The 141,418-nt window shown below is 43.2% G+C and overlaps 7 protein-coding genes across 7 annotated transcripts; 3 read left to right on the forward strand and 4 right to left on the reverse strand.

Annotated features, from left to right (window-relative positions):
• Window positions 1-14,084: 14,084 nt before the first annotated feature.
• LOC128712110 (periodic tryptophan protein 1 homolog) lies at window positions 14,085-15,991 on the reverse strand. The gene is made up of 7 exons (XM_053807005.1): window positions 15,896-15,991; window positions 15,766-15,827; window positions 15,552-15,706; window positions 15,315-15,479; window positions 14,955-15,237; window positions 14,279-14,886; window positions 14,085-14,188 (listed from the first exon to the last, which is right to left on the reverse strand). Exons 1-7 carry the CDS (start codon window positions 15,989-15,991, stop codon window positions 14,085-14,087), a joined length of 1,473 nt encoding a protein of 490 aa, XP_053662980.1.
• A 7,107-nt stretch (window positions 15,992-23,098) lies between these two features.
• Window positions 23,099-44,001, forward strand: LOC128716137 (ras-related protein Rap-2a). Its single transcript, XM_053811058.1, has 4 exons — window positions 23,099-23,233; window positions 40,997-41,134; window positions 41,967-42,084; window positions 43,794-44,001. The coding sequence occupies exons 1-4, from the start codon at window positions 23,099-23,101 to the stop codon at window positions 43,949-43,951; spliced, it is 549 nt and encodes a 182-aa protein (XP_053667033.1). The 3' UTR covers window positions 43,952-44,001.
• A 9,909-nt stretch (window positions 44,002-53,910) lies between these two features.
• LOC128713929 (SLIT-ROBO Rho GTPase-activating protein 1-like) lies at window positions 53,911-76,961 on the reverse strand. Its single transcript, XM_053808801.1, has 13 exons — window positions 76,868-76,961; window positions 60,873-61,056; window positions 60,637-60,802; window positions 60,215-60,565; window positions 59,645-60,133; window positions 59,305-59,572; window positions 59,002-59,214; window positions 58,819-58,924; window positions 58,529-58,753; window positions 58,279-58,450; window positions 58,128-58,207; window positions 57,446-58,058; window positions 53,911-55,170 (listed from the first exon to the last, which is right to left on the reverse strand). Exons 1-13 carry the CDS (start codon window positions 76,959-76,961, stop codon window positions 53,911-53,913), a joined length of 4,221 nt encoding a protein of 1,406 aa, XP_053664776.1.
• Window positions 76,962-85,234: 8,273 nt separating this feature from the next.
• Window positions 85,235-93,019, forward strand: LOC128711214 (host cell factor). Its single transcript, XM_053806081.1, has 9 exons — window positions 85,235-85,448; window positions 86,500-87,204; window positions 87,286-87,437; window positions 87,883-88,213; window positions 88,318-90,977; window positions 91,060-91,340; window positions 91,410-92,028; window positions 92,137-92,749; window positions 92,835-93,019. Exons 1-9 carry the CDS (start codon window positions 85,235-85,237, stop codon window positions 93,017-93,019), a joined length of 5,760 nt encoding a protein of 1,919 aa, XP_053662056.1.
• Window positions 93,020-96,346: 3,327 nt separating this feature from the next.
• On the reverse strand, window positions 96,347-112,702 carry LOC128715882 (xaa-Pro dipeptidase). The gene is made up of 8 exons (XM_053810799.1): window positions 112,511-112,702; window positions 112,147-112,338; window positions 108,742-108,789; window positions 102,865-102,926; window positions 102,735-102,779; window positions 96,678-97,392; window positions 96,454-96,605; window positions 96,347-96,380 (listed from the first exon to the last, which is right to left on the reverse strand). The coding sequence occupies exons 1-8, from the start codon at window positions 112,700-112,702 to the stop codon at window positions 96,347-96,349; spliced, it is 1,440 nt and encodes a 479-aa protein (XP_053666774.1).
• On the forward strand, window positions 97,776-99,620 carry LOC128715881 (pre-mRNA-splicing factor Slu7). The gene has a single exon (XM_053810798.1). It carries the CDS (start codon window positions 97,776-97,778, stop codon window positions 99,618-99,620), a length of 1,845 nt encoding a protein of 614 aa, XP_053666773.1.
• Window positions 99,919-102,015, reverse strand: LOC128715880 (FAST kinase domain-containing protein 3, mitochondrial-like). The gene has a single exon (XM_053810797.1). It carries the CDS (start codon window positions 102,013-102,015, stop codon window positions 99,919-99,921), a length of 2,097 nt encoding a protein of 698 aa, XP_053666772.1.
• Window positions 112,703-141,418: the final 28,716 nt, after the last annotated feature.

Consider the following 141,418-nt stretch of genomic DNA (forward strand, 5'->3'; position numbering starts at 1 on the left):
CTTACCAATTGGTTCGTAGTACGTATGCCTGCAACCTTTATCGTTTCCATCCGTCCGCACACGCGCCACCGCTGGTCGCCCTTCACACCCGCTCCAAACCTATCCCTTCCGCCTTTCTCTGAAGCATAAGCCGCTTTTGACGTAGCCTGCCTGGGGGCGCTAGTATTTCTCCTACCGAAGGGTGTAGTACACTTGGTTTGGTGAAATATGGTGATTTTAGGAATACTTTTTTTTAAAAGAACTTACCTCTTTCCTCCCGTCAAGCCTATATAAAAAAGGACTCCTGTACATGACAAGAGTAGAATGCCATCTATTTCTAGAATCTGTAGAATATAATAACTGACTAATAACTTCGACTTATTAACTTGCTTATCAGGCTCTACACAAGGCTTCGAAGTCTTGGCCTGCTTGCAGTCCTATAAACCGATCCTTCTTCAGTCAATCCATTATCCACACCTCGTGAACAGCCCTCTGGAGCCTGCCAAGTCTAACGACAGTCAGTTTATCGTACAGCTCGTAGAGCTCGCTAGTGTAGCGGTTGTTTTCGGGTTCGAGTACTATTTTTTAGGCCTCCGTCAGGGAACATCTCCATCGGGCTCTATGTCAACTGAAGTGATGCACCACCGACGGCATCGACGGACATTGTAGACATCGCAAAGCATATATTTTATATTTTTCATTACATTTTCAATCGATTTTTTGCCATCGTACTTAGGTTTTATCGAATACAGTAGAACGTTGATTATCCGGGCTACTGCGGACCAACCGCATGACGGATTATCGATTTCCACGGATAACAGGACATTCAGCTTTGTACGCTCAATAATTGAACATGAAGATGACAGGTCAACGTTTCAAAGTATTCATATGTTTTTAATATTCAAAGTTACTGTTTGTTAACAATATGAAACATTTTCCAGGCAGTTTAACTAGATAAACTCTTTATAGCAAACACTCAAGCTCCTCTCGAGTCAACTGATTATACGGTTAAAAATTCAAAACTGTTCTACTAGCTGTCATGTTTCATCACACGGATAATCCGTCCGCCGGTTAATTAGGTTCCGAATAATCGACGTGTACGGAGAGATAAGCAACATTGATAATTTGAACCACCCACCTTTGAAGATTGTAGCATTTTATGAGCATTGTTCAAAGGCTTCGAAGAAGACACCCCAAAGATTAAATTAAAAGATTAAAGATTTTAAATAAAAAAAAAACCGGCAGAGTGTACTACCCCCTTAAGAAACTAGGCACCTAGGCACTACCACTAGCGGTGACTAGTGCTTGACCAACACCACCGTAAAGGCTTCACAGGGTCTCAGCTGCGTCAATGAAACAACCCCTCTAACTAACACAGCCAGGTTTTCTGCCGTTTCCAATCACTGCCTGGTACCGCCATGGTGGCCATGTACCGCAGGTCCTACCACCCCGCTGCCTGCCCTCCACCCTATGTCCAAAAATAACATTTAGTAAGCCAAGTCCCTGCGATCGTGCGCGTCCGCTAAGTCGGTTTTTTTTTGTGTTCTGCATGGTGGAAGCTGAACGACAAGCGATGGACAAAACGGTCTAACTCTATTTTCCATTTTTAGTTTCGGAACCAGTTATTATACCACCGGAGAGGAGGCTGCCCAGCTGAGCCCGAGTGCCGATGGCGCTTATGCAATTCCATAGAGTGTGAGATTTGTTGGGTGGAAGTGGGGAATGAATTTTCTAAGGCTTTTGCTTCGTTTTCCATTCCCTTGACTCTTGGCCCGTTCACCGATGGATTCAGATTGTTTTTTTTTTTGCTTCTGCATGTATGTGTACACACCAGTGCGGGCCTTTGCAAGCGATGCTTTAGGTTTAGGTTGGTGTGCCTAAGTGTGGTCGCACCATGTTGCTGGGACGCCCGCACGGTTTGTCTGGAGCGCCTTCAAAAGAAAAAAAAGCCTTATTGCTTGGCCGTGGCCATTGATGTTGGCACACTTTCAAAGATAGCCTTTCCCTCCAAACGGCGGCATTTTGTTTTGTTGCGATCGGCTGCGGCTTTGCGTTTTCCTGCCACAGTCCAGGCCGTGCGATCGTGAGCGGGTGGTTAGTTTCCTCTCGTCTTAGCTGTCGTTAAGAAATCTAGCGGAAAGAGGTTTCGAAACGGAGCTCGGGCTGGCCGCGGTAATGGCGGTTGCCTTCATGGCGAAGAATCGCGATGCGTAAGCGAAAGTGAAATTGTTTTGCTGTTGGTTAAGGTTAAGTAATATGCAACTAACACAGGTTAACTATAAGAAATGCTTAACTTTTATTATAATCTAGATAGAATTGTACATCTTCTATCATGATTTATTATTGGCCGATATTTAAAAGAGTTAACTCGATGAAAAACATCAATTTCATCTCATCATAAATTATGTAATTTAAGTTAGAAAGTAAAAGCATAACATAAGATTCAGTACATCAAATTCCCTAGTTCAAGCTCCATTCTGTCTTTTAGGCCAAACATCAACGATATTACTTTCCGCATAAAGTGATCTATTTCAATCTCGAGTACTTGATGACATCAACATCTTTAAATTGATAAGAAATTACCATTGCCAATCATTTTGTTTTCTTACCCTCATTCTTCGTAATACTATGCTCGTGTTTTTATTATTGTTTTAAAACATCTCTTATCAATTTCTTCATTATTATAAAATATTAATTATGACGTTTATTTCTCCATTGTGTCTTGTAGAAAATAATAATACATTTTTCGTTCTATAACGACTCGCGAAACGACTCTAGTATTTGTCAAGTTCCCGTCAGTATACACGTCATAGAACAATTCAACTGAGATCTCAATATAATTTCAAATTGCTGTAAGATACACGTGATCCAATTATACTTCCATCCAATTATTATAATTATAAGTAATGACTTGTTGCATGACGAAGTGTTTCTGATGTCTTCTGTGATTCTGAATCCTGTTTTTATCAAAAACTTATAGTTCCCATCACCCACAACGAAATGCTGGTGGTTACAACTGTCGGAACTTTCATTGTTCATGCGCCGCCTAACGTTGTAGAAAAATATTCTTAAAATTCTCCCACTTTTTTATGAAGAATCAATATTAGCTTGTTTTGTAACATTAAAATCCATGAAAGTTTATTAGAGCAATAGCCTACATTCAATGATCTAGACTTTCAAGAGTCTAGACATTCAAAGAATTCATGATAAAACTTGAGGATGATCCAGTTTAAAAATTAGACGATAGAATTAGCTGAAAACATCAGTTAAGAATCCAAAACAGTTTATAAAATGATATATTTTATTCGATATTTGACGAGAACTGTAAAACAGAGAGGTATTGAAGATGTTAGCAACCGCAGCGCCATCTGTTGATGGTTAGCAAAACTACGATATGTTCACGTTACAACCATGTACAACTTACACGAAATATACAAAACAAAATGTTTTAGATAAACATATTTATAGGTAAAGCAAATCTGAAAGTCTCAGATACATAATCCACCTGAATGGGTACCTCTCATCCAATTCCGGTCAGTAAAAAAGGGAGTTTTCTACTAGAATCTATTTGAGTAAAAATCAATTGCAAAAAGTGGCTAAACCATTCCCAATGATAATTAACGCAATGTAGCATGAACATAATAAACATTATCCATCTGATAAATGCAGAGCTTACTGCTCTTTAAAAATGTCTTTCTACGCCGCTTTGTTCTATTCTTTACACCTTCCTAACAACACCCCTATAATAATCAACGATGCCGGCATACAGTGGCCAAACTACCAATTAAAAGCTGTTCGATTTATGATCATCAACAGGTAGCCATATTAAGCCATAATTTTCCATTCACAAACCGGGCAACAATACCTTTACCGCTCAATCCCGGCGCATAAGTGTAACGTTCTACCCCCCCCGGTTTGTTGTGAATAATTGAGGGATTATCGCGAACTTCCCCCAAATTCCACTTCCACCCGAATTACCCCGGAATCGAATGTGGTAATTGTTCATAAACCAACAACAAAACCAACCCAAAAAAAAAAACGGTGTCATTCTGTGATGTGTGTTGCAACTCTCTCGGGGGTTCCCGGGGAGTAATGCGGGGTGACATGCCATCGTACAGAAAGTCTTCGGTCACACACACAAAATGGTCCCCGGCCACGAGACTGCCGATGTAATCCATGCATCGTATAGTTCCGTCACGTTCCATTCCGGCCGTCCGCATCTAGCCGGCGGGTTTTGGAGGAAGTGGGCGTCAAGCGGTTGGCACTGTCACGCGTCACCATCGGCAGGGCGCTGCGGTATCGTAATGTAACGCCATCAAAAAGCGAGACACACGGGTTCACGGGTGTTGTTTTTTTTTCTTTTGGTTGGTTGCCTGTGTAGTAGCAGAGGGGTTTTGCAAGATTGAGTTTTGAAACATTGATGAACCACCATAAAACCTTCCGTGTGCGCGGAAGGGCGTGTTGTTCGATGCCACCGTATTCAAATCCCCCAGGGTCATCCACCAGGTCCGACAGCCCGGTGGCCTCCCGTCGCCACCGCCGCTGTTCCCAGCGGACGGTACCGCTCCAATAAAATGGTCCCCGTTAACCTCCGCGTTTGCGAGAGGCAAACCTGACAGCGGCCTCGACACAAACTACAAATCCCGGGTCCCGGAAGGATTCCACCGTGGGCGGGGGTGTGTGATTGTCGAAAAACATTTCCTACGGGCGACCGTTTTACGATGGCTTGTTTATTGGTTTACAGCACCCATCATATAAAAGTGCATCCTACGCATCCAACCCTTTTGGCCCTACGCACGGCATATAACGGGATGGCCGGGAAGCCGGGTTCAGGGTTCGAGCGGTTTCCTAAGAACGCATTGAACCAGTTAAATGATTAAAACCGAGCAACTGCTGCAGGATGTGCAGGGACGGGCAGCGCTAAAACTAGCCCAACATATTCGAAGGACTTCTACACGGGCCGGCAAACGGTCAACCAGAAGGGGCCCCGTAAGGTTTACGGCACACACAGCGGTACGACATCGGATGGTCCCAAAAGCCGCTCCGTGACCTTGCTCCGTTTTTCCGAACAAATTTCGTCCTTTCGGGTTGCTTTCAGCAATTGCTGCTTCAATTATCCTTGCCGTGCCTCGTCCTTGGAGGCGTGAAAGAAAGCACAAACCGGGGTCAGAGGATTTTTTTTAACTCTTTCCGTTAAAACTGTGTCTGCAAAGGTCAAAACAAATTGGAAATTATCCTTGAGTTGTAAACAAAACACAGAAAAAAAACATGAAATGTATCGTTAATAGATTCCGCAACAACAAAAAAAAACTGTAACAAAACCCCTGCCTTTTAATTGTTTCACAAATATTAACGGTTTCGTCTTCCTGGAACAGTTAACCTTACTTTTTTGTATGATAAGTTTTTGTCCGTTTTCTTACAGTGTGTGTGTGTGTGTGAGCAACATTATAATTGCAGCTAAAAGGCTTTAAAAAAACGAGCTTAAAGAGCAATATCCAGAACAATCTGGTCAAACTTGTACAATTTCGGTTCGATTTCGTCTCTGCTTTATGCTTCCGATTAGCGCACAAATGTGCCCGCACGGAAACGTAAGTGAGTATGGATGACATTTGGAATATGGCTCAAGGATAGCGGACTCGACACTCATCCAGATGGGGATATTGGTTTACCAATTTCCTTGCCCGATCGTGCCACGGGCTGCCGCTAACAATAATCAGCAACAGCAGAAGCGAAGCAGTGAGTGAAAATAAACGCACCGAACCGAGGCTGCAGCTGAAGAAAAGTTGCAAAAGTTGTTTTTCCACTGACTGACACCTTCGTAAGCCTGCGGAGATCTTTCCCGCCAGCCTTTTAAAACGGGTATTAAATCTAGTTTTCGGTTCTGCCGCAATGTTCTCGTGTTCTGCGGCCCAAAATCTTCCGAGCGCCAGCGCCGGCCCGCTTCCTTCCCGGCGACCCGTTGATGATGTCGGACGCAACACAACACGGTCAGCATTCCCTTGTTTGGGCAATGGCAGCCAATCGTAAAATCAGACCTCCACGCGGCATGGTGCAGACCTTCGCCTACGGTAAAACCCCTTTTTGCCGATCGTGAAAGTGCGGGCCGGGTTTGTGATTGTGAATCTGTCTCGCTACCTGGTGAAAGGACGTGTGGCACGGCGCACGCACGACGCACCGTGTGTGTTTGGCCAAGAACGAAACAAGCTCCGGTGCGTTGCGCTCGAAGATCAGCAAGCAGCGCCAATAACTTCACCCGGCGGTTCGAATCCATCCGCCGGCCAAGAAATATTACATGAAATACTTCGCTAGCACTTCAACTTCCTGGTATAAATTCACATTAGACGCAACGGTCACGCACGCCGTAAATGTGTAGTTGCTGACCTTGCCATAACCAAATGCCTTTCTCTTTGGTCCATAATGTTTTACTTGCCGGTTAGTGAAACGAAATCGACAATCTGCGCGAACGATGATGATAACCTGTTCTAACCTTAGCCGCAGTTGGTCTGCTTTTAGTACTGAACTTTCTGAATGGCAAATATGGCTTCTTCGTTGGTAGTGAAAGATTCAGAAACGAGAACGGTTTAGACGCAAACGGGAATGGAACGTTTACTAGTCGTCATAATGAATGCAAAGAACAAACCGCCACTTACGCAGAAAGACTCTTACTCACGCTAGCAAGACTTTCATCATCGGGTCTTTTTGTTTTGTTTTGGTGCTTTACGCCTATATTAATGTCGATATTAATGTCTTTCCATTTTTCATAAGTATAAAAATATTTAAAAAACTAATTATAAAAAAGATTTACAATCATAAAGCGAAACATATTCACATATGGCAACAAGCGACGAACTTCACACTAAAAAGACAAAATTTTAAAAGGACATTTGTGATCAGTTATGGTCAATCCCGAAAATATATAACGATATATTATTGCATTTAAAATACTGGATTTCCTTTAAAAAAAACTATATTAACTCAAAAGATTATCTTTAATTTGATGTATATGTTCATTACCTAATGATTAGGACGTGCATAAACAAAAAGCTCAAGAAAAGGTAGCTTTTTATTATTTTATAAGGAAAACTATCTAAAATAATTATTATAAACACAAAAATGTGAGTATGATAAGAAAGTACACGATGAATTGAATTTTGAATTTATCCACTTAAAACATTACCGAAAGTTTCAACTAAAAAAGGGTTTTTGGCTTAAATTTTGTCAAACATTTATCAAAAAATGATAAAAAAAAGAGGTTTTAAATTTATAGAATATTGTCGATTGGGAATATTTGTCGATTGGGACGAAAAGAACTGATTAAATGCTTCATTCAAATGGTTGTGAGTCTCGTGGGAAAATTGTGGTTACCGATATTTAAGAAATGTTATCAGAAAACGCGTTCAAACATTAAACTTTTGAGGTTTCCACTCGTGAATCAGTTAACACTTTTCAGTAGGAACTTCTTATCTACTAAATTTAACTTTCTTGGAATTTTACCAGACAATTATGAAACCTGGATCTTTATGAATATATTACAAGAATGTAATGAAGTCTTTACTTAGTTAAAAAGAACTCGCTACTGATTGACCGAATATACTCCAGTGTTTGAAATTTAATACGCCGAAGCATTCTTTCTTTAAAAAGGTATAGTTGTTATCTGTAACTAAATGGCCCAGGTTGTATATTCATGGTATCAGATGATAACTCAGGAGTCCCTCTATAATGCCAGGAACACTGCCTGTGTTAATTATGGTCGTTTATGTTGTACAATATTATCACCTCAAATTTAAAAAACATTATTTAACTTATACAAAATTGGTTAACCTTTCTTTATAAAATGAATTTAGATAAGCAAAGAAAATAAAGAAAAAGGAATAATTTTGCATGGAAAATTTGAATACTTGTACCACAGAGATATAATTCTCAAGTTGAAAATAATGTCCTAGTAATTTCTTGCCATTCATTCCTAGTAGGACTACAACTGTTCATGCCTTTTGGGTAGAGGTTTCGTAATATTTTTCCCTTGCTTTGTGGAGATTTTAGTTATTTTAATGCTAATTTTTCTTTTTTTTATCACCTATTTCAATAGAATCTTACCGATCTTCTGATTGCTGATGTAAGTTATTTGAAATTGAACCATTTTTCTACTACCCCCTTTACTAAATTTAGATGAAAACTGGTGAAAAAGCAAAATGGCACTCGTTATATAGTCCCATTGTACCGAGATAGACAATTTCGACGTTCGGATTGTGGGTCGTAAAGATTTCCTAGATAAATGAAGCACCCCAGCGCCGAGTTATGCTGGGGGCGTTATGGTCGTAAACCATTTCCCAATTTCCCGAGCTCCCCCATCGCTTACAGCGCTGCTCAAAGATAAGCAGCAAATGCGTCTTGCCTCGATGGGTGTATGTGTGTGTTTTTTTTCTCTTTTTTATTTTGAAACGAGAACAGAAGCACTACTCCAAGCGCGAGTGTTCCTTCGCTGTTTCTGAAGACAACCCGGGAATACGATGCCCGAAAAGCAATCAAACGGCAAATCGTAAAATGCTGCTGCTCGTTCTCTCTCTGTGTGTCCTCCCGCCCGTTTTAGTATCCTTGCGAGACACAGCTGGTTTAGAGCTGCATCCATTAAAGCAAGGAGAAAGATGAAAATTCTTTGCCAAGATTTGAGATGTCTCTCCCGCTACTCAAGACATTTTGCTTCCCTCCCAAACCGATTCCTCCGGCCGGCCGGCTGGATGGGACCAGTTATGTGCCGCAGAAGCGATGAAAAGGATCTCACTGATGCACATGCGTACAACACACCGCCGGGTTGTACCGTTTTTGAACCTTAATTTTGAGTCCCTCTTTTCCTGCGGTCGACAAAAAAATCCTCCTCCTCCTTTCATTTATTCACCACACATTGAGGAGTTGTTGTTGTCCTTTTAGCCCTGGAAAAGCGAAGCCAAAGCGACATGCTGCAACCCTCCCCAGCCATGACAAAATCCGAGCGGCATTTTATCCTGCCTCGGGTTCGCTGTCTCCTTCACTTACGTGAATCCTTTTTCTCGCGCCCATTCTCACTCGCACGATGCCTCGCTCTATCTCACTCGCTTCGGGCAGGATTTTCTTTCCCTTTTTGCGCTTGACACGTGCACGTCCAGAGTAGGTGGAGCCATGGTAACCATCGCTGTAAACGGAAACAGTAAGCATGAGCAGTAAAGCATGGCGTGACAGGAAATAGAGAAAGGTTGTGCACATACTGCGCCGAGGGAGTTTTTCAGTTTTCGCGTGGGAAATTTGAAAACCAGAAAAAAAACGACGAGGCGTCACATATACCGGGTGGAACCTGGAAGATCGTGCTGTATATAAGCGGGAACTTTCTAGGATTGGCTTTCACCGATGGTAGAACGCACAACGCCCGTAAGACAAGGATCGCTGATATGTTTAAAAAGGTACATAAGCAATTGATTTTTGGGTTTACAATAAAGGGAAATCGTGTGTAAAATGGTAGACTTCCTGTAAAAACAATTTGTGACTATTGTTTCTGTACCCAGAAAGTTTGATCATTGAACAGACATTTAATAAGATTTAACAACGTTCCGTCACCCAAAATATGGGTGACGCTCTTGGCGATAAAGTATTCGTTTGCGTTTGTTGATAAGGAATCAATAAATTAAGCTCTTTGATGTAGATTAGGAATGAACAACCAAACAGCAATTTTAAACAGTTACAGATAAGTTTGTGTTCTTTGTAAAAAAAACCCAGTTATGTTTGACGTTTTTTTTTGTCGCACGATGTAAGACAATCTTTTCACTATCTGTGGTGAATTTGGATAGTTAGAAATAGTTTTACAAGGTAGTATTTTTCCCCAATTGTTTAACAAATTTCCCTGTAGTTTATTAAATACTTTACGCTGAATTTTTATTACAAATCCCAAACGTGAGAAATGTTTTCTCTGACATCTATTTCGGTTGTTGTTGCCCGAGCCTCGATGCGATGCGAATATATGCGATAATCAATCCTTAACAATGATGTCATGGACGTTTTCTATATTTATTGTTATAGTGTTTTTAAAACATTTAAACACATTGCAATTCTAAATGAAAGTATAAATATATTTTTTTCTTTAGTGCATCTTTTTTTTTTATTGCAAAATTGCGCTAGTGATGTTTTGGGTCCGCAGGAAACCCTCAGTCTAAGGTTCTCTTTTTCAGATGACTTCATTCTTGAGGTGAGGCATTTTTACATAAAGATCTACTGTTTTTTCCTGAAATAGAAAAGATTTCCTTGTGAAACATATAAAAAAATGTCGAAATTACTGTAGAAGTATAATAAAAAAAATGCTTACCTTTACTTTCCAAAAACTATATTTTCACATTTACATTACCATACTTGGAACTTTTTTTTTATTTCCGTGGAAAAGATGGACAAATCCAAAAATTCAACGCCCACGTTCTTTCACTTTTCGTGTTGTAATAGCCACCATTCTGATATGTTAAGCTTATTATTAAACTTTATTAAATAACTGCTTACGAAGGTGAACGAATTGCGCCGTGAAACAATCGTGATGCAAATTTGGAAATGATACATGGCACCCGCTTTTTCTGCATGAATTGAACATAGAACATGTTTGTAGTACATTAAAAAGTCGCAATTCACGTTCGGCCTCTTAAAGTTATTGTGTTTCAACCGCACTCCCTATACAACTATGCCCTTCCCCCGCTTGCCTCGTCGTGTGTCCTGTTTAATGCTGCTGAGCTCAAACATACCCAGGCTCATCATCTTGCGGTTCGCCAATGTCGCCGCTTATCACTTAGCTGTGGCAAAAACGCGTTTTGTTTGAAACGGTGTGTCGCTCCCTCTCGTGTTAACACGCGTCGCCCCGGACCCATCGTCTTGCATCATCTCGCGCGCGGTTGATGCATCGAGGTTGGCACTTATCAGAGTTTCGTCTGTTTATTAATAATATAACTCACTTTTGCACAAGTGCCCGTGCCGATCGTCGCTCGCAACCATCCGCTAGCGATTTATTACTCGCCGGATCCGGATCCCGAACCCGATTCGGCGTAATCATCGTCGTCGGTGTCATCGCCAGAAAAATCACCTCTGGCCGAGGGTGGCGCATCGGACAGTGGTGCCTTGGGTTTGGTCCGCTGGCTGACGTGTTCTTTGTCCTTCGCGTTCGCGATCCGTGCGCTGGTCGATTCGATCGATGGCTGGGGCGGCGGATCGTTAAACTTGGGAACCCAAGAATCGAACATTATTCTGCCAAGCCTCGGCCTTGCCGGTGTTGGCATCCCGTAGGATATTTCCGTCGTGGTCGTTATGGCGGGCTCCGTACTGACCACCGTTACCGTCGACGGTATTGTCGTTACCATCTCGGTGGTGGTAGTGCTAGTACTAGTGGCGGCAGCAGTGGTAGTAGTAGCAGCAGTAGTGGTTGTGAACGGTTTGACCGGGTTGCCATTTTTATCGTGCAACATCGAACCTTGGGCGGCGCTTTCGTTCATACGGTCCATCAAATGGCCGTAGAGGAACAGCATCCCGACGCCAAAGCACACGCCAACACACACGACCAGCGCCAGCAAACCGACACACTTCCTGTTGAATGCTTTCGGCTTTATATCGGCCATCGTTGATCTGCGCGACCCATTCGCAAGATGGTTGACGTTTTTCGCACCGTCCACTGCACCGGCGGGACTGTCGGTGGCACGATTCGCGTTGCCATTTGCCTCTATATCGTTTCGAATAGTAACCATACTTATCAAGTTGTTAACTGTCTTTTAACTACGCTGCCAATCGTATGCAATCCAAGTCGGTTTATCCTGCTAACACCACTGCAATGTAAACGCACGCAAACGCATTTAACTGCGAGGAGCGGAAACACGAACCTTACTGGTGAAATTGTGATGCTTTGCGACGAATAAACCGATCCTCTTGTAGCTATCTGCGCAGCTTCGATTCATTATCATCATTCGGGGCCGTTAATTGATAGTGGATGCAAGGTTCTTTCGATCGTGCTGCTACCCATACGCGTACATCGTAAGTGTTAACCTTCGTGCCCACAGTCATCCCGCTAACAATAATATGTTAAACAATCCGATTGATCGAAAGTGATCTGTCGCATTTTACCATTTGATGAATACGGATTCTAAATAATAGTTGTTCCCTTTTTTAATTCGGTTTTAAGATTCCTTTGAGTGTCTTCTTTATTGTAAACCTTTCCCGAAGCTCATAAAACACTCTGGTCCAGACAAGCCAAAACGTGAAGCAATCTGATGACACAAAAACCATATTTCTAAAGTTGGCGAACAATTTTTCTCAATCACGCTTCGTTCGAATCTTAATCTTGGTTTAACTTTTACTAATTTACATAACGTTTTCCCTCAGCATACGTAGCCATATTTCTTTAGATTGCATAATTATTTTTTGGTGCAAGCTTTCATCTTTCAGTATAGCATTTGAAAGCTTGATTCCATGTTAAAATGCCATATTACATTTTTCAACATAGCCATCAAATCCTACGTCAGGAAAACGATCCCGAGTGTGTTATTGATTTTATTCTGGCTTTAACGATGCGGTCTCTAGATTGTCCGCCAATTAGAAGTTTGACTTGAAGGTGTGACGCTGCGCTTGATGTAGTAGTCGAAGAAGTTTGTAGCCAGAAATCAGTAGAATAATCACTTTTGTTCCATTCATGTTACACATTTATCTTTATCTTTCATTGATACCACAAAAATACATTCTTTTCAAGCCAGCAGAGTATACTACCCCCTTAAAGTAAGCTCAACCGAGCGTATGCAACCGCCGTACCAAAGAATTACTGATTTTTCTTCATGATTATTATCTGACCAATACAATAGCTGTATTTTCTAAGTAATTTCATTGTTTTTTGCCATTTATTCCTGTTCTTCGCTTACAACCACATTGTCGCTCGCTGTACCATAATCTATGCCAAACGTCGAAAGCTTCACCCATGCAGCCTGTGGAAAGCTCAATCCCCATCGGAATATTTCTGAGGTTTGATTTTCATCCTGTTGTCCCGCTTCTGGTTGCGTTGTTTCAGCACTATCACTTCCATTGCTCTGAGCATCGATCGACGTCACCGCCACGGCTTCCACCGTGTTGCTTTCACGCATTTTCGTTTCACTCGGAGAAACAGTCGATCCTAGCATTTCCACACGCTTGTTACCTTGCCGGTTGGGTGTGTTATCCTTTGCCTCACCGTGCGTTAGGTTTCGCTCGAAATCGTTAGCGTCCGTTTTCGGCTGAAGTTTCGACTCGATCGATTGCAGTTTGTGCTCGAACAGGGTAAGAAACTTCTCAACGTTCGCCGCATTTGTCTCGTGTTTGGCCAGCAGAACGTCCGTCAAACGGATCACCTCCTGCACGTCCTGCGCTTTCAATCGCCTGTCGATGAGCTGTATTTCATTCCAGTGATAGAGCAATGTCATCCCTAATGCAACGACTGAGCACAAAGCTGTTAATGTGTAGATCGCCGTCCTGTAGCGCTTGGATGCGGATGGTTTCACTAGATCAGCAACAATGGCCCGTTCCAAATCGGCTTTGTACTCCATAACGTTTAAAGTGCTTTCAAAATTGAGTATGTTACTGGCCAGGAATGCACTTCTGTGAACGACTAATGCAAATTCTGGATTTATAAGATGAATTTATAGCAATTTTCGCACGCACCGTTGAGGGCTACCCCTTATCAATAGACCCTTGGAATGTTCTATCGATTGATGATCGGGTGATGAGCAAGGTTAATCTCCACGGCGAGACGATTAGATCTCCGTGTCTTTCTTTTTTTTTTCAAGAACGGCAGGCCGTATTGCTTCGAGTCTTTCAATTTGAAGGCGAAGGATTGTTTACATATTCCTGACAGCACTGTTACAAATGTGTGATGTTGTGTAAATAAGCAAATGCGTGGTCGGATACTGCTCTTTAAAAATACCCATACTTAGCAACGATTAACGCATGTGGCATTAGTAATTTATTTTCTTGATCTGTTACTCTTTCTAATAAGTTTAACTTAATTTCTCACATTTCTCACAAATATGCATAGAGCTCCGAATGAAGTGTCTTCTGTAAGTAAACATTTATTTGCATACTAAGAACACGCATCTTTACTCATCGTCAATGGTTGCATCTTCCATTGCTTCCGTCGGTGGTTCAATGCTGTTGTTTGTCCGCTCTTTTGCATTGTATCTGGATTTGAACACGTTCGACACTAAAATAAGCGACCGTCAACCATTAACTTCAAAGAATAGCAACGATAAATGGGAAAATGGGGTTTTGTGGGGTTGTGCATTTCACTTACCAACATCATTGTCCAGCAAGTTAATGACGCTAAAGTTTTTCGTTTTTAAATCTCCACCCAGCGCCAACATGAAGGGACTTTCGTTGCAAGCATCCAGACACTGAATCACACCAATTTTTGGATTCTTTTTGTACACCATCCGTGCGTCTTGCTCATCAATGTCCCACACCTTCAGCGAACCGTCAGCCGAGGCAGTCGAAAGCATTCCCTTTACCTGGGCGCTAAGAACCAGCCCCGTAACTTCCTTTTCATGCACCTCCTTCGACCACAGCGGACGTTCCTCCTGGCGGCTATCGACGTAGTGTATCTTACCATCGTTCGTGCTGGCCACGAAGCAGTGCTGATTAAAGTGGTCCCAACAGACACGCTCTATTTCACCTCCAAGGTCCCACGCTTTGAAGCTACTGCTTTCATCGGTTGTCGACCGGCAGTCAAACACCTTTACCTTACCATCACAACTTCCTGCCAGAAGCATTTCGGCACGTTTCGGGTGGAATGCTAATGTTTGCACCTTCTCCTCGAAATCACGGATGGTAGTGTGCGGTATACCTTCCTCCAGATCCCACAAGATGACGGTTTGATCCACCGAACCACTTGCTAAAATATGTCTGAACAACACAAGAAAAACTCTCATTATTACGGTTCAAATGGTAATTGATCAACTGGGCAAACGTACTGTAAATGATTATTCCATGAAAGATCCAACACGGCATCGGTGTGACCTAGCTTTGGAAGGTTCTTCTTCCGGTTACCTTTCGCACCTAATTTGCACACCGGCTCCAGCGAATCTTGAATATCCAAATCCCACACCGTAATGATCGGCTCCATGCATCCGATCGCGCACATATTACCCGGTTTATCACTTCCCGCATCAAAGCTTAACCATTCAATACAGAGCGGAGGACTCGGTAGCAAAAAGTCATGATGGATGTACAAACTGCCTTCCTCTTCGTTGAAAACTAAAATCAATACGACCCACAATTAAGTATTTGTTTACCCGAATAGTGTGACGGTTTGCTAAAACTAATATACTCACTGTATACTTCCATCGAAGCACTATCATTCTGCACGTGTCCGACGAGAATCAGATTGTCCGTAGGTTTAATGATTTCATCTTCCGCATCGGAATCCTCATCGTCCTGGATGTTTTCCTCTGGATCAATGACAGCCACCGTACTTAAATGCAAACCGCTCGTTCCGACTGAAATTACAATACCAATTGATGCGCAAAATAAGAACCCAGAAGCAATAACAGCCGTCTAAATTTACTCACTTTCTTGCTCGTAAGCATCGAAATTGTACTCATCAGCGACTTCATTTGTGCCATCAGGGTTAGTGGCCGCCAATCTGCATGCTCGCTCAGATAGTCCTCTTTGACTGTCATCGTTTTCTTCGTCGTCAGTTGTATCCATTTCATCAACGCCTTCCCTGTAACCATACGGTGCAGTAGTAGAAACCTTCATTAATTCTCTTTGATCGGTACTTACTCTGCCAGATCTTCCCGAGTCTCATTGATGATTCTAGCTAGCTCTGCTGGTGTTAATGTTACCTGTTGTATAGCAAAACATTGAACACATTAAACGGAAATGTAGGATGATTTGCTAGCTACAAACATACCTTGTCGGGGTTTGCTTTAGCAACTCCACGTTTCACAAACAACAAGCTGGGAACGAAGTTAACATTCGGAACCTCATCTTCTTGATCTGAATCCATTGTTGCAACGTAATTATTTTAATATTGAACTCAGCAATATGCACCTTTCGCCGACAAACACGTGCTTCCACACGAATTGTTTATTTATCTTTCCGGTGACAGTACGTGCATCAATAGACGTCGCCAAGCTGACAAGCTTTTCAAAGAACGGTTTTATTCAAATCAATGCGCTGCACTCAAACTATCTGAGATTATAGTAAAATGAACATTTGACTCATGCATACTTCATTATCTGACTGTACTAATTACATTAAATAATTTATTTACCACATTTTTCCAAAGAATTTGTGAAATTATACTTTGCAGCAGCATATCCCCGTTTGTAAACAAAATGTAGCTGTCAAATCAGGATTGTGCTCCAAGGTTAATACATGATCACAGGTGGCTCCAGCCCAAAAATGAAAAGCTCGCTGAATGACACATGCTTCGTCAAATTATTGCAGTTTTATCTCGTTCAATTGCCAGATGCGCCCAGCAACATGAACAATCGAGATTTTAGTTTCATCTCAAACGAAATCATTCGAAAGTAGACAATTGCAAAACTGAAAGGAGAAAATCGTTTATTCAATATTAAAACTGTGTATTCTACGTAGTTTCTTTCAAAATGACCAGAGAGTTAATTGGCAACCAACTGTCAACTGTTCTCGACTGTCTTCCAACAGGTCGGCACTTATATTATTGCTATTTTCACTAGTGTATTTATGATGTATCTGCCCAATTTCACTAGTAATTTTATAAAATATCACATCTCCAAGTGTTCCCTAAACTGCGTTGCATACGGCACATGCACAAAGATTTGTATTTTCCATCAACGAACGCGGAAATCGACGTTCCCTCAAAAGCTCCAATGGTTTTGACAGGTCGCGAGCTTTCGCTGTGCAGCGAAACATAACCGCACAGTATCGCGAATGGGCCTGTAGAAGATGTTTTTGTTGTGTTCGAAATTTCGTTGAGGGAGGTGTCTGTGTTGCTCGCGCTCCTGCCGTAGAGTGATTTTGCCTGCCTAGCTCTAGTGGTTTTTCCATTGCATAGATGTACCCTGTAACGGGGAAATTACGATAAGTAAGTTTTGCTAACATATAGCAACGTATTTCTTAACAAATTCCAATTACAAATGTGCATTGTTTCTGTCGAATACCTGGAATCGCATTCTTTGTCCATCGTCAATACAATAGCTGGCGCGAATCATTTTGTTCCGTTTTCTTCTTGAGTGTCTACACGTTTCCAATTTGATATGTAGTAGGTCGGGATGCGTCTTGTAATTTAAATTTTGTACAAGACAAATTAAACAGTGCATTGGGCTGGGACATAAATCGCTCCACCGAGAAGCTTGGCCGTTTGTTTCAGTTCGTCATTTTGTGCGTGTGATTTGGTGCAGCATTTGATTCACTCTAAACGAAAAAAAGATATTAACTGCTGTGTGCAACTGCAGTGCCTTTTTGTGCTTGTTTGCGCCTTGTTTGGCACACGGTAAGGAGGCAAATTCTTACAGCAGTAGGCGAGAATGGTTGTCCAGTAGCAACCGTCGTGTGAAATTTACTTACGGATGAAGAATACACACAATCAAGCCGCTCCCTGCACGCTGGAAGAACGATGTGTGTTTTAATTTAGTGCAACGAATGCAGTACGAATAGTTGCCAGCAAACGGCGCGATACTATTTGCTCCAAAGCAAAAGCTAAGAAAGTATAGCTGAATTTGGTCGTTCAATGACACGCGTAATGATGTAAAAAAATCCAGCTTTTGTTCCATTTCCATCGATGTGAAAAAGTGGTGTGTGGATTGCAACCATGGTTTTGCGGTAGTGTGCGTGAACATGGAAACTGCGAGTGCGTGCATATGGGTGTGCGAGATCTGAAGAAGGCGTGTGTGAGAAATTCACCAAAGTAACCGTACTGAATGCAACCGAAGTAAAGATAAGAATGAGGTTTTGGAATAAGGACAAGTGAATAACCGTCGGTGATGGTGGAAGACATTGCGTCCGTTCGTATTAAAAATCCGCGCATCTTGCGGCGGTGTCTAGATCTTTGCACCTACAGACGTCGTTCTTTGTTTAACGGAAACGCCGCACGGGCCCCAGGAGTGTGTAGTTGGTTGCCAGAGTAGTATTGTGTGTTACATTGATGTGCGCGCGCGCGCCTGTGTGAGTGTGTGTGTGCGAGAGGTTTTGTGATTGTGCGGCTGGAGGATCGTCGCGTTGTGTCGATTTGTTGCTTTTGTACGCTGAATCCCATCGTGAGATATTCTTTTCCCCAATCCCTGTGGCAAAACGGATTCTCTCGCAGGAGATGTATCAGCTTGTTGAATCTTCACTGCTTGAATGGAGCTTGTTGTGGCGCTGAAGAAAGATGCTCGTTCTGAAATAATTATCAAACTCAACCTTGATCCGCAGCCTGTCTCGAACATCGGGCTACTCGATTGGCAAGCAATCCACACAACCGCGCTTACATTGTAACAGTGTGCGAGTGGGACTTTTTTTTTTACCTCCCTTTGCTGTGTGACTCACAAGACGGGGCAATAGGTGCGTGATGGTGTGTGTTTTTTTCTGGTGTGTGCTGCACTATGGAGAAGCCTGGAACAAAACGGAAGTCATTAATTGTGATTGATTTGGTCATGATTTTTTAGATGGCGGTAGATGTATTTTTTCTGCATTGGTGTTTATTTGTGAGCTGTATAAATGGTTGTATTATGCATTATTGGCCTATTCATCATATGCCACAACTGTGGGACAGATGAAAAGCAACGAATGAAGTTCCAAGGCTCGAAGCCTCGTTGGACAAAACAACGAAACTCTACCAATCGATGTACTATCACTTCGTGTAACATCCCCCGTCAACATGTTGTTGATTATAGATTACCAAGTAATTTCAGGAATCACGAATAGGAGGTACAACAACAACAAAAAAAACGCAGAAAGTAATATAATTTCCATTATGACCGCTCAAATTCCAACAAACACCATAGTGTTAGTGCTAGACGTAGAGTGTAAAGCCCCGCAACAGTGTGTGCGTAACAGCACCCAAAGTCCCAAAAGAGAATTGCACACAGTACCGGGTTGATTCATACCCGAGGGCAGGGAAAAACATTGTTGCGCCGCTGTCTCGACGGATAGAGCCAATTTTGGGACAAGATTTTTGTAAATAGTGGTGAAAAATATGTAGTGTACACACCTACACTGCCTCTAGATGTAACCACGCAATGGAGGTTTTCCAAGAAAAGTTATCAAACGAATAGAATTTTGTATTCGTTAGGTAATGAAAAACATAAAAAATAATAAAAACATCTACAAACGGATATTGCAAAAATGTTCTGGTGATATGTCTTATGTCCATTACGAGGTAATGCCTGAAAGTTTTCATTTCTTCCCCCGCAGATTGAGCTTGAATTTCAACGTCTCAGCATTACCACCACCATTTCTACAAGCACTGCCCAAAAGGTGTGGAAAATCGTCGAAAAGAAACTCTACCGATGGTCAAACTTTCCCAGTCGTTCCAACCGTGGTGCGAGAAAAGCGTCTCGAACGCGAAGAGAAAATGTGTTACGAAGAGGAGAAAGAGGAATTGGATTTTTCATGAAATTGGCATTACACCGTCGACGGGTATTTTTAAGCAACCCCCTGACGTCATCGATGAGGGCTTTTTTTTCGAGGGTGAAGCCAGCGAAAAATAAGACAACTAAAGGTGGGAAGCCTTCTTTTGATGCACGGTGTTGCTGGGCCTGAAGTCCAGGGAAGGGAAGATAAAACCCATATCAATGGAAACAACAGCGACAAAAATGTAATGAAATTTGAAGCCATCGACCTCCGCGGAGAGTTGTTCGAATATTCGAAGCCGTCCCATTCGAACTAGCTGCTGTTGGGCTCGTTGATGCCATTGGCATGATACGGTTGTTCCAAAAGTGATATTTACGTAGTTCTCCATCGTGGGATTTTCTGCTACCCGATTTTGACGTCTATCCGTTAAATCACGCTTTACAGTCCGGAAAATTGGACACGAATGAATCCCAATTTTTAGACCCTGCTCTATGTTCAACAATGGGGAAGACATGCGACAAAGACGAAGCCTGCCAATTATATAGAGGTGCTCCTGCAGGTGCAGACTGCATAGTGTACGTGTCACACAAACACGACAACCAACAAGACAGTTAGAATCTGCTGTTAAGTCTGATTCACGCCTTGTAGTCTGGAATACCTTTGAAAAGCAGAATTAGCGGTGATGTTTGTTTGCCCAATTCCGATTCTGATACTTCTTAATGCTGAAGGATCCGAATCCGGAATTTGGTTTAGAATATCAATCCCGAATTCGGAATGTGGGATCCAGACGATTCAAGATTGGAATAAATCCGTATTGCTTCGAACAAGAATCGAATTCCAGAACCCGTTCAAGGATTGCATTCCAGAATCGAATCAGAAAGGAGCATGGGACGAACCTTGTATTTTACATTACATTGTTGTGGATTTCAAAACAGAATTTGGAATCAAGATGATTGAATCCGGATCAGTATAGACTGGAGTCGAATTCCAGTCGAACATTGTCGTTTTTTTCCAAGATACCCAATTGCTGCTAGAGTAACTCGAGCATATGATTTTTTAGTTATTGAAGTTTTGAAGAAGTAAAAAGCATCATTAAAATTAAAAAAAAAGCTAAATTAATGATATTTTTGGCTTTTCCAAACATCAATTCAACTTTAACGTAGCATAAATATGCCATCTGTGAAGTTAAAATATTAGAGAACGTTGAACTCTACTCCATTCAACGCATTCAACAGTATTAATTTGAAAAAGTGCTATTAACCTCAAGGAGACAAAAAAACACAAATGTTGATAATTTCGCTGCACTGTCACTGAGATTACAACTCTCTTGCCTCCCAATATATGTATATGTATATCTCACGATAGTGATTAAACGATTGTTCTTTCAACATACCTAACAACGATTGCTGCAAACGTCTTCCAGGAAGAACCTACTCTTTAGATTACGGCTGATCGCACCGTCACAATCGGACTTGCCTTTCGGATGGCATCACATGTTTTGCGAAATGCGGGCGCGCGTTATCAGTACAAGTCGAGATGCGCATTCGGTTTTAATTCCATGTTGTTTTTTTCTTAGTCCTGCCTAGCTTCGCTTTGAGCGACGTTGAAATGATAAAGGAATCTAATGGTGGAAGCACTTGCAATGGACGAATGTAACGTACGTATGTGTTACGGGGGCCAAGCTGAACGGAGTGCTCAATGAATGCCGTATGGTGGTGCACAGTACCATATCCGTTGGTATCAAGTTGCTGGTGCGGTGATGGGTTTATTAGCGTTATGCGTGAGAGAGTTGATTGACTTCTGATTCTTGACTGTACGAGACGCAGTGTTATGTCTAGAATATTATTTTAATACATGCCTTTCCTTTTCCCTTTATTGTTGCAGGTGCTGGGATTGTTGCTGCTCGCGAGGCAAGCGTGTGCTTAGTTTAATCCAATCGAACGGACGATATTCTTACAGCCCATATGGAGAAGAGGCGGAAATTATGCTTCCCATCTCCCGGCCGTGCATAGACCGTGCATGTTATGTGTGTGTTGGTGTGAATTCCATGTGGAACGAAGGCGGCGCATGTATGGAATATGAATAGGATAATTAGAATGCAGTTGACCATCGTCAGCGTGGAAGCAAGCGTCACAAACATACGTTCACCCCAGAAGCAGCAGCAACAGTGTTTTGAGTGGCACGCAACAAACATAAACAATCGGTTCGCCAGTCAGATCGTTCCAGTTGCAGCTTGTTGTGAAGCATCGCATCGACCGCACTGCAGTCTCGGCAGGATTACCATGGTGTAGAGAAGAGTGCTGTACACAAAAAAAAGGAAGGGACACTAGAACATCAACACATTTCGCAAACAAACAGGCCTATTGTTTTGTTGTTGTTGTTGTTGTCTTACTCAACGTATCTGGCTCAATCCTGATGCCACATTGCTCAAACCGACTACACACAGTGCTCAAGATACAACTAGCAATCCATTGGAAATTTGTTTTATCTTCGCAAATAGCGTATCATCTTTTAACTAGATGGAATTTGAGGTGAAACTCCCTGAAGCAATATCATCGTTAAATGCAACCATCGAGCTGATCAAATGTCAATTGTAAGGATGTTTCTGTTCTAGACTTTCCGGTAGGAAAAAAAACAGAAGCGGAAAGTGAAATTAAGTTAAAATTGATTGGAGGAAGTATCAGCGTGTACCAGTGCAAACAACACGACGTAAATCGTCTCTTATCAGCAAAAGCAATACAAAAGTTTCCTTTGAGCGGCTGCTACTACTTCACCACAGTGTACGCTAGCATTCTTTCACACATCTAGTGTATGAAAATATTAAACGTGCTGTTCGGATGTGTCGTTTGATCTCCGGTCGTACCGGTGTAGCGCACCAAATTAACATACCCTCGTGATCGCGAACCGATCACGCTCAGTAACAAGTACATTCCGTGCTGGGTTTTTTTTGTGTCGTGTGCTTGTTGTTGCCCGATAGTGTTTTCCGCTACATTACCATTATCTGTGGTTTTAAATGTGTGTTTATTGTGTGAGTGAGGTGTAAATGTTAGTATCGCTTGTACACTGGTTCCGTTTATACTAAGGTGTGATCAAGAAAAGCATATCCATTTACGAAAAGCTCGTATTGGCTTCGGGGTTTTGTTAAGTGTACACCGCGGTTACAGAAGGCCTTTTAGGTGCATTGCATACCCTCTTCAGCGTGTGTGTGTGTGTGTGGTTAGTAACTTGTCAATGCCATAAAATTATGGTAAAAGAATGATAAGTGGCCGGTGCGAAGTGTGCAAAAGCTTCAATGTTCCGGCATACGTCATAGATCCTGTTCCGTTCGCATAGTACATTTGGTTATTTGTTGCGCACAGCAAATTGCCAATGATTTCCTGGTGAATTACAATTTCCCAAAGCAAACAAAAAGGAATGTTTGGAGTTGTTAAAACATCACTGCTACGTGTTAAGTGAGTGTTCTGGAGCTAAAGGTTCATCTCGGGCCCCGTGCTACACCTGAGTACAGTGCTGCAAATCAAGTGCGAAGCGGATAATATTAAATCGTCAGAAATAGAAAATAATTCACTCGTCCACAATGCGTGAATTCAAGGTGGTCGTCCTGGGTTCTGGCGGGGTGGGAAAGTCGGCCCTCACGGTGCAGTTCGTTTCCGGCTGCTTTATAGAAAAATACGATCCAACCATCGAGGATTTTTATCGAAAAGAGATTGAGGTAAGCTTACAAATATAGCATTAGAATTTAAGAAAATTAATTAGCGCATATGGTAGATAAATTGGCTTTGATTTTGGGTAACTATGTTATTATCAATAAGAAAAAATAATCCGAGTTAAGTAAATAAGACAGTTTGAAGAGATTATTGTAGTCTCAAGGTTCTCAAGGGTCGTAAACTGAACGTTATCTGAGGTTTTCTTCATAATATGCGATGAACTCAAATTATAGCAAGTCTTAAGCAAGATACTCCCATTTCACTGGAATATCCCATTAAATGGATCCTCAAAAAGGGAGTTAAGAATCATTAGTACAGATCACCTTAACGGTTTGTCAAACTACTTTTCCCGATCAACTATCGTTTGGATCTTTCCTTCAGCTGTAAAAAAATGTGTTTAGCCTCAAGAATTTGTCACGATATTTTTGTTAAGCATACAGGTTCTAAAATCTTGTGACACTGCTCGTATCGGCCATCGGGTTCCCTGTTTCCTGTGCGATGCACCTCCCATTTGGAGCATACACACGTACAAAACGTTCACCAATGCACCAGAGCGTTCACCAAAGGCACGGAATTGCGTTGGGATAGTTTTATAAATAAAACTAACGCTTCGCAATGCCACACCGGACGCGCCACTGTGTTCTTTTTTAGAATCTTAACAAACCATCAGCAGCGCTAGTACTACCAGCAATCGAACACGGCGAAACGGACGGAGTTAAAAAAAAAACAACGAATACAAAAAAGTCCCCACAAAGTGGAAGTTGTATTATGCACAACGAAAGAGCGATTTGTTGTTGCTCAATAAAATCCACCAAACTACGGAGCACACTGACTGCACTGGCGTTAGTAGATGAGCAGCAGAACATTTACCTAGCTTTCACAAGAAAGGGAGCAAATGGATGTGTTGAATGATAATGATGTGCCTATAGCTGTTCAAGTTCAAGCCCAATGCTGCCATCTCTGGAGTGTCATGATCTTAATTAAAAATAATAAAGTCAAGTTGGACCAGCTACTTAACAAAAAGGTGTACACACCATGCAGCTATGCAACGCTCCACAATAGTTTCACGCGAATTTACACCCGCCTAGTTGTCGTTGGATGACGAACATGTCTATAGCAGCAGGACTTGAGCAACGCATTTGCAAACATATTGGTACGGTGAACGGTTGGAGCTCACTTGGGGCCGGTGCTGTGCTTGCGAAGAAGAACCCAGAATGTCAGGAGGCTATCGTTACCGCCGGTGGCTAAGGTGAATTATGGTCTTCATGGAACAGCAACTCGGCTATTGCTTCGCACATCCGAGTGTGTAGCTGCACGGGGAATGCCAAAGACCTCTGGTCGCAGAGCGTACCGCCATGGTGTGCTGCGTAGACCGACCGGCACGAAGAATAGAAGAACGAAAAGCTGTGGAGTCGGGAACCGTTGTCTGAGGAAACATCTACTCATTAAGATTCTTATCGCTCTCGTAATTCCTCATAAACACATTTACGATTGTGCTGGGCAAAGTTCGATTATTGTCCCGCGTTCTAAAGTTGCCTGGCTAGGGGGTCGCGCGAAGCGAATATAGTAAAGAAGAGCGCCGAAAGCGAGATTTTGGAGAAGAGTGTATTATCAGAACAACGTGTTTTTTTTTATTTGTGGCGGTGGAAAATATGCAATAATCGTAGAATCGTTTGCAATGCGAGCCTGGAAATGTTTTGCACCGAGCGTACATAGACAGCGTACGTACATAGATTAATTTACATGAAGCTTGGAACGCTCTTGGAGATATGGAGTCATTCTGTCGACTGATGGCAGGGCACATACCGCGCATCCTCATTAAAATTCTGGCCTCTCGCCAATTTGTGAACCTTTAGCGGAGTATATAGCGAGCATTGCATGCGGTGCTGGTGGAAGGACAGGGGTAAATCGCGGTTAAAATCAACGCCATATCCATCACGACTTGTTGGTGCCTTTCACCATTTTGGGATAGTAATGTGGCGAGGTTTTTGTTTGTAGGGTTTGTAGTTGTGTGGCGCAAGCCGCACGTCTATCATCCTTCTGGTGGGGCATAGTTACGCCAGAATGGTATGTTGGACGGATCAGAGTGTATCGAACTCATAGATTGTCGAGTTCCGAGACACACCACCATCCCATCTAAATCTTTTTGCGGACGATAGACGATATTGTGCTGTATGTTACAGTGGTGGTCATTGATATAAGAACATCCAATCATTTATCTACCATTAGGCAACACTTGTTACTGAATCGTAGAATTAATTTAATAACATTGATACATACATTCTGCTTTATAAAACCATAATTAAACAATTAAATAGGCCCAATGTTTAGTATAATAAACTTTTGTGTTTTATGTTTGTGTAAATAATATTTCAAATCAAGGAAAGCAAAGTTATGTCCGACAATCGCATACCCGTTCTAACTAAAAGAAATTGTATAAGTCTTCACTCGACAGGATCGGTCCAAAATCCCTTCCGGACCAATCTCCCGTACAAAGGACTGACTTTTCAGCTACGGGTACATAAAGTCAAAGAAAGCCAGAAATGGCAGTCCTAGACCTCTAGAGATTGTTATACCGATAAAGAGCACAATAACACAAAATTTAAAAAAAATTGCTTAGAAATAGAAGAATTTTTCAACCGATTTGTTATGATTGAATTTTGCGCACACGCTCACGAATGTTGTCCATTAGTCTTATATAAAGTTTCTTACCAAATTTCCGCTCAATTGTTATTAAATGAAAACAAAAAAATTCAAGTGAAAAGAAAATTGAACAAAAAATTGCTTTCATTTGAACATTAGAACCATTAATATGTATGTTTATTTAAAAAAATATACTTACTGACTTATTTCATCGACCACCACTGTATATGAATGTTACGCTCCGTGGGCAAACTTTTCTTGTGGCATATTTGCCGTGCTTTTTCTAACCTTTTCTCGTCGGAATGGTTCAGAATGGTTCTTCCGGCCCTGTGACTGTGGGTACATACACTCGTGCGGGACATGAGTTAAGCGGTATTTGACAGAAAATCAAGCGCGAAAAAGCAATGTACGCGCTGTGCCGTTGTGCATGCCGGGGACGGGGAATTTGTACTTTGTTTGCCGACCTGTTCGATAATTGGTCTCATTAAGATGGCGTAGCGATGACTAGACTATAACGCGATCCAGTTATTTCGGGTCATGCGTTGGAGAAAAGGGAAATGTGTGCGTCCCCATGGGAAGTGACGCGTCATCATGTCGTTGTGACGAGTCAGCCAAAGGTAGAACGGTGACTGTTCGGGTATATGATTGCTGACAAAACATTTGCTTCCTCTCGGGTAGCTTCCTTCTTTTTTGTGTGGTTTATGGCAAAAATGTTCCTTCCTTTTGAGAAGTTTCAAAGAATGGTTCAGTTCCCCATGCGCAATAATCTCAGTGTCACCTTTCTATACAGATGGCTTTCCCTCCGATTGGAGGTCTTAAGGTACGGTATTGTAATGTTGCGAAGCAGACAACTTTAATTGCAACGTGCGAAAATGATCAAGAGACCAACCGCGCTTCACATTGCATCGTTGCGATGCCGGGAAGGGGGAGGGCGTACATTAAAACAGGGTCGCCCATCGTGTGAGTATTAAACAATGAGCTCGCCCACCCCCCCACGCGTAGACCAAATCAACGCCACCAGCACCAGCTGCGTGTGGCGCCCGGGCTATGTGGGTAGCGTGTCAGTAGGCATAGCATTCCAATTGACCAAGCCACTGTTTTGCACCTTACCAGTTTTTTTTTCTCTCTAAAGCTTAGGAGGCTTTGAACAGCAGTTGGAACGAATATGGTGGATCGGCGGATAGGAAGGTTGTTTTTGGAGGTAGGAGAAATAGAGAAAGAGAGCGAGAGCGAGAGAGAGAGATAGCACGATACTTCAGCGAAAAAGCAGGGAAAACTGGCTCCAAAGTGTAACGTGTTGTTGTTGCCGTTGCTGGTTTCAACGTAACGGATTTTCATTGCTTGAAAGACGAAGAAAATTATGCTCAACCGGAAAAGCCGCCAACAGGTACTGGGTGGCGAATGTAAAATGGGCCTGCTACCTGCTGGTAGCTGGCTGGTGCAAAGGTAGTGTTGTTGTGTTGCTATGGGATGATATGAATGGCCGCGGTGGTTCCATGATGGAACATGCCCAAGCACCCGCTCAAATATACATGTGTTGCGGGGCTGATACGTGGAAGAACAGAAAATAATGTAACGTTAGTGTTTATTCCTGCCATCGTACAAGCGTTGGAGAGTTTGTATGTCTCTACGAGACATGTGGCTTAGAAGCGTAACAAACAGTGCTTCCCGATGCTGTAACTAATGCAATACGCATGTTATTTAATGCGCATTCTATTGAAAGTTGATAAAACAGAGCTTTTATTACAATTAATTGAAATTAAATATAGTAATTTTTTTTTAGTCTAAATTTATGTCCTCTTCCTGGATCAGTACCCAACACCTATTTGCCCAACTAAAACCCCTGCAAAATGGTCATGTTGTGTCGAAATTTGACATCTTTCTTTCTCTCCATTTTGTTCAAGTGAGAATTTTCTGTCACCTGTTTCATTCGCATGTATGGTCCAGCTGCTTAAGTGAAAGTGATTTATGTGGAAATCATTGTTTGGGGCCGGTTTTCCGCGTGTGAAAAGGGAGTGTTAGTTTCACATCATATCTTTCCGCTAGTTGCATTTGTTACAAGACGCAGATTGTAGATTCATTTCAGGCAATTCTTTTAGTTGTAACTTGCAAAAGCTGTTGGTTATTTATAGGTTTAGTGATGTAAAACAGCAATGTTTGCATGCCTGTTGTCACAACCAAGATTCTTTATCTTCGTTATCGGCACAACAACCTCAAGCGGTCTCTAGGCCTGCTATTTATGGCTTACTTTACCCGTAGGTGGAGAAAGGGCGTCCCCGTTATCAATACACCACCACCCCACCCCCCACAATAAAGATTATCTGAAGGTTTGAACTGTGATGTTAATAATGCTCGTTCTTTACTCATATTCGAATTGAAATTGTTGAATTGTGGAATTTAAATGTCCATTAAACTGAATGTTGTTGAAAGAGGAAGGAGTCACTGGGACAACATTGCTGACATCAGATGTTCGTCAAAATCGTTGCATGCGATGCTCAACCAAACGAACCTATTTACCAAAATTTATACGTGGTAAAATGTGCTGTTGATCCAACGCACCACCGAACGAAACTATGTGACGATAGTGCTCGAACACTGGATAAACGAACGTCATATATAGCCCCCTGCCGCGGAGCGAAAAAGCTTTACAATCAACCGAAACCGTAAAAAAATAAATAAACGCGCAACCGTACACGCCACCAGTCGTTTTTTTTTTTACAATACAGCTATTCCGTAGAGCCTATATCGGTTGCACGTGGTTTGCGAAAAAAAAAAATAGAAGTAATGCCTCTGTGCCACTTGAGTACGAGCCACTTGAGACGCTATTGGCCCGAAGAATAAATTCAATGCAACGTTGAGTGTTGCACAGTTAGCCGTTTTAACGTGTGTTTTTTGCGTTATTTTTAAGCCCAGCATGGCGGGCGTACCCTCATGTGTGGCATATCCGAAGTACGTACCCAGCAATGCACGGGTTTTGGTAGATACGCAAAGAACCATCGAAGTATTCGTTAGCTAATTTAATTAATCTGGTAGAAAAACCGGCCACAAGCTTCCTCTTTTCGTGTGTGTTGAAATCCTCTGGTTAATCAATGATCTTACCTCTGCCAAAGTCATACACGACTTCTTCGCCGCGTGTACGGTAATGAAATCACTCATTAAACACAGAGCTGAAACTGCTGTCGGTGATGAACTCGGTGATTAAGTAGTTGTAGTTATCAACCGGGCAAAGCTTTTGTTGGATTTGCCACGAAGAAAAAAACACACAATCCAGCACCGTCCCAACGAGAGCCGACCAACTTCGAACACATTTCACCGTGACTACCCATCAGTGAAATTGATTTTGCATCGGCAGGGATTTCCATCCGCGCCCGAGTGGTGAAAATTTCCTCCCGCGGTGGTGGGGATATGGGTAACGCTCGATAAAAAGCTGACGATGGCCGGATGCGGGGAGGCAAACAAAAAGCGAACTCATAACTAGAGGTGTGTAGAAAGGAAGAAAGCGAAACGCGAAAATTTTGTTAAGTAGTACCCTGCTTTTGGCTCGCTGTGCGCTACTCTTCCCCACCCCAAAACCCCTATTGTGCTGGTTGAGTTTTGACTGCTCAAAACGCTCATTATGTTTGGATGCAGCCACAGCCGTACACATTGTGTGCAACAGAAATGTATTACAGTCGGGACCCTCACGAGTAGGGGATATGAGGGTGTACCGACTGGTGAGATCTCTGTCTCGCTAGTTGAGGTGTTTGACAGACTGTCAATCTGTCAATTAAAGCCGCAAATTGTCTGAATTCGTATAGAAAAATATACACAAAAGATTTATGCTTAGTGCAGATGGGAAATTTATTTCTTTTTAAGGATTTAAATCCGAGTTGAAGAGTTAGAATGAAGGTTTAACTCTTATACTCACTCTTGAAGATTTCAATAATTTCAAATAAGCAACGGGGAGTTTGCTGCGGCTTTCATATCATGATTAAAATCGTTAGTTAACTCGCGATTTAACTCTTCTCGGCGACCTATAACACACGTTTTAAATTGTGAGTTAACTCTTGTGGGAGTTAATTCGCGATTTGTCATCAAGTTCAAGAATACCATTTACGGAAACTGTGCGATCATTGCTGTGCTTTAGTGCCATTTTTGTAAAATCCGATCTTATCCATCATATGAATCAGAAATCTGTGTTTTTCAGATGCTAATGAAATGATTATTCTCCCAATTATAATTCTTCTAAGATACCATACATCGTTAGATATTCTTGAAACCTTAGAAACTCCAGACTCTTAAGAGTTTCCAAGGTTTTTAGAGATTCCAGTGAATTTAGAGATTCGAGAATCTGTATATAATGGTTATTTTCCAAAGATGTGTGAAATTTCAGAGACTCATGCATTTATTGAGATAAAAGAGTCTTCTCATGAGTCAAATGACTCTTCACTGGAGCTGCATATGTATCTTGCCGCAAATAATTAAATAATCTGGCGCGGCTCGGACTGAGACAAAATCCCATCCGGACCGGTAGTAAGGACTGACTGTCTAGCTGCTTGGTAAAATAAATCGATACGACCTGGCGTCGTATAGCATATATTCGTTTTATGCTCTTATGCTCGATATTACGTCTTAATAAATGTCAAGCAAAATCTGAAATGATGCTAATAAGAAAATCTTGTAAAACGTACGCTTACCCCCCAAGGAATTAATAATACTTTGCTTCTTTTATGACATTTACACCACACCTTTGCTCAATTCGCCGTTACAACATGAAAGCTCTGGGTCGTCTTGTGTCTTGGCCTTGTGTTGGCAACATGGAAACCGCGTTGGAAAATGTGTCCCACTCTATGTGATGTAGTTTTTTTTTTTTGGTGCCAAGATTCCCACTTTTGCTTGATACCATCAACACTACTTTCGCTGCAGCTTAGTCACAGGTGCTGGCAAAGCAGGCCAGTAGGAGGGAATGATGTCCCAATTTTAGATGCTATTCCAGAGCAGCAGCGCATAACACGCCGTGCCGTTAAAGTGTAGCGCGATGCTGCTGGATGAAAGTGTACCGATTTACTGCACACAAAACGGACACGTGCAAGATTAGTGCGGCGCTGGTGGTGTTGGTGTGTTTGATACTTGGCGGGGCTTTAGCATATTGGCGGGGTCGTAACAAACACACTTTATAGTATGTACTATATGCGCCATAGTCTCGGACGCGGAGGTTGTTTTCATTACACTGGACAGATCGTAGGTGTACAATTGTCAGTTGAACCGAATTCCCTTATCGTAAAACTTGTCGGTAACATATCACATTGAGTAATTCATAAAACGGGCCTGTGTCCAATAGGGGTCTTGTTCTAACCAATACGCACATTGAACAAGAACAAATTCTATCTCTTACATTGGAGCTACTCACACTGGAAGTTACTAATATCTTATTACAGTCAAATCTCTCTGAGGTATCTCTCAAAGATAGCAAGTCCTCACTAAGATGAACTTTTTTGACAGTTCCTTCATTTTCAATACACTTTATGTCTCTCAAAGCTGCAAAGTCTCCCTAACATGGCTTTCTCTAAGCTGCGCATGATGTTTTTACACCGAAGTCTCTCAAAGGTAGTCGTGTTTTTGGGGTTTGCCAATGACAGCTCATGATGGCTGCGTTTACATAGTATGGTTGAAGGCTTTTGCCATACAGAAATGATATACCATCCAAGTGCTTTTGTTTCCCAAAGCTGCAAGTCTCTTCAAGATCTCTTCAGCTTGCAGGTTAGAGAGACTTCATTGGTAATCATTGGTAAGATTAAACATTTAAGCTCCAAAAAGAATGATCAAAAATAGAAAATTTTCAGCAATAGACCATAAAAAAGAAGCAAACTTAGCTGTTGAATTGCGACATTCGCTTATCGGTGAATCCGCGTATCACGAGGACGTACTAGAGGTACCTCCTTTATAATAACGCAATAACGATCGGTGTGCTCAGTTTGGTACCGTGCAACGCATCTTGCAAGCAACTGGCGCAGAGTTAGTAGTGCCCATCATTATCATGACACTCGCCTAGATGTCTATTTCTGCATGCATGCCATACCTAATCCGTAAGTCTCGTCCGGCGACATGACATGGAGGTGTCTGCCAACTACGAAAGTGATCACCAGTTCTATATGGTCACTGGGGGAGTCACTGTAATGCATCGCTCCGTTGCGGTGTCATTGAGAAATTCTTACATCCCATACTAAGTGCGGGGACATTCCGTTGCAACACAGCAGATAGCCGAATGCGAAAGACATGGAATTAAAAAATTAAACCGAAGATAATTAACAGCAAAAGGTAAATTTTGAACTGAAATTCAAATGTAGTTAAGCGAGAAAAAATATTCTCACCTGTATTTCCAACAGAATGTTTTCCTTTACCATCGCATGTCTTGTTGTAATTGGAATCTTCACCATCCATTAGACATTCCAGTCAATCACAAACTTAGCTTACAATTGATACAGCTCACAATTTGTTTCCCCGTAGTTTTTTTGTGTGGTTGGTTCGAGGTTCAATTACTTCAACTCTCGTTACAAGGTGATGGTGGGTACGCCAGGCACACACTGCTTAAGATGGACACCAAAAAAAAAAAAAAAACAGGCGATGGGAAAAATTTCCATTTCCGGTGAGCAGCAACCCCCATTTGGTTTCTTTTTCGTGCCTGGGGATTTTTTTTTCGCGCCACGGCTTTATATCCCGTCTGCTGCTGCCCTTGATGCTGCGTTGTGGCTCTAATGCATCCGAACGCAAGAAGGCGGTTTGGTTGATCGGGCGCTCAAAATTAGTAGTTTCGCCTCCAGCACTGCGGTTTTTAATGCCAGCACATAATAGTGGCCGGGTTGGGCTGTGTGTGTGTGTGTGTGGTTCGGCAGTTTAGAGGTAGGTGCTGGCTTGCAACGCTTCACTCTCCCGAGGCAATTTGCGAGTGTTGTGTCTCTGAACGAGTTCAAACGATGCTGTCATGTCACGGTCGTTGGTAGCGAGAGAGAAAGATGGAGACGGGCAACCTTAGCCAGCGATGGAACACACCAAAAGCAGGATGTTTTTATAACGAATGCGCTGCCAAGTGGGTTTCTTTCTCACACAGAAAGCTGCATGCACGTGTTTTGTTTGTGCAGGTGATCAGGTGGCGAATAATGCGTGTGGCAAGTTTTTACTAAAATTAAGTTGGTTATAATACTGCTATTTCGCCCATTGTATGAGATGGGCTATCGGAGGGCATCATTACTGTAGGCTAGAAAGTTTAAGCTTATCAGCCGACTTCTGCCAAATAATCCAGGGGTTGTCTCATTCTAAGGAGATTCGAAAAGGACATAGCATTTGGTATCATTTTTTCGGAACCAAAATTTGAAGAAAAATCAGTTTAAGTTCAGAAACGTATCTTTAAGTGCAATTCGTTTAAAGTAATACATAAATCTGATTATTAAAATACACAGCGCGTTTATACTGGTCGGATCGTACTTGGCTTCATACGGGTTTTGTGGTAAGCTGTGCTGCCATTGTGGTATCATGTGCTTGCATTGAACTATGCCTGCTGGGGTTGTGGTGTCTTCTAAGGCCGTTGAAATGTTATTTGTTGTGATAGGCGCTGGCTTTGTTCTGTCATCTAAAAAACCCTGTAATAACTTATGCAGGAAGAAAACTATTCAACATGAGAACGAATCAATGACAAACGTTACACTAAGAATTCAATCCCATGCTTTAAACATAACACAGCTTGCTTAAACCTGGAAACGTCAAAACGCATACAACAACAAAAAAGTAGTTTAGAGTGTGATCGCGACCAATATTAGGGAAAAGGTTTAAAAAAAATGAATTGCATTCGCCATTTAAAGTCATAAAGATTTGAAACGAAAGTTAATCAATTTATTAGTTATTAGCTAACCCTACATGAGTGTCCACTAATAGCACGCTCGCTATCACACGTTATGCGTCATTGAGCGTTTGTGAAAGATTCTCAGAATATGCTATTGGTTATCGCATTATATTACCCATTGTTGCGCTATCAGTTTGCATGGTCGTGAAACCACACGAATGATTAAGATTTACTTTCGCGGAAATCGGTAGTCATCGACTACAGCCCAAAAGTGGCACACATTTGGGTCCGTTGCGCAACACTGAGGTTGTTGACTGTTCGATTCCATACGCGAGTTAATCGCGAGTCTGTGTGGATCTTCCTGTTGCTTCACCGAGATGAATCGTGCCAGTCCCACTAGCGTGAGATATCCGGTTGATGAGTAACTCGGAGTGATATGTTTATGATGTAAATAAAACCCGTCATATTTACTGCAACAAGGAGAGGGGGGGGGGGCCTCGTATGTGTGTTGGTTTAGCGCTGTACTGGAGCTCTATGTGCTGTTCCGATTTGTTGACGGTGGCTAACATATGTGCACAGCGCAATTCCATTCTGTTCGCTCTCCGTGTGTGGTGATGTCGAATGGTCACCACCACTCGGGAAGGGTGTACACGGTTCATTGGCGATCGCGGTTCTATCGGACGCGCAGAAGGAGGAGAAACAAATGCACGACGGGGTCTGATCAAGTCCAAACCCATCGAGACCCCTCTCCGGTCCAAGTTATCTCTACGGCGAGTCTGCGAAATAGCAAGCGTACACATACACGCACAAACTGCACGTTGCTGTCGATCTTTGCCACTTTTGTCACTTGTCACTGACGGCAAGTTGTCGACCTTCGCTTGTTGTGACGCAGAGTGTATTGTACATGTAGTTTTTTTTCTGTTACCCAAATGCTAACACTACTGTGCAGAGTGTGTGACATCCATCCCCGCGGACACTGGTCGCCCACTTTGTTGCTCGAAAACATGTTCCATATAGTTGCAATGTATAGAAACAATAAATTCGTTTTGAGACACGCGTAGTTGATGCTGCTTTCTTAAGAAAAATCTCTCATGCGCGTAAACAAGTGTAGCTTTAACACTAGAACAACCGGGCCTGGAGCTAGTTTTGACTGGAATTAATTTATGACGCGCAACAACTTTGTAGTTGTACGACCTCCAAAAATAAAATATTAAAACATAATTCAAGTCTTTGAAATTGTCAACAAAGTGACCATTACTAAAAACTCCTCAAACGCTTGGTAGTTCTAATGTACAGTGTGCAATATTGCCAGAATCACGAGGGTTGGGACTCGTGCATCAATAAGGCGGATATGTGGTTGATATAGTTTGGCCACTGTTCAAGGGCACTGTTCTGTTGGTCACGCATCGGTAGTGATGTGAAAGTGATTGGGGTTTTTTTTTAGAAATCATTGCCAATTGAAATGTCAGTGAAGCAAAACGCATCCAGCTTAGCAAACGTTACACGTTACGGTTGCGCTTATGAAGCTTTACAAAGTGCTGGAAGTGTACAGCGTTTGTGTACGATATTTTCTGAAATTTTGTCTCCCTTACCCTTGTTGCAATGTTTTATTTTTTTTTTTGAATGGATATTCTCGGTGGAGATTCATCGCTCTATTTTCCAAACACTGAATTATGCTAAAGAGAACATATGTTATACATAATTACATTTAAAGGGACTCATTAATTCTTTTAAAAGCACCAATTTCTAAACATCAGCACACTAAACACGATCGTAAAAATTAAAAACCCAACTAGCAGAAAACATAAATGATCGCCTAGAACAGCACGTTAAATTGTCATACAAAGCAGACAGACAAATGAATACACCGGATGATGGAGGGTGACGGTTAGCCAAGCGCGGCAGAATACATAAATGCCAATAAAATGGAATAAATAACCAGGATGATTTCGTTTTCCATTCCTACGACGTCCATCAATAATCGTTACGAGACACAAAACGAGGGGGGGGGGGGGGGGGGGGGCGGAAGCCCCTTGAGAAAGAGGGTAAGGAAATGTGCAAGACGGAACCCGCTTTGCGGCGCAGAGTCTGTGTGAAGCAGCGATAAAGTCGTCGCATTCAATATTACACACACGATCACGTCCCGGCCAATGAAGGTTTGTCACTTCCGCTTGGGAAATTGACAGAAACTGTTAACGTTGACTGCGAACTAAAGACAGCAAGAAGCAACAACACAAGTTATATGTGAGGTAACGCATTTAGTTACCGGCCGTTTTTAGGAGGAGTTTACTATAGTGACACAGAAGGGTTGTAGATTGACAGTTGAGTTCGCAGGTTCTAAGTTTAATTTCTGCGTCCAACAGGAAGTTGGTTAACTGACTGGGTATTGAGCTCTAGGATATGAGGACATTCCAAAACAACACTGCAAACATAAGTTTTTGAGAGTTGGAATTGAGATAGCTCTTCTTAGAATTCTGCTGCTTCTCTTTGAGCTATGGCGTTCAATGTAATTAACAGCATTCTGAGGGGTTTCGTATCAAAACAATATACAGTCAAGTCTCTCTAGCCTGCAAACTGAAGAGACCGCCGCCTTGGAGAGACTTGCACTCACTTTCAACAGACAAAAGTCTTCAATCATACTCTGTAAACGCAGCCATCTCGCAGCTGTCACTGACAAATCCCAACGACTACTTAGCAGCTTTGAGAGACATAAAATGTATTGAAAATGAAGGAACTGTCAAAAATGTTCATCTTAGGGAGGACTTGAGAGATACTACCTCAGAGAGACCTGACTGTACCAGCTTTGGAAACTGAAGACTTCCAGCAGAAACTGTATTACAATCAAGCGCTAATTACCATAAGTTCATTACCGTTGGCTAACGTTACGTTTCCGTTACGTTTTCCAGAATGAATTAGTCTGATAGTACGCAGCGGGCGATGTATCGGTAGCATTAAGCGTGAAACTATGCCAACCAACACCGACAAGCAAATGGCGTTAGCACTGCAATTAGAGAGCACTAACATATCATTGCCCATGGCTCATATTGACGCTCATCATCGCGGCTTCTAGCCATCGCGCTAGACATCACCAACATGTTTTTGAAGTCCTCCGCGTGGGCTCTCGCTTTCACTACCCTGCAGCGCGGGCGGCTAGATAGATGCGTTACAATTCGTACCTCAAACTGAACCCTGTCCATTAACGTCGCCCGTCTGTTGACCTTGGGGTAGCCTTAACCCAAAAATAACACTTTTCGTTTCCGAGTGTAAGGGGAATGGTGAATGGTCGTAACCGGTGCACCCACGTACCAACCACGAACCTGTCCGGCAAATGTATTTCACGCTAGGCGAGTCTGAAGCATCTTCGTTTGTTGAATAATTTCGGTGACTTCATCTTAATATATATAGGCGTGCATGTGGTCTATTGCGTGGGTATTGACCGCCCAAAAATGGGAGAATATATGCACGGTGAGTAGTGACGGTGCTGGTCCAATAATAGCAACAACCACAACGACATGGCTTAACACCGGAGCTCCAGTCCGATTCCAGCATTGAAGAGTGAAGGAAAATAGTATTTGAAGCATTAAATTGTATTATTATCACTTGCGATAGGCGTTAACAAGTCATTCCATCTATCCGTCATGTGCTGGCGATGCTTGCAAGACATCGCTGTGTACGACCAAAACGCGGATGTCTTTTCTCTCAGACCTAATAAATTACACATCGCTTGTTTCCTCAATCCAAGTGCGAACTGACGTAACACGTCCGCGTATACCAGGCAGGTGATCCACGCGAGCGTCGCCTTTGTTTCCCCCCCCAAAGAAACAATTCCAATCAATGTGTTTGCGTACGCTAGCTCCTCCGGACCTCCGGAATCACCTTGACAAGCGTCACACGCCCTCCAGTGCTGTGATAGCCAGAGCGCAGCATTCGCTCCGTAATTGTGCCAAACGGTATGCGAGCGGTCTGGCAAACCGGCACCATTAACAAGCGCTACATCCGTTCCACGCAGCCGGTCGTTTGATTCCGCTGGATTAAGTGTGTCACACACTCGCATCCCCTAACTGCACACACCGTTGTACCGTCCCAGAAAAAAAACTCATCCTCCTCGTGGGTAAGTTGGACAGGTCTTACGCGGTCCGTACATGTAGCGGTCGTAATCAAATGTGGACGCATCGCACAGTGTCTGATGTCGACGAATTGGCCTCTTACACTTCAGTTGGGGTTTTTTGGAGGTACTTGTACACAGTGTCCTGCAGTTACCACCCACGATGGCGATGGCAGCGAGCGACTGAACCGAAACTTGGAACGGTATGGCACCGATCTCGATCACGTGTCCACCCACAATGCGACATTGCTGGAAGGCAAGTAATTGGGGAAAGCTTTAATGAAGCCAAAGCACGGAAGAAATACATTAAGAAATCATTTTTAAACAACAATTCGTACGGTGGAAAATATGATTTACTATTTTCCTTATCAAGAACTGCTCCGTATAGCTTTTTCCCGGAATTATACTTTAAGCCAGTTTTTTTGTATGCGTTTTGACGTTTCCAGGCTTATCCGCTTACAGCTCGCCATACAAACGGCAAGCCAAGTTAAGCCTATGAAAAAAGGATTAGATTGGTTTCCCAATGAACGTTGCTAATCCAAGCTCGACAAATGTCAAAACAAAGAATTTTGCTAGCTGAATTTTTGAACTGAACAATTTTTTTTAAACAAAAACAACTGAAAATGATTATTTTAATAATCAGACTTGTGTATTATTTCAAATGAATTGAAATTAAAATTAATTTTCTAAACTTGAATCGATTTTTCTCAAATTATAGTTTACAAAAATGATCCCTTGTGTCATTCTTTATGTCAAAATGCTATGTCCTTTACGAATCTGTACAGAATGATACAGCCCGGTACCTGGATTAGTTGGCAGATACAGCCTTAAAGCTTAAGCTTTCTAACTTAGAGTGTGATCTACCCCATTGTTGTAATGCTGCTACAGATACTGGAGAATGGAATAGTTAAGCTGTTTGGGCATTCTTTATTTATAGTACAACAACAGGAAAGCATCTCGGGGACGCTGATAACGCTAAAGTGCATTCAAAGTTTTACCGACACAACATTTGAAACTAATTGATGGCAAAGTATGGGAACAAATATGCTCCAGTACTGTATGAAACTTTTTCACTTCAAAAAAGAGTTCCACTCACTTACTAAACTTGAAGCAGTAGTTGAAGTAGTTATCGTTAGTTGGCAGGGATTACAGTTTACGATAAGTTAATCGTGCACTTTACCGGAGCCTGTCATACTATTTTCCCGTACTGAAATTCCATGCTTTGAAGTGTGTGTGTTTTTTTTTTGTTTGTATTTTTCATATTTGTTGACTGAAGCGACGAGTAATTAGTGGATGGTACATGATTTAATAATATTTTCCCAGCAGCGGAAAACCACCGTGCTGCGGTGGTATTTATTTTCGATTGCCAGGCAAAAGCTCCTGCGTGGGGAACATTTATTGTACACTTGCGCTTATTTCCCATCTGGTGGCAACTCGCGTGAACCCTAAATATCACCAAATGGTTCAGCAGGTCATGCACTTTGAAGTTCAGTCTTTTCTTTTGTTTTGAGTGGATTGCAATAAAATGGCAAATTGAACTTTATCACGTTTTGGCCTCTTTCTCATGTGCTTGCTGAAAAGGACCATTAAAGAAATGTGGTTGTGTGCGCTTTGCATTAGACGCGCGTTCACATGGTGAATTATTAAAGTAACATTTCGACGTTTTTTTTGTATATTTCGTCTGCTGTGCGCCGTATAATAAGGGCTCTTGTGGTGTTAGTATTGCTGTCGCGCCATAATCAACTAATTTGCTTGCTGGATTAGAATAATCGGGGAAAGGTATAATAATTTTATGAATAAAACAAGTCAGCAAATACCTCTATTCTTGAGCTATCGCACATTCGTATCTTGGAACTTCAATATGGTCACCCGTATGGATATACAGTCCAGTCAAAATGACTGATATTCCAATCATATTCCAATGAAATGAGAGCTGTTGAACACCGGAATACTAGATTTACGATATCAAGTGTCACAATTGTGATATCATCTGACACCATGTTACTTGATTTTGGAAACGATATTATGATAATGTAATTAGAGATCGGAAATCTTACTCAATATGAGTCAATGAATTTAGAAAAACCTTTACTCACTTTAAAAAATTTACTAACTAACTTTAAAATATTGAAGAATCAATCCCCATAGTAACTCACTCCAGTGTTAAATAACTCACGGATAAAATAATCAAAGACTTAAACCATGAGTTAATAGTCGCTCTGAAGAATTAAATCCTTCAGTTAACTTAATCATGAGTTAAATTATGAGTTGTTGAAGACGCGTAGGGTTCAAACAAAGTTGCTTCGAATGATTTAATTCGCTGTAAATGCATGAAATCGCAAACGAGTTATAAATACTGTTCTTGGAGATTTCAATTTACTCACTCTCTAGCAATATTTATTTAATTCATTTATTCTGATTCAATGTACACATCACTAATTGTGATATAGTCATCTGATGTATCTCAGAAATTTTCAAATACAGCAGATGGTAATAAAATTTATGAAAATTCTAATTCAATCAATGTTTATACAGTCTTAAGTTGTTTAATTAATATCGAATAGCAGCAGCAAGGATAGCAAAAGCAGCAATCTGTGTTAAATTGAATTTTCAGTGTTGCCAAATAATATTTACTACAAAATCCCTCACATTACATCTAATAAAGCTGTAATTTTAGCCTGTTTAAAACAACTTAAATTGGATTCATTTCCTCCAGTTACGATTAACTATCAGAACCACCCTTATTATTTTTGCAAATGAAAAGGATTCTTTACATATGCTAAGAGAACCGGCAAATGGTACTGCCTTTCTTTCCATTACATGCATGATTGTTTTGTGTCTCAAGCGAACAGAATGTTTACATTACATTTCTTTCGCTCGGAAAAGGGGGTGGCTTGTGATAGATGTTGGGGGAAGAACTTAGAAATTCGATATGTGGGAGAAAAGCATTACTCCTTTATTTTGCTGCCAACTTGCTTTTGAAGTTCCGCTGTTCCGGGGGTAGGGAAGAAATCAGCCCCATGCGTAGTCTGGAGCCACATTTGGCTGCATATTGAATGACATGACATGCTGCTACTTACGGTCTTGGTAAATATTGTGGGTCAATTGTAGCAACGGGATGGTGCAGTATGGGAGCGAAAAATCGATTTAACCACGTTTTTGTAATAATTGTGCCTTTTATTTCCCTTTTTTTTTACTTTCCAGGTGGACAATTCTCCTTGCGTGCTGGAAATTCTGGACACGGCGGGCACCGAACAGTTTGCCTCGATGCGAGACTTGTACATCAAAAATGGTCACGGCTTTATCGTTATGTATTCCCTAACAAACCACCAGACATTTCAGGTAGGTGCAACATTTGTAGAAGTCTTACAATCGGTTTTTTTTTTATATATTTCAAGTACTCCGTGGTGTGCAGCATGATGGTGTAGGATAACGCCACATATACACCGGCATCGAGCTTTACAGCAATGGAAACCCTGCTCCCAATGCATTGCGTTCGCTTCAGTCACTAAACGAGCTAGGGATGGACAAAGGCAACAACGAAAAAATGCTCTTTAGAAACATATTTTACCATGGATGTGATGTTGCGTAGTATACCTTTCTTTCCGATCTCGCACACCGTGCACAATCCCATTGCCACCACCATCAAATAGCGCCAGACGTTTTGATCTACGATGTGACGGTGAATGCTTTCCGAAGTACATCTTGAGAACCGTTCGTCCACTTGTTGGAAATTGTAGCTACACTCAAACATTATGCATAAGCCTTACCATTTTTCCGTTACCAGCCCGTTTGTTCACCGGTCGTTCGTTTTATTTTGCTCCGGTATTTGGTCTCACTGTCGCCTCATTTGTGGGAGGCTTTTTTTTGTAGTGCTATCACTCACATCCACCTCCCCCCCGCACGATCACACCAAGAATAACCAACCGAACCAAATCGGTTGGCCAAATATTGACAGTACGGCGCATAATGTTGAGCATAAATTCATGAGTAAAAATTAACTTTCCTTTTGATGCGCTCGACAATGAGACGTGCTGCATTTATGAGTTTTGTTTAGTGAGCATATAAATTTCGGATTTGCCTTGTTATGAAATAATGATCATTAAAATTTGTCCTTACTTTACGGAACAAAACCAAAAAAATCCCAATAACTAACGCGCTTCTTTCGTTACAGGATATCGCAAGTATGAGAAATGTGATCAGTCGTGTGAAAGGTAGTCAGCCAGCACCAATCCTCCTAGTCGCCAATAAGCTAGATTTAGATTGCCAAAGAGAAGTGTCCACGGCGGAAGGTAAGTTGTGTAACGTGTAACGTTCGCAATGTTCTAAACATCGGTTCGATTCCGCTCCTCCATCACACAACACCCGAATCTTCAGCCATGTATGAGCCAAGTTTGTAATCGTAAGAAACCTTAAAATCCTCTTACGCGTTCCACAGGGCGAGTGGGCGTGTAGCAAATTGGCCTAAAGCACGGCTAGCCTTCAGAAATTTTAAAATCCAACCGGTTTCGGTTAGTGTTACCCATTACGGGTACTGGCGGCGTCATCAGCATCGTCGCAGTACGTTAACGCAATCACACACACGCTTCATGTTCTAATAGTTATGTAGGGTTGCACATTGAGAGAGAGAGAGAATAGTTTGAATAATAGTAAACTTAATGAAGTTTATTCTACTGTGTAGCTGAAGCGACCTGCAAAGCCATGTGGAAGTTTTTTTATTGATTACACATTTATGTTTTGTTCTTCCACTGCCCAAAAACATGCTCTTCTGTATGAAACACCGGGCAACACGCCGTATAGTTACTAGCATGAAAAATCTATTTCCCTTTTTACCTTTTCGGCGTCTGCCACGGGTCTGGTAGCGGGAAAATGGTAGCTAAATTTAGCTGTGCTGAGTCAATCTGCACCATGCACTTAAGAAAATGGCATCCAATATAAAGGCGGTTAATCGGCCCAACATGCACAATCACTCTGTTGTACCGTGCCCGCCCTTGCCTCACGGATCTCCTGGGGATAAAAGGTCCGATCCGATGCCCTTGACCACACAACGCCGTACCAGGTGTGAATAAAAGGGTAACGCGGAAATGGTTTGCGCACGTTTCCTTGATCCTTGCTCTGTTTTTTTTTTGCTCTCTCCCGTCACACGCGAACGAGTGAAATTATTTCATCGGTCATCGGACATTTTGTACCGGAATCCGGTAGTGCAGAAGTATCCATACCGCCCGGGTGTTTGTTTCATTTCTAATGGCTTTGCGTGATGAGTGCGATGATGTGTTGCGCTATAAATAATTCTTTGTTACCCCCACATACATTGTGCTCTTCTCTATATGATGCTTCCGGTAATGTCGGTTAGCGAAATGGTTTAAATCAGCCGTTGCATTATGTTGTGTTTCCAGTTTTCTTGTGCTGTGAATATACAGCAATTTAAATCAGATATGTTCAAAATGTTTTTTATTACGTTTTACACAAAGTAAAATAGAAAAATACACTCGTATTTTCAATCTGAAAAGTGCATCGTGTCAAAGAAACATAGAGCAAAGCTAACGAAAGGAGTGAAAGGATCGTAGCGGAGAAGGAAAAACGAAAGGAAGAAAAAGGAGCGAAAAAGAACGAAAAGTAGCAAAAATGATTGAAAATGCTCCAAAATGAAAAGGAGTGAAAAAGAGCGAAATTCCTCCAGTTTCGTTCATCTACTATTAACTTTACCCATCACTAGTTAGTGCATGGCTTGATACAGTCGATTGTATGTACAAGAAAGATTGTTTTGTCTTTCCTGCTTCCGTTTTTGTTTGTATAACAATGGCAGGGCATTTTGATAGCAATGTGGTTAAATATTTTTTAACCAGCACGAAACGCAACGTAATACACATTTTTTATCCACACACAATATGTAAGAACTTCGAATCGATGATTAGAGCCGCTACTGATATTCAACCGATTTGTTTACTCTGGTTTGGCACGTTAATTAATGTTTTGTTTTCGATGTCTTTCCTCACCGTAGGTAATGCCCTTGCGGAGCAGTGGGATTGTCCGTTCATCGAAGCATCCGCGAAAGATCGCATCAACGTGAACGAAGTCTTCGCTACCGTCGTCCGAGAGATGAATATGACCTCCGAAAAGCGTCAGAAGAAAAGTTACTGTTGTTGTACATTATTATAGAACTGGCATTAAGTCTAATTTTTAACCTAATTAATAATAATAATAATTAATGAAGAAGAAAAAGGAAACATCTACATACACACACACACACATAACCGGAAGATAGGTGGGAAGTGTAGGAAAAGCGCGCCGAAAGGAACAACCACCCACACATATGCAACCAGCAAAAAACATACACACACAAAGCGGCTTAAGGGTTAGGAAGCGAGTGATGGTGCAGTCAAAGTTAGGACTATTTCGCTCGACCCCAGAGATACCCCCTCAGAAACAGCTGGTAGCGGTGTGAGCAAATGTAGCTTATTTGTGCAGTACGAATACTTCCGAAGGTACTGAAGCAAGTGCACCAATCTCTGATCTTGTAGAAATTAGCGAGTGTTCGAACGAAGTTTGTTCTGGTTTCGAGAGTGACCCGCTGCTACTGCTGCTTCTTGTAGGTGTGCCCAGCTGATCTGCTCGGTAGCGTTTGTTCGTTTGTTTTCTTTTTAACTTTTGGTTAGCAAATTTTTGGAACAATTTTAATGTAAGCAAGGTAGTGTCGCGATAGCGATGCTGCAATACTGCACCACCTGCGGGATAGGGAAGAAAAGCGAGAACCGGAACGCTACTGCAGCACGGCATGGCAATAACGATTGGACAGAGGCATGAACATTTGGTGGAACACGTGTGTGTGTGTGTGTGTAGTAGAGGAATGGAGGGACAGTGCAGCATGAAGCATGATGCAGTAGCATGTTGGGCATTTGGAGCTGATCCCGGGGAAAATGTCCGCTCGAGGGGGGATGCAAAGGGAAGTAGTAGATTATTCGTGTTTTTCGAGAAGGGAACTGTAAATGCTCTAGTTTTTGTGTGTATGTATGTAATGTGTGTAAGCTAGATCGTATCGCGGCATCCACAAAATGGATGCCTCCCCCCGCCCATCCACTGCGGGAGCACTAAATGTGCCGCGCGTACAAGTAGAAAAGAAGGAGGAAACGGATAGGAGAAGCGGAATAAAATATTACATGTAACAGATAATAATTAATTAGTAAAACTAACGACACAAACACACATACATACACATGTGGATGACGGCGGTGTAGAAGAAGGACGAGCCGGCAATATAGCAACAAACAAAACGCAAATGGAAGATGAAACAATTCACACACACACACATGCACACATACACACACACAGGACACTTATGAAACACCCTCCCCGTATCGAAACCTCCAATTTTTCACCTCAATGGCAAATGTGGTATAGTGTGTATACATATAAATATTTTCTCTGTGTACCGGAGAACTAGCAACCCAATTCTCGTTCGAATAAAAAAGGCTCTAAAAAGCTTGGACAATTATGCAATTGAACGAAAGAGCGCGTGTAAAAGGGGAAAAATAGTAGAAAAAAGAGAGAGAGACGGTGGAAAACAAAACGGCACATTGCATATGTATGTAAAGCAGCAGATGGTTCTCAAACTTTTTACATGATATTTTATGGAAACGACACACACGAAACACACGAAGAAGGGAATGAGAGACTGCAAGTGCACCACAGAAAAGGCTGGGTAGAAAATGTAACATTTCACTAGAAACAAAGAAAACTGCAACAACACGCAACAAACAATACATACCAATTCTCTTTCTTACACACGAAAAACAAACAAGAAACAAACACACGTGTATCGGCCGGAACAGTGAGGGTAGAAACGGGATCAATTGATAGTAAAAAATGGCCCGATCTATCCCACACACCTCTGTCACTGTATGGGAAGGATTTTGGTCTCCTCTTCGAGTAATACTAATTGCACACGAAACGGGAACTATACATCCGTGGCTGCTAGAAGATCGAGGAACTAGTGCTGGCAATGTAGGCAGAAAATGTAGGGAAGAGGAACCTAAAACTAAGCAAAAAAATGAAAACGATCAGTCAAAAGGGATGAACACAGGGAATGGAAGGATGCCGTTTGTTTGTTTGCTTTTCCTTTCCGTTTTTTGCCGTTGTTTGTTAATATGGGAATTAGGCAATCATTGTGCGCTGCTGCTACTGCCCGTTTGCTTCTTCTCTTCGTGTGTGGCGCGCTAGAACCCGCGCATCTTGAGTCGCCCCTGCGCTTAATAATGTAATCTTTTGTAGAGCATTCTTTTGTTTTATTGTAATGAAAATATGTGCCATTTACACGATGGCGTTGTGGTACACAAACAGGGCAAAGGGCAGGCTTCCTTCCACTTTCGTTCTTTCGCATATACACTAACACACACTTCTAACGCTGCTTGGGTTAGGTTCACTTTGGGAGCTGGAGACGCAGGAGCATCGTTTGCTAAACAGTGGTGATAGCGAATGCTGCATGTGGAAGTGACGAGCGGCTACAAATCGAAATAACTAATTTACTGCAGTGACTCTCTCCCACCACACAACCCTGAGCAAATGGTATAGGACGAGGCATGTGTGGAATTGTTGTTTGTAGCGGGAGAAGGTAGAAGGTGCGCAACAAAAACACTTAGTAGCAAAGCAAAACGAAATGTTGATAAAGTAGTAACTCTCAAGCCTACGGATGAAGGAAGTGGAAGGAGAAGGATAGGTTTCGGCCTCAATTTACTCTACCCAAGGGTAGGTGTACACCAAAAACAAAACGGGAGAGATCAGCTGAGGTAGTAGTAGTGCGTATAGTTACTATCTACACAAAACCGAGCGAACGCGTGCTAGTGGGACGATATGAGCCGCGGACCCTGGAACGCTGAACATTCATAAGTAGTAACATACATGCATACATATTATTAGGCGTAATTTAGGAAAGCCAACAGGTTCTCCCATCCCGGGCGCGGGACAGGACGGTTAGCGCGGGGTTAGATCCTTCGAGGGGTGGCAGGAAAGCGAAGGAAACCCGAGAAAGCTAGGTTCGCTGGTAAGGAAAGGAAAGCGGAAAGTAGTGGATCAATAAGAAACAGACTATTTTTATCGTATCAAATTTTGTATACACAAGAAAGGGAGCCGTCAGGAATGTAAAAAGGAAACTATTATAGCGAGCAAAACAAATGAAAAGCGTTTGCGCGTGTCGAAGCGCCCTGTGTGTGTGGTGGAAGGAAGGAAACGCGAGAAGCGACGGTTACTGCAAAAAACAGGGTGATAGGGATATGGAATAGGATATACACCTGCGTTACCACTGTGTCACTGTATTCCGCGGGCTTCTGGGAGCTTTTTCCTCCAGGGCGAGGGGAACACGCGCTGGCGGCGGCGGGCAGCGTGTGTGGAAAGAAGCAAGGATTTTGTGAAGAAGCGTGACAGGAGGGGATAGGAAAATGGTGCGCTAAGTTACAATAAAGTAAAATGTACGTGAACTGTAAAGCTGTCTTTTTACAAACGTCCAGTTGGGATGGAAGAACGATCGGAATCCGAAATTGTTTTCATTTATATGCCATCGTTGACGTAGCAAAAAGCATTAAATAAGCATGTTTAAAATAAATAAATGTTTAAATTATTTTGCTGTAGCTACTCCAAAGTTATCAACAAAAAGCGACACTAAAAACCGGATCCATCAGCTGTAAGCTTTAGAGGAGCTTTCGGCGATGGTGAGATTCGGCCAATCAAACTCACTCGCTCTCATTCTCACCTCAGTACTCACTATAGGAAACGTTTCTTTCACTTCTCACACTGGTGAGAATGGGGCACAGTTCGTCTCACCGAAGAGATGCGGTTACTGTGGATCGACCTCAGTTTGACCTTTTAATGAGCAACGGGGAATTTAATAGATTAAAACATGAAAATATTCTTGTAAATTTGCTTTTAACCAGCTGCAAGGTAACGTTTGTTTGTAGTCGCACAACAGTGTCTGTTCGTGACGCTTTCAACAGGATTCGTCGCCACATCCCTACTGAAACGCTTTCCGGTTTTTGATACCAGGAGAGCATCTTTCTAGCAGCGGACATTTATTCTTCTCGAGCGTGAATATAGCTGTCTCGCCTTCGCACGTTATCATTGATCGTGATAGCAGATCTGCTAATCGTGAATTATCACCATCGCATACCATCAAACACTTGAAAGTGGTCGCTGGAGCAAGTGAGATGGATGAAATGGGAAGCATTTTTCGTCTCTCTCCCCGTCGGCTGATACCAAATACTCCATACAAACGAACCGTTTTCTGATTTCTGATACCAGGAGAGCATCCCACGCAACAGAAAACACTAATTCTTCTCTTTCGAACGCATCAGCGATCATCATTTCTTTTTGCGTAGGTTTACGTACCAGAACGACGAAAGGGAATCTGTGCTACCTCCATCGAGAATGCTCGCCTGGTATCAGAATTCAGAAAACTAGTCATTTTCAAAGGAATTTTTCGTTCGATGTCGGACATTTTGCCGGACGGAATGAGATGGAGCAATCTCCCCGCTTCTTCCGCTATACCTTACCCACAAGCTTTTAGTAATAAGGGGCCCCAACTAACATTCCTCCTAGATACATTTATTTGGTGCAGTAATTGAATAACAAGCCTTCCTTGACATAGTAACACCGTTTGAATAATAAGATTCGTTACACAAAAATAAAACTGCTGCAAATTGTATGCCTTCTTCCAAATTGTTCTGACCTGATTTCTGACCTGATTTCACCATAACAAGTTTAATAGTACTTTAAGTATGATGATAGTGATTACGACAGCTAGGTGATTACCAAAGTCAGGCGCTTTTGCACGAGAATCTTCTCGAAATATCTACCACATTTGGATGATGACAACGTTCACAGTTGAAGCAATCAAAGCAATCAAAGTAGTAACCACCGTTTTTAGTATCTCCGCGCGTCACACACGCCTACATGATTTATTTTTGTTCTTACAGCTATGTACAAATTCAGGATCAGGCTCAACACACATACTAATGCAGTAAGGCTGCAAATTCTGTTGCAAGTGTGTGTGTGTGTATTAACTGAGGTATTTTATGACTTTGTCGTTGACGTAGAAGAGGTCGTTGGTGTAGTAACCGACGTCGCTTCTGCTGTTGCGTTTCTTCCGGCCGACACTGTAGTCGCTCCAGTCGTAGTGACGCCATTACTCTCCGTTGTTGTTGTTGCACTTAGTTCGACCGTTGTTGTAGTAGAGGTTTGAAGTTTAGCAGTGCTTGTAGACTCGGATCCGTTCGATTCTGCCTTATTCTTAAGCGAGGCACCTTCAGTAGTTGCGTCCGAGAATGATGACCCAGTAGAAGAAGAGGACGTAGTTGTTGTGGTTAGGTTTTTGCCACTCTCAACAGATACCGTCGTGGACACTGGTGTGGTAGAGCTTGCCGTAGACGCGGTGGTTACATTGTACGAGAATGCGGAATCCGTTTCGTTCTTCACACTGGTGGAATTGCTCGTCGGTGATTGCTTCGGGCCAAAAATGGAATCCCACAGGTGAGCGAAAAATCCTCCAGTTTCGCTTTCCGTTTCACACGATACAGTCGTTGCCAGGACGACCAACACTCCTGCCAACAGCCAGAGTGACGTTAGCCTTCTTTGATTCATCGTTTGTTAACGCAACGGCTTGCTCGTATTCCGATGTTCCTTCACCGACTCTCAAAAAGCAACTGACACTAATGTCACCACATCGACTCCGGTTTAAGCTTTTTGGTGAGTGTCCAATGAGCGTGTTGTTTGTCAGCTATTTGTCGCGATCATTAGCAAATGGGTGCTACTTTCGACGACGAAATCATCGTCTGACTAATAGAAGGCAAGGACAAAAATTATCCAACGCTAGCAGTTTGGACCGAAATATATTTCGGTACCGGCGACACCAACTCTCCCGTTCTAGCCCATCCACAACACGATGATTCACTGCTAATTATCAGCATGATATGATGATGATGTGCTCATCGCAGTTTTACTTTTTATCAGCTTCAAATAATACTCCTACACAGGAAGGAAGTTGCTGAGTTTAGCTTTGTTTTATTTTATAACACATCTTTCCCAGGTCGAAAGGATAGTTTTGCGGTCTTTTTGCTGATATGCGCCACTAGAAGCCCGTCTACAATGTACTACAATTGACTTAGTGATACCGGTACATCATCGTAGTCCTCCTTCTTGTACTGCGTCTGATTTCCATCCGTCCCGGGCAGTACGTTCGTAGAGTTCGAGTCCTGATCCTCTGCTTTCAACGATGCTTCACTTATCGCTGGAATGTCCGATGTGTCCGAGCGGTTTGCGATGGCATTCGTGTGTCTTGAATCCTCCTCCGAGTTGAACAACGTATCAAACAGTTGCTGGAAGAAGCCATCCTTCAATGAGTTGCCGGAGACGCCACCCGGGTACACCACACTGATCAGTGCAAATGCACAGACAAGTTTCCCCATATGACACACCATACTAACACCGTATATTGCCGTGCGTTATCTTACGGATGACTGACCGCATTCACTACGTAGGAGTCGCATTAAAGCGTAGAAAACCCGGATTACCCGGTCCCGTATGATGTGAATCAATATTACAAACAAATGAACCGTACGCAAACAACAGGACGGCTTACTTACTTTGAACATGGTGCCGAGCGCGTTGTTGCGCGGTCCACTTCTCAGCCTAAAGCAGAATAGAACGAATTTCTTTGGAATATCGAAGGCTCTATGTCAACAACAAAACTAACGGAATTTCTTTCCTGATCGCATGTATCAAGAAAGGTTCCCTTTGGAGATAGTTTGATTATTGGTGGGATCATCACCCTAGCGTAGGTCAGGATGTGCAGCTGATGGGGCCAACTTCATTTTGTGTTTTCCTTGGAAATTGCCATCCCATATGTTCGAGTATCTGGTAAGTGCTACTAGACGTGTCGTATAACAAAGATGTGTATGTCATCAGTGTTTGCCAGCAGCCGGATTGATTTATAGAAGATCGTACCCGTAGTTTACAACTGCGAATAGCGAATGGCCCAAGGAATTTGAAGCAATTAAGAAGATTCGTGTATTAAACTATCCAGATATACGAGATCATAAGGACTTGAATGAAGATTAACGTGCTGAGCTACCTGCTAACCTGGTTCGGAACAGCACAACTTAATAGAACTCCGCAGGTAGGGAGAGTTCTAGTAGACGGAGTCGATCTTAATTACTCATTCTAAAACTCCATCAAGATACTAAATCCCATGCTGACGAATACCCTCAAGGTACTTGAGGAATGGATAACTATAAGCTATTCAAGACAATAACATGAAGCTATTCGAGTCCTACCGAGAAGATACTTTAACCTGTCTGGATGTGACTTGTCAACAATCAGAGAATACTCTTAGAGACTTCAGAACGCAATCTCACTCATCACACCCTTCTGAGTTAGGATTGAAGAATTCGCAACGACCACAACAGCCTACATCTTTGCACACAGCGACGCAAACCACTAATTAATTCCAATTAGTCCAATTATTCCCATTAGGAGGACGCCACGGTAAAATGAGTCGGCCATGATGTCGTTACCATAGCGCTAACCGTAGTAGGTTGAGGAATTGGAAGAAGAAATACAAATACGCTCTGCTCACGCTTTGGGGTATGGGTTTCATTAGTTTCACATTTATTCTGTATATACTTGATGCGGTCGTCGTCATCATGCACCAACGTATGTATAATAATCTGTAGAAGTATGTATATTTGTTTTATACTTCGCGTCCTTTCCGTTTCTTGCAGCCTTTTCCTGACTTCATCCTGCCTCCATCGCACTGCCGCAAACAAAGTACAGCCGCCCGCACTGCAGCACGCTTTTTACGCAGCAACAGTTACTGGAAATGCTTTGAAACACTGGGGAAAACGAACTTATTGGTGTATAATCTTCCACGCAACGATGATCGCACTGTTATTCAACTGTCCTAAAACGGTTCTGTCATGTGTATGTGTGAATGATTTTGAACCATTTTGCTTTCCCTAATCGTTTTTGGATTAACCCTGTTGCTAACCAACAAACACGCACAGTAGAACTAAACCCTGATCATCATTCCTCCCTCCACCCCACCAGGTGTTTGGTGTATTAGTTTTAACCTCAAATTATATCGTTTCGATGGCAACGCAAGTTCGATCGTGCTTTGACAGAGACACAATCAATGGTTACTTATGGAACGAAAGTATCGCAATCAATAAGCTGTTGCTCTGCTTACATCCCCCTTTTGGGCATTGTTTGCCCTTTCACTCCGAACGACACATAGAAAGGAAGATCGGAAGATAGCAAGATGATGGACCATTAATGGTTTATATTCTTTGTATTTCTTTTGCATTACTGCTGCTGGCTACGGTACGTACCAACCATTCCTCCACTATGTTGTAATTATTGAGAGTGCTTAGAATTGTTATTGCAATAATAATAGCTGGGTATAATAACGTTTACAGTTTCTGTTTAAGTTTTCTTGCATTTGCTTACGACAGTTATTTAGCTTTATTGATCGATCCTGCTGGAGGTTATGTAACTGATGATGATCGTGATAAAATGGTTAGAATTACTTTACACACATGTTTATGGTTTTGTTTGTGTCAGACAGTTTACAACTGTTGCTTGTTTCGCCAGTATGTGGATATAATATATACGGTACATTATTACTGTTTCCCGCTACCAACACTGCTACACCAATAATACGCGAGCAACAATAGGTGTGAGGCGTGAAGGAAAAGGGCTTTTACAAAATAAAGCATCACAAAAAGCACCGTATTGTGTGTGTGTGTGTGTGTGTGTGTAACTTTGTTTTGAGTAAACTAAGCAACTTGAAATTTAGAAATTAATGTTCGTTCGTAATGCTGCGCCACCATTTTTTGCTTGCCATCAGTCGTATAATGAACGGTTAAAGTTGCAGCAGTTACTGTTGTCCTGTTGACCTACCTGCCATGACCTTTTTTTTATTCACTACTACTTGCTTCCGCTGTCCCCTGTGTTGTTTCCGCCAAATCGTTCATGAGCTCTATATGTGTGTTATTTGTATATCGAAACATCTTGGACGCTACTACTGCTACTACTATAGACTACACTGGTTATATCTCGTTTCGTGTACCTTGTATTCGTTACGGTTTGTTCTTTTTTCTTCCTGTCTCGCTCTCTTTCGCCTCTATGCCAATGGCTGCTCTTATACTACATTCGCCCTGGTTTATGAATATGTCGGAAGCTTTGCCCATTATATTCTGCTTGAGCGTGGTGTGCACACGAACATTAGCCCGCCTAGAGCGCACCGCTAAGGAGTCGAATTATCCAAAATATCGGTACCATTAAAACACAGCCCGACTTAAAATACCCTAACGGGAACAAAACCGATCTGGCTAAATAATACACCTTTCTGATTAAAAATCAAATGTGTGCAGTAATTTCGTTGTTCGCAATAAAAATGAAATGGTATGCAAATGAACGCAAGTTCGAAAACAAAGGCACCACCATTACTGTAGCTCGCTTGCTAAAGTGTCGCTATAATGTACACCATAATTCCCTGTTCTGCACGCGATCATCTCATTTGACCATCATTATTGTATCTACTAACCACCCGCATGGTGCTGTATGTGTGTGTGTGTGTACGCACCACAACTTCTTTTACTTATTCCTCTTCGTTACGAGTATTGTGTATTGTACCGATCCAGTCTTAATCATTAAAATCATGTTCATTTTAGCATTGTATATATTCGAAATATTGGTGTTTTCCTCGATCCAATTCCCACGCCCAACCTGTTCAAATCCGCAAATGTTTCCACTACACACACACACGGTTTGGTTCGTATCCGTCAAGTGGTCAGCCTTCAATATCCGTTTTAGTTTGTGTTGTGCGAAAGTCTATTACATTGGTTTGTGCTGGAAGAAGATTGTAAACTTTGCACCAATTTACGACTCGTCCTGTCCCCCCTCCTATATATATTACCACTCCGCCGCATGGTTTCATCGAGTCAACAAAGTAAAGTCAGACTGAGTCCGTCCTTTATATGGTCGCTTGGTGTGCCGTGACTTAGAAATGCCTTGTGGGTGAAGTTCTCGTCGCTTTACATGTTAAAAGTGTTTGAGCGAGAGAACAGTAGCCACTTCTAGTCCGCATTGCGCCGTTGCATTTCTGGCGTTTGCGGTGGTAGCACCTGCGGTTTCTTCAATATTTGGGGCTTAACCTTCACCTGTGGTTTGAACGAGCTCAAACTTTTCGCCTGTTGCTCCTGGGCCATGGAAGAAACGCCCGCTGCCGACGTGCCTTCGGTTGATTTTATCAAGCATCCACCGGTCAGATGCAGGTCCGCAAACTGGGATACAAACTTCTGCGTATTGCGGACGGGAATTGGACTCTTGCTGAGTTCCTTCCCAGCTACTGACGTTGACGCCATCAGCAGACCCCCATCATTCGAAGACACCGACACGAGTTCCGATTCTTCGTCGGTCACCGTACTCGGCGTGCTGCTGCCTGCCGGTGATGAGGACAACACAACGGGAGTTGCAATGCCCGATACCCTTTTCGGCTCTTCCTCCCTAGCACCACCACCTGCACCTGTTGTACAATCCTCAATTTTGGTTGGAACTTCCACGGCAGTCGTCGGTATTGGTGTGTTGGAGCTTTTAATACTGATTTCTTGCGGTTTTACCTCCGCCTTCGGTTTATCTGTCGCCGATCCTCCCTTCACGTCCAGCTTAACCTCCTTCTTCATCGTGTTATTCTCATACACAGGAGATTCGTTCGAAAAACGTTCATTCTTTTTCAGCGTGCACTGGTTCTGTGCTGCAAAACGTTCCGCCGACGTCATGTCCTCCAGCTCGGTGTCTAGCGATTCTCTAGACGCGTGTGCCGTCTCCTTGTTGATAGCCGATGGCGGAAGATCCATTACCAAATCGGGTGCAATTCGGTTCCGGCTAAGGATGCGCGATGTCGTCAGATTCTGGTAGGAGCTTTGTGCGGCCCGCTTTTGCCATAAGTCACGATTTTGCTGGAAAACATTCAATGTGGCGGAACCACCGCCTGCAGCTAGGGACAGTTTGTTCTCCGACAGGCTGAAGCTCTTTGAGTGATACTTCCGCATCGGTCGGGATTGATCGGACTGGTCATCGGTGGCTGTAGGTGCACCTTCTAAAGCTACCGATTTCCCAGTGCTTAGTGTCGACTCGCTGCGACGGTTTAGTCCAAGGGTAGATTTGCTATGCTCTGGTGGTTCACCCATGCCGCCGAGGCGTGGGCGAATTTCCACATTATCCGATTCCTCGTCGTTGCTGTTGCTGCTCGTACCACTATCGGCCGCTGGCGATTTCTCGCGGTTCATAGTAATTTTGGTCGGTTCGGCATAGATCGGTTCCGATGGTTTTGATGTCTAAAAGGGGGTATAAAAGGAAAATGTTTTAATCGTGGTGAACTTTTTGTTTAACATTCTAGGCAAAGCAAGCAATTTAATTCGTGTAGAAGAAACTATTAAGCAATCCTGCCGGGATGAGGTGGTGAAGGGTTAATAAAGCTTGTATTAAAATGCATAAAAAGCGTAAACAGAATTAACTACTAATATCGAAACATTTAGGGCCTTTTCCAGGAGATGTAATCACCTTGATAGGCCGTGTTAATTTTGAGCATTACACGATTAATAGTTATTCAGCACGGTAGGAAAACAGATAATCTCTACCAACTTCACATTATCGGACATTTTGATTAAGTTCCTAGATGTGGTTTCAGTTGTGCTTGTTTAGCTTAGGCTTAAAGCTATCACCCTGACATGCACATCTACACTCAACCTTACCACATAGCAATAACTTGTTTTACGACATTTTTTTTACGTACTTGCTAAAGTTAAATAAAGCGTTTAATTTTGCATATCAGCCGTAACAACAATTAAAAGGTACACTATTGTCTAACGTTTTCATTAAACTTTACCATACACGAAATTGGTTAGTAAGCGTGGTGGATGGATGGATAAAAAGGGCAATCCCATTATTCCTACAAACATGTGCTAACAGATCAGTAACAACCGCTCTAAATGGGTAACAGTGTTTTAGGTATGTAAAACATACGGCTCACCTCTTGCTCATTCAAAAGCCTGGGCACGGGGTGTGGACATTACTCGATGAATTATGAAAAACTATACAACGATTCACAACGTAACGTGACGCAGCAGCAAAACAATACGCACAGACGGATAATTGACGAATAAAGGAAATGTTGTGTAAGTGTAAAAACAGTACAGACGTTACAAAACTAGTGAAACAGCAGCAAACGTACCGCAGCACGGTGCGCTAAAGCAAGCACTTCTTTAACGGCTGTGGAACAAAAGTCAGATACAAACTTCACTTGTTTGTTGAACAGATAGTTTACGCGCTGTTCGTATGTTTATTCTTCCTTAGCTTCTTAACTTTAACTGTGTATTTTTATCTGTGATTTATGTGTTTAATTAGCTTTAACAACTAGTGCGTTTCATCATATGTAATATGATTCCGTGGAATAGGCTGCCTTTCGCTTGTTTCGCAACTAATCTTCTCTCTGCATGCAAATGGGCGCGAATAGGAAGCTGTCATTCTTGTTATATTCTACCATCCAACAGCTTTGGTCAGAACAGAAGATGTGGGCTGACAATCGATTGGAAAAAGCGTAGCACACAACCGCTGCTGTGCTGCATTGCTCAGTTTAGCCTAACTAATGTTAGTGTACTATATATTTAATATTTTAACATCTAAACTGCTTGCGAAATGAAACTCATTTCGTACGAGTAACAACTTTACACCATTCGTTTGTACACACACGCGTCGTTGTTTTTTTTTTTTCAAATGTTTCGATGTTTATGGTACAACTAACCTGTCCCGTGTATCTACTACTGTCTGTATTTGATGCAAAAGAGACAGATGGGATAAAAGTCTAACACCAAGAGCAAACAAACAAATTATCGTTGCATGAGGACAGCTAGACTACAGCGCAATACGACTACAGCACGAGACGTTACTCGTAGTAAAGTAACACATAAGGGTCTATTAACTAAAAAACGTACTAAAGTAACACTGACATTCACATGCATTTTTTATAGAGGACTGTCTTTGCTAGACTTATGGTCGTGTAATCTTAACCTAACTCAATAAAAGAAGTAGTACCAAAGTGGATTTACAAACGTAGCGCAAAGGACATACAAAAGCTGATAAACGGAAAAAATTTTCTAAGAAGCCCAACATACAAACGCGGAGCATCACACCACGGTTGTTTTGTGGGAAAAATCGTTTCGAGCAATTGTTTGAAAATTATACTGCTCAAAGCAAGAAACTTTTGATGATAAAAATGCATAGATGCGACGAAAAAGCATTGCTAGACTACGGTTCCCTGCTTTAGAGCCATTCTTAGACCTTCTTGGTCTAGGGTCCTGGGTTCAGTGGGAGTAAGAGAGAGCTTTTCATCAGGGGGAGCGCACACAACGTTGAAAACACAATAGACATTCAACGCACGACAACAACAACAAAAATAGAAAGCAGTACACAAACAAACGATAACAAGCAAGGTCGGCTTAACGGTTCGAGGAGCACGAAACATTCAAAGGAATGGGTGTGAATGAACTTGAACTATAGGCAACGAAATACAAGGAAAGTAATTGTATAGCATTATACGGTTGTCTCCAGTACCTCGTATGTGAAGAGAGCCATATCTTCGACGAACTCGAACGAGTTTTCGAACGAATGTGGTTCGTCGTGGTAGCTGTACGGTGACGCTTTCAAGTGATCCACACTATCGTAGTGAATGTAATCGGTATCCTTCAGCTCACTGCCCAACTTTTCGCCAATCACTGGTGGCGCATGGTGGGCGGATGGCAACGGTGGTTGGTGTGTCACTATAGCAATCGGTTGTGGCTGGGACGTGGTTGAATGGTGAACGGAAGACGCTACCTGTGAAGCGTGCTGGATGGTTTGATACTGTGGATGACCGGGTGAGGCCAGCGCTGTTTGTATTAGTCCAGCAGCCCCACTGTTGCTAGATGTACCACCACCAACACCGACGCCCCCGACACCTGTTGCTCCACCGCCCACAGCACTATGTCCACCGGCAGAAGCCGTTGCGGCGCTAATAGTGGATGCGGTGTAGTCACTACCGCACGTAATGTTGGACAGTGTGTTGGAATTTTGCGTACAAATCGATAGCTGACTGTTGAGCGAAATGTTTCCACTGGGGCGGCGCTTGCGGACGGATTCTTCAGAACTGGAAGATTTCAAATGTTCACTTTTATCGCGATCTTCATCCCTAAAAATAGCAATTGAAAGATATGTAATATACGACCTCGGATGTGCAACGGTAGCGGTGAAAACTTACTTGATTTTTAGCGATATGTACTTATCTGGAATGAGTCCAGTTTTACCGTTTACTGCACCTCGCCACCAATCGTTGGAAACCTATTTGAAAGCAGAAAGCATTTTTTAATTAACGAGAACTGTACACTGCTTACGAATCGAATTGTACGGACCTGATTGTACAGTATCACAGTATCCCCTTTTCGTAACGACAGTTCTCTTTCGGATCGTGCATTAAAATCGAATTGAACAATCGCCTCGAATGTGTCCGATTCGTCTTCTGATGGATACACTTCCGAATCCGGATCTTCCGATACTTGTTCCGTGGGAGAGTCACCAACATCACTGGAACACAAAATACCTCAATAAGATCGTTGTTCAAGACTAATGCAGTAATCGTGTTCGCAGCACAATAATACTTACATATCCTCAAAGGTTTCGGAAGTGATGAACTTTTCGTACTGCATTCCACCCAGATCCTTCGGGAAGAGTTCGGCATGGTGGACGATGATGTTCTTTATCAGCTCATTTACCTGGTTTTGATACTGCACTTGGTCCTTATCTTCCGGCGCTGGCATCAACGTGGGACCGAAACATATCGCCAGATTGTAAGCATCCATCATATTTTCGTCAGAATATTCGGAAAGGCTGTATGAGGACAACACATCAGTTTGATCCGTTCATTGAAATACTACCGCTCGCTTGATACTTACTGGTTCAAAAAGGCAAACAGATACCGTATGACCACTACGACTGATTTGGGTAGACTTTGGAAGAATTTGCGTATGCCTGATACAATATCGTGCTTGGATTCGAGTTCTACAAGGAAAGGAACGGAATAAAAATAGAAATATGCAAAAAAATAGCTTTCAGCTATTGCATTGTGCTATACTTACGTGCAAGTTGAACAAAATGGTCGAAGTAAATTAAAGGAAACAGCGGTTCGCGCAGTTCTCGCAAATAGAGCTTCAACACTCCAGCAACAGAGTTGATGTCGGATGCGTCGGTCATTTCAGCCAGTGGATCATCGCCACGTTCGAAGGCTTCTTTAAAGTTACTTATTTCTACTTGAGATCCTGAAACTCGGAATATGCCTTGATGATGCAATCCTGTGTAATAGAATCGTGTGTCAGATTTTATCATTCCCACTAGTTGATACTTCGATCCATTGTCCTTCAAGATGGTGGACAGCAGCTTACCATAAAGATTGATAACTCTAATGCAACTTCGAACAATGAGTGGAATTTCTTCGCCCGATACCTCCAGATATTCCTCTAGCGAACCCCCGAAGAGCTTGGGTCGCCCGGATTTGTTCATGCGCCCAATGCGCTTCCGTTTCGGTACGTTTGATTTTGTAAGAGTGTCCGTTTTAATGGCTGAATCCTTCGCTAAAGCGTTACGCAGATATTCCGCCTTCGAATCCAACCGTGCTATTCGCGATGTTGCGAGAATGTATTCGCGTATTTTCTGTTTGAGAAAGTAAACCAAACAACAAATAAAGCTTATTCTGATGCAGCTGCGCGCAATCTCTTGGCTTACCGTTATGTAGAATTCTTCGATTTCGTTCTTATCCGATCGTAATTTTACGGATGTATTTTCGGGCTTTTGAAAAGCGACCGCACCATCACCAAACGCGCTGGTGCAATCGTAATCCTTAGTGTTGAGTATGTCCAGCAGATTGATTTCTGCCGTTTCCAGCGTTTTCCAAATTTCCTCCGACTCCATGCGCAAATTGTTAACGCGCTGCTCGAGCTGCATTAGCCGAGATTCCATCTCCTGGTGCAGGGCCTTTTGCAGCTCCGGTTCCACATCTTCATCCTGTCCCTGAAACTCCAACCGCTTCGGAATCATGAAAGCGGCACTATGTTGCTCAAGGAACTTTTGCTTATCCGCACGGCTGTCCATCGAGTTGACGATGTGTGACAGCGTTTCGGCATTGTGTAGCACCGCCCGGCAACGACCCTGGTCCGCGGAAACATGCATCAGCAGTGCCCGCGAAACGACCGAATGAAAACCAAGATCCATGCACTGTGAACGTAACAATGTAACACACAACACATAATTAGTTGAGAAATTTAGTTCAAAGCATACGGTCGCAAAAATATTTACATCAATTAAATCGCTCAAATCTTCGACGAAATATTTGTGAATCGTCGTGTTGGAAGCTTCCAGGCAGAGCTGATATTCATTCTTCGCCTTCAGCGCCTTCAGTCTTGCGTCGGTGTATTTGTTCTTGCGTTTCAGCACCTCCTTCTCGATCAAACGATACTTTTTGCTGCGATCCAGCTTCTCCTTCGGCACGCTCTGCTGTAGCTTCATCCGCTGGTTCTCAGCCAGCCGAAGCTTTTTCTCCGCTTCTTTCGCCTCCGTCTGCAGCGTGTGGTACGTTTTCATGTTTGTGTGCAGTTCTTGTAAAATTCGCAATATTTCCACGTGCGTTTCAAACCCTATTTCACGACACTGCAATAGCCAAAACAAAAAGTTGTAATACTTCCAGTCAAAGTCAAGCGGCCAACAAAAACGGCCAATACCTTTCTGTATATACGCTGGACGTCGTCCCATACTGTCTGCAAACGGGCTACCAGATGTGTGGAGTAAATTTCGGACATGGCCGCATGGTCTCTGGACAGTGATTTGGTTTGATTGACCAGCTGTTGCCAGCACGAGTAGGAAGAGAACATTGGCCATTGTTCGCGCCTGTGTAATAGAGGAAAATCATTCGTATCTTCGTAGCTATAAAATCCACTGGAAGCTTAAAATCACTCACTTCTGACGCTGCTCTTTGTGCCGAAGCTGAAGGCTCTTAGCTAGCTTGTCCAAGCTTTTGCTGTAGTCTAGTTCCACCTCGCCGCGTCGTCGGAAGAAGTCCTGCAGTTCCTGTACGAGCGCTATCTGTGCTTCCATGCGGACGTCCAGAAACTTGAGCTGCTCGTTCAGCTGTTGTCTGATGTCTGTGAATGAAATAAAGAAAATTTCGTTTAGATATATTGCACTCGAAAAGAAATGATTGGCTTCTTCCTTAAACTGATACATCAGCAATTGTTACTCTGTCCTTCTTCATCTTCTTCTTATTTAGCAAAATAGAATATATCCTTCTGTACAGGGGGAAATCTTAGGATTTTTCTCACATAATCCAAGTCTTTCGACTGAGTCTAGCGACTTCTCTATCATCGTCTCATCTGCCTTGAAAACTCAGTTCTACATAGAACAAAACAAACCACGTCCAACAAATGAATTAATGACCAATAGGAACCATAAAACAATACATTCACTGGGGCTTTATTTCCAATTCAAAATGACCCGAATTTTTTTTGATTCCTTTGCTTAACTCTCCACGCTCTACGGATGCACATTGTCGCATATTGCCTTGTTGGAGAGTTGTTACACATTTTTGATGCAAGCCCATGGTCGCTCGTGCAGGTCTTCAACCCCCCGCACAATTCCATTGCCGGAATCACTTCACCAGCACACCATTTCCAATTGCATTACCCGTTTTGTTTTCCTGGGTCCTGGGTTGATGAGTCACCGGCGTTCTCCGTGGTGGATTAACGAACGGTTCGGTAACCGGGAGGGGGGCAGAAGGAGGGCGTGCTATTCCCCCTTTTAAATCTACCGCTTTCGCCGTATTCCAAACATCGCCGACGAGAAGAACCAGGAAATGCACGTCTATGCCGCACCCCGCAATCGTCGAGGGTTCTTGACCAATTTTTCATTCTCTTCAAACCATTTCTCCACCCCCGAAACGTAATAGTCGTACGAGGGGCTCGATGTGTTTTGCAGCTGTTGGTCGATCGACCGTAGCACGGAAAAGAAAGATTCCTCCTACGCATGTAAACTTTAACGGACGCGCTATACGCGCGGAGAAAAATAGTCTTATAACAAGGCTTCAGCTGAAGAGTTCACGATGAAGTTTGTTTGTGCGAATGGAAATAAACTAAGTTGTATTAAAAATGTATAGCCATTCCGTTTCAATAAAATCCCTACAAAGTACAGCAGGAATGGTAAGCTCATACAATGCTATAAATCTCATACACAGTCATGGTGTGGTTGGAGGTTCATTGAATTCCACGATTTCGTGACACGCACATCAACACGAGCGCGTTAGATGCCAGATGTCAGTTGCATGCCTGTGGATCGCTGCGCAACGTCACGACCATATCCGACTTGTGCACATCACACGAGGACACACAACACAAACCACACGAATGCGGAATGGCCGTGTTATACATACCGGCAATTGTCCAACCATCTAATTATTCATACGCATCGTTTGAATGACAAAGCGTCGCTTTTTTTTTTCTTTCTCTACAGCTAATCCACTCCGATTCACGTTTTGCATACGCGCCCAATAGTTTAACCATGCGACGTATGCACGGACCACTTGCGTCGCACACATTGCATGCATGAAAATACAGTGACGGCCATAATGAAATGTGTACATCACATTTGTTTTTATTTTCCCTCAAATTGTTTGGATCAAATTGACGGAAGCACACTAGGCAATATTTATTTGCATGCTGTTTGCTTTAAATTCTTCTAAAATTGGAATAATAGAATACAATAAACAAATGCGATTTACTTATAGCAACAACAAAAAAACAGATCGTTCAGTAAACAGTTTGCGATCGAACTATTGATAGCCATCTCGAATCACAAGGCCAAAGTAGATAAAATTAGGGAGGTAAATAAATTCAACCGAATTAAGTCTGAGAATTACGATTCAGAATGAATGAATGATTTAAATCGTTCTAGAGAGTTAGTTCATTCAAATCTCCAAGAGTATTTATAACTCTTTGTGATTATTACATCAACGTACAGCAGTAATATCTGGAGGTTCTACTCCTTCAACCCCAGGACAACGAACCAAAGCATACTGCCAAAGGAGCGACAAACATGTCTTACGGTCTTCGGTCCCGTATAACAGCTTTGAGGCTTCCTGAAAACCTGCACATCAATCTCAAACGACTTTTTGATGAATATGAGCCTTTATTATGCAACTGCACATATAACAAAAATTTATTTAGGTTTTTGCTATAATAAAACCGCTTCGATTTTAATACTCTATTATTGTAACTTCGAAGGGAATATATTTAACAAAGGTAGTTTAATCAATTGTTTACCTAAACTGCATTCAATTTTGGAGGAATTTAACACATTAGATGAGCCTTTTATTATACCTATCACTGTAAAGTAGCTTAAGTAAAGCGCGAACGCATTTTCAGTAAATTTATAGCACCTTAAACATTCTGTAACAGCTTAAATAGTGCAGAACGAGCTGTAAACATTGCGCAATAATACTGTACTGATATTTCGAAATGGAAAATAATGTTTGCGGTTTAATCAGTGTTCACTACATATTACCTGGGAAGACATCCCGAAACTCGGGACTGGGCTGATGGATCCATCCGTTCCGTTGCTGTATTATGCATTGAAACATATTTGCACGCTGAACGACACTGTTTTACGGGATTCAATGTTTTTTCTCCTTCGTAGGAGCGCCGTTACGAGTGTCTGTTTACACGCTTGTATTACACCGTCTCAAACTGTATCACTGTTCCCAGTAGACATTAAACACAGAGCACAAGGAGGGGTTTATAAATTAAATTCATGAAACGGCTCAATTCACATTCAATTTCACAAGCGGTTGTAAACCGGAAATATGCCACAATCACACCAATTGAATGAAGATGATCTTCATTCCCGGTTGTTTCAAGTCGCACATACCCGGCCCGAGTGCTGAAGGGGACCCATTACAAAACAAACATAATCCAAATCCGAACAACAGAGCGCAGCGCAGAACCTCATTCAAGAACGCTATCAATCCAACGTTCCGATAGTTGTGTGACCTTTACTCACTATAAAGATTGTGTCCTTATGCACTAAAGTGAACTTTATTGCTGTGGTGTATTATGTGGCGGTTTAAATCACTCTTATCACGCACGTATTATGTTAGGTGTGTTCTTCCAACACTAATGCTAATTTAACATGTTTTAACTGTGCTCGGTACGCAACCCAACAGCAGTTGAAGTACCAGTAACGGTTCGCGATCGCTGTCGTTTTAACACTGCGTAGGGCGAAACGCCAAACACAGCTTGCAGCGCCCGTTAAATTTAGTTTGTTCACACCGGAAATTCTAACCAACACGCACCAACTGTGCCCCCGTGAACGAACGGCATCAAATTCTCCAATTTCTTTACCACCAGTCGAAATGCATCCCGCGCGCGGCATGAATGAAGTGTGGATGCATTCACAAGCGCAACGATGCGCATGTCTAACACTACGACAACAATACGGCCCAAGCTGTCGGCCGTCGACTTGTAGACATTTGTAGCCGCTTGGCGGACCTTTTGAAACGACACAGATGTCGATCGACAGACAAACAGTGGGAGAGAAAGGGAGAACGAGAGAAGGAAGGGCGTTTGGGGGGGAGTGTATGTCCATGATGCCACCCCACCAAAACCTAAGCATGGTCCTACCTCCTCAGCTGTGTTTTTGTTTTGATTTCTCTACCACAAGTAAATAAATGGAACCTCTCCTTTTCAAACGACTGCACGACAGATTCCGTTTTCGTTCTGGCGTTCTCGGGCGCAATGGTCCAGGTAAGCCGTCGTGCCGTTGACTGGCAGTAAATGTGTAAACGCATCGCATCGTTCGTATCGTTAAGCGGAACCAGAATGACAGCGGCAATCGTATTGGGCAAGACCACCACAATCCCCTGCGCTATTGTTCGGGGAGGTTCTTATTTCCATGATGGTGGATATGGCGAGGAGTTCTTGATCGTTGAACGTTTCCTGCAACGGTGTGCGTCAACATCCGGGCGGAACCAATAAGGAAATCACCATTATAAATCACTGTTTGGAGGGCGATATTGTCGCCATCGTCCGATACGGTTGGAATGGGAGAACTTCACGATCCATTCTTGCAGACGGAGTGTAGGGTGTGAAACAGAGATTGTTCTGCAATAATGATCGGCACGTTGTCTAAATATTGATGGCGTAATGCTCATAAAAATCAAACAGTTAAAAAACCTGCATAGAAACTCCAATTTAGTTGTTCGATATACGATATTTTCCAAATCATAATGAACCTACAGTTAACTTCAACTTCAACTTTAACTGGTGGAGTTTGTTGGATCTCAACGTATTTATGTGCAGGTCATGTTGTGTTAACCCTTGAAGAAGCAACGAACTTTTCTCACGTTAATTACGAATAGTGTTGTGCTGAGTGAATCATTTAAGAAGAGTCATTCATAGGATTCTTTAGTGAAGAGTCATTCAAACCAGGAATCAACTCTCAAAAAGATTGATGAAATCTCAGAGAGGGAGGGAGGGGTAAGGTGTGTAGGCAACGTTAGTTACTTAATGTTGTGCTTAGTGAATCTTTTAAGAAGAGTCATTGATATGAATTTTTAATGAGGAGTCATTCATGTCAGGAATCGACTCTCAAAAGATTCATTAAATATCAGAGCAGTGGCGGATCAACCTTCTTGGAGGCATTTTGGCTACTGATGCCCGAGATGGGGAGAGGGGGAGGAGTTGTACAAGACGACTAGCTCATAGATGGAGGTCATAAATCTTGATTCAGAGAGATTCAGATCCGTTCATTCAGTTCAAAGATTCATTCACATTAATGAATCAGCATTAGATTACTACTTGCGACTGGGTCATAATACAATTCTACTTCATCTAATCCCAACCATAAGCTTCTTTTTTTATTGAAAAAAGAAGCAGCTATTCGCTAGTGATAATGCACAGTTGCAGATGCAAAGATATTGAAAGCTTGGACATACATAAACCGATGCCAAAAGCCAGAAGTCTGGGACGGGGAACTCAAGAAACTGAAGTTCACGTACCGGACGACCTGCTTCAAGAAGAAATGCACCCAAGAAATGGAAAGTAATCCATTACACCCGCCCCGTTCACAATGCACACAAGCACTCTCGCAAGGCGTCTGGTTGTAGTAAAAGGAATTTAAAAGTGAAAGTCTCATCGTTACGATGCACAACACAACACACCGGAGAGACCATAGAGGGGGCCAAAAGTTAAACGAATCTAATGCTGCAATGGCTGCAATAAATATTCACCAACGCGTCGTCTGCCATTTTTATTTTTTTTTTTAGTCAATTGATCCCGTTTTGGCTTCTATAAGCAAATTATGCAGAGAAACAGAAAGACGAATGAACGAAAAAAAGCCCGAGTATGAGTGATCAAGTTTGAGGTTTGAGAAAACAGAGTCAGACCACCAAGTGCATTTGGTGGCATCGTCACGATGATGATGTTTCAAGTTTTCTTTTCTCCACCACGTTTGATTGGCACTGGTGCAACAAAAAACACAGGTTGGCCACCTCCCTGCTACATATCATGGCTTCCACCGCACAACCGCGGTCAATTCGTTTGGCTCGGTTGTGGTGATTGAGCCGATGCATTTCCCCCCTTGGCCCTGTGTCTCGGGTATCGATGTCGCTCGTCACACGAGTGCGGTGAGCGGTGGGAAGCACTCAATCAATCGTACGGGCGCGTCATGCGATAATTAATTAGCAGCCAGCAGGGCTGGGATGGTCCGTTCGTGCATGATGCGTTGACATTTCCACCAGAACCTGTGTGAGATCGTGCTGCTTTGGTGGTGATCACCTCGGCAAACGACACAAAAACGACATGCTCCCGAAAGTCACCGAACCATTACGCAATTTCTCTGACTTTCACGTTCAACAATATATGTATCGAAGTGTGGATAGAAATTCGCACCACCGCTGGACCCCAATGGCGGTGTGAGTGAAAGGTTGTTTTTGTTTTACCGGACCCGAAAAGGGGGGGGGATACAACATCTTACGAGCATAAATGACACCCGGCATAAAGCTCGATGATAATAAAGCAACAGAAAAAAGGACAACTTGCAGCATCTGCGCTGCGCTTGCTACACAGCACCGGCAGCAGCAACACGTCAGGAAGATGGGTTACATCAGCAATGTTGTATTCGTTTGGCGTCGAAAACCTCGTGACGGACGCGTCGTCCGTCCGGCGACCCAAACGATACGGTCACACAACACTGCGCACCACAGCGGTCAGTTTTGCCATAAATGTTTTTTTTTTCATTGCTTCCGGTTTTCAGGTTGCAAATGGTTACGATCGCGACGACAAAACGGCAACCACCGTTACTTCCGCAGACCAAAACACCATTTTTTTTTTTTGCCGCCAGTCGTCTGGAAATGGTGAAATTACTAATCGTGTTTGGTGTATTTAAATAAATTCCGAAAATATTTTTAACCTCAAACGGCCAGCTGACAGTATTATAAGCGTTCCATTATGCACAGCTAGTCCGTAACCATCCATCTGTATTTACATGATCATCATGTGATTCCTCCGGGCCCATTACCCCATTGCCATCGCTCAGGCCCCGAACGAGATCATCGGCTTACGCAATATGTCTGCATAAGCATGTTATTGCGCATCGTGCATTTCCTGAGGCGAAGACGAATAAAAGATCGTATTTGTTCGCGGCTCATGGATGGTGGCCTGATTTGAAGCAATCCATATTCAAGTGCGTTATCTAAACGGTTCCAAAGCCCCTGCAAGGAAGATTCAAGTAAGAAACTGCATTGCCCATTTGTTAGAAGGTGAGAAATACAATTTATCCATTCGAACAGAAAGTCAGAGGTGACAAAAAAGGGGTTTATTAATAATATCCACACAAGCAACGCAAGAAAATTACATTTTCCTATGTATAGTGGTGGTCACTAAGGTAAGACAGCTCAAAAATACTTTATAGAGGTTGATATTATACGGTTTTGTTTATAGTATATTTAATTGCTTTAATTACCATTTGAAATAATCAACAAATTCCAGATGGCAAGTTGATTGACAAACTAACGAACCTTGCTAACAAAGTTGTGTATTGGAGATTATATTTGTGTTTAATTTTGATCAATGTTGCTTGTGATTAGAGATGAGAAATTTAATTCTTTTCAAGGATTTAAATCTGAGTTAAAGCATTAGAATGAAGATTTAACTCTTAAACTCATTCTTTAATACTTCAATAAATTCAAATATGCGACGGGGAAAGGAACTTCATCTCATGGTATAAACCGTGAGTCAAAGGTCGCCATTAAGAGTTAAATCGCGAGTTAACTTCCACAAGAGTTAACCCACGATTGTGCACATCACTTATGCTCATGCTTATTGCGAAGTTAAACGGCTCATCATAATAAGAAAAACCAAAAATTAAGTTAAATGTGCAACGATTCCTTTACGCAATGCTTTAGACAGCAAGATGTTTCAAACAATATCTTTGAAACCAAATGAAAAAAGTTAATAAAAAATCTAGAGCAAAAAAGGGAAGAAGTGATGAAAGACTGAGCTGAATTGAGTTTCCAAATTATTGCAAAAAAAACTTCATTTTTATCATTAACTAAAGGTGGTCAATCTTCTAAGAAGAATCTGTCCGCAACTGAGAAGCTAAGGTGTAAAGGGTCTTTTTTTAATTTAATTTTCAATTTTATGGTAAATTTACAGGCAATATAAAGGCACTACGAATCTATCGACCGTATTTCGATTGGGTTATCGTCTTCAAACGTTGTTAGCCTTCGTTGTTGTTCCTTTCTGCTTAGAATATCAAAATATTCCAACACTACTTGCTGACCTTATTTCACTGACCACCACTGTAGCTTTTATTCCCGATATGTACAGTAGCCCACGGAACCAGTCCAGAGCGTTTGTGTGGCCAATAATAGTTTTGCTCCCTAGATGAAAAGGGAAATTTTCTCCCATTCGTCCATTAAAAGCCCATAAAAAGAAGTCACCAGCGGGATACATTCGCAGCGAGCGAAACCGACGATAGGCGGCCAACAACATTGCAACCAGTGTCCACCCTACACCAGGCGCAATAAAAGGGTAACATAGCGTATTGCTGCTAGGCCCCAACAGTCCCCCCCCCGCCATGAACTGGATGCGTTCGTGCAATCAAAGGCGCGTTTTTATCGTCATTCGACATGGGGCCGGACACATTACTTCCAGATCCTCACATTCCACCCCATCTCTGCTGCTGCAAAAAAAACCCCCCTCAACACGATTCCAACCTGTGTGCTGCGCGGTCGGTTCGCACTCATTGTATCCTATTGGACGTCGCGATCGCAATGGGAAAATATGAAAGCGATGAAAATCCGTCACTAAACACAAGTTCAGGCATCTATCGCTGCATGCTTCACTTTAAGCTCGGTGTGTGTTCGTTATCGGACATTCGCTATTTTTTTTCTGATGGAAATGCAACTGCCGCGTGTTTGCTTTCTTGCCTCTTTTAGCCCTTTTTTTGGTCCGTTTCAAAAACAAACATTGGATACATTTGCAAAACAAAACAAAAAATACACCAAACGGCGGCTTGTATCGATATCATTCGCACCGGGGGAGGGGGTTTTGTTTGCGGTTGTTTTTTTTTCGGTGCTCAAAAACGTAAACATTCGCTCGTTCCTCACTTCGATCCGGGCGATAACATTGACCCTGTGAATTAGTTATCGCTACGCACCAATCATAAATCACAAACAAACGGACGGGGCAACATTTGCCAATATACTCGGCAACATAAGCAAGATAAAGGTTCAGATAAGACGTAACGGCGGCCACATACCACACTCGTACAAACACTCAAGTTGGTGTGGTGTTGTTGCACCGCACAACAATGCATGACGCGGGTTGATCTTTCTTTTCATTCCACGGTAAATGGTAAATAAACTTCATGCTCGGATGAGTTTCAGTTAACTACCCTTTGGCTGCCGATTTGTTTTCCTATTTGCTTAATTGCTTTTGCGTTACTTTTGCTTGAATACTTCAAATAAATGCGTCGAATTGTTTGAGTGTGTTTGTGTTTAGTTGAAAATTCGCAATTAGCATTCAAAGTGCATGTGCATCAACTCCTATTAACATATTACATCTCCCCGGGGGGTAATGCAATCACAAATGTAATCAATTTTGAATAAGTTAATGATATTTTTTTGAATAAATTTTTCGACTTTGGACACCACAAAACACTACATAAAAGACGGAAACTAATCCACAAAGTGTTCCTGGCACTAAGCGGGCACTGTTAAATTATCAGCCCAGATTATCATTAAAACAAACAGAGCCATTTACTGTAATAAATTAATTTAATTAACACAGCTTTTCGAAAAAAAGAGTATTTTTGCATGCGAAATTCCAAACGATGGGATGTAATGGGTTAATTGTAGTGTTGGGAAAATCCGATTCAGATTCATGAATCACCCAAAGATGAATGAAGTTTGTGGGGCTTGTCCGCTAGAAACTCCTCCATCCCCACGGCCAAATTACCATATCGCTAAGGACCTTCCCAAAGCGTTTGATCTGCCACAGCTCTCAGGATTCGTAACCCTTTAAGAGTCGATTCCTGACTTGAATGACTCCTCGCTAAACATTCATATAAATGACTCTTCTCAAAATATTCATGTAGCATAACACTAGGTTGGAATTGGGCGCATTAAATCGTGCATTTTACGTTGCAAGTTTGACCAGAACACATTCGATGACACTTTCTTCCTGGGCTATGTTTTTTTTTGTTGCATCCTCACCATGGAATTCCCACATTTCCTCACATTGTTTCGTTTCGAGCTGAATCACTTCTATACCGGAAATGTACATAAAAGACAATTTCCTACAAAAGCAACGCAATAGCAAAAATTGATTTATTCTTCACCTCCTGACGCGGACCGCCCCGCGCACCGGTCCCCGGTGGGGCTTTTTTGTTGTTCTCTTGCGCACTTGCACTCTCGGGGCATCAGCATCTTGCACGGGGGGTCGCGCTTTATCTCACACACGCCTGTGCTGTTTTAGTCGGGGTCTCACGGAAGTCTCTCTACCATGGCACAACATAAAACATCTTGCTTCTCACCACACACTGATGATGATGGTGGTGTGGTGGCGTTTGTATCCGATGAGATGTATGTAGCCTTTTATTTTCTTATTCCAATCGATTTTCCTTCTGGATGCAATGGATGGCCTTGCAGAAGCGGAAAATTTTATAACAATTCAGATTGCAGAAGATGCTCTATGGTGAAGAATTTTAAGCTCCTTAAAAATTTTCCCCTTCTTTCCTTGAAAAACAACCAAAACCAGTGCTAGTGCGGTGTGTGGTGCTAATCGGTTTAAACAACCCCAACACTACAACAAAAACACCCCCCCGAAACTACAACACGTTTTAGGGGGTTCACATAATTTTCTTATCGCGGTTTGCGTGCTTCAACAAATTCACTGGCAAAGAAACGAACATAAAAGACCGAATAACCAGCAGAACTCCCCAACGACGGCTTGAACTCATTTCGCATTCTTTTGGGAACTGGTTCTACGGTGGGGTCGGGGTAGCACCGCTCTTACGAACACGAAAAGGTGGAGAATTGGATTTTTTTAATGTTCTTCCTGATGCCTTTTTGTGTTCTTTCCCGAACCCATTGGCGAGTTTTGCCCCAACACTTCCCTTCATGTGTGTGAAATCAATTCTCGTGCACACGCTGGTTCGAATGTGTGACCGTTGGTACGTTCGTTCAGGAAGCCTGCCATACACCAAACCCAAGTGTCACTCAAGTCGGATTGAAACGTAATTTGAGAAGCATCAATTACTACGTCCCAAGATCAATTTACGTGTTTATTCGGGGTTGTTCCTGTGCGTCCCGGCTGGTTTTACCATCCAACTCTCACTCAAAGATCACTCGATTTTAATCGTTTCCCCTTGATTGGGCCACTTCAATCGGTTCTATTTATAAACGCGAGACTAATGCTAATTTTGCATAACGCTTTACACCACCAGGAAACGAAAAGGAGGCCAGCAATTGCACTTCTCACAAAAAGCTGGTCCGCGGTCACAGGCACACAGATTTTTTTTAATTCTAAACTTCAGCAACTTTCAACTCACAACACCACTGTTTTAAAACACACTTCACTTACTGCACAGCAAAGCACCAACCGAAATTCACCCGTCCAGACAAAGGGATTAGACGGTGTTTTTTGCTTTCTCTCTAGCCAGCCACCGCCCGCTACGATTTTCTCGAATTCTTTGTGCTCTTATCAAGCGCCAGAGCCTGATTGAGAATAATTTTCCGCCCGATTCCAGGCAGCCAAAAAGAGCGAGCGAGAGAGCGCTTTTCCATCGCTTCCTGTGCCTACTGGATTGACGCGCGGCGAGTTAAGGAAGTGACGTCGGGCTGCTGGTGGATGCTGTTACATTTAGGCCGGACCTTTGCCACACGGGCCAGTGTGAGCGCGCTCGGTGTGCCAGAACGGGGATCATATGAAAACGCAACCCATTCCACAGCTATCGGATGAATATATTGCTCAGTTTGGAAATCTCGAGCAGAGAGAGGGAGAGAGAGACAAACACACACACACCGCGCGAATGTACGGAAAACATACATTTCCTCAACGAAGCATGCACACACACATACACCAACGAGAAGAACTCTTTCAATCCAGCACGCAAAGAAACAATGTCTGGGTGAAAGATTATTGCAGAAATTGGTGGAAAACCCCACGAAACCCACGCAGAAACGCAATTGATTTGTTTCGCTGCTTTTCTTTAATTCTCACACATCACAACTCATTTAAACACCTTCACACACAACTTGGAAAAACTTTCCGTTTGTCCAAACACTTGCACGCGGCCATTCTCTTCCGACTTTCCGATTTAAGCTGCGAGGCCACTGTCAGGCTTTGTTTACACAAAAGTTAACGGACGCGCTACATCTACACCGAAGAAAAAGGCCACAGCCAACAACAAGCCCGTCGTTCAATGGTTACCGGGGAACAACAACAAAAACACACACGCTTCATCACTTTGGCAACGCACGTCCACAGCATCCGCGTGTGGTTTGATGGAAACAATAAACCTACTCTGTTTCAAACACGACCTCCACCAACTTGGACGAACAACGTACTCGGGTTTGCTACTCGTGTGTGCGTAACGGACGGTTTTCCATCATCTTCACCCGTTGGCTGCCGTTTCATTAATGCCGGAGAGCTAGCAACGGTGCGATGCGAGTATCGCTACACGGTGTGTGGATGCGTGAAGCATGAACCAACACGCAAATCAAATTGGTGTATGTGCATTGCGGCAATGTGTGTGTGTGCTGGTTAAATCGCACGCTATATGTTTTGTTTGCACAAACACACACTAGCAAACTCCGGTTTCGTTGTGGAAACAAGCAAACTCAATACCGTTTCGAGTTTTCAACTACAACGTATAAAACCTTCAGCGTGCGGTTCAAATCGAACGGCAGGGATGGCGGCTTTTAAATTTGAATTCAAAAATGTTATTTATTTGTTTTAAATGTAAGACTTGTTTTCCTTTCTATAAGCCTTTGTAAAATGATTAATTTGTGGATAAAGTTTTTCGTACAGTTTGCGTTACATTAAATCAATAACAAGAGGTTCAAACCCACCAAACAAAACAGGACGGTTAGACATAAACTGTTTAAGTTCAAGTTTTCGGTAATCTCTGCAATTACAAAAGAGGTACGCTAAATTTAAACAGTAACGATAAACAAATGAAATGTTAACAAATGCTGGCTGTAGATCATTTTTCCTTAGAATAACGAGGCTAGTAATAAATTGTTCAAACGAGCTGAAGCATTCCTCGGCATTGATACATTCAGTACACCTAGCACACTTCACAACATGTGTAGCATTTCGACATAAAGCACTTTACAGCACATTGAGAAAGGGGAATAGATGGTTCTACGTTAACATTCTACTCTCTTCCACTCTCTACCGGTGTTTTTTAAAAACATATTTAGTTTTACAAAGAAAAACAACAGTCACCTTCACACAAAAAGCGACTCATGAGGCCATATGGGGAGTTCTTCCCGCTTGCTGCAGTTGGTCCGCGCATCGTTTTGCGTTTTAAATGTTTGTGTTTTAGCAGCTTTATTTATATTTAATTTGTGTTTTTTTTCCACATACCAAGGCTAGCTAAAGCTCGTAAGAAGTGAAAACATAGACAACACGTCGTTTAAATCAACACCAACCAGAAGTGAGTAACTTTTCTGGCATTTTGAACTAACTCATGGCGCATGGGACAAATAACAAGCGAAATATTAACTGCTAAATTACTTTAAAAAAACAGACCAAATGGATCATTGAATTGACGAGAGTTGAACTATTGAAATATCTGACAGGAATTCGTACTGGTCGTGCTGGACATCATTTTTGTGTTTCGGTCACGGATTTAGCTTCTTTTGAAGTGCGAGCTAACTACGGGCGCCCACTTCTTGGTTTTCTAAGATGTTGATCATCAGGGAGGATACTTTTAAAATGGTAAACAGTGGCCAGATGGCACCCCATAGCCTCCACCATTTGTTTTGCGAGTTTTCCCGCGTGGATGAAACTAAATATAACAGTTTTGCTAACATCTCATTAGTTAGACTAGAAAATAAGACTCCTAGAGGTCACGTACATATATGATATGAGGGAAAATATCGCTTTTAAATAGCCAAAAATAAACATTAAAAAAAACTTTAATTTTCGCATTTTTTGCTTGGCCACACTGATTGCATAATGTTGCATGAAAATCAACTGTTTATCAACTGGTTTAGACAATAGAAATACATATAATATGTAAATTAAAACATTTAAAGTATTTGATAAGATTGAAAAAGCTTTACGAATCATACACGACATCACCGTTTGTTGCAAAACCAAATTCAATCTTTCCTTTACCACTTATGATCCACATGCGTTCATTATGTCGATCATACACCGCATGTGTAAATGCATCCTAACAGTCCAATTTGGACCCCCCCCCCCCTCCCGTTTTTGAGGTCATGAATCAATCTCAATACAGTGCGCACAAAATAATCGGTGCCACGGAGCGAAAGAAAGACACCCTTTGGCCAACAGGATAAAACACTCGTTGAAACAAAGCAATTTAACTTGATTGGCTCAAATGTTATGCTGAGGAAATCAACACACACACACGGCACAATTCATCCAAACATCATCCAGATGCATTAGAGAGGGCTCAAGTTTACTTCCATGGGGTGAGCCAAACAAAATCAACGCTAAGCGCAATTTGATGAGATAATTGGGAATGCTATTTTTAGGGAAACTGGCGCGTTGGCGTTTATAAGAAGCACCACAAAAAAAAAAACCTATCAAATATCAATTGATGTGTCTGGGGCGGGGTGGCACTGCCAGACACGATGTTACGCGGTCAAAAATATCATTAAACCTTACATCCATTATGCTACAAAATTGCAAACATTTATTCATTCAAGCACAGTGGAACCTAACCATATAAGGTTGAACGATGATCGGTCTGCTTTTTTTTATTATTCGTGTTTCATCACATGAGTTTCAAAATTACACCCCCAAAGGAAAATAACTAGAGCGGCAACGTCCGACCGCATCATGTTTTTTTTCCTACGAACGATTAATGGGAGACAACACGGAGTCGACCACAGATTACATGAAAATTAATCATTAAACATGTCGTGGATGACTTCAACTTATGGGTTATTTTTTATATTATTCATAAATTGTTATCAGTAAAACGCTTCTAGAAATGAACGGAATACCATTTATCATTTCAGTTGGCTCCACTGCGCTGATAACAAAATAAGAGATTGTGGTAGTTAAAGTCTTTTTTTCGGTTTGGTTATTCGTTGCTGTTCATCTTTGCTATTTGATTCTAGAAAGTTGTTCATTTTTTTTGTACAATTTTGTATTGTAATTTAAGGTTTTTAAGAAATTAGTACGAGTGTACTGTAGCGTGAACTTTATTGCGAAGATATTCATAAGAAGCTCCACTTCAAAGGTATAAGAAGAAAATGAAAGCAATGACGCAAAGTGCCGATCGAGGGCTTCAAAATTTCAAACGTGATTATCTCGAACCAAAATTTGGTGGAGTTATGATAACTCGTAAATGGTTGGACTGGTTTGAACGAGGTTAAATATTCCAGAATTCTTAACACTTCAGCTCGGACTTCAAACTTCTCAGTCCATTTTTGTGATCCTATTTTTCATTGAATTCAGATCTCTATTTCAACGAGTCCTGAACCATCCTCCCGCCCCCGAATCCTCGTTCAACAGTTGCCAAGAATGCCTCCAAGGGGTTTGAGCCGCTACCGCTCTGAGAATTCATGCATCTTTCGAGAGCCGATTCTTGATTCGAATGACGCTCCACACTAAAGATTTGTGTTCATATAGATGACTCTTCTCAAAAGATTCATTGAACACAACACTGCAAACGTTAATATAGGAAATTTGTTAAGGACAATGGAAAGAAATGTCTTTTTTGGTCTAGCTTCAAAGGTTAGCGAGCTCTATGATGATCACCATTCAGCAAGAAGTTACAAGATCATTTTTATAAAACTTCCACGTTCTTAAAAATCATCTTCTTTACCTAACCGTTAGAGTGTACTGTCGGTTTAACGGTAAAAACTATTTGTGTCTTGAAGTACTCTACCCAAGATTTGAACTGCTATTTTGTATCTCAGAAGATTCGAAAACTCAATCCTTTGGATTTCATATTCGAATCGCATCGGATTCCAAGTGGAACACAATTCGATGGGTATTCTATTGGGACTTGATCCCCCTAAATGCAAACCCCCTTTATAATTCCATTAGGAAATTCCCCCAAACTACCCAGGACGTGTTGCGATTGACCTTTAATTGCTGATTGTTACATTGCTAAATGCGAAAGCCTATCAGATTTGTCCATAAATGTCTTTCTTTTCTTACGCAAAGGAAAAAGTGCATCTCAATTGCTACTTACTGTTAAACAGGTTCAGCTTTCTCGTAGAACCGAGCCGCCGTATCGGGCTCTTGATGTCGACATCGTTCTCGTCCATCATTGTGACGCCGTTCATGTTGCCGGTGATTCGCTGCACTGCACTGCTTCGAATAGTCGAATCATAAATCTAAACACACAGAAACGTACGCGAGCAAATACAGTACGGCATAGAACGGGTTTGCCCTTTTGCAACTGATCACAAACCGAGCGTTAAGATCATTACGCACACTAGAGCTCACTTTACGGGCTTTCGATTCTATGCACCTATTGGACCGCACTCACTCAGTGGTTCACAAGTGGCCGTTTGACGAGATCGAGTTAAAACGAAATAAATCACTTCACTCTTTGTTGGCGTGTCGATGCGCCCCCCTTTTTGCATTCAATGTTCACGAAACACACGGCAATATATTCAATCAATACCGTTCACTATGCTGTTCACTGTAAAGGGTTTGAGCAATATAGAACAAAATACAAAAATTAAACTACATTTATCAATCTAAGTCACATGATTACTTAAATTCAATTTCCAATTAAATCATGTAATAAACGCGTTAATTTGTGTTCCAATCTTCCGTTGAGATCGCATCACCCACTTGTATGAACGATTGTTCAATCCAACTGCTTCAGAGGCCCATCCACCATCGCTTTGGCGCACCGCACTGAACCCATTCGCTTCCCATTGCAGTAGGCGTTTTGTAATGGAAACAAAAACAGCGCCCGCCAAGCGTATGCAAAGTGTCGATCGGTTTACGATCGACACATAAATTTTCACCACCCTCTTTGCTTACGCCCACACGCTGTGAGAACACATTGGCACACGAAGACGAAGGTGAATTTTCTGTATTTATTGCCGCATCACCTTTTTTTTCATTTAACTTCTTCCTTTCTGAACACACACACACACGTGGATGAATGTGGACGAAGCAGCAGGTTGTGTGAATGGAAGGTGGGATCGCCTTCACTGGAGCAATAATTAAGTTTTGCAGCAAAGCGACCGGAAAGGTAGAAATAAGTCTGTTGTGTGGAAAAGTTGTATGTAACAAACGATTTCCGCCAATTATGATTTCCGTAATTCTCACATCGGTAGGGAACACTACACACACAGCTTTATCGGAGTTTGCAGAGGGAAACAACACACTACTGCTCCCCTTAGGGAACAACGCACAAAAAGAAACTTCACTTTAGTAAAACAGGGGGTGCAACCCAACGGCAATGCGGCCAGATTATACAATTCACGCGCGCTGCAAACAGATTCACTTTCTCACATCGCCCGCCCGGCAGCGAAGGATTTGGTGGTCGCGAAGACGACCGTCGAGATCGAAGTGTGCGGGATTTTCGGACGGAGCCAACGCGCTAAAGTGTGCCGCGAGCTTGCGCACCGCACGTATCACAACCTTTCTCTCATCTCGCCGGTCGAGCGATCGCAAGATCCCGCGCCACTGCTGCTGCTCTCCGCTACCGGCGGTCTACACGACGCGCTTTTAGGCGCTTTTATTATGACAGCTTGTTGCACAATGGAAATGGATCATGGTGGTTCATGGTGTTATTTTATTTCGATGTTTATAGTACATCGGTGTATTGGTAATGGAGGGCCGGTCCAAAATCCCTTCCGGACCAATCCTCCGTAAGCAGGACTGACTATCCGGCTACGGGTAAACAAAGTCAAAGAAAGCCAGAAATGGCAGGCCTTTAGAGCTCTTGAGGTTGTTGTGCCGATAAAGAATGTATAATATTGATGAAATCGATAGAAAGCAATTAATATCAAATAAGTATAGGGAAAAACCTTTGTAAAAATTAATCATTGTATATAATTCAAATGTAATTTACATTTACATAAATTTAAGTGATAATGTATAATTTCAAAAACTCATTCTAACTATACTGCTTGCACACTGATGCACTGTGCAGTTGAAGCAGAAATCGCAGCGTTAGAAGCGCATCGTGTAGATCGTCGGCAACTCTCGATCGTCATTCCGGGTGTAGAGTTCACTCTCCCCGCCAGATAGAGTCTCCACTTGCACGCATCACTTTACTCCCACACAGCGGCGCGCTCTTCCAACAGCGGACCTCCACAACATGGCCGACATTCGATGACGTAATTGACCCCTTCGTTTTTAACGTGAATTTTCACTCTTCGCAACAATTACGAGCGTGAAAACATACACACCATCAAACACCCTTTAATTGAAAGTGCAATACTAACGAAAAGAACACAGCACACACACGAGATCGCATAAAACCGCTCAAAAACAAGCGAAACTCTCGAAGGACGACGGCGAGTCTTTGTTTCGTGACGACACGGGATACTTTGATTGGATCAAAAACAAGATGCTGAATGGATATTTGACGCTGACAATAGCAGGCGAGTATCCAAGGTGATGATCGAAGTTTTTACTTTTAGTTTCTTCTCCTCTGTGGACGAACACGCACTACTAACTATCATGCAACTTTCACCACATAGTCTTAGTGAGTATCAATGTACACTGACGGGAACTGGAAACATTCTACAGTTCTTGCTTATCTTCTCACTATTACAGCATTCTAATACCCATGAGCGAATAACGCGCCTTTGTTGAAGCCACGGTCGGAAAGGACAGCTGTAGCCATTGCCGTGTAACACTCGCACACATTCGCAAACGCAAGTGTGGCCGGATGACAAACCCAACAAAATGCCTCACATATTGAACACTAAACAACGCATTTGAAAAACGTGGAACACACCCATCTTCGGTTGTTTGTCTCCTTCTCGCCGCACTCCGAGCACCACCGCATCAACAAAACCGGTCCGATATTCATAATATCGTTAAAGTTCTAAAATAAGAACGTTATAGAGAGTGTGTATTTTGTCAACGCGCTTCGGGGCAAACGATATCCGCAGCACCAGCGCATGCACCTACCGCTCTCGGTGCACTGACAGAGTGTCTTTTACACAGCTTACGACTCACCGAGCCGGCATCGTACACGGGGGGAGTTCGGGCTGCCCGAAGAAATGTCCTCCGTTGGGCATTAGCTGCCCTCTTTTGTTTGTCCGCCCCGTTCCCCCCCACAGGTCGACCATGTGCAGAACGAATCGTCTCCATTCCTCCGGCGTCTCCAGCGGTCCCCCGTAACCCTTGCGTCGAACGTTGCGTAAACCGGTTTTCACCAGACCGACCGCTTGGCTTGGTTGTGTCGCCAGCCATAGTTCGCTGCAAGCGCAACGTCCTGACGATCGTATGCGAACTGTGTTGGAATATCGGAATATCGGCCTGTCTTTTTTGCTGTATTTGTATGCTTGTCTCCACCCGATGCGACTGCAGACTTCCGTCCGGGGACTTTTGCAAAACGATCGTGCGGTCACAACGCGGCGAGAATTAGAATCGCAGTGTAAATCATGATCATGGCTGGCACGAAAAACAGGATTTGTTTTTCACACAGGAAGCACACGGCAAATGGCAGAAAATCATTTCGGCGTCACATTTGAAATGGGCCTAGACTACGATGAGTTAAGTGTAGAATAGTGTTGTGCTTAATGGATCTTTCAGGAAGAGTCATTCGCATGAATCTTTAGTGAGGAGTCAATTAAAATCAGAAATCGACACACGAAAGATTCATGAAACCTCAGAGCATCAAATGAGGAGGAGATCCACATGAATGTGAACTAGATTTACCCAACACTAGTCTACCTCTTTGGTAGTTCTAGTGTATCCCATTGGAGCGATTAATGCCTTCGTTTAGCACAGTATCGCGCGACAAATAATTTAAGGTATTGGTTTTATGATTAGAGCTAGATATCAAATTCTATCCACCATCCGCAAGGGTGAGCCAAAACATCTAGAAAGCAACCGGCCATCCGGTGGTAGCTGTTGGTGAATCGTCTTAGCCGTGGCCGACAATCTACGCTCACTATCGGGGAATTAGCTTTCACGTTAATTAGAAACTCCCAGCAGACTTACTATCGTGACGGAGTTGGAAATGCTGCAGCTATCATTATCGTCGGTCACACCTTTCAGGCATATTGAGGAGAACGAACCCTTAAAATGATATCAAACGTTCTTTATAAAAAAATAAAGTTAAATGCACGTGAGCGAGTACCTAATAATTAGAAACCTTACCCACTTCCAACTACAAACAGCCTCAATTGGGTATTTTGTTTAAAGCACATTATTGGTATGCAATTTAAAACATATTCTTCCTACCTTTTAACCAATGCCCTCAAAAGACCCTTGTTTACTTATTACGTTATGTTATTAATAGCACCACACCTTTTGATCTTACTGCAGCATAACCAAGACGTACCGCATATGTGCCCTGTTTCCGGTCATGACTAGGGTGTCCACCCTCTGTTTGTGTACCGCACCAATTGAGTTATGAATTGTTATCGTACAGTACAGCACTCAGCTTCAGGGATGCATCTAGCGCTAGCTGACGCTCACAAAAATGAAGCGTGGGTGGGTATTTTCATTGGGCTAGATAAACTTCCCATCCAAAACGGTGGACACCCCCTCCCCATTCTAGCAATTGTTGAAGTTTCTAATGCCACTATCGATCAAAACTCAGCGTCATTCGAATGGCAGATACGGGAGATACATTAATCATCACTGTCATACTTCTACGGTATCCTTTCGTGAGTCCTTTCACACGATCGTTGCCTTGCTTATGCGGTCGATCTTAACGGCGGCCACAGTTGCCCGTGTCTTCCTGCTGTCGAGTTTGCAGCGAAGCACGTTTTTTGATAACAGACAAGAAACATCTGTTTCCCATTTGCTGTGCGAACGCAACGCATTTTGGGGAAAAATGGATCTTCAAACGGGTTGTCTGGGGTTGTGTTTTATAGTTCAGCTCGCTCATTTGCATTGCGGTGAATGGCACAAACAGGATTTTGTGGTGCACAAAATGGAGTATTCCATACAAATGCATAAAATTGTTTTTTTTTTAACAGCCGTGTTTTCAAGTTTTAATAACAACGTGATCAGTTTTATCCATGCATTCGTCTGCTTCGTTTAATAGAGGATATTTTTCATTGGATTGTAATATTAACACCAATTTATTGTTTAATATAAGTGACCAAAAGCCATTTGTGATAGAAAAAAAATCTTGTTATACATATTTTTTCAATATCATGCTGCTTTCTTCCACAAGAGATCAACTCATTCGCATGTATCAACATTTGAAAAGAATTGTTCACTTAAGGGGGGTGCTTTATTCGAAAACCTTTCCGTTCTTCAAAGTACTTCACACATTTCTGCCTATTGATGCTGTTCTACCGTGCAACGCATTGCTCCCATCACATCTTTGTGCTTCATGGAACAAGGACTATTCCGCCACTGGAGGCCGTGGAAAAGAAGTGGAATCCTAAAAATAGTTCCGAGATTCGCTCAGCCGGTAAGCATGTGGTACATTCAAGGTTGTGCTGTGGAACTGTGAGTGAACCGATAGAACACATATTGAATTGGACTGGAATACGCATGCATTACGCTTCGAACTATTGTTAAATGTTATTGAAGCTTAAATAATTAGCTAAAAAGTAAGTTCCTTTTTATAGAACGCTCAGTGTGTTTCACGATTGGCGATCATTTAGATCAATCCTCCTTTTTAAGTGTTAATAAAGTTTTACACACTAGAGAGCAAACAAAAATGTTCTCTAAAGCAATCAAGAGTTCCACTAATAATTGCCAAGCCAAGGCTAGTGATAAATATCACTGATAAATCTCTAAACTTTACTGGTCTGGTGGATTTATCTTTCTACTTTTCAGTTTGAAGAACTTTCGGTAGTCGCTTCTGAAAATCAACCTAAATGCTAAAATCCGTTGATGAAGACACATATTTTTAATTTGATCCTAATATAAAAAATGAGACTGTTTGAGAAGTAAAATCTTACGAACGAGAAGTAAATCGGCAGGTGCTTCACAGACAAGCGATCGTGCATTTCAGCAAGTCCAAAAAATCTACCATACTCCCATTGATAGCCTTCGGTGTCATTGAGTTAAGCATTAGACTGAATTAACTGAATTTTACCGAAGCTCCATTGTTTGGCAAATCATCGTCACGATCACCGTCATAATTGCCTTTAAATCACAGAACTGATCACAGTGCATGATGGTAATTCAAGTTCAAGTTTTTGGGTTTTTTTTTTTTTGTTTTTTGTCTAACAGATGTGTAATTATTCATACACTATAGTGAAATAGTCGGCATTGCTACGGATCAATTTTTACATTTGTTGTCTGAGAGACTTGCGTTGGGAAACGTGATAAGAAATCTAAAACACTATTGTGTACCACAAACATTTTGCTGCGAAACAAAGAAACAGCAACCACGAGAAGCGTTGTTGAACGATTGATCGTGGTGATCCTGCAGAACTTTCGAACGAGCACTATACACGCCGAAACTAAGTTCTATTGAATTTAGACTAGGGTAAAATATGTTCAAACTAATTAACAGTAACGTAACGAAAACAACACCAACCAACTTACATGCGAGAAATATTCCGGCTAATTTTTTTGTTGTCTGACACTTTCTTGCTTCGTTTCCGGCTTGTAAACAAACAACCCAACTTCACAACGCAAACAGTTCGAGTGTTTAGAAAAGAGAGAGGGAAACCCTCGGCTGAAGTCTGTCAAAACGCTGCCCATTCTGACGGCGTCCCACTTCCACAGTCCACTGTGGTACTGTATTTATTCGCGAATGTTGAGCGATTTTTGGACAAAATTCATCGCCTTTTTGTCCATTGGCTCGCTCGAGCGGAAGTAAAAATGGGTACAAAAATGTCCCACTGTGGGGTTTCCCATCGACCATCCGGTTCGACATCCACCAACTGACAAAACGAATTCTGACGTTTGACAGCGGCTGTGTCAACGTTGCTGTTCTACTGGGGCAGCACACTGTGCGCTCAGCGAAAGACACACACACAGAGATACAATGCCTCGTACGCATCAAGTCCATCCACATCATGGTCGCCGCCATATTGGACTCTGAAGTCGAAAAGCCTAAAAAAGCGATTTGAGGACGCCGTTGTTTATTTCCTGTGCACAAAGTTGATCCATCCGGCAGAGTGTTACTGTGAATTCGTAATTGACAAACGGATCACCGGCAATCGTTGGTTGGTGAAGATTCGTTCGCGTGTAACCGTGCTACGTAGAAAATTATTGGCGGAATCTAGCAAGTGAGTGAAATTCGTTCAGCTTTTCTGTCTTCGGTCAAATTTTTTGCTTGCCCCTATATCGGTTGGGATATGGCAATGCACTGGAGTGAGTGAGATGCATGAAGCAAAAATACACCGAACAGTGGTGCCTCCAGGGAAAGTGTTGCTGCATTTGGAGTTTTCGATGCAGAAGCTCACCCATTTATCGGATGGCCAATTTTTGCTGTATAGTGTACGAATTTTCTAATAATCCGGGGGGCAATGCATTCTCCTTTGGGCGATTTGGGCATTGGAGTGGAGTGAGTGAAATGGCACAGATGGCAACGAAAAGTAGCCAGATAGCGAAAGCGACAAGCTAGAGCGAGACAGTGTCATAGTTGTTCTCTCTGTTCCGTTTATATCGGTGGCGGGGCATCTAGCTTCAGTTAATTGTATAACATTTTAAAATTTGTTGTCTCAACCAAACAGTCGAACGGACACAGAAATGCATCTATTTTGCAAACAGTGTACCGGAACTCAACACTTCCTGCACCGCAGAGTGTAACAAAAATGTAGTCAATTAAGAAGCGATTTAATAGTTGTAGTGTTTCCAACCATCTCACCGTTGAATGGTAATGCGTTTTTGCCCAAAATGTGCAACATTCCATTCATATTTCCATCTTTTCTCTTGCAGTGTCGAACAGAACGATGAGATGGAATGCATTTTTGGCATAGTTTTCGTCTCTGTTGTTTTAACATAGCCTTCTCTGTTTTATGGTGTATTTTTCAGATCTGGCATCACTGTCCTGCAGCCGCCATCATGTAGGGAAGAACACTGACAGTAGCGCCTTTTGCTACGCGAGCATCTCTTTCTAGCAAAAGGTCGTAGTTTGTGAGTAGTCAAAACAATTTGCGATAAAAGAGAGACCACTGAGCCGGGGGAGAAACAAAAGCATAGCATTTTGAAAGCCGAGCGCATAGAAGTTTGCAGTTTCAACATCAAAATTTGTGCTTAATGTTAGCAGCAAGAAGCGTGCAGCAAGAGAAAAAGGACCAAATATACTGGAAAGCGCGCGCATCCGTCGGTTGGCGGTTCTATTTGATGGTGGGAAAACAGCACCGAATGTGTCATTGATAATAAGTGATAACTTTGGTGATTGAGTTGATCGAGTGTGCGGGAAGCGTTTGTGTGTGCTTAGCTGACAGGTTGGGGGAAGACAGCAAGTGCAACGCTGTAGAATATCATCAACATGACGGCCAATTCGGAAACGACTGGTTCCGAACTCGTACCGGCTTTACCGGCCAAACACAATGCGATATTGCGCTGGAAGCGAGTGACGAATCCAAGCGGTCCTCAACCAAGACCTCGCCATGGTCACCGTTCGGTGAACATCAAAGAATTGATGGTAGTTTTTGGCGGAGGCAATGAAGGAATCGTTGACGAACTGCATGTCTACAATACGGGTAAGTGTTTAACAAAATGTAATCTTTAAGAAATGCACCAAAATACCAAAGGATTCCCCCCCGAATTGATATCGTACGCCTAGTAGTTCAGGACCCAGGTTCGGAGATTTGTTTTCAAACAATTTTTCTTCCGCTGCCATCTCCTTGTTCTTGAAATTGTTCTCTCCGTAGAGATAACAAAAAGAAGAGATTAAAAACACAACCCACAGCTCTCTGGGAATGAATCTCAATCCCTAATATAGACGATAGACGCAATAGAAACGTGCACGCACACACAGAAATATCTTGGAACGGTAGCTGTTTGCCATTGATACATTGATAACAGCAAACTGTACGCTGCAACGTTACTCTAGTTTAGCACATAAAAAAACCCAAATGCACCGCGAAAACGAATGAGCTAGAGAAACAAAAGGTGAAACATTTTTGCCGAATGGCAGCCATATTGGAAAGCAGCAAAGTTGGCTCCGAGCTGAACATGGTGCGCGATTGAGCAGACAGACATCTTGCATCTCTCTTCCTCCCGGCAAATTTATAGCCAAAATCCACAAGACAGAACGGAGTGGAGTTACGCGACAGAGACAACTAGCTCAACACACAAATACGTGCGCGAACATCCGTCAAAGTGTTTCGTATTGTGACGCCCTGTAGAAACGGTTCGTTTTCAATATTAGTCAAGGAATTTTAAAATGAACGCCCAGTAGAAACGGACAAACGATGCGATACGGTGTTCTAAATTGTGAAAATTCACCCAAATTGAAAGAGGCAAACTGTTCTAAATTGGTTATTTGATTGTGCTTTTGATTTACAATTCTTTCGTAAAACGATAAATGATGAATGAAACTCAGCCTTTTATTAGCATTCGGAACGCTGCGAATAGTTTTATACGTTTCGCCATTCTTAGAGTGCTATGAATTCAAAACACAGTTCGAGAGAGCGTACATGTTTCAACACTGATATGTAATACAAGCAACCGCGTACTGCAAACATTTGTTTCTTTCAAAACAATAGATATTTACTCATTCGGTTGTTTTGTTTACGTTTATGTTTCCAGCTACGAATCAATGGTATGTTCCGGCGACAAAAGGAGACGTCCCACCGGGATGTGCCGCTTACGGATTTGTCGTGGATGGGACGCGCATACTAGTGTTCGGCGGTATGGTTGAGTACGGCAAGTACTCCAATGAGCTGTATGAGCTGCAAGCTACCAAATGGGAGTGGAAGAAACTGCGACCGAAGCCACCAGAATCGGGTCCTCCGCCGTGTCGCCGGTTGGGCCACAGCTTCACGCTTGTCGGAGACAAAATCTATCTTTTCGGCGGACTGGCAAACGAAAGCGACGACCCGAAAAACAATATTCCCAAATATCTGAACGATCTATACATATTGGAGATAAAAAACAATCAATTGCAGTGGGAAATACCGACCACCTTCGGTGAAAGCCCACCGCCCCGCGAGTCGCACACGGCCGTGTCGTGGTACGATAAGAAACAGAAGAAGTTTTGGCTCGTCATTTACGGCGGTATGTCCGGGTGTAGACTCGGTGATCTGTGGCTGCTGGATACGGACACGATGTCCTGGACACGGCCTCGTACAAGTGGCCCGTTGCCTTTGCCACGTTCGCTGCACAGTTCAACGCTGATCGGCAACAGGATGTACGTGTTTGGCGGCTGGGTTCCGCTAGTGTTGGATGACGTAAAGGTGGAAAAGCACGAAAAAGAATGGAAGTGTACGAACACACTAGCGTGTTTGAATCTCGGTAAGTTCAGTAGGGCAACGAAATGCAGTAGGCGTATTAATAATCGCGTCCGTTTTGTTGCATTAATGCTTTTTTCCGTAGAAACTATGACCTGGGAGGAGCTGGATCTGGACACGGACGAAGAGAACATGCCACGTGCCCGGGCAGGCCACTGTGCCGTCGGTATTCACACCCGTCTCTATATATGGTCGGGCCGCGACGGTTACAGGAAGGCCTGGAACAACCAGGTCAGGGTGAGCTCTGTTTTCCAAATACGAGTTAGCCATTTGTGTGCATCAATACAATACGTTTAAACTTGTGTAACGCATCCATCATTACGAAAACGTTGTTGATCCGTTGATTTTTGAACTTTTTTGCTCCCCCCAAATGCGTCACGAAAAGCGCACGGAAATCAACGATCAACGCTAACGGTTTCGGTTGGATACTGCAAAGAAAAGTCACATCCTTCCTCATTTACCCCACCTTCAATGTAGTATTTACGGTTTACGCATTTTCCGACACTTCTCTCTTCACGCTTTCGTTATTGCTTTACTGCGTTACAACATTTTGTGTTTACGTTCACTACAACTTGATGTTTACTGCAAATGACAGATCGTAGAGTGATCGGTGCTCAATACTCGTAGTTTTAGAGTTGCGATAATCGTTTCTTTTCTCATCAATCATTCATCGTCCCTTCAGGTGTGTTGTAAAGACCTGTGGTACCTGGAGGTGGAGCGTCCTGGAGCGGCATCCCGCGTGCAGCTCGTGCGCGCTTCAACACATTCGCTGGAAGTGTGCTGGCAGGCGGTACCATCCGCTTCCTACTACATACTTGAGGTGCAGAAGATACCCCAGGCTCCGCCACCGTCACCAGCACCAGCTGGGCTGAATACAGCGCCAGCAGTTGTAGCATCGCCCGCTGGTGCAACTATTGGCTCACCGGCATCCAGTACGGGTTCCATGTCTCCTGCACACATGATTAGTGGCAGCATCGGTACAACATCCGGAGAACCTATGGTTCAGCAACCGAGTAAGTTTGCTATAAGTGTAGTGTGTGCTAGATTATTTTATGACTTTCAAAACAAAAACCTGCTCACTGTTGGACATTGCTTCTTTTTTCTTCGTTTTCTACAGTTATTAAACAATTACCGGGCAGGGTGTCGGGTACACCGTCAGCAATCACCGTATCGGCGGCAAGCATTCAGTCGCCAACGTTGCAAAATCCAGTCGTTGCTCAAACCGCCCTGGTAGCAAGCCCGATCCACAGTGCAGGTGGATTACAGTCACCGACCAACAGCAACATCGGCATCGTCACATCGCCTGGCCTCACGGTAGCATCACCGGTACAGCGAATCGTCACGAAGGTGCAACCCGCCAAACCGATTCAAACAACCCAAAAAGTGCTCACCACTGGTTCGCAAATACTGCAACAACAACCGACTCAAATCGTGTCCGCATCCCCGCAAGGCCAATCAGCGGCACAGACCATCCAAACGGCCATTTTGCAAACTACCCAGGCGCAGCTACAGCATCAACCGCAGACGATTCGTGTGGTCGCTACTGGTGGTACTGCCATTTCTAACGCACAGCAGCTAACCACCGGTACCGGCACTCCTATTCGCGTGCTATCTTCTACAGGGCAACAGTTACGCATTGGTACCGCAAGCACCGGCACAATGCAACAAGCAGGGCAAACGGCCGTACTGCGTACCGCAGGTCCGGGAATCGTTTCCGGTGCACAGTTGCAAACGGTACAGCAGCGTCTTGTCAGTGCCGGTTCGGGCAACACTTCGACCACCGCAACGATCGGTGGCAAGCAGATCATTCTGCAGAAACCGGTCACTATAGTAAGCGGTACGCCCGGTGCTGGAACTACTGGAGCTACATCCATTAATAGCGCTACCAACCAGGGTCAAATTCTAACACTGGTAAAAACGAGCCAAGGAATGACGATGCAAACCGTACCGAAAATGAGCGTGGTACAGAAGACGGCTGGCACGGGAACACTGCATCAACCGCAGCAACAAATCATTACATCAAACCTACTGACAGGAACCGGTGGTACGGTCGTACAGCAGGCAACGGTTGCCGGTACGGCAGCTGGCCAGAAAACGACCGTCATCGGCGGTAACGTGGTGAAACTGATGTCGACCGGGTCCGGCACGATCGGTGGCAAACAGATACTGATGAAGAACTCCAACATTGTGCAGGTTGGCAAGATGGGCACAAACTCGACCGGTAAACCAACGCTTGTGCTCACGAACAAAGCAGGCCAGGCAATACGGGGCAATCAGCAGGTGATTGTGGTTACGACTCCACAGGGTATTCGCACAGTTAGCGGCACGGTTACGTCTTCCGCTAACAACTTCGTGACGCTGTCCTCTTCGCAGGTACTTAACACTATCACTTCAACGCGCACCACCAACATCGGTGGTGCGACCGTACTGCAGGCCACCTCCGTACCGGCCGTCAGTGGCACGGGTTCCACCCTGAATGCTGTCGGTGCTGGGGGAGGAAATATAGTGACGGCGTCGGTTGCAGCCGGCGGCACTACAACTACGCTGGGCGGTCAAGCGATTAAGTTACGCACGGTACAGGGCGGTAAACCGATCACTTTCACCATGCCGGTTGGAGGTCTGCAGGCCGGTGGACAAAAGATCACTGGCACGCAAATCATCAATATGCCGCAGAAGCTAGTCAGCGGCAAATCGGTCACGGTACAACTGACTCCGTCGGTTGGTGGACAGAAAACGGTCACGATCGTTCCGTCCGGAGCAAGCGGTACGACTGCAACGTCCGGTACGGTCACGGGACAAGTTGGTGGACAGAAGATATTAATGCTACCGTCGAAAACAACGACTCGCATCGTTACCCAGCAACAATATCAGCAAATACAGCTGCAGCAGCAACAACAGCTCCAGGCCGCACAATTGCAGCAGCAACAGCAACAGTTGCAAGCGCAGCAACAGCAACAGGAACATCAGGTATCTACCGATGCAGCGTTTGCGGCTCTGGCAGCTGAAGCTGGCATGATGGAAACGGACGCGGAAGGTATGGAACAGATGGACGGTTGTTTCGATCTTGAAACGTTTATCGACGAGGAAGTCGTACCCTGTTTTGAGGTGGAAAGCGAAAATTCGGTTCTCGATGAACATGTTGCTATCGAAGATATGGAGCGCCCGACTGGTTTACCGATGTTCACTCTCGAGCAGCTGGATGGATGCGATGATACTTTGTCCATCATTACCGCTAACGGAAAAGCAATGCCCGGCCAGCACAAATATCCCACACGTTATATCAAACCGGGCCTTTATGGCGGTGCATTGCAGATGGGACTAATGAACAACAGTGGTTCAGGTGGGGATGATAGTGATTCGCAATTGGAAAATCCGGCTTCCGATAACGCGGAAGATCAGCAGCAGCAACAACAGCAGGAAGCAGATGAAATCGACCAGAGCGGCGAACTAGCGCATGACAACGTGATGCTGGAGGGTATGGACGATGCCGGTGGCAGAGACAGCCAGGATGAAGGGCATTTGGAAGACGAATCTGGTGCAGGTGCAGCCGCCGGCTCGATGATGGTATCGGCCGATGAAGAAGATGGCAACTTTGTCGGTGAGGACAGTCAAGATCACGACGAACTGTCGACTGAAAATGAGGAGAACATACAAGCGAACGAATCGATGGACAAGGATAACGCCAACACTTCAATGGATGAAGACCTTGATGAGGAAGAGAATCATGGGCTGGATAGCCTTATGGAAAGTGATACCGCGGGACAGTCTCAACAGGAAGTAAGTGTGAATAGAATGTTCAATATCCTACTTCACTTCAGGAACTTTTCGTAACGTATTTTGTTTGCTTCAACGTTTTCAGATGTCTTTCGGTAGCGAGCAGGAAGAAATGCATACGATGGAACAACATACTGCTGGATCGTCCGAACTCGCGGGTGGCGAAGGAATCAGCACGGAGGAATCGTCTTCCAGTGCGGCTGTTCCTGCCCATGTTCCGAAAACCACCGTTGTTAGTGCACCGACGGCATCGGAAACGGAAGCAGCCAACATTCTCACGACGATAAAGAGCGGAGAAATTTTGTCTCTTCACAATGCCGAACTGCTCGCTGGTGGCAGTACTGGAACGAGCAACGATAATATTATGTACGTTGTTGATTGCTTCCCCCCCCTGTTACGGATGAGTCTTAATCGTGTTTTATTCCCATTTTGCAGCCAGCTTGATTCCGGGACAGCAACTTTACTGCAGTCGTGCAATGAAAATGGTCAAATGATAACGTTCAAAACCGAAGCGGTTGAGAGTGGCGGTGGCGGTTCAACGCCGGCCGTTACCGACGGAACCACGCTTACGCTCAGTGACGGTACCACATTCGTAACACGCCTTCAAACGTCCGGTGAACAGTCAACGATCGATGGGATGGTACCACAAACCCACTCAAGCCCGGGCAATATGAATGTGGCCGGTGCTGTTGTCAAGACAGAAGATGCTACCAACAGCACATCGTCGACCACTGGTCACCTGGACGCACTGGCAGAAGCGGCAGCTTCTGCAACCTCTGTGCTGCCGACTGAACTATTGGGCGACCTTCTGTCCTCGCCCACATCGAACGTAGCACAGCCGGCACAGCAGGGAACGTCGATAAAATTTTTGGACCCCACGTCGAAACAGTTCACGGTGGTCATGCAAGCTGGAGGAGACGGCACAGGAGCATCGGTGTCGAGCGCTGGTGTGAACAATGGTAGCAACAACACCACCCTGTCCGGGAAACAAGTGATCGGAAAAGCAGTCGTTCGGTCCAACTCTACTGGAAAGACAAAGGATGAAAAGGAAGAGGTAAGAGAATTCGGTTCTGTTTACCGGTGGGGCTCCGGTTAAATTTGCAACGTAAAAAATTTATTTTATTCCATTTCATTCGATTTCATCCTTACCTCAATTCATCAGAAGTCAGCGAAACCGAAGGATGAGTCCGAGATTTGGCACACGGTGGGCATTTTTAAGACGGTCAACCATACCGTTTCGAACTACATCGATGCAAATGTGTGGGACAGTTCTGTCGATGGCGAGATGCTTAGCGCGGACAGCATACCCGATCTGACCGAGCTGAAGCGAATAAACTTGGAGCCGGGCTGTGCCTACCGGTTCCGTGTCGCCGCCATCAACAGCTGCGGTCGGGGCGAATGGAGCGACGCCACACCGTTCAAGACGTGTCTGCCGGGCTTCCCGGGTGCTCCATCCGCGATAAAGATTTCCAAGTCACCGGAAGGTGCACATCTCTCCTGGGAACCGCCACCATCCACTACCGGCGATATTCTGGAGTATTCCGTCTACCTGGCAATTAAATCGCAAAACCCCGCCAAGGATAAGTCAAGCTCGGCCGCCGCCCAGCTGGCGTTCGTGCGCGTGTACTGCGGGTCGAACAACCAATGTACGGTTGCGAATCAGTCGCTGCAGACGGCCCACGTGGACTTTACGTCGAAGCCAGCCATCATCTTCCGTATAGCGGCCCGCAACGATAAAGGATATGGCCCTGCAACGCAGGTCAGGTGGCTACAGGGTAAGTGTTAGGGAGGAATATTACCAATTGTGCAGTCCTTTGAGCTAAGCTATTTTCCGTTTCCATTGTTTGTTCTTGGCGACAGATCCACAGCTATCCAAAACGACCGCAATGGGCGGTGCCACTGGAGGTGCAAATCAGGCCGGAATTGTTGGAAAACGATTGGCTGACAAGTCGACTACGATCGTTCCTAATAAGCGGGTCAAAATCGGTACACCAGTATCGGGTACCAACTCCTCGATGATGGTTTCGCCCCAGCACCATCACTAAACGATGTGCGCCACACGCAGCGACTTGTGCACAGATGGAGATTTATAGTACACACTTACAAAGATCTCCCCCTTCCTCCCTTACAAAGCTCTCCCTTTTTAGACACACACACGCCCAACTACAGTTCCGTTACATTAGTGTAATCAGAGGTTTGAAGCAGTTTTTAAAAGAATTCGAACCACGTAAAAAAAACAATGCAGTGCTTTTAAACAACATTTCATGTGTTTGTTCGCCGGGCATGAAATGGTAAAAAGGAAGAATTAATAATTGCAAAGGGGGAGAAACGCATTAATAGCAACAAAACATTGTATGTGCGCGCGTGTGTGTGTGTGTATATGTTAAAAAAAAAAGATAGAGAAAGAGAGAGAGAGAGACATAGAGAGAGCAGTTGTGTTATTATCATAGAGTATATGATTTCTATTGCTAACATATGATCATGTTTTAAAAAAGTCTTTTTGATTTTACGGCTTAGTTGTAGTAAGAGTTAAGTAAGACAATTGTTTATAGTGTTTGCCAAACCGACTACCCGGCAGGCTCGAAACGTTTTGTGTCATTTTAGTACGGCTGCTCTTAGGCTTATCCAATTGGCATTGACAAATGTTCTGATGATGGACCACCATGCTCTGCACCATCACCAACATTTGATTGTGCGGAAACACGGTGCCGGTGCAGGAGGCAGAATGAGATTGAAAAAAAAAACACGAATGCATCGTTTGTTTATGTTTTCCACGCGTACATTTGCACTACATTGGTCGCAAATAACACACAAGTTTCTGCTTTTTTACATACAAAAACGCAGCACAGATGTTATCGCAGTCGGGAAGAAAAAAAAACATTAGCAGTAGTAGTAACATAGTAGTAACCGTAGCTAACAAGTGCGTATTGTTTCTGCACACCGCGAGGTGCATAAAGTGCGTGAAGAATTAACTACACCGAGCAAAACACTTTTATTAATTTCGGACACAATATGAGGCAGATCGTGTGGAGATCGACGTCAGGCACTGTCATAGGTACAACAATTATTATGATCACGGAAGGGCAGCAGAAAGACAAGGACGTTCATAAACCCTACTACACGACGCTGACGCTTTTTAGCTTCCAGTTTATTTTTATTGTACTGTTTTTTTTTTTTGTATTTAGAGTTAAATGTGTACAAGTGTAATAATACACCAGTAGAGAAGAAACCAACACAGTCAAGAGTGCGAGGGATACATTTTATCTAACGCTAAACTCAAAGTTAGTGAAGCTAGGCGGCACCGGTGCGCGGTTCATAGTATTCAGTGTAGCGATACTAAACCAGGTCAGCGACGAAACCATAGGACAAACACCGAACGCGGACACTAGCAAAAATCAAACTATATAAAACAATCGTCATCAAGAAAAATCGTGGGCCACCCGCAATTCGTAGCCAATGTGTGTGTGTAAAGGGTGTGCGCGTGTGTACGTATGGCAGAATCAATATTCATTTTTAAGGTTTGAACATGCTGTTTTAATAGAACGTGTAAGAAAACATACACTCACACACACACGCCAGCGTGTGTGTATGTGTGTGTACCGTAGTGAAAGTAAACCCCCTTTTGAAAAAGGCTTATAAAAGATGGAACGGTTTTCCATGTCTATTTTTCAACATTATGGTCAGGTTTCCTTTTCGACGTGTTGCGCTATTAGCCTGCGACGGCTGCGCAACACGAACAAAGTGGGAGGGGCGAGGGAGTTTTTACATTACAAAGAGCGTAGATATATCCGTAAGAGAATTTGTAATGATACTATATTGCTATACCGATAATATCACATTAAACGCGATACATACAATTGTGCGATGATTTCTGTACAATGAATTACATTGTTTATTATTTGTCTCGTCGCCCCCTCCCCTTACGGGAAAGCCGAGCGGTTTTGATAAGGTGCATGAGGTTAAGGTTTATATATATTAACGCGTATTAGATGAGATGCTGTAAAATAGAGTTGCGAAAATAAACCATTACACTAGTGCAAATGTTCGTAAACCCCGGGGTCAATATGAGTGCGATGACACCCATAGAGCACAACGGCAATGGTCAGCGAACCAAGTACACCAAGGAGACGCGTGTGCGTAAAGGAATGATGATCATCAAATAGATTGGTTTTATTGTTGACAGACCCGATTTTTTGTGTTGACTCCCGGTGGCACGATGAGGGTAGGTTGATAGGGAAGCGCACTGTGTGAAGGGAACTAGGACAATTCGTAGATAAACAGCCCCCTTACAGTCCCGTCTTTCCGCAGTTCTTACTAAACCCATACGGCACGCTATCGTGTGAACCACAGGACAACTGCGTCAACTCGATGGAAAAGGATAGGAGACGTTCGAATGATCGGTTAATTAGAACACAAGCATACATTAACGGTGTGGAGTATCTGTAAAGTAAGCGATTTAAAAGAGCATAAATAATTGAAATACATTGTGTAAGAGTATCACTTACCTCGGTGTTGTCAGTACGGTTCCTATCATATCCTTTACATTTGTTTCCAGCAATGTGAGTACAGTCTGTTCCCTAGTTACGCGACACTCGAGTTCCGCGCATTCGAGATACGCGAATCCGTATTTTTTTACAATTCGTGTAATTTCGTATGTGGAATTGAAGTTTGCATTTGTTAAATTTCAAATTTACCTAAAAATACGTTACATTTAGATTTTTTTGATATTGAAAACATATAGTATCCGTATACTATTTTAGTATTTCCCCGTATAATAGGTTTGTACTAATTCACTATATGTGTACTATTTTAGTACTCGTATACCTTTTTGGTAATCGTGCATTATTTATTAAACGTATACTATTTTAGTAGTAGCATACTATTTTAGAATTTCCACGTGCACTAGAAATGTGCCGATTTAGTATACTGTTTTAGTCCGTAGTCCCGTCTTGAAGTATTTCCCTGTATACTAGAAATGCACCAATTTAGTACCCTACTAATACTATTTTAGTGAGGAGAGTAGAATTATTCTTCCATCTTTGGAAAACAGATGCCACCCTAGTGTCGGATTGCCGCGCTGAATCGGATATACTCGTCCTCCAAACAATCTTATAAGACACCTTGATTGCACATGCGAAACTTTATTTAACTGATATAAGGAATTAAAAATGGAAACATATATGATGGCACAGCTTGCTCAATGTTGGTTTACTCCAGTATCGATGTCAAGCATTGTGACCTGTATATAGATGTGGTAAATATTTCTCCTAGAAGGGGATTTCCGAGACTACACAGGAACGACTCCTGAACGAATTCTTGCCTATGGAAAAGGCACCTCGGTATGTTTCCATCGTACCTTCGGGGTTCTGCTTTTACTTGGCCATCCAGGCTTCAATTTCTTGGACACTGGAAATAAAAACCGGGGATGTGCAAATAGTTACCGCAATTCATTCATTCACCTGCCGAAGTGACTACTTACGTTCTTGGCACGAAAGTGAAGTTTTCAATGCCGGTCTTGGTGATCAGCACATCATCCTCAATACGGACGCCACCAAAGTTACGGAAGCGATCCAAATTTTCCTTCACCAAAAACTTGCTGAGACTCGGATCGGAGTACGCCTTGTTCAACAGCTGCGGGAAAGTGCATAGAGCCAGAGGGTTTGATTTGGAGACTGTGTGACACGCTTAGCTTAAGCGACTTACCGGCTCGATAAAGTAGCACCCCGGCTCGATGGTCAAATACATGCCCGCCTTCAGAGTACGTGCCGTGCGGAGACGGTTAACTCCGGCCTTAGTGGACCTTTCCGGACAGCCGGGCAAATATCCACCGACATCATGCACATCCAGCCCCAGAAAGTGTCCCAGTCCATGCGGTTGAAAAATGGCATTCAGCCCGGCCTCCATCATCTCGTCCACATCACCCTGCAGCAGTTGACCGTTGCGCAACTCCTCCAGCATCACCCGATTGGCAAGCAGATGCATATCAATCCAGGACACGCCCTCCCGAGCAGCTCCACAGACAGCGTCCCGGGCAGCCAGCACGGCATTGTACACGAGCTTCTGGTCCTCGGTGAACTTCCCGTTGGCGGGAAAGCTGCACGTAATGTCCGCTGCGTAACCGCCATAATTGGCGCCCATGTCGAACAGACACATGGCACCGTCCTTGACGGCACAGTCGTTCGGTGAACCGGCATGACCATAGTGCAGGATGGCCGAGTTGGTACCAGCACCACAGATGCACGTGTACGACACATGCCGGCAACCACCGACGGCGTACGAGTGGCGCAAAAATTCCGCCTCCGCCTGGTACTCGTGCATGCCCGGTTTCATCACCTTCATTACGGCTTTGTGCGCGTCCGATGAAACACGTGCCACATAGCGCAGCACCTCGATCTCGGCCGGAGACTTGATAACGCGACTGGAAGCGAGATAACATTACACAATTAATCAAATGGTAGAAAGCGAAATGTAATGATAATAAATGGTTAAACATTTGAATTTTTTGTTGATTTGGCGCGATGTTTTTTAACAATTTTTTTTACTGCAGCGCCACGAGCGGATGATAGCTAAACTACATCACTCGAAGCCACGTTTATACTACATGGTTGTATATTGCGTTACTTCATCTGACTGTCAACAAAAATCCAGCTGTCACCTGGCATTGTTTATTTCACGGTGAAAAGTTAAAGAAATACGCAGTTCGGTCTTGTGTCTTAGTCTTTATTTTGTGAAAAGGTTGTTAAATAACCTTACAACTTTGCATCCTCGTTCGTAGCAGAAGCGAAATCCGCTAAACCCAAAATGGTGAGCTCGGGATCGCGTCTGCCCTTGTCGATGCTGTTGCAAACGAAAGAGGCAACCGATGAGGAACCTCGTAAAGCATCGCGGGAAGACTGGCGTAAAGCGAAGGAGCTCGAGGAAGCCCGAAAAGCTGGTAATGCTCCGGCTGCCGTTGATGAGGAAGGGCGCGACATCAACCCACACATTCCGCAATACATTTCGTCCGCACCATGGTACTACAACACTGCGGGTCCGACGCTAAAACATCAGCGCCCCCAGGACGAGGACAAGGAACGTTCCGGCATTGACGAGTGGTACAAACGGGGTGTCGATACCTCCAAACCCTTAGTGACCAAGTATCGCAAAGGGGCGTGCGAAAACTGTGGCGCAATGACACACAAACGGGTCGATTGTATGGAGCGTCCTCGCAAGGTGGGAGCGAAATTTTCCGCCAAAGCGATAGCACACGATGAATTCATGCAGCCCACGATCGTAAGCGATTACGATGGCAAGCGTGACCGATGGGCCGGTTATGATCCGTCCAACCATCGGGAAATTGTGGAAGAATATCTTAAAATCGAGCAAGCGAAACGGGAGCTACGGGCGCAAAAGCTGAAGGAAAATCCCGACCTGGCCGAGGAGCAGGACGAGGAGGGTGATGAGGATCGGTATGTGGATGAGGTGGACATGCCCGGTACGAAGGTGGATTCGAAACAACGCATCACGGTGCGAAATCTGCGCATTCGCGAAGATACTGCCAAGTATCTGCGCAATCTTGATCCCAACTCAGCCTACTACGATCCGAAGACGCGTTCTATGCGTGACAACCCAACGCCCCTGCTCAACCCGGAGGAGACGGAATTTGCGGGCGAAAACTTCGTGCGCTACTCGGGCGACATTCAGAAGCACGCACAGGCGCAACTGTTTGCGTGGGAAGCGTACGGCAAGGGTGTGGATGTGCACGTGCTCGCCGAACCGACGAAGCTGGAGCTGCTGCAGAAGGAGTACGAGAAGAAAAAGGGTCAATTTAAGGATGAGGTGAAAAATAAGGTGCTGGAGCAGTACGGTGGCGAAGAACATCTGGCCGTACCGCCTAAAGCTTTGCTTCTGGCACAGACGGAAAATTATGTCGAGTACTCGCGGTACGGTAAGGTGATCAAGGGCCAGGACAAACCCATCATCCGTTCACGCTACGAAGAGGACGTGTACATCAACAATCACACTACCGTTTGGGGTTCACACTGGAACAACGGTTGCTGGGGTTACAAATGTTGTGAATCGATGATCAAAAATTCGTACTGCGTTGGAGAGAATGGTAAAGCGCCGGCTTCTACGATCAAACCACCTGTTGCCGAAAGAGAAACAGCCGAGGAAGAAGCTTCCGATGGAGAAAACCAAGCTAAAACGTCTGCTGCTGCTAAGGAAGATACGTCAACTGCTGTTGAAAAGCAACAACAAGCGCAAGTACTGTTGCAACCCAAGCAAGAAGTGGTAGATCCAGAGTGTAATAGTAACAGCGACAGCAACAGCGGTAGTGATTCCGAACCCGACCAGGACACCAAGCGTAAGGAATCGAAGAAGTCGAAAAAGAAGCGCAAGAAGGAAAAGAAACGTCAGCAGCGGCGGGAAGAGAAAAAGCTGCGTAAAAAGTCCGAAGCCAAGGTGGAAAAGGACAAACTGCAGCTTGCCCTGGAAGCAGAAGAGCAGAGCCAACGGCGGGCGGCGGAGTTGTTGCGACAGGATGAAAGAAAGCGGCCGTACAACAGCATGTACGATGTGAAGGCACCGACCGAGGAAGAAATCGAAGCGTACATGATGAAAAGGCGCCGCGAAGAAGACCCAATGTTTGCCTTTATGGGCAAGTAGTTTTATCGGCGCTTTGCACGACTCGTGAATGTATAATAGATTAGAGATTTTTCAACAATAAATTTAAGTTCATTATGATTACGAAATAGATTAACTTCCCCTTTTTGTCAGTTTTTGTTTACACACCAAAATTTTGTTTTACTTTATTTCTTCCTCGAATCCTTGCAGTCTTTCTATTTTAGAACTTTAGAAATGCTATAAAGTATAGGAATTTAATTAAATTAACGCAATAAACAACTAAGCTAGCGAACTATTGCCACGATGTGCCACACCGTGTAACACATATCACATTTGTCATTCATGGTGATCCTTGGACTGGTACGGCTGCCGTCGACCCGGCTGGTGGTAACGCATCCAACGCCGCCTTCATTCGCTCTACCAAATAATCCTGCAGCTCCTGTGGATGGATTTTCAGCTTGTACAGCACGTCGAATCGTAGCGTGGCCACCTTCAGGCCGAGCCTTCGCAGGTGCCGTATTCGCATCACCTGCGGACCAACTAAATACTTTCCGGTACTGTCGAAGTATTCTGGAAGATGGACCAGAACCGCCACATTAATGTTACGCTCCTTCATAGTGTCCAGCGTGAAAATGTTCCCCAACCCGGCCGGATGGAATATAACATCCACTAGATACAGCGAGTTTACGGGTAGATGTTGCAAGATGGAGAACTTGGTCATACACTCCGGTCCACCGGCCAGTTCCTCCAGCTCGGTCGTGATGTAATTGATGATGCGTTTAATACGACCATCGTGAAAAACGGCCTTAGCCGAGTGATCCCGCGGCAGTAGCGGTCCATCGTAATCGGCACACTCAAGCGTTAGCCCGGTATCGAACACTTTCAGCTTCCCACGCACTGTATCCAACCGTTCGGGGCGAGTTTTCGCGTGAAGCACATCCAGAAAGTAAGGATTAAAAATTCTGTTAACAAAATTAAGTGGAAAGCGCTCCAAACAAATGTACGCGAACATAATGTCGATCGTATCCGTCGGACGAATCTTCGCGAAATGGAGATCCACAAACATGTTCACCGTGTCGAAAAACTTGATCGCATTCGTCGGCACAAAGTCCAGATAGCCGAAGGGGCAGAACAGTGCCTTCAGATAGCTCGGTTCTAGCTGACCAAAGTTGGCTATGAAGAACTCACTGCACCCATTCAGTATGTGTGCGTTGCGGAGCCGAAACTCTTCACAGTGGCGCAGTATCGTGACGATGAGATTTTGTGAGCTCACTTTCACTCCTTTCGCCTTCACGTATCGCTCGATGGCACGTTCGATTTGGGCATCCGAGTAGGCGAGATTTGTGAACGCCTCCAGTATTGCACCCAGTTCATCTTCTGCCACCGCGTGTATGTTTGTGTTTAACCAGCGCGCTAACGTTTGCGTGACACGGAACGGTGACAGTTTGCAGGTCACAAGCGACTGCAGCACCTCAATCGTCGCCGTTGGGGACATTTGCCACCAGAGCTGTGGGATGCGCCGTTCCAGCACCGTCAACACTGCTCGTCGGCTTACTTTAAGATACGGCAGGATGGAGAACACAAAGTGCACGTTCCGTTCGGTGATGCACTTCTCCTGATCGGCAATACCGCTCCAGAACTTTTCCACCATCTCCGGCCGACGGCATTGCGTTAGCACTTCGATCGCATCGCAACATTCCTCGATTGAGAGTGCATTTTCCGAACAGCGGTACACCAGCTCGTTACCGAGCATGTCGATCGTGCGCGGCAGCTCCAGATAGCTTCGCAGTTCATCTAAAAGATCAAGAATGGATTTAGAGTCCGAGTGAAACACGATACAGTTAACGATCCGCTCGAATGCTTCTGTTTCTTCTAGCTCCTTCAGTTCCAGCAAACTTTCCACCTTGAGTATCTTCTCCAGGGCGTGAATGGCAACGCCAGGGCTGTATGGCGTGACGCCAGTATCTCCATTTGTTCGCTCCTGCAGCACTGTTAGTACGCCTTTGGTTGAGTGGCACCCTTCGATGCTTTTTATCGTTTCCATTTCGGACTCCAGGGAGGCTTGTAACTTATTTGCTTTCGGTCCTTCCTCCGCATTGATGGATGGCGGTGCAGTTATTATTTTGTCGGATACGAACGACACAAACTCATCCTCGGCAATCTTGCGCACGACCACCGGTAGCTCCTGGATGTCGCAACCCTGCTGCACCAATATCGTAGCATTACGGACGAACTTCTTCGAACTAGCGTTGGCAGGTGAACCACTCTTTGTGCCCGGCCCGCTATCCGGCGGATTGGTTGGTGGTGGATCGTCCCCAGCATCCTTAGAAGAAAACGCACAAACTCGTGCGGCAAACTGGGGAAAGCAATACAGCAACGAAGCACCGTATCGTCCGCCGCGCGGTGAACGCAACGAATACCACACGCAGCGTGACATTTGTTAGTTATGTAAGCCCGGACGATAATTTCCCGATCCTCGATTAAAGATCCAAACGGGTACGTAAGGCGTGGACGATCGGGCACACGTATTCAACACACATTTCGTAACCCTTTGAAATACAATTCCATTAAAACCACTTGACCATGTTTGTGTTTTCCTTCCACCCTTTTGTTGAGCTAACCGTATTGTTCGTGCTGCAAACGAACGCAAAACGTCAAGCACATATGACTTTTAACGAAAGTCGTGCTTAACGAAGGTTTCAACGAAACAACCGGAATCAGCGTAGCCTGCTGAGCAGCCCTGAAGGTAAGGAATTTAATTGTACCGTTAGGAAAACTGCTTTTTTAATTGCGTGTAGCTTGCGTTGTGACTGTAGATTGTAAATTGCTCACAATAGTGGCGAACCAGAAATAAATAAATGCGTGCTAGTAGTAATAACGCCTTTACAATTTCCACCTTTTATAGCAAAAAGGTAGGACATTAAAGTAGATATATTATTATTCGTAGCTTTGTATATCTACATAATAGAAGGTTATCTCCTTTTGGTGGATAAACAATGAAAGAACAATACATGTCCTTCTCTTCTGTGTCGCACGACATATTTATATAAGCACACCGGCACTTGGGGTGTGTAAGTATTGACTTAAACAAAGAACAAGATACAAAATATAGGATAACACATGAAAAGTTCAGTATGCATATAAATGTCAGCTTACCATTCCGCAATCACCGGGAACAAGATATCGGTGTCCGACACAAAGCTAAAAAGAGAGAAAACATAAATTAGCAACAGACCGCCAGATAAGTCATTTCCAGTGGAAGCACAATCTCGTAAAAATTACCTACCTTTCAATACCCTTGAAGTAAGCCGGTTTTGCTACTGCTCCACTATCAGAATTCGGACCGCTCTGTGTAAAAGATATGGAAGGCAATCGATTAGTTCATTTTTAATGTTAATTTTAAATTGCTATGGTTTGAACTAACTTCGAATAACATAATGAATTTTCCGCGGCATTTCTACTCTCTGTTTTTATCATGGGTGTGGCCGCCTTAATTCAGGCAACGTATACCATTTTGCAATATCGAACTACAAATAGTGAATGCATGCTTTCGGACACTCCCTAACCCAGGTTCGAGCTAAAAAAAAAACTGTAAAACTATTTGAATAAAATTTCCCCTTAGCTTTGCAAACAAAATTTCCCAACTTTCCATTGCTGGGGCATTACCCACATTCGTCACAAGAAAAAAAAACCATTTAAGCAAATTGACGTCAGTGCGGGATGGCGGTGGGGCTAAACTCCGATCACCCGATCTTGCGCCGTGGGATTTGTTTGTAAACATGCGCACAACCGGTCCCGCGTCTCTATGTCACCCGACATTTGTGACGGAATTATTGTTGTACGTGCAGCAGAAGGCGAAAGCAAACAAACGCACCCGCCGGTCCCAGAACGACAGTGGTTTGCCACATTATCGCTGGATCGTTACTACAGCACCGCACGCCAAACGGTCCACGTTGCATTGGAATTAGAGAATTTTGTTCCGCTAATCTTGCTACCGTGCGCCATGGCGCGCCCTGGTGGCGCAACGATTTGATGCCGTTTCATCATCAACACCTAGCGATGATCGTTGGATGTATTAGAGCGATAGCACTCGGTACGTTTCGACAGAGGGGTGTGGAGTAGCACGACAGTTGATAAGAATGATCCCCTGCACCAACTTCCCTGACATCCCTGAGCCACACCTGAAGGCTTATGCGATGACTTTGGGCATCATTGTACCATTGCCCAAGGGGACCATGAATGGGACGGCGCCAAATAGAAAATGCGCAGCACTCAGTCATTGATCATGCGTCCGGTTTCTGCCCTTTTTTTCGGTTATTCTTATCAGTACAGACTGCACAACGCACCCATGTGTGGCAATGTTTAGCACGAAATCTCAAACGCCTGCCAAGGCCATTCCGTACCACCCCGTCCACCGGGGAACGGCACTACCCTCGCTACACACTTGGCTACAAATGCACACAAGCTAGCTAGCATCAAAAGCAGAGTTATCACCAGCTTTACACACAAAACAACGCACGGCAAAACGTACGCGCATCGTCCGCTATCAGCATACGAAACGAAAGTAAACAAAACGACAGATTTACCGCCCTGAAACGCATTTGAGATGTTGTGGCGGAAGTTTTTCTGTTTTTTTACTTTATTCCCATGTGATCGGAACGATTCATTTCACACGTAAACACGATTGTTAGCAGCGGAACTGCGCCGTGTAACAAAACTGAGTGCGGATATGAAGAAAAAATCGTTCGGCAGCCTGAATTTCGAAGGAAAATTTTTGCCATTTATGGATTGATTTCCAGTTTAGAGGTTGTGTTGAGAAATAAAATATGTTGAGGAAGAGCTTGAATTCTTCCCACTTCAGCGGAACTTTTCGAAGCTAAAATCAATGCTGTTTGAAGTAATGTTGCGTTTGATGAATCGTTTGAGAAGAGTCATTCTTCTGAATGTTTAGTGAGAAGTCATTCGAATCAGGAAACGACTCTTTAAGTATCCATCAATGCTCAGATGAGTGGTAACGATCATAAGCAAATCGCAGATGATTCATGAATCTTTAAAACAGAGATTCAGAATCAGATTCTTCCATTATTAGTTCAAAGCATTCAGTTTCCAAAACGTATCAACAACTGAGAAAGGTTCTAAATCTACCTTGGCATGCTTCTAATTCAACTGGAACAGAGTCCAAAACTAGCGCCATCTTTGTCAGTGGCTCTCGAACACGAACGCCAATATTTATCTGACCACTAACTGCGGGCTCTGTCTTATACCAAACAGAAGCAGTTGAGTACGTGGTGTTCTGACTTTTGTTAATAAATAACTAAAATGTTCCTATACAGATTTGAATTTTTTAGCACTTTCTGGATCTTCCAACATCCAGCAGAATTCTAAGCATTCTTGACGCGACTTATTGAAAGCTTATTTGCAAGGCTTTACGTTTACGACTCGTTATATATTCAGGTGCTGGATATCTCATACGAAACATTCGAATCCTTTGTGAAGATGTCATGCATTTGAGCAAGCACTAGAAATGGCTCCGATTCTGCCAGATGAGATCGAAAACCCTGTAATTGGATTTCATTTTGCTCAATTTACCGAAAGTGAGACGGGTTCCAGGGTTACTTCGATCCTTTCTAGTGTCACACTGGAGCACAATCCAGATAGGGATCCACCTATCCAACATGTACTCGAAAACCCTGCAAATCATACTTTTTAATTTGGGGCGATGTTTTTATCCCCCATACTAAATTAGAACCGGTGCCCGGTGAAGATGTGTTTTTCATTAACCGCCCACGGATACAATAATAATTTTCTTGTGTAAAAATACACTACACTTCCTGCTTTGGAAAGAAAAACAAAAACACAACCACTCGATAACGCCAAAGTTACGCTATTTTGGTTTGCAACGAATCGTTTACCCCAGCACTTTTTGTATTTCGCCAGCACATATGCTAGAGAAGCTAAACTAGGGCAGACTGCTGCTGCTACGACGTGAGCTTCACACACACAAATTCAACTCACATGACACGGCAACTGTGTGTTTGCTTTTCTGCCAACAACCATTGCCATCCGGCCTACATTGATGGGGTGGAGAAGAAAAAACCAACCCCCATCCCCCAACCCAGCATATGGCTCCGTGCATTCTCATAACAACAGCGGGCCAACTATTCAAAACAAACTCCACACACACACACACACGACGCGGTGTATTCGCGCGCGCGGATGATGAAGGGAAACCGGGATGTGGTGGGGGCAATTAGAAAAGCAATAAGAAAAAAAAAACACACGTCATTCCTAGATTGTCCCGCGGAATAAAGAAAAAAATAGCTGCGACTGATCATCATCGCCGCCGCGACAACCGCGCGCGATTGATCAAGGTTCATGTGTAGAAAGTGGATAATCAAAATAGACAAACCAAAACAAAGGCGCAGCCACACTCACACCGTCGCACTGCTGGGAAAGGCCGGCCGCCGCCCCCCGTGCATTGTGCCGGCGCACGCCATCCACAGACGGTCATCATCGCCGAGGTTTGGCTAGTTGGCGACGAGTTTGAATGAGACATACGCCATTGTTGGGGAGTGCTTGTGAAACGATTTACGCGCTACGTGCCAAAATCGCGAGTCGTCTCACTGCTGTTGATGTAATTTCAACGATCTTACCGATACTGCACGTTCCTTTACGTTAGTTTAACGTACTTGGATAAATATTTTATTATTGAAAACGTTCTATTTGTTTCAATGTTTACGTTTTTTTTGCATTGATTTTCAGCATTGGATTCGTTAAATCTGGAAGTGACGCAAATGCAGATACACGGGCAAGCAAGTGAACACTAGTTACATATTTATTTCGTCGCTTGTCGGCATGCTTCGATTGATGCGAAGCAAAAGCAACCCCTGCCGCATGACTAAAAAGCTGCCAAATAATGCATACGGGCGGCTCCGTCCGAATATGGCAGCGAGAAGGGTAATAACGGTTCAATTTTGCACAACTCCACTAGCCGGTACGGTTGGCCAGAGATCGGGAAAGGGTGGTAAGAGAAGGGAGGGAGATCAATTCCACTACCTCCCCTCTTCCCACTCCACCTTGGCTCTCACCTGTTCACACCACTATTTCCGTAGCAACTACACGACACACACACACGCACACAGTCGCGTCATAAGATGGCGAGCGGGTTTCGCGAGCAGAAATGGAGTCAAGGCCTGCCTAGCTTTTACACCGCTGTGCCGGCATTTGTGCTCTTGCCTGGTGCTGGTTGTGTTGTGACGGCAAAACCCGTCTATATTGTGAGGTCTCCCTCTTCCTCCCCGGCCACAACGGCTCGTTTTCCAATGACGAAAATGACGGTCTGTCGAGAGCGCACGAGGAGTGGGGTGGGGGGTTGGGGGTGCGCAATAGTGCTTTTCATTGAAATTTTCATGAACGGAACCCTCGCGTCAAATTAATGGTCACGTACGCCGGACAGACGCAACCATGGCCCCGCCGTCGGGCATTCGTTGTGCGTGGCAAAACGCTTCACGGTGCGAGCGGCTGGTCATGACAAAATCTGCAAACTACGGTTTCTATATGCGTCTGAATCGACGGAAATTGGAGGAGATAGACCGCAGAAAGGAACAACAACAAAAAAACACCTTGGGCCTTGAGACGAAAAATTGCACTTCATAAGCGAGCAGTGGTAATTGGGTAACAGCGTGCCAAAAGGCAGATGTCTAAGCTAAGAAATATATATTCCGGCTTGCAGTAGTGTGGCGGTACGTACACTAATTTTTTAAAGCCATTCATCAAGATTTTCTTGTTTTTTATCCCACACACCTTATCAATAGACTTTATAGCTTTCGTCTAATAGACTATTTTTTACAGCGGATTTCCTAGAATTATTGATAACAAATATCGGAAATTTGACGTAAAGGTCTACTTGTCTAAATCACCGGGTGCCGCCATTTAAAACACTTTAGTTTTGGTTCAGCTTCAGGCGTTTGGCTGACGCTCCACTTTTCGGCTCAAGATTATTGGAATAGTTCCTCCGTTTGAGGTTTGAGGTTGCAGTTCTAACGATCGCATCCCTGGTCTATTAGAAAAGTTAGCTAATCTTCAATAAATTGGTCCCATCGACTGATTGGTCCCATCCCATCGTCCTCATCGACTGATTTCTTAAGTGTAGGGTGAATCATGAATCATCAGATTCATGAAACGGTATGAATCTGAATCTCTATTCCAAAGATTTAGGTATTCTCTAAGATTCATGAATTATCCAAAATTAATTACCTCCACGGAGGTTGTACGCTATGATTGCTGATTTGAATGACTCCTCACTAAAGATTCATATGAATCAATCTTCTCAATTCTTCGTGCGATACTTAATGAAGAAGGTAATGTTCATCTTCCAAAGCCCTGATGGAGAATAAAACCTTCTAAACCCTTTTAAGTTTTTTAACCATTGGCCACAGTTAAAAAACAAAACCAAAAAAAACAACAGTTAGTGATCTACAAAATAGTTTCATACAAACGTTACCTCCCATCCACTGCAAGCAAACGCGATAAGGAGAACGATCAACATTGTAACGACATTTCCTTACTTTTAGGCCAAGGACCCTTCATTCTAAGCACCCATTTTCGTGCCCCACTCGGTTTACGGCACCGAGATTCGTTCGAGCAAGGTTTGTTTATTGTACACTCCATCTCACTCACTGCTCATGCAGACACTTGAACAACACTGCTCGCACACAGAGGCTGTGCCGCTGGGCAGTATATCCACAGGGCATGCATGAATGCAAGCAATTTGCACCGCCGAGCTGAGTCCGTGAGCGGTGCGGCCATTACCTTCATGTTGCCACGGTGCTGTTGTACCACGGGTGGTGGTCTAAACGGTTAAAAACCCTTTTTTTTTTAAATGTTGTTGTGTGCAAATGGCCTGTGAGCAGCTTAGAACGGGTGTGTCCGTGGGTGCTTAATGGAGATCATAAACGAAACATCATTAACAGTTGCAACACCATTTCACTGTTTGCACCCAAATTGACGATCATCTTTGTTGCTATTCTTCAGGGTAAAGGACTTATGACAGTTGAAAACTACTATAAACCTTGGTCGAATGGAGGCGCCCGTTTTTTTTAAACACTAAAACAAAACACAACAAAGTTTGATTAAAACATTAAACGTTGTTTACAGTACTCACCAGAAGAAGCAACACCGATGGTGATACACTAGCCAGACGGGATGCAATCTGAAAATAAAAGTAATGATTTGAATGTTAATAAGTTAGGTTAATTTTTCTTCATGTCTGTTTTCAACAGATCACAGTGGCGGTAAATAAGGTAAATAAAAGTAAATAAAAAGGTAGGGTAAATAAAATAACAAAATAAGGTAATTTTTTGTAGCTTAACATATTCATTCGTTTGCTGTTGTTTAAATTGTGATTATGTAACGCAAGACAACCTTTGCTTTGATAAACATTAGTTTATAGCTAACCTTGCTTGTAATGGTCACCAATACTAGCGTCTAAAGTACGCAACATATTCTTAACGTTTGTTTCCGAATCGAAGTGCGAAAACGACATGCCGAATCGATCGCCAGGGGCCATTTTGTTACCGTTTTATTCATCTCTAGTATCACTAATTCAATTACGTGCGTTTCGACACGGTGCGCATCGTGGTATGTTGGACACCGGCACACAACATAAAAACGAACTCCAGGTGTCGCCCCACACGGGGTGTGTGTGTGTGCATTACATAATTCATAAACTCTGCCCTAATTATGGTGCAATGACCATGCACATGACTTCACCGGCGTACCACATGACACACCGGGCCGTCCGTCACACAGCGGTCTGTGTGTGTGTGTGTGTGTGCCATTGTAAAGGTAAAGAGGCACAGATACCCAATCGGAGATGTAAACAACAACGTACGTGCATGGTTGCGGTCGGTCGGTCGATTGCAAATGGGGAAACGTTACTTTTTGTCCACGTTATCTCAGCGTTGTGGTTGGGCTGTGTGGCACAACACACACAACCGGGAACGCAAGGTGTGTATAGCGTTAAAATGGGGGGGGGGGGGGGGGGGGGATCGTCTGAATCGTTTGCACCACGATTAAATCGACTACAAACGATTACTGGCGAAGCGCCACGGCGTGGTGGGTCGGATGGTCTTAAAAACACAGGTAGAATTCGATATGAATGGAAGGAAACGTACGTTACACAGCCGTGACTAATGATGAGAGCGCTGTATGGGACGGGGGCAGAATTATTATTGGACTCGATCATACAACCCCATTCCACTCCAGTGACTCACTTGCATTACACATCTCCCGCACGTCATCGGTACAGGCTTTCAATATGTGTTGGAACATGAGTCAACACTAACAACAAGTCACATTTAGTACGCCCAAAACCCCAGTCAGTCACTACACGTCCGGTGAGATTTGTTTTGGCCGGTGTGCTAAATCCCAAAAATTCACACCAATTGCGCACCGTTCTGTGTCCCTCAATGCCATACGCTAATAACCCCCCGTATTCAGCTGCCGTTCGTTTGACGGAACGTAGGAGTAGCCGAACGTCACGTGCTGTTCGCTGCACTTTGATCGCCGCAGCCAGACGCTGAGCTGCTCTCGCCGTAACGTCGGCACAAGCGCGCAAGGAAATCATGCGGAAATAACCTCCGGGGTGTTTTCTTTTTTTTTTTTTTTTTGGTGCCATTTCCACCGGGCAGGAGGGAAAGCAAAGCAATACAAACCAAATAAACAGACCAGACGACCCAAAACCCGATGGGGGTTGCGCTTAAGAATGTGAATTTTTATTTTTAATTCCGGCGCGCTGCTGATCGGCATGACTTGTTGGTTTGTTGACATTGCGTAAAAATAACACCCCAACACGCGCCTTTGCAGTTCACCCGACTGTCTTGAGAAGCGTTAATTTTTGCGTAGAAAATGTATTTTTACCGACCGGTCGCTCTGAGTGTTTGTTGAGCGGGGCCGAGCGACAAAAGCAAAAGAAAAAAAAGGAATATTGGAAACATTTCGCAAAGTTGCAAAGAAATTGCATGCACGTTGGATAATTTCGACGCGACTGACCCTAATAGAGATCAGAGATCTCAGAGCATCTCTGATCTTAACTGCGAGGTAAATACTTGTAGTTTGATGGTTAGCTCGAATTTATATTCATTTACTTGTAGTGGAAGCATAAGATGTCCTCCAAAAATAGACTAGACATTGCTATTCTAAGACATTGTCTACATAATTCCTCAACAAGAAGTTGACTTGTTGCCCACGAGAAACATTCAGGATATCATGTTTGTACGGTTGACTTGAATCTCGTAGAAGGCACGACAAGATGACAAGACGTTGAACGAACCGGCAGGAGTACGTAGAACTGCACAGAGCGCTTGAGATATTATCAAGACCCTACACGTTGAACACTGCCAAACGTTTAGACAGTGCGAAATGAGTGCTCAATCGCTTTGAATTTTGTAGACAGAACTGCAATAACGTTACAGTCAAGTGTCTCTAACCTGCAAGCTGAAGAGACCGCTATCTTGGAGAGACTTGCAAAAGTCTTCAACCATACTCTGCAAACGCAGCTGTTACTGGCAAACCCCAAAAAAAGGACTAGCTTAGAGAGGCATTGATGTACAAACATCATGTCCAGATTAAAGAATGTCACGTTAGGGAGACTTTGCCGCTTTGAGAGACATAAAATGTATAGAAAGTGAAGGAACTGTCAAAAATGTTTATCTTACAGAGACTTGTTATCTTTGAGTAGTACTACCTTGAGGACCAGTACCAGTACTTGGAAATAGTTCCCTAAATCTATTTGTTGTCTGAAGAGACGTTGAACCTTGACTCATCATCTATTAGTAATGCAACTACGACTGTTGGAATTGTCAATACGGGGTAGATATTGGGAAAAGAGATCGCAGATATTTAAGTCTAAAGCAAAGCAAGATCGGTGTAGTGTCAATTCTCGACAGAACCCTGCTATGAGCAATTCAACTCCTAGTAAGTTAAGTAAGTTAATTCAATATCGACCAAGGCTATCAGAATGATATAAAAGGAAGAAGTTAATTTAAAAAGGGTTTACACACTGTACCTTTAAGTACCGTGTAAAAGAACTGCTTGTGCAGTAAATAGTTACGATCGCGGAAATAAAAGACAATAATGCTTTATGCAAGCTTTAGCCATCGGTTGTATTGCGTTTGGGGCACCATCGGGTGAACTATCTTACGACCATCTTGCGGGTGAAGGAGAGCAAACTCATCATTTCGCATTTGGCAACACTTGGCCATCATCAAGACAAGCGGATGTATACGAACGCAGAAACGCATAGCGAAATCACCCATCCAAGCTCCAAGTTTGTGTTCGGTTGCCTTTGCCACCGCTGTTCCGCGCACCGCAGCTTCGGTAGTGCGCCACGGTTCCAAAGCTGACCACCATTTATTTGCACCACTGTTTACGATTGCGAATCAGCCTCGCGCAGCGGAAATAGATTTATTCGCCGCATGACTGCTAAACAACCGCAAGCGATGGGGCCGTAATAAAGCGATGAATTGTGCTACTTCCCTCGGTCGTAGAACGGTGGCCCGGCACTTACCTCATCGACGTAATGTACTGTGTCGACTTCGTACTTCTGCTTGAAATCCTCCAGCCCCAGCAGCGGTCCCATCCAAACGGCATATTCTTCCGGCAGACGTGGCACGTACAGCGCCGTACGTCCGGTTTTGATCTCAACCGTACCGTAGCAGCCGGGTTCCGTCACACCGAACAGGTACGTGAAGTACGATTCCTGCAAAACACATTAACAGTCCCGATAGTAAATCAGCAGCATCAAACAAACCCTTCTCGGTTGGTGGGGGGAAAAAAACACCACCCGAAATACCCAGAATCAGGCCTATCGCTGTACAACAGTTTCCAGCAAATTGAACTATCATCGCAGTGTGCCATCGAAAGGTGCTCACCTGCCGGAAAACGTAGTCGACGTCCGTGTCGTAGTGGCTAATGTTATCGCCACCCTGGAGCATGATCACCGGTTTCGAATCCGCCCCAAAATTATGGGCCCGCTGCAGTTCATTGACCACCCTGGCCCGGTTGTCCCGGTACAGCGTCATCGGGATGGCGTGCGTGTGGGACCCCATTTGGAAGACGGCCATTTTCATCGCTGGTGCGCGTGCGTTTCGGCGCCGGTATCAGACGGACAAGCTATGTATAGGTGAGCTGTAAAAATAGACGAAACGAGCACGGTGAGATATGATTAAAAATCGTATGCGTCTAGCGCGACAGATGCGACTTTGTTTTGTCCCGAATGTAGGCTACACACGGCTATAACTATACACTAAACGTGCGGGTTAACGCTAGCGGAACAGTTTATTCTGTTGCTAGGTAACCGCTCCGTACTTTTTGATAAGACACATCATACTTCAGCGGAGAGAAACTTTTCGATCAGCATACTTACTTACGCAAGCTTCTGCCTCTGTTTATCAGTAATCGAACGTAATAATCGATCAATGTTCTACGCACACAATCAAAGTAGCTTGTTCTTTGCAAAAATGAAAAGGATTTGCTAAAAAACGCCTGAATTCCCAAAAGTTTTCATAGATTCTGTTTTTTTTTTACTGATGTTGTCATGGTGCAGATACGGATTGTTTTGGAATTCTCGGACAAACTTACGGCCCAAATCAGATCTAACATAACTGAATTTGTATTTTAAAGTAGTTAGTAATTCAAACCCGATGGTTGAATGTTTAAGAGTTAATCTATTGTGAAATTCTCAACTGATTCTCTGCTAGCGAACCGTTCCCTACAGTTATAACTAGCTACAGAGATGTTTGCATTAATGGTATGTATGGACATCATCATGTTCAACCAAATAGTACAAGTATTAGCAATATCCCAACATTATACAGCTTATTCGCATCATACCCCAAAGTGTATATCTTGGGTGCTTTCATGCCACGAATGTTGTTATCGTATTGCAATTGCATGAAGAGATCTGATAACAATTTCCAATGTTTTCAATGGAATTGAGGAGCGAAGGCCTCCACAGCCCTGGAAGTATTTCCCAATGCCAACAAGGAAAGACAATACATAAATTATACAAGAAAATTCAGCAAAAATTATCATCCCACTTGTCAAAAAATTTAGCTAAAAATTCTTCATTTTTAATTGCATTTGTACGTTTGTACATGAATTGGCCCAGGACTTCCTGTGACTTAGTAACACTAATTAGATAATAAAACTAATAAGAATAACCCAGTCTAAGTAAAGGTCCAAGACAATACCTACAAAAAATATCCGGATAAAATGAAGCCCTTTACAATCAACAATTAATCTGACAGCTACAATCTAGCCCAGGGTAAGATCATTAACAGACAAAATTATCACATTCGCCAATGTTGTCTACAAGCATACATGCAGAACCGCATTTGATTTCGCTGGTTAATTGTCCATGTATTTTATTTTTAATATAAAATTCTAATTATAGGCCAACGTTTAGAACAAACCAAAACTGCTCTTCAAATACGATAAAGTTACACAAACCAGCTAATTAGTGACGGTTCAAGAAGCGTTGCTGAACCGTGTGATCGGCCATCGAGCAATCTTAAGTGTGTAATAAAAAAAAAAAAACAGAATAATTAAACCCGAGGATAAACCCGTGACGATGCCGGTAACTTCACAATCCAACTGGAACACTTTGTGAAAGAAGAAACCCTGGGCGTGAAGTTGAAGATCGCCCGGTGTGAGAACTCTACAGATGCTTATGAACCGGAATTCAAGTTGAACAAACCGGCGAACCGGACCTTCGTTGGTTTCAGTTCTGTTACCATCACAGCGTGGATGTTTAAGAGGGTAAAAAAACCTTTTTACAATGTCTACATTTCTATCGCTTCAATGTCCGACAGCTAAACGGCGCAACGAAATTTATTGGAAAAACATATTACTATATTAGGAAGTGATACATTTACTTTTATCGAAAAGGCCAATCAACCTAAAATGGCAAAATTTGCATATTTATACCAAAAAAAAACTACATCTCTAATGTCTAAATAAAAGAATGTTAGTTCATAATAAACAAATATATAACAATGACAAGAATGCTTCCTGCACGTGTTCTTGTCGCACGTACATAGACAAGGACTGCACCATTAAGATACGAGAGTCCTGCTCCTTTCAGCTTATCGCTTCGACAACCACCGAAATGATGACTGTTTTGTTTTTCTTGTGTTCTAACGCCTATCGTTCATGGCCATTATCATATTTATGCCATTGTGTGAATACGCATGCGCCACACGATGCTGAAATACAAGCTTTATAACAACATGCCACCGCTGGATTCTGTAACGATGTATTTGTAAAGATATATGAATTCTCAAAAATTCACCACAGATGAATTCGTGAAAGATATATTCAAAGATTCATGAATCCAAAACCAGTTTATGAATCTCTTAGTACTTGAATACTGGAGGATTTATGAACCTTTTGCAGATTCATGCATCTTTGAGGATTCAGGGTGAATTCATGAATCCTTACCCTGAATCCTCAGAGATTCATGAATCCCTAATGATTTGAATCTTTGCGGAATTTTTGCGGATTCATGCATCTCTTGTAATTTGAATCTTTGAGGATTTATGAATCTTTACAAATTAAACGAATATTTGAGGATTCATGAATCTGTGACGATTAAGAGAATCTTTGAGGATTTGAACCTTGGACGATTCACTAATCTTTGAGGTGAAGCTTTTCGGATTCACGAATATTTAAAGTGATTTTTGCGAATGCATGAGTCGCTGAAGATTTTATTCTTTGAGGATTCATGAATCTTTACGGTGAATCATTGAGGATTCATGAATGTTTAAGGTGATTTTTTCAGGATTCATGAATTTTTAAAATGATTATTTGAGGATTCATGAATCTTTGTTTGCTTTGATCACAAATGTAAGACTCTCTACGCAATTGTTACATTAGTTAAGAAAAGCTTCATTTTTATGATAAAACTCCAATATATGAAGGACACAGACAGACCACGATGTGGGCGAAAGTGATGGGAATTGGAATTGCTCGCCATTTCAAATACAAGTTCATCTGCGACCATTAAACGAGCACATCCTCCACCCACCGTTAGCACACGGCAAAACGTATGTTGACGAGACGCCATTTTCGCTCACCACTTTCTCTCACCGTCTCTTTGTACTACTTTGAACTTTGAACTTTTAGTACGGGCACGGCTTGGTTTGCTGGACGGCTACAGGCGAGTTAATGTCGAGGTTCATTTCGTGTCATAAAACAGGATATAATTGGATAAAAGTGGACATACAAACCTCATTTTGTAACTCTTTGGCAGTGTGCAGAGAGTTCAGCTCTTATATGGATAGGTTAGAACACACGTTTTGTTTGGGGAATTAGGGTGCCTTACAGGGTGCCGGCAACACTCGATCGAGAGAGATACTGGAATGTTTCGCACCTAACGCACCGAAGGTAAAGCGCTGCGAGATCTGTACCTCGCAGACAAGAACTGGCCCTCCGTCTAAGTGATAGACACAAGTCGAAAATTTATGTCGACCTTGCTATGAATTAGTAGTAAGGGGGCGTTAAGTATAACGAGAGAGACCTAAACTAAGTCTCTCCCCTTTGCGACTTGTTTTGATGTGGAGAACTTCAGGAGGACTTCAAGAAGAATCTCTCGTTATCACCTTGTGCGTCGTGTGGTCAACTCGCTGACGTCTGAGTAACGTAGTCATCGTAATGACTCCTACAAGGTTTTTCAGTTAACGTGAGAAGGATTGTACCATTTTTGACTTCTTTTTTAAATGATTCTGGTATAGAACACTCTCAACTAAAAACGCCTCGGAAGTGTGAGAATTGTGAGCGCTTTGTGCAGGACCTCTACTGCACATTGCAAAAGCTCGTGGAAGCTGGCAAGACCCCTTTTCTACCACTTCAGGTTCAAAAGAAGCAAGAAATGGTTTAAACTTTACGTCATTTCATCACAAAACCCCTCACTCTTTGGGGAGAACCTTTCATTTCTGGGTTTAATTTGACTACTTTTTATGGGGATGTGATGCGATCAGACGTCCCATTGACGAAGTCCGACGACAAATATTCCAATAAATAAAGCTGAAATAATGTGAGAAAATTGCATTTACTTTCAGAAAGTCATCATGTTTATAGCCAACGAAACGAAACGATGTTATTACTGTTCTTTGTTTTTTTTACTTGACCTTTGTTTGGATCCTTTTATCAAACCCCATTTGCCTAAATATTCTCCTGCCCCGTATTTATTAGCTCATTCCTAACGCGTTTAATGCATCACGACAAGTTCAATTTTTAAAATTCGACCTGTTGCAGTTTCCTGCCCCTTCTGCCAACAAACACCACTCACACTCACATCGCTGCCACCGTTCGAGTTGGGGGCACCGAGAGCCAACCACCAAATGGCACCGGCCATATGAACCCGCCAACTCCACCATATCCTTCTTTTTGCCTCATTTTTCCTACTTATCGCTTATTGGCATACTCTCAAATACGGGTTTGATTGGGCGTTTCTCGGAAGCAAATACATTACACACCGGGGGTGTTGCGTTGAGGGGGTTTATGTTGAGAATGACTGCGTTGGGGTTGGGTGTTTACGTGTTCGGACCGAAATGTAATTGCTTTTACGTGTGTGTTTGTTTGCATCGATCCTTTTGACATATACTCTTACTACCGTTGCTATCCTATATGTTGCAAAATGATCGTGTTTCAATGCCAATTTGCGCCAATGCCGTTGTGAGATTGTGTGTTTAAGAAAGAAAGAGAGAGCGAGACACCATGCTCATGTTATGTGGTACACTTTCTTCATCTTGGGCTAAATGGTTATATTCCTATCCTATGTTATTTGTTTGCATTCGTTATGCCTTCCCCTCTCTGTTTGGTTTTACACATTTGTATATAGATTTCTATTTTTATTTGTTTGCCATATATATTATAACATTAAATGAAACGATCAGTGCGTGAAACGGTCAGGATTTGCATGGATTCAATACCTATGGTAGAGACGAATTTTACACCACTTACACCACCGACTTTACCTTGCAGCTCCCTCGTTTTTTTTTAATGCAGAATTAGTATGTGTACTATGGTAAACACAATCCATTAGGCAGAAATACAATCGACCTTAATGTTAGAGGTCCAGAGTAAATGGTCAATCTAAATGACGCACCTACACACCGTTCAGGATGTTTCTCCCTCGCTCTGGCTAGAACATTCTATCGCTAGAGGACAACTGTTGTTGTTCGTCATGCTATCGTCTAAATGGTTTTAATACTTTTCCCCCGTTTTTGCACACATTTTTAAATGGTTAGTGTTTTGCAAGTTTTGCATGCTTAATGACACATTTACTATATATAGCTCGGCTTGCCGATCATTTCACTTTCTAGACGAAGTTTAACCCCGGGTATATTTAGATTGCGCTAGTGCCAGCTTCACTATTACTTCCTAACTTCCATTGCCTTCTGTATTACCACCAGGAGCATGTTATACTCAGCGTTTCACTTTCATTTCTCTGTGCGGTTTAATCCGTTTCGCTGAGGGTATGTACATTTATTTCCCCTTTTACGGGCTAAATCTTTATCTAAGCTGCGTTATCCTTCATACAGTCTTCTTACAATACTACGCACGAAACTGGTGAAATGGAGGTGTAGAAGGGAAGCAAATATTTGTTTTAAAGAGTTTTATTGCTGCAAACGAGGACATAATTCCAAAACCAAGTCATTCGGGCTATATCATCCGAGACGATCGTAGAGATGTAATGGGGTTATTCGAGGAAAATTTGCCCACAGCGCATCAAAATTGTATAATGGTTCAACCAGAATTAGATTACTTAGCAAAGGTTCAAAACACACGATGCATTCACATTCTGAAAGTATTCATCATTATGGTATGTTCTATCTGTTTTTTTAAAAGCAAATGAGAAACACCCTGTTTTACTAATTGAATGTCCTTATATTCAATGTTGAATCAACTTGAATGTCCTTATATTCAATGTTGATGTTTTGTAAAATGCCATAAATGGGTATCTAGAAACGTTAATTAACTTCACTATACAAAAAACTTCCTCGTAAACCCAATGGAGTTGATTAACTAAACTGTGATGTTAAAAAAAATGTATAAAAACTCAAAAGCAAAGTAAAAACTGTACAAGAGAAATTAAAACAGAAAGAAACGAACAAACCTCCAGAACGCACAGGTGAGCAAATAATAAAGCCGTTTCGGACAACTTATAAACAAAAAAAAAAAGAAAAAACAAAAACAAAACAACAGAGAACCGAAAGTTTTCATACCTTGGTCACACCTCCATCCATTGCTATGGACAGAAGGTGCACACCATAGAGGTTATTTGTTTTTCTATTTCTTTGTTCTTCAATCAACCACTGTTACAAGGTTCGGGCGCTCTCCGCCAACACGCGCCAAACTTACAACCGGATTACATCGTGAGAGAATAAACTAGTCATTAAATTAGCGTATATGTTTAAATCTTTTCATGTTTAAGCGTAAACGATTTTTGCTGTTTTTTAATAGTTTTTTTTTTGTTTGTTTGCTGTAGTTACACAGTAATAATGTGTTTTTTTTTGTTGCTTTTTTATCGCGTGTTTATTGTTTTGCGTTTTATTTTGCTATTTTCTAATACTCGCGCTAACATCATTCACTCTTTTTCATAGTGTGTGTGTGTGTGTTATTTTTTTTTACTTTTTCTTCCTTCTATTTTTGTTTGTTTTGTTTTGCTAAGCTTGTCAATCATAGTTCTTTGTTTTTGCTATTTCTTTATGATCATTCTAATAATTGGGTTCAAGAGTGATGGGGAGAGAGAGAGAGAGAGTAAAACAAAAAAAAACGAGCTAAACTAACGAAAAATAAAATGCAAATGGGGGATGGTAAGGGACAAACAATTATTGGACAAACCGCGTGCGCACAATAATTTCAATAATGCAATCCTACCTAAACTTATGACAAAAACGTTTCCCTTGCAGTAATTACCTCGCTGTATGTGGGGGTTAGCCAATCAGAAATGATTATTATTATTATTGTAGAAACCTAGTATGCTTATTTACAGGTAAAGTATACTTAATTGTGAATAACAGTTCAGCCTAACTCGCTTTTATCGGATTTATAATCGGTTCGCGCTGAACACACGACGCAAGGACAATATATAAAATAAGCAGTAAACGAATTCCACCCTTACGATAGTTGTGTTTTTCTCTACTTTCTATCGCATTTTGTTTTTATTTTCATTGATCCTTTCTGATTGTGGACGACAGTATGTATGTGGCCTTACTACACGCCTTACTCCTTGTATCAAGCGGACTGGCTGAAGTGGAGAGCCTGTGCATGATCTGGCGCGCGCACACAACACTCATATACCAAGAAGGTAATAATGGTGGAAAACAATCCTAAAACGGATTTTCACATACATAATTAACGCACAGCGATACAACACACGCTTACAAGGTTAAGAATCCAGCAAATTCAGTGCACTTGGCAAGGGGAGCCACACAGCAGTTTGCTTCCTACGTACCGTGGAGAATTGCATGTTGCTCATTGTACATCTTCAAGACATGGGCTGTTGTTTTTAGACATTTTCCCCATTCCTATTGACGGTTTGTGTCAGTTTGCCGTGTATTTTTTTCCACTTTTAACTCAGATTTCTTTACGACTGCTGCATTCTCTGCTGGTGGTGTGGGTGGATATAGTGCTTTCTTGTTCTAAACTTTAAAGATTTTTTTTAAACATAAACTATCGGGGATCACTTTTCACACACACACACACACACACAGTTCCATCCTTGTGCAAGGGAATCATATCAACACACTACACACCCTGTACGGTACTACTACTCCTACTACTACCGGCAATTAGCGATGTTTTAGCAGATAGAACTATATGTTGTTTTTATTGGTTTGTTGTTTTTATGTTCTGTCCACTGACCACAAGGTGTGTGTCATTTTCGCATAATTTATTACTGCCTATCTAATCCACGCACGTGTGCAAATATACAACATACACGGGCCACACCACTACAGCAAAACAAATCCCAGCTTCAGTGTGTGTGTGTATGTGTGTAGGTTTATTGAGTGAATTCGTAAACGGTAACCCACAGCAAATGAACCCCCCCCTTGTCAACGAACCACGACTGCCTGTCAACGAAATGTCAAACGAACTGAATAAGGAATAGCTATTAAGAAATTGTTAAGGATAGTGTTACTTTCCGATAAAATTTCCTCGTGTTTAAGTGTATGTTTATGTATGTGTGTGTGTATTTTTTTATCTTGCTTAAAGATGGTTTTGTAGTCCTAAAGTGTATCAGTCTTATGTTTGTTTTGCTTAGTAAATTGTTTGCTATTTGTTTTGCATAAAACTCTTGCATTACACGGGGGAGGGAGAAAAAAGCACAGCCACTTATAAACTGAAGATTGATATCCTGGTTAGTAAAAAAAAACAGTACACCAAAAAACCATAATATTAATGCTTAACGTCCACCAGAGCGACAGTGTATAGCAGAATGTAAAGCCTTTTTTTTTGGAGTTGTAACAGGATTTCTCGTTTTTGTTTAATGTTTTTACAATGAACCTTCTTAATACAACCTTTTGTTTTTTTCTCCGTCCAACTTCACCTGACGCGACGTATAGCAAAAATTTTGTTGTTTTTTTTCTCGCTGTTGTTACATCATTTTGAATTCATTTCCTTCGTGCTCCCTTCCCTCCACGCAACTTCCGATATCTCCATAGGTTGGCCCTTCATCCAGCTTTTGTGTGTGTGTGCGCGTAACCGGCACCACGCATGTTACCTGCAAGCAACAAATTTCGCTTACCATCTATAAATTACATTCGATAGTGTAGTGTAGAAGTGTTGTGCTGTCACTGTTTACGCCCGTTTGGGGAATTGTTATTCTAGAACTTAACATCCATCTAAGGTAGGAAATGGGTATGGTATATTTTAATATTACTTATAGTTGTTTAACGTATCCAAGGAACTGGTAACCGATGTAGCATTAATCGGCATGTTTGAGAACCAAAATGCAATAATTTCTGGAGCCAATGCGTCCTATCTGTAGGCCATACGCTCTTTAATGATGATTGTACGGCCAATCATACTAGTAAAGTGATAATTATTACACTTAAAAAAGAAAACAATCCTCAAATATTTTTGCCAAAAATAAAGCAACTATCAAAGCTTCTTTTCTCTTTAACATATTTGTTAGATAACCTAGATGCTACAGTTGTGACCACTTTAGCTTAGCATAACTGCTTGAGATTCAATTGTAGGTGTGTTCCATTAATCTTCCATTCATAAATGTGTAAAAAGTACGGCACTGAGTGTGTTGAGTAACCCTTTCCAAATAATTCACTCTGCACGTAAAAACAAAGTTCTGGAACCATCTGGATTAAAGTAGGCTCAGTAGACAGGTAAGCCATGCTACGAAATCGATTATACTTTGCTGGGGTGTGGGGGGATTTGTCAGGCACATCGTATTGTGGCAACAGCGCACAGAGCAAATGTGAAGAGAAGAGAGTTCATTCTTGGTTCGCGCATGGAAAAGGAAGCGTTTCAGGGAGGGGGCATAGCACCCAAACAATAACGTTCACGGGTCTACCCTTACCGTCCCGCCCCTCCCAGTGGTCTATCTTTATTTTCATCTCCATCTCACACACACGCACACCCTAGCGAAATCTTACCCCCATGCGTACCTTTTCTCTCTTTCACCCCATGCTTAGCAACGGAATCCAGGGCATACTAGGTGGCGCTTTCCGAGATCGCCCCTCACACACTGCCGACTATTTATAAACATAAATAAACCGTCGGCCATTTTGGAACCGTGAACGCCAGGTCGTTGAGAGTGCCGCGGATGGTTTGCGCGTTCTTCTCTTCCCGCTTGATGCGGAGGCCTTTTTTCCCTTTCTGGGCACGTTCGTTTTATACTGCTTTCACAACGTCGACAACGCTCGCCCGTCCAGACGAAGCTCGCTGGAGGTTTTTGTTTCTGTTTTCTTCTTTTTACCCATACTCCACAAACTTGCTCGCTAGCCACGTTTGGTAAATATGGAGTGAAAAAGGACTGAAATTGAAATTTTCTCACAGTACGAAGCGAAAGATACAACGGCAGAGAGTGGCCGTTATGCGCGTAAGGGTAGATAACATATCGCACCCCACACACGCATACGCTGGCAAAGTGTGTGGAGCACAAAAGTGTACCCTTGTTGCGGCGCAAAACTCTACCCGTCGTACAACGGGACGATAGAACTTTGGCCCCCGTTGGCCGATAACCCCCACGCGTATTGCATCACGCTTGATTTGAACTTCCGTCCGAACATTTGTTGGCTGGATCAGTACTCCCCAAAAAAAACCCAAAATACACTTTATGGGAACTCACGGGAACAACATTTGGAATACAATCTCGCGCATCAGACTAGCTAGCTATTGATTTTGGATGCCATGCCTTCTGCTGTTGCATCATCGTTAGTTGAAGCCAAAGATCTTAGGCCGTGCTCTATCGTTCCAGATTGGACATGCGATTAGGTGTGACAACACTCTGTACATTATGTCCAATGGGAAAGTCTTGGAAGACACACGATGAATAGACCCAACAATGTACGACATTCCCTTGCTTACAGGATCAGCTATTTCATTCAAGGATTACACAGATGAATTGATGATAAAGAGAGACATAGCTCAAATACGCACAAGGTACAATCTTACGTATTACGCAAGAGCATACAACATAAAGAACAGTTTGATTCTGTCTCATTTCCACCCTTGAAACTGGGTTTATGCTAGCAATCCGACATATAACGTTAACGGATCTGTCAGTTCCAGCTTTCTTGTGGCATTTTAACATTTTATTCGGACAGTTCCATAAGACTTTTGGTAGACAAACTCTTCGGACAGTGTCAAGGATGCCCGAAGGTTCCTAGCGCATTCCCCACTGATCCGTTCAAATAGTAACTCTCCAAGAATAATTTGCCAAATGGTCCTTTTTTCGTCTAAATGAATCCAATTTGCATTTCTCCCTGTACCCATCCTATTGTACCTGGGGAAAGTTACCTCGACTACGAAGTTACTCTTCCAACGTCACTCAAGCGTGTCCTCTGTGTGTTACTGAACTTCCGTTCTGAACTTCCAAGAAGTGTAGATGTTGCTGGTTTTGTTTTTCTACAGCCAATTAAATGTTATTTTGTGTGTGATTTGTTTTATGTGCCCCCTTTTTCAGAATTCGCTTTCCGTAGTACACACTAGCGCAAGTGGTGAAAGTATTCAAAAATTAAAACATTAATGGAATAATTCATTTCACGGGACAGGCAGTCGACATTGGTTTTTGTTTGCGAACTTTTTGTTTTTCTTTTCCTCGGAAAACGGGTGCTTTTGCGGTACCGACAACTATACATTCTAAATCTCACCTAGCCAAAACACACACACACACACACACTCCTATTGAACAAAATGGTACTTTTAAAAAGTGTCAAACAAAAGCAAAAAAGTTATTTGACATTTGCCGGAAAGGTATCGATGGGCCAGGGGAGGATAAACAAAAACCTATCGGTGGAGTCCAAATACAAATACTGAACTACTTCTTTCGTATGTGGAATCTCGCCACGGAGGAGGAAGAATAGAAGAAGAAGTGTGCGGGCTTGAATTTCTATCAAAGCGCATGCGCATTCACACCCGGCGCCCTCTTTAAAGCATTTTATGGGCGAATCCCGGTGCAGCAGTTGAGCATCTGCTGGCTGTACAGGGGAGAGAACGAAAAAAGGAGAACAACCAGACACTAGTATCGCAGTATGCCAACACGCTCTACTATCTCGTAGATTGTATGTTGATTCTGGTTGGTGAAAATAAACACGTTTGCGGGGTAAGAGAGCAAACGTTAACCTCGCTGTTTTCTTTTTTAGTTAGCCGTGGAGACTAGTCACACTACAGGGATGCCAGAAACAAAATAAAAGCCATCTCTCACTAACGAAAAACAACCGAAAGTCAAAGTGTGCAGTACATATCCCTTGGCGATACGATTCGTTGCTCTTTCCCTTCTCCTCCTCTTCCTCCTCCTGCTCCTTAACCACCTCTTTAACGCTGGCTGTTGTTTTGTTTTGTTAGTTACACGTGTATAACAGTTGAGTTATACTATCTTCTACCATTATTATTTTAGTTATAGTTTAATATATTCCCAGGCCCCGCATTTTCCCCCGCTCCTGCGCTCTCACGCGCGCGGATGCCTCTTAGTTGTTTTTGCATAGGAGCTGCATAGACTACTTAGGATTCTAGCTGACACATGACGACGATGGGTGACCGGGACGACTCCTCATCGCTTTCATAGAAGTATCGTTGCTTCGGCGACAGACCGTGCTGCAACCGGCGGACGGCTTCCTTTACGAGATTGTTGTTTTTCAGCAGGGTCTGCAGGAACTCGTACGGATCGTCTATCCTCTCGTCGCCTTTCGTCTTCGCCTTGTTCGCTGCCTTCGCCTTTTCCGCACCGCTACCGCAGACCGGTTCGGACCAGGACCGGCACGGTATGTGGTAGGGCGAGGGCCGGGAACTTCGCGTTGCCTGGTGGGCAGGTTTCGCTTTCAGCCGCAGGTTTTCCCGTATTTCATGTACCAGCTCCTCCACCGCCAGCACGTCATTCGTCTGCTTGCTCGGCATTTTGTTGTTAATGCTGCTGCTGCTGCTACTACTACCGCCGACAATATCACTGCTGCGTGACGGTGTTTTATCACCAACACTGTTGCTACGGTTGTTGCACCGGACGCGACTGGGAGCGCGGTCGCACCGTTCTACGGGTTGAGCGATGATTGCAGCAACACAGGAATAGAATCACGTCCAATCAGATACTCGCACACGCACGCACGGTGGACGTTGGTTTTATGGTCGCAACACTTTACCGTAACGCGTAACGCACGGTCAGCTTTTTACAGGTCGTTTGTTTTGGCGCTGATGCAATGTTGTTCACCAATTTCATGCACACTACGCAGCAAATTTCGATTTGGTTTCGTCAATCAAAGTAACACCGCTTTAATCCGCACAAAATGTCACCAAGCCTACTACGCCGTTTGGGGATTCTCTGAATCGACGATTTGCCCTGTTTAGTTACACTGATTGAATACTTTAGTACGGGTTTTTTGTGTGTTTTAGCCGTACGGTAAATGCAAAGGATTTCTTTTCACCCTTTTTTCTCTTTCTTCGTTCTAATTGAGCTTATAAAAGGTACACACCACCCGGGCTATACGCTTTGCGTGGTCGGGATTTCTTCTTTTTATTCTGCGGCACTTTTAGCTATGCTAACACACCGCGCTACAGGGACCGAACCGTTTTTTTGCTGTGCAAAAATGTAACCAGTTACCAACGGTTTGTTCTCCGTTTGCTATTTTATCTTCCTTCACTGTACGGCGACGCTTGGCGTTACCACACACCAACTCAAAGCAACACACAACAAGGGAGAAAGCACGGATGCGCTTTTTTCTTGCACTATTGTGTGCTTGTGTGTGTGTTGTTTGTGTGTGAGAAATTTCTCCACAAAAAACGGTTTTCTGGTGCGATGGTGGTGCGCTTGGTATGTTCCGTTTCCTCGATTCCAACAATACACACCGCCGACGTTTATTTCCACCAACGGACACACAACGTCGTCAATTGTTTTGCCTGGCGTTTTCTTACTGCGTATCACACGCACGCACACAAACGCTTGGAGACTTGTGTGGAAGGAAGAAATACGCACCGTTTCTACCTTCCTTTACCGATGGGGCAGATGTGTCTGTATTGCAGTGGTGGTGGTGTTTAGTAATGTGAAGTCTACTCGGTAGTTTCACTGTTTTTATCTGCACACTGTGGTACGTGGAAAGCATACAATACGACCGAGTGCGATTTTTTATCGCTCTTTTTCCGCCACTTTCTGCAGGTGAGCCTGAATCACGGTATTGTACACGATAGAAGTGATACACCTTTACCAAATCGGTATATCCAGGCAAGCTTCGACAGCCGTTACACTTTGACGTTACGCCGTTACGCTGACTTGTTTTCTTTTTGAGGCTCGTTACGCACGTTACTAATCCCAACAACACGCACACACACAATTTTCACTGGGATGGGTCGTCCTTACCCGTGGGGCCAGAGCATGAACTTCTCTTAAAAAGCGCTTTTGACCTCACCCGACGTCACCGCACAATCTCTTCGGGGGAGGGGGGTGGAGCACAACGCACTTGTACACGGCAAGTGGGGAAAAGTAAAACGGCCACGCACACACGCACACACTTAGGGCACGGAATCGATTGGGGCAGTAACAGTAACCAACAATAACAAAGCGATAAACACACGGCCCCGAAATGGAAATGTAAACCCTTGTTTTTCTTCCTATTGGCCGCTGTAGTAATATTGTTAGCACACTGCTCGGTACACGGTGCGGTCGTATTTCCTTCCCGCGTTCAGCACACTTGCGTCTTGGGACTCCGCTTTGTGAACAACACTAGGTGCGCACTGTCTCGTTCTAGCGCTTCAATTCAAATCAGCCAAACAGTCGAACCAAGCTGAATGCTCTATCTCGTTCACACCACCGCTTTGCTGTGGGATACTTTTCACTTATTATATGTACAAGGAGAGCGAATAGCGACCCGGTGCTCAGATCCTATCGACTCGGACGTGCAAGATCGAATGAACGCATCGAGCGACGACGGTTCAGTTTCGTGTTTACCTCAGCAAGCGCGTCGACCCAGTCGACCGCACGCACACAATCGTAGACGCTATAGCTATACGGGCAGAAAACGTCGGCGCGACGTTACACAACACAGTATCGCATCGAAAAACAGCTCACGGAGCGTAGGAAAAGTAAAGGGGTTTACTTTTCGTACCAGCTAATTGTTCCGTTGTTGTGTGATAAAAGCGACATCATGCATGACAGGTTTTGTTTTCTTTTGGAAATCTTTGTATTTAACTCCAAAAAAATTAAACTATTCTCCCATTCAAGCCGCTTTTTCAATACAATAGAAATAAAAAAAAACCAACACACGAAACGTAAACATCCGACCGTCGCTTTCGAACATTCGAGTAAAACGAAACCCTTCTCGGCTGGGTGTTTTTGCGTGTGTTGGTGTAAATTCTGCGACTGCGCGTTTGTGTTTGCGTATCTCGCACACAACGGTTCTGTAATCAGTACCGTATATTTTTGCGGATATACCCAAGCAAACTAGAGATTGTTCACTATTTTCCCAAATCGGGCGAAAAAAGCAATGTAGAGAACAAGTACATCACATTTGCCGAACACACTCTAGCCGATCAAAGCAGCCAGGAGTGTGTGAGTCAAGCCCAAAGCAACTTTTCATACGCCCTTTCATCCCGTGTCCCGTGTGTGTATGCGTGAGGAACAATGCTTTTTTTGTGTACCTTTCGTATCGACTAAAATGAGAGCAAACACCTTCTTGCCTCGAGACTGACTCTTCTTGCACCACCTGAAAAGCAAAACAACACAAAAAAACGCAAACACACCACTACAACTTTACTTCAACACGACATTCCATTCTGTTTCCGTTGTTGTTTTTCTTTTTCCTTTCATCGCTTGCGGGGTTGCTATGTTATCTCTTTCTCTCGTTAAACAGTTAGCTTTGCTTATCTCGCTCGTTCCCAATACTGAATAATGTAAATAAACCTTTCTAGGCAACGATTTTACCACCACATGCATTGCCGCACAGTGGTTTGCACACCAGCTGCATAGTGCAATCGTGGCCACCTACAGTAAGCGCTATAAAAATTGTTCATCGCGTTTTTTTTACATGTCCTCACTATCAAACGGATATGAGACTGAAGAAAAAACAATAATATTGCACACACGCACACACGTCACAGTGTTGCGTGTTTCTTCCCACACGCGCGTTCCGTCGCTGTTGCTCTCACTCTCCTTTCTCCGAACTGTTTTGCTCGCAGGAACAGGAAATGTGCATCTGCATCTCGCTCGCGCGCACCGTTTTGTGGCCTCGCGTCCCTTTTTCGCTACCGTTGCCGCCATACGCAACCCGGCGGTGATCGCAACGTAAACATGACCTCGATTTCGTGGTATTGGTGCACAAAATGGCGCCCTCCGCACAACCCCAGCCGCACCAGACGCGGCGCACCGTTGGGCGGACGGTGGGTGATTGTTTTTGTTTTGTCGCGATCGGAAAAAGGCCAGCCCGCTTCTCGCGCCACGGCGCACCAGGTGTTTTGGTTGCTGCTGGAGAGGATGGTGTGTACCGGCGGTGCCGGATGGACTCACCCCCTCACCCCCTAGCCGCTTTGTAAGGGGTTGGAAAGCCCACCAAATAGGGGTGATTGGGCGAGGAAACACTGTGCGAGACCACGGTGCGAGATTAATTGAACAAAACGCGCTAAGAAGTGACTGGGAAAAAGATTTCAACCCTCTCCCCGCGCAAGGGTGAAGAGGAGGGTGTGGGGCAAATAAGGGGGGTGTATATTGTCTTTTTTGCCGTTGCTGTTTTTCGCCCACGTCCTCTTTCCTAGGCACATTCGTAACAGATTCATCGACGGAATTATTCATCACCGCATCGCATTGCCCGAGTAGGTGGCTGGGCCGGTCTTGGTTGGCTCCCTACCACACCACACGTCATCGTCGCTTTACGGCGTAACGGAACGGAAGTGAATCACCGCACAATGGCCATCGGGCGCGGGGACCAGGTAACAACCAATTGCCAAAATAAACTACCTTTATGGAGCGCTATCGACTGACGCGCATTAAAATGCAGACCACCGATCGTAGGAAAGCAAATAAACGATCTTTATAAGAGGAAAACTTGCGCTTATTAGCATTGCTGGTGCGCTTCTTTCGCGTACCAACCGCACCGAAAACACATTACCGTGTCTCCGCACATTAAATGGCAGCTGCGGGGATGCGGTCGTGTAACTAGTGTTGGCTTCGAAATGTCTTTTCTTCTGTAACTCTGCGTCTGCTACCAATATGGCCAAAATGTGTGTGTGTGTGGGGTTTTTTTTTTAGCTCCCAAGCGCTTTGACCTTTGGCTCAATATAGTGAAAGGCGATGAAACGAAGCATAAATTATAATATAAAAACAACACAAAGAAACGGATGCGTATATACCCGAGACTCAGAACGTAGAAAAGCTCTCGCTATGGTCTGCTTACACCTTTAAAAAAAAGGAAGCCTGCGGGGCGTGAACAACTCGCACAAACATTCAGACTGTGGATGGTCGTTAGGAGAATGTCTTACAAGACTTTTGGATTTTCTTTGTACGAAATATATTCGCACACAGTTGTTTACATGTAGCGCAAATATTATAACTTAAGTTATTCAATGTGGAACTTTAAGTACTTCTACATCCCCCCCCAATGGAAACTGGGCGAAATAGCAACGAAAGTAAAACCTGCGCTCCATTGTACACATTTATACATTTTACGAGCTTGGTTCGGAATATCCTTCCATTTGTTGTTTGTTTTTTTTTTGGTGACTCGTCAATACCCCAGAAGCTGTGAAAAAGGATATCGTTGGCGTCCAAAAAAAAAAAACAAAAACAAGCCGTCTGTCGACCGAACGTTCGTGAACCGAAAGCGCGCTTTCGTACAGTTTGTTGAACACGGCAAATAAAAATAGCGCGCAAGACATTGGGGGGGTATTTTTTTTTTTTCTTGCTGGGGTGAAAGAAAAGCGAACCCACATAGAAGTCCTCAGCAGCAGTGCAAGGATTCGTTCAAGGTTACGAACCAAACGAACGCCCGTTTGTACATAATGTACACGGGGCCGCGCTTAGGTACGGGCGACCTGCGAAGCCCATCTTCCATGCCGGTTCTTTCCCTGTTGTTGCCGATCCTCCGTCCGAACCGGGGTCTGCTAGGGGAAGCGAACGGCAAACGTATGTATGTCCGCTGTATTCTTGCCCGTGCGTATCCTTGATGGCTGATTCCACAGGCCGTGGAAGCGGGACGGGAAGTTTGTTTGTGTCCCGGGACAGAGTTTCGAGCCATGGCCGGTACGGGGTTACTTTCCATTTAACGGGCACATCTTTGTGTTCTCTCGGGCAAGGAGAAAGTGCTCGGGATATAACACGAGCCACGGTGGGTTTTTTTCTTGTGGGTATAATAAGCACAAACATTGCAAAAGTATCATTTTGTAATAGCAAAGAACAATTTCAGAATGGTCTGGATGTCATGGTTGCTTTAAAAAGGTCTCAAAGCAATGCAGCGATGCTTCTGATACAGACTGTGAGTGAAATCGATTAGATGCTCTTGTTGCTGTACTGTTGATTAGTAGCTATATGTTAGTGAAATATAAATATTCAATGAGGAGTCGACTGACAAAAGATTCATTAATTCATGAAGATTATTAACGTAACAATTCATGAATCGCTAAAAATTCTATAAAACAATCTGAATTAATTACTAAAGGGTAATCGATATAAAAAAAAAATCAATATCTAAAGCATCACTTTATGATAAGATAAGCAATTTAACATATTTTATTACAATCGAAGACTTGCAGTGACTGGATTTAAGTGTTTTAGATGCATGGATCTGAATCTGGACTTACATGTGATATTCGCTGTTCAAAACGTTATCAACCGCAAACCACTGTTGAATGCAATGAAGATGTCTGAAAATAAAATATAAAAACACTTTAAAAAAGTTATTTGAAAAATTAAAAATAATACCATTATTATTGCGACAGTTCTTTCGATTCAATAGCAACAGATCCCAGAAGAATCGAAGCATCAATAACCAGCTGAGGTTTCTAACACAACCATCATACCTTCCTTCATTTCGATTTTCCGCCTTAATTTAACTTTTCGCCACCGAACGAAAATTGATTCACAAAACAAGCACCAAAACGGCGAGGAACACAAAAAAGCAACAACAAAAAGAAAAGAGAAACGCATCACAAAGTGGTAAACAAGCTGCTTTAGTTAGTGCGTTGTCCTTGTCCACGGAGGCATAAAGGAAACAACAAAAAACACACACACACACCCAAACAGACTTGCGGACGAACGTTATCAGCGTTTCGCAAGTGTGAGTACGCCGTATAAATCTTTTGCACGATCGATCGAGCGGGTGCGTCTGATGTATTATTTGTTTCATGGAATCTAATTTCTACGAACCTTGGGAGGGGGTTGACATACACTGTGGGTGAGGGGGTGGTTGGAAAAGATAAACAACACAACACCGGCGTTTTATACGTGGAAAGCAATATTATACAATCAGGTTACTTATTTTCAGAATCATCAACAAAACAACAGCGTACCAGTCATGGGCCGTCCTTCATAAACGGCCAGAGAAATAAATACCCGCAGCTCAGTAAACAGCGCTTGATAAATACTGTGCTTATCTTGGAAAAAATGTGTTGTTTCGAATGAATGTGGGAAAGCGGTTCCAGAAGGCAATCGATAAACAAGCGTGTGCGGCACAAGATAACTCGGGGCGAAGGTATTATAACTTGTAAAACATATTGCGATCTACTCTTCTCATTACGGTTACGTTCGACGCGTTCTGTGTTGTTTTATCTAGCTTAAAACTCCAGTTGTCTAATCACGGGGAATAATGCTGCACACAGTTTGAACCATCCGCGGCAAGGCCTTCCACACTAAACCCTGCCGAAGGAAACGATGCAAACTTGCTAATAACGATTGATGCCACATGTGCAAGGCAAACAAAACGCTATATTTAGCCAGACACCGTTCAATGTATAGCATCCCGGGAGTCGCACAGTGTATGTCGGTGTGTCGGCTACACCCAATTGTGGGAATTTCCAGGGTCCAGGGTTTACCGTGTCACGCGTGTAACCCAGAAATAAAAAACAGGGATGAGACACGACGGATCAGCTTCCCAACGAAATGAATCATACCGGTAGGCGGTAGAGGGTTAACCGTATTAGTGTTGTACTTGATGAGTCTTTTCAGAAGAGTCATTCATATGAAGCCATTCACACCAGGAATGCCCTCAGTGCTCTAAGCGAAATGGTAGTTGGGCAACCTATAACCGGTTCCATAGCAAACAAACTCCTTGCAGGTCGTTAATCTTGGATGATTCATGAATCTTTGAGGATTTCTGACTCATCGGAAAAGAGACTTGTAGCTGAATCAGCTTCACCCTATACTAAACCACTAAACAGTTCCCATATACATCTGTCCTAACATCTCTGAAAGGTGGCTCCAAATCATTTCCGTCCATAAAAACACACCAATATTGAACATTGACTGTCGAATGGTACCTCTAATCTCGGCCAGTTTGCTCGGAAGATTTAGCTCAAACGTCGGAACGTGTGTTGGGTGTGATAAGGGCGCCGCTATCAAATGCCAGAGTCCAACCACACCCGCGGACCACTACGCCCCTCAGTGCGCTGGGCTCTGATCCGGTGGCAGTGCTCTGGGGAGTTGGAACACATCACCTCCACAAACGTATCTCGGCCAGTCCCAGGCAGTACAGTGCACAACAAAAACACTCTCCATCCACCCACGGTACTTCCCTGTTTCTCTCCCGGATAGCCTGGTTTCGCCCTATCAGTTCCCTGTTGTGGCCCCACAACGGGTGTGCTGAGAGAGAGAGAGAACGAGCGAGCGAGCGTGGAAAAGTATAGTAAACAAACCGTTCAGGGTGTTCATGGCTCGGTGTGCAGAGCCCTCCAACCATACCAGCTCCCAGCTCACTCACCCCCCGCACACCACACACCCCACTTTTGCGTCCATAGCCTCCCTCGAATGGACCGCACCCCAATCGGCCACCCGTGATTGTGGTGCGAAAAAGTTGCATTTCGCGTGCGGCTGGGCTGACAACTCGTGGACGGCCGTGTGAGACACGTCGGTCACATGGATGGCGCACAACAGAGTCTCGCGCACCCGATGCCGTAACGTAACGCGCCGCCCGAGGTCTACCGTTTCGCTGCGTTGCGAATTTCAACAATCTCCACCACGTACAAAATAACGAACAAATACGTTTGGTGATCGATGATCGCTCGTTTTTTAGGTTGAGTTGAGGGGATTTAACGCTAGAACCATGAAGCGTTTTAAGCGTTTTTCATTTTGCGGTCAGTCGAAGAACAATTTTGCAGGCCTGAATTATGTTTCCAGAACATTTTTTTAATTCATTCTACAGAAAAGATATGTAAAATTCACGTACCACCGATAGTAAAATCCGTTTTACCCCAAGAATTACTGTAGATGTTTCCCGAGTCAAGCGTTCCCCCGGTCAAAATGGCTGATCCCCGGTAGTTCTAGTGTTAAATAAGGTATTATTTGATAAATTGTGTCATTAAGCATTATAATACGTTCACAAATAAATGTTTCCCACCTTCCTGTTTGATTTGCACCCCAAGAAGTTGTGTATACCCCTTGCCGAGGTGGTACACATTACCGTAAGACGCCACCACGGCATGACTTCATCACGTGGCGAGAAATAGATCAAAAACGTCTGTCAGGCCCAACAGCAGTTGGCTGCTGATACGGGGGGGGGGGAAAAGAAGACAGATGGACCTCGTGGAACGTTTCGCAAAACAATAACAACATTCCTTAGGGGATAGTAATGAAGAAACCAAACCCCCCTATTGAGCAAACAACAACAAAAAACACCAAATCCAATGAAAGAAACTCATTTTCGCATCGAAAGAGTCGTCGCGGTGTTCTAGTTGGCGCATTTTACCAGAGAAAGGAAGCTTATTCATCCCTTAAATGGGGATTGGAGCGAGCTTCCAATGCATTTGCGAAGTGGAATACGGCTACATAAAAACCCGAGCACAAACAGACGACTGTGACAGAGAGAAGCGTTCGGTGAGATCTCGTTGCAACAAGACTGGTGCTGCTGCAGTCGCAGTCGCTGCGATTCGATGCAATGGAATGCACACACTGTAACCCGAATTCGTGTCAGGCACGAGACGACCGGGAGGGTGCTGGGCTGTGTACGGTGTGGGCGCACGTTTGCCAAGGGAATCCCACGCTGAACGTAGCGTGTAGCAGCGGGGTCTTGTTTTTGTTGTTTGACTTCGCCCGAGCAGATTGTTCCCGGCGAGTGCGTCTCTGGCCACTGCTACTCGCGTGCTTGCGGAGGTTGAGTGTGCCGTGCGCATGGCACAATTCGTGGATTGTTTGTCTGAAATATAGTGGGAGCGAAATTTTGCTGAATGAATAGCAGCAGTGCGAGAGATCGATGACGCTATGTACTCCCATCGCACCCGACCGGTCGTCGATTGGGCTCGGTGCAGTGGTATTGGTGTGAATGGAGGGTAAACAACGTTCAAGACAAAATATGTTTAAAAAGCTTGAAGTTTAACGCACTGATGTTAAAAGTTGGTCCAGTAAAGTACTGTTAGAGCACTATTTGATTCACAATTAATATCTAGAAATAGCCACTTGAGCTTGCGTTACCCATAACATCAGTAATGATGGGTATAAGCAGGGGCATAAGAGAAACAAATTTGCTATTTGGTAATGGCATTAATATTTTGCATCTTCAAAGCTAGATCTAGTAGCAGTTGAAGCTTATCAACATCTAGTAAATAAGAACAGAGATGCAGCTCTAAGTGACAACCAGGGAGTCATGGTGTTCGAATATGTCAAACTGGTGGGACCAGCTCGGTAAGAAACTATTGTGAGCTATGGCGACAAAAAGATTCTGCAATAACGACCATTTGGAAACCATTGGATAGGGAATTCTATCAATGATCCAGATGTTTCAATATTAGAAAATCACCTGTTCCGTTTGATGGGACATGATCTCGTTCCATTAACATATGAACTTTAAGAAACCTGATTAAGAATCCAGGATTTAGCAGCAAGGCGTCAAAAAGACATACATAATGAAAGATCAGAGTAGTAGTAGTAGTAGTAGTAGAAGAGTATATTTGAATGTAATTAGGCTTGTGTACAGAATACATTTGTAGTAGCTTTTTATCTAATGGGTTCGAACTTGTCTTTCCTCATTGCTTTGAAATATGGCTGAGCTTGTCGGAGTTTGTTTTACTTTTCCTGTTCTGGCGTTAAATTCGGTTTTAGCGGGAAAAAAATCTTATAAAAACCCGCATCATAAAATAAAGGGAGAAGAAAAAAAAAACTTAAATCTATTTATCCTTACCTAATCCTTAGTATTTACTGTAAGTATCTTAATCTAATTATAAGTAAATATAAGTAATAATAACATAATTTATTTACTCCTAACTCAGATCTGCATATCGATCTATTGTTATTGTTGTGTTGATTTCGCTATCAATTTTTAAACAGTAGTAAGGGATTTAATGGGTGTAGGAATATGTGAAGGGATTAATGAAAGATCAGACAATGTTCGAGATGTTCCAAAAAATAAAACTACTATAAATATAGCAAATCTTCCAGGAAAAAGGCATGATTCGGCACAACAACCTTAAGAAGTAGTTGCACACGCTTATATTTATTTATACTACTTTAATAACTCAAGCCATCTCCGTCTTGGCATTAAACGTCTGTCGCATCACTGAGATTTGAACCTACATCTGGGCAAGATGTTGAGCGTTGTGCAGCTAGCCGTTGATCTTTAAAATGTCCATATGATGCGGTAAACCGTATGAAGGGAATAAATTGAAAAAAAACCGTCCTCTCTAAAAGCCACTCAAGTGCTCTAATTACACTGTTGCGCATCTTTTTCTTATCGGCAGGATCAACGTTGCACATTGTGCAATTGGCAAACTGGCGTCTACTGGGTTAGCCGAGCGATTAGAGAACCTACACAACATTGTACGTCAAGTGATAATAAAATTAGTATCTTTACAATCTACAACCGTCCGGTGCCTTGAACGTGTTAATCTAAACACAAACATGCGCAACCACTACCGCGTTGAACGATAGCCAATGTCAACAGACAAGCTAAAACGATAGCATATTAATCACCCTGGTTCAATAAACTGCTCGGCACACTGTAGCAACGTCTGAGCCATGTGCAAGATTTTGTGTCAGATTTAGGCATAATGCAATGGTACCCGAACAGGACACGGCGGGTCCACGATCGACATTCCACGCAAACATTGACCGTATGGCGTCGTTAAGGAGGGGGAATTGAAACCATGCTCAAAACACACGCAGCGAAAGTCAACGTTCTTGGCGTTTTTTTTTGCTGGTTTAGCTTGTTTTGTTTTTTTTTATTATTACGGCGTTAGCGTGAAATGGTACGCCTTTCCACGCTCGGCAAATTTCCCCCTGTGGCGAATTTTGAAGCGGTAAACGTACAGAAAAACCGAAAATGGAATGAGGTTTTTGTGGTGCGTTAAATTGGGCAAAACTTCGATCGAATGAAGGCGTTCTTGTACTTGTTCATTGGAGTGAAGATGCAGGACTAAAGCCTACATACAGATGGAAATGGGATGAATTCTAGGTTTGGCAAAAAAAGGACTCGTTTTAGTTACAGCTGAAGAACAAGCTAAACTTCTATAAGATTCTGCTGGTTCTAGTTTGTAGCTAATTATATAACGTAAAATAGTTTTCTACAATAATTATGCTACTAAAGCTAAAAAAAGAACAAAAGCTATACAGATGGGTATGGTATTAGCTATAGGTTTGGCAAAAAAGGGCTCGTTTTAGTTACAGCCGAAGATCAAGCTAAACTTCTATAAGATTCTGCTTATTCTAGTTCTAAAGCTAGTTATATAACGTTATATAGTTTTCTACAATAATTATGCAACCAAAGCTAAGAAAGAACTAAAACTATACAGATGGGTATGGGATGAACTCTAGGTTTGGCAAAAAAGGGCTCGTTTTAGTTACAGCCGAAGATCAAGCTAAACTTCTATAAGATTCCGCGCTCGCTCGTTTCCGCGGAGAGCTCGTTTTAGTTTGCTGTATAAAGTTGTTAGTTAAAGTTGCTGTATAAAGTAATATATTTTTTTACAACAATTTTACAACCAAATCTGAGAAAGAACTAAAGCTATACAGATGGGCATTGGATGAATTCTATGATTGGCAAAAAAGGGTTCCATAACAAAAAAACTTCCATAAGATTCAGCTTGTTCTACTTTATAGCAGGCTGCATAAAGTACTATACTTTTATACCAAATTTCTACCAGGCGTAAGCTATCGTTTCTGTGTATACATAAACAATAAGTGTGTTCCCTTAATACTTACAACCAACCACCTACTCCAAAACCGCCTGTGCGACGTGTGACCGTGGTTCGGGGAGGGTGTTTCGCTGCGCATTTCATGCCACGCCGGCACCGATCGCACACCAGCGATTTTGTTGTCATTTCGAAACCCCGCCGCGTGTGTGTGTGTGTTGACGTCCGGCGGGAGCGCATGTGTGTTTGATTCTTTATTCATCACATCCCGCTAAACCGTTTCGCGATCCGTTCGTTGAACCTCCACGTGCAGCTTGAACGTTTTCGCGCGATGGTAAATTCAAACGCGCATTCGCGACGCGTCAACGGTAATGTCGTCGTGGCTGGGTTTGCTCTTTCGCGTTCGGAGAGATTGGTAAGCGTGTTGGACGGGGGTTTTTTTGTTTGCGTTTTGGAAAAATGACAACGGTATCAAGTCACGAACAGTGCATCGTGATCGTGCACTAGCGAAATTGCACTCACTTTGACGTTTCAATGAGAACGGTTTGCAAACCTGGTACAACGACAGTACCTTTACAATGTCTATCGTGACATTGGTTTAAATTTAAGCTTAAAATTAGTGAAATTAATTTAAAAAAATATATAAAATATTTTTAAAAAAATCCCAATATTTCATGCTAGCACTTCCTACATTTCAAACCCAAATAAAAAAAAACAGGATTGCAACCATGAAGAGGTTGTCCAGGAGCTCTGAACCACCAAACGTGAAGATGTCGGAAAAATCCCGGAAAGTCACCTGTTCCTCAACGATCTCTGGGTGTCCTCCCATTCCCGTACATTCCACAGGGTTTCATATCTTTTCTCTCCCTCCACCTACAACGGCAGTTCACAACAGAACACACCTGTCGCATCAAAACATTATAATAATGCTAAGCCAGTTCGTTTCCCACAGTCTGTTCCCACTTGTTTTTGTTTTGTTTCAAACCTTCCAATTTATGTGCCAGGCGGTGTTGGGTTGGAACGGTGGTGTGTGTGTGTGTGGGTGAGAACGAGCAGGGGGCGCGCGTGCAGGTCGTATGATTCAGCAGCATACCGGCTTTCTCAAGGTTAATCTGTTCTAAGGTACAATGGCTTCTCGATCGCACGAAGCCGGTGCGGATCTTCGCATACCGGCGGCGGTTCGGGCCGGTTCTTGTTTCGCCCCGAACAGAACGGTGGAATATGTTTGCACTCGTCCGAAAGCGATGCGTAATAAAAGTGTTGCGCGTGTTGTTGATACACACACACATAGCCCCTCCTCCCCACCCTCTCTCCTTTTGCCTGGTGTTTGTTTTTGGTTCGGCAACCCCGTCACAACAAAAGGGCAAAAAAGCGTAGCGTGTAGTGGGGAAGAATGCAGATCTTACGACCATCTCGCGCGCTACACGTGTCTAAATAGAAATTAAATTCCAAACACTTCTCGAGTGCTGATACAGTGCGGCCACCATATATCAGATCAAGCTGAGTTACACGCTGTACGCTTATGCGAGTGGAAATCGTTCCTGGGAGTCCTTACATGGCGTGGTGGTGGTGGTGCTGCCGTTGACCGCGTGATTATTCGTACCTAAAATGTGTATGTAAATGGTCGAGCGATAATTCGCTTGCGTCAATCACATCTGCCACGATCGTCGCTCAGCAAACGAACCCAGTCCCCCCCCCCTCCTAAGCAGCGAGCATGAGAACTATGAATCAATGACTCCATTTCAAGCTGTGAGTTCTTGCAAACCCCATTGCACAACCCCTTCTTGCAACCCGCCCCACAACGCAGCCCCCAAATTCTGGTGGGAGGAGCAAATTTTGCTTCCGCTTACAACGTTAACCTTGACGGCGGTTATTACACTTTGCCTAATCTGTCCGATGACTCCATTCCTGAAGTTGGTCTGTCCGGCCTCCCATAGGTCACACCCACCATTTTGTAACTGTGCACTTTACCAACTCGAATCTAATTCTATAAAAAAACAGTTTTATAATAACCTTATTTTAACAACCAAGAGTTAAGTTTTATAACCTCAAGATATGGTGGGAATTGTTAAAGATGCACAGATCAATCACAATAATGAGTATAAATCTATTGTTATGGTAGTATTAAAGCTTCCAATAGCACTAAAGTTGACAAAAATCTACACCATTGATCCTATATGCCAAGTTAGACCAAGTCTACGTCAAGGTTCTGTAGATTAACAGGGTTTTGCGATATGAGGTTGTCAGGAATCATTCTCAGACCCAGCTGAACCTGTTCTAAAGTACTGCACAATGACTTCACTAGTTCCACGATGAGAAATTCTGCCTGAACTAACCATTTTTAAAACAGCCTTTTTCATCACCTCTGGATACTCTTTCTACGTCTCTAATCTGGCAGTGTCGTGCTTAATGATTCCCTTGATAAGAATCATTCGTATGGATCTTTAGTGAGGAGTCATTCAAATCAGCAATTGACTCTCAAAAGATTCATAAATCCTAAGAACAGTGGCGGATCATGCCCCTTTGGGGACCTTAAAGCGGAAGCGGTAGTTGGGCCCATTTTTGACAACTGATTTCCAGGGAGGGGGTTGAATCTTAGAGTCTTAGAGACTCATGAATTTTGGATGGATCCATGAATCTTAGAGGATCCAAGAATCTTGGGTGATAAATGAATCTTGGGAGATTAAGGAATCTTTGAAGCAGAGATTCAGATTTATTCAGATTCATGAATCTGAATCAGCTTTACCTCAACAGTAATGAATACCACCGGGTACGCTCAATATAGACGAAGGACACCAGGATTCTGAGCAGTAACAGTGAACAGAAAAGATCCTTTAGACAAAGGTTGTCGGAAGAATCATTAACCATGCAACTGACTTCAAAACCTAACTAAGATTCAAGCGATCTTGGAGTTGATCAGATTTAAGCTGCAATGGCGTGGATGTATATGACAGATAATAGATGGAGGGACTGCTGTAGTTGCAGACAACAGGTTGATTTCTGGTATTAAGAAAAAGAAGTGTACAACCACCTGTCCCTGTATAGTTTCCTTTATTTACAGATCACGATAGCAAGGCGCCAATAGCATGATCTCTTGAAAATCTTTTAAAAGAAAAAAAGTTCCCTTTGAAGATTATTCAACAATAACTAATTATTTAATAGACAAATTTATTTGCAGAGCTTCGAATCCTGCGAAAAAAGATGAACAAGGAGCCACACATGATGCTGACGAACTAGTCCCACCTCCGACTTCACTAGTGACACCTCCGAAACTCCAAGGTCTTTCCATCTTGTTGTCATAAATATATGCAGCCCAGTAGCCAAATAATCAGCAAAAGCTATTGATAAGATTCGAACTTAGGACTTGTCTCGATACGCAAGACTTGAAGATCTGTAAAACATCCCATTTGAGTATTTATGCAATCAATTTTGTTCAAGGCAGTGAGTTAAACCACGACGATAAGAACTCATCTTACCCAGACTCCATAGTTTCTCCAAACCAAAGGAAAAAGCATCCACAAAGCCTGGAAATATGCGACTCCCCGCGTACGGTTCGAAAGCTGTAAACAAACTTTGCGCGGGAATTTCATCATTCCAACGCCCCGAGTGTGTCTGGAGCATAGGCCTCTCTGTATATGTGGTTGAATGTGTGCCTTGAGTAAACCGGAGGATTTTAACTGCCCTTGTGTCTCGAGGAGAAAACCAAAAAGAAAAAAATGCTGCCTGCAAACGTTCGTAAACGTAAACGCTCTGGCGAAACTCTGCCAAATGGAATTCGGTTGCAAAAAAGGGCGCCTGGACCACCGCCGTCGTGGCTGCGGTACGGGACGGTGTACCGACCCGAACCCCCCGGG

This window comes from Anopheles marshallii, chromosome 3 (genome assembly GCF_943734725.1).
Source record: "Anopheles marshallii chromosome 3, idAnoMarsDA_429_01, whole genome shotgun sequence".
In the NCBI taxonomy this organism is placed as follows: Eukaryota; Metazoa; Arthropoda; class Insecta; order Diptera; family Culicidae; genus Anopheles; species Anopheles marshallii.

Bases quoted from the DNA above. Each gene is read 5' to 3' on its own strand.
- LOC128712110 (XM_053807005.1), bottom strand. From the start codon at position 15,991: ATGGATTCAGATCAAGAAGATGAGGTTCCGAATGTTAACTTCGTTCCC. The intron at 15,828-15,895 runs GTATGTTTGTAG...GCTATACAACAG, and splicing joins CTAAAGCAAACCCCGACAAG to GTAACATTAACACCAGCAGA. The intron at 14,189-14,278 runs GTAAGTGAAATG...CGCTTATTTTAG, and splicing joins CTTGCTGGACAATGATGTTG to TGTCGAACGTGTTCAAATCC.
- LOC128716137 (XM_053811058.1), top strand. From the start codon at position 23,099: ATGCGTGAATTCAAGGTGGTCGTCCTGGGTTCTGGCGGGGTGGGAAAG. The intron at 23,234-40,996 runs GTAAGCTTACAA...TTTACTTTCCAG, and splicing joins TTTATCGAAAAGAGATTGAG to GTGGACAATTCTCCTTGCGT. The intron at 41,135-41,966 runs GTAGGTGCAACA...CTTTCGTTACAG, and splicing joins CAAACCACCAGACATTTCAG to GATATCGCAAGTATGAGAAA.
- LOC128713929 (XM_053808801.1), bottom strand. From the start codon at position 76,961: ATGAACGGCGTCACAATGATGGACGAGAACGATGTCGACATCAAGAGC. The intron at 60,134-60,214 runs GTAAATATTTTT...TTACGTTCACAG, and splicing joins ATTTGAGCGATTTAATTGAT to TGCATGGATCTTGGTTTTCA. The intron at 58,208-58,278 runs GTCCGTACAATT...GCTTTCAAATAG, and splicing joins CTGTGATACTGTACAATCAG to GTTTCCAACGATTGGTGGCG.
- LOC128711214 (XM_053806081.1), top strand. From the start codon at position 85,235: ATGACGGCCAATTCGGAAACGACTGGTTCCGAACTCGTACCGGCTTTA. The intron at 88,214-88,317 runs GTAAGTTTGCTA...CGTTTTCTACAG, and splicing joins ACCTATGGTTCAGCAACCGA to TTATTAAACAATTACCGGGC. The intron at 92,750-92,834 runs GTAAGTGTTAGG...TCTTGGCGACAG, and splicing joins GCAGGTCAGGTGGCTACAGG to ATCCACAGCTATCCAAAACG.
- LOC128715881 (XM_053810798.1), top strand. From the start codon at position 97,776: ATGGTGAGCTCGGGATCGCGTCTGCCCTTGTCGATGCTGTTGCAAACG.
- LOC128715880 (XM_053810797.1), bottom strand. From the start codon at position 102,015: ATGTCACGCTGCGTGTGGTATTCGTTGCGTTCACCGCGCGGCGGACGA.
- LOC128715882 (XM_053810799.1), bottom strand. From the start codon at position 112,702: ATGGCCGTCTTCCAAATGGGGTCCCACACGCACGCCATCCCGATGACG. The intron at 112,339-112,510 runs GTGAGCACCTTT...TGTGTTTTGCAG, and splicing joins TCGACTACGTTTTCCGGCAG to GAATCGTACTTCACGTACCT. The intron at 102,927-108,741 runs GTGAGTACTGTA...TCTTTTACACAG, and splicing joins CATCGGTGTTGCTTCTTCTG to AGCGGTCCGAATTCTGATAG.